The 144,179-nt window shown below is 43.9% G+C and overlaps 3 protein-coding genes across 3 annotated transcripts; 1 reads left to right on the top strand and 2 right to left on the bottom strand.

The window, feature by feature from the left end:
- Positions 1–43,102: 43,102 nt before the first annotated feature.
- LOC147448925 (ABC transporter C family member 4-like) lies at positions 43,103–111,970 on the bottom strand. Its single transcript, XM_086521342.1, has 5 exons — positions 111,643–111,970; positions 98,516–98,810; positions 98,288–98,431; positions 43,909–44,148; positions 43,103–43,371 (listed from the first exon to the last, which is right to left on the bottom strand). Exons 1-5 carry the CDS (start codon positions 111,964–111,966, stop codon positions 43,265–43,267), a joined length of 1,110 nt encoding a protein of 369 aa, XP_086377468.1. The 5' UTR covers positions 111,967–111,970; the 3' UTR covers positions 43,103–43,264.
- Positions 104,143–104,694, top strand: LOC147448926 (uncharacterized). Its single transcript, XM_086522482.1, has one exon. It carries the CDS (start codon positions 104,143–104,145, stop codon positions 104,692–104,694), a length of 552 nt encoding a protein of 183 aa, XP_086378608.1.
- A 236-nt stretch (positions 111,971–112,206) lies between the features above and the next one.
- Positions 112,207–126,383, bottom strand: LOC147448924 (ABC transporter C family member 4-like). The gene is made up of 9 exons (XM_086521343.1): positions 125,063–126,383; positions 124,944–124,968; positions 123,796–124,431; positions 114,055–114,081; positions 113,472–113,585; positions 113,266–113,301; positions 112,996–113,082; positions 112,547–112,861; positions 112,207–112,467 (listed from the first exon to the last, which is right to left on the bottom strand). Exons 1-9 carry the CDS (start codon positions 126,313–126,315, stop codon positions 112,354–112,356), a joined length of 2,607 nt encoding a protein of 868 aa, XP_086377469.1. The 5' UTR covers positions 126,316–126,383; the 3' UTR covers positions 112,207–112,353.
- Positions 126,384–144,179: the final 17,796 nt, after the last annotated feature.

Below are 144,179 nucleotides of genomic sequence, written 5' to 3'. Positions count from 1 at the left end.
CTCTATCTACACCTTCAGGATCTAGATTCTGGTGTTGGTGGAGCAAGGGCCACAGGAGGAAATCAGCCCAATATAGACCAGCCAGACCAGTATGAGGGTCAGCAGTTGGGTGATCAACAGGCTAGAGATCAACAACCCAGCAACACTGGGAATTTGCCAGTGCACCAGTCACAACACAGTTTGGATGAGGTGTGCCAACTACCTGAGCATCCTAGCAGAATTCGTTTGCTAGAAAGAGTACCTAAATGGGTACTAAACTTTGATGACAAACTAGCTAGTCCATACTGGTAGTGGCAGTCTATTGTAAACTGTCATTCCCTAACCATCGAATTAGAGCTCCTGCTGGGGAACATGCCAACCTATAAATGTATAAAGGACGTCAGAGGTCAATTAAAAGAAGTTTTACTGCAAATGCAAATTGCTAGGAGAGTTCTGGATCGAAGGGTACAAGCTATTCTTGAAGATCAGGCTAACACTAGTAAAGGGCCTTCAACTCAAATGATAGTGGGAGAACAAGCAAATGCTCTCCGAAGACTGTTTCAGCTGGTTAGAGTAACTAGAAAGATGATGCAGCAGGAGAACTAAGCTGTCCTCAATTTTCTAGATTTGTACCCGATTCTCCAGTCCTCCTGTATGCTTTACTAGCTAGAGAAGCTGAGCTGCCTAGGTTTTTCCCAGCACTGTATCCTCAACACCCAGAACCAGTAGATCGGCTCACATACTACAATATTATTGATGATCTTTGGTATTGGTATGAGCGATCCACTGTCAAATGGAAAACCTGGCAAACACTGCTCAATGATGCTCTTCAATTAAATGATCCTGGGGAACTAAAGGAGGAGATACAAAGGATTAAGCTGTGTATGGGAATGGAAAATTCATCTTAGAGGTCTCACCAAGATCACAAACCAGTTACTGCAACTTAATGTGGAGTCCTCTAAAATCCTTGAAAAGGGTGTTACGGATAAACCAGGCCTGGGACCACAGTATAGAGAGATGGCTGAAATTCTCTTTGAAGCTAGGAATAAAACAAATCAGCCTCTTCCAGAAGGATGGATCCATACAGCTTCACATTGTCACAAATTGACTAGAACTCGTCTAACAAAAGGCAAACGCACGCTCTATGATCCCGACACCAAAACTTATCATCCTCTCATGTATTGAAATGACTACAGAAAGGCGGGATCAACTTGAGCAGGAGGCCATTTACAGACTTATCCATAAGGACAATGCTGTCACTGGGACTTCTGAAAAACCAACATGACCAAAGGGCAAGAGGAAGCGGGTTCAGTGGAAGGATACTGGGTAGTTCCATCTCAGAATCCCATGGTGGAATTTTCCAGCCGTTCTCAAAATCAAACGGTGGATTTTTCTAGCCAATTTTAGAATCAGACGGTGGATTTTCCCAGTAACGTGTTGGAATTTCTTTAGTTGGACACCCTTGGAATTACAACTATAGGTGTGTGAAGCACTCAACAAGCATGAAGTATGGTATAAAGCTAGCAATACCAGGAGAGTTAGCAACTTCAGAAGAGTACTACCATGAGGAACATAGGCCAACTCATGAGGAACATCGGCCAACCGAGCAAGCAGTCAAAGAGGTTCCTCACCACCTCAGAAGAATCGATGGTGGATTTTTTTCAAAAATTTTGGAGTCTTGCCAAAATTCAAGAAAGGAGGGAAGTATGTAGACGACAGAGATAGTCTCAACAGGCGGAAACTGTCTCCTGGATGGAAGCCGAACAGTGGATTACCACGGCGGTTACCACAGTAACCTCAAGAGGCTATAAATAGGACCCATTACATTGTAATCGGGCTGATTTTACTTTTGGGCTGCTTGTACTCTTGACTTCTTACTCCTAGTCTCTTGGTTCTAGTGTTCGAAGCTATCTTGAGTTACAATCTCTTCATTTGTAATTCTACTCTATAATCATTACTATAGTAATCAATTGGGCTTCAGTCAGTTATACCTTGTACTCGTTCTCCATAAACTCTGAATCTGAACCTGAAACACTTTTCCAATCATTCAGTCTGTTTCTAGTCCCAGTAAAGTATTTCAGTTCAGTTAACTATTCCAATTCAGGTTCCATATTCCATTCCAATTTCAATGACTGAACTGGCGACTTCCAGTAGCTGTAAATTTTAACACTGGAATCAGCTATCTAAAGAGAGCAGCTCCAATTCCAATCATGGAATTTTTGCAATCAATGACATTTTCAAGGTAAAGAGATTCTTGACCAAGTCTTTAAATAGTTTATGCACTAAAGCATGATCTTGGGAAGAGTTATTGTGTTGTAATACCATTCTCACTTCCATGCATGGTTTGAGTTCCAAGATCCCTATGAACGTGCTTAATTCATGGATTCAAGCATGGTCATGCGACCGCATCATAATTTGGGTATGGTCATGTGATCAAGGATGCTAACTAGTCCTATGATCAAGCATGCTATTGAAAAACTATTTCTACAAGGATGGCCTTGATATTAAACAACTATCAGTACATGGATAGTCTCGGGACCATGTTCATTTTGTGAATTTAGGCATGGCCATGTAGCCATGCACAATTTTGGACAACTGCTTCCACAAGTATGGTCTTGGGACCATGCTCACTTAGTGAATTTGGGCATGATCATGTGACCAAATTTGGACATGGTCATTTGGCCACCACCCATGACCAAGCATCCTTTTCAATAATTTGGGCATGTTCATGTGACCAAGATTGCTAACATAGTCCCATAACCAAGCATGCTATTAAACAATTGTTACTACAAGGATGGTCTTAGGATCGTGCTCACTTTATGAATTTTGCCATGGTCATGTGACCAAGATTGCCAACATAGTCCCATAACCAAGCATGCTATTAAACAACTGTTACTACAAGTATGGTCTTAGGATCGTGCTTACTTTGTGAATTTTGCCATGGTCATGCAGCCAAGCATGCTTTTGAACAACTACTACTACAAGGATGGTCTTGGGACCATGCTAACTTTGTGAATTTGAGCATGGTCCTATGATGAACCATGATAATATAGTCCCATTACCAAGCATGCCTTTCAACAACTAATACTACAAGGATGGTATTATGACCATACTCACTTTGTGAATTTGGGCATTGTCATGAGACCAACAACCATGATAGCATAGTTCCATGACCAATCTCACTTCCATGTATTTAGATATAGTATGGAAAATCAAATCCAATTAATAGCCATTACTTTATGAAGTATGTCAATCTTGCTTGTTACAAATCTTTAGAACTTTTCTCTTAATTGCTTGTTTTTTGTGAGATACTATCTAATGAACACACTATATTGAAACTTATATTGCATCTTTTTTTTCCCTCTCACAGATTGAAGGATGCCACTCAAAAGAAATCTTAATACTCCAACTAGTATTGATTTGGTTAGCAGTGTCCCTACGTGTTGGTACATAGATGCCTTTGATGTGGAGGGGAACCCATTACCACAATTTCCTCTTTTTGTAAGAAATAACAAGGGAGACAAAGAATTTGAAGACCTTGGACAATTCAAGAGTGTTGGCATTTCATGGCTGGACTCTAATCTAAAAGGTAAATTCTTAGATATCACAGTGGTTGGAGGAAAGTCCTTTCATATTGGATCAAGCTCTTATGCAATGTATCATATGGTAGTAGACAAGAATGATACATCGTTTACTAGAGGATGGAATCTTGAAGTGGATAACAACTTTGAAGTTTGTTGTGAGTCTCTTCAAATGGCGACATTTGAGATGCAGAGCTGGAAATTGGATAAGCCTAGTGGAAAATCAACCAGCTCTTCTAGGAAGTCAAAGAAAGAAGCTTTGATGGATGTCACATTAGAAACTTGTACTTTAGATGCAAGTACATCATAATCCACAAAGACTAAATCTTTGCTATCAAATCCAAAGCTTTTGAGCAATCATGTGGAGAAGGAAAAAGATTCTCTCATTGGTGAGCTAGAGAAGTACAAATATTTCTTTCCATTAGGATTGTATAAGGAGTTTGAAATTCTTGTTGTGAGATGTTGTCAAGCACTCGAGCATGTTATCTGTCGTGCTCTAAATGCCACAAAGATTCAACTAGCTTTGGAAGTGGTTTGCAAAGAAGGCAAACAATCCTTGCTCTTGTGCATACTTGATTCCTATTATGTTTGTCAAGGATAACAAGGGTAAAGCTAAACCAGTTCCATTGGAACAAATTGAATCTAAAGAGGTTAAGATTCAAGAGTATGACTACTAGATTATTGATGGCCACCACTCTATAACCAATGCAAAGAATCTTGTAACAAAAGAGCCGAGTCGATATATTTGCTCCACTTGAAATCTATGTATAGACATCTAAAGTCTCGAATACTTGTTGATGCTCCTATAGAGGCTACAGTGGCCATCTCTAGAATGGCCAATCTTGAAGCTTAGGTGTTATTTACAAAGCAACCCTACAGTGAATTGCTTAAGCATTTAAGGGCCCAGTGCAAGCATTACAATAAACCATGAAGACCACCTTCTGGACATCTAAAGGGACATTCAACTTGAGCAAACTAGGATGTGAGTTATCATTTGAATTTTTTGCTAAATTTATTTTATTTTTTGGTGATGATTGTTGAATCTTAGTTGATGATAGTTTGTCTTCCCTTTCTTTGTACATGAATTTATTACAACTATAAAGATATCCATGGGGAGTAATTTTGCACAAAAGAAATCACACATGATTGCTTGTTGAAAGGATGCCTTTGATACATGGTTGGTTATTATTAAATTTATTGAGAGAGGACAATTGCAAGGAAAGGAATCTAATCCTTCACATTTTAGGCATTTTGATGATGTTCAAATTCTTTAAGAAAAGCTCAACAAAGGATCCTTAGTGCTTTATAAGGACTCAAGTGATGTGGCTAACATAGATGTGGAGGATTAGGTGACACAAAGAAAGAAAGAAATAGTGCTACAAGAAAAATTAGTTGGTGAGTTTAATGAAGCTAACATTTCCAAAACGATTGCAGATTGAAAGAAATTGATTGCTACCATCTATAACATCACCTACGATATTTGTCAAAAGATATTGAACAAATGTATTCCATGGGTAAAGATGCAGCTTCAAATTGGAGTTTGCAAGATTGAGTTTCCCTTGGATATACAATAGTACATAAGATGGATTGTTAAAAGTAGACAAGAGGAAAATGTTTTAGATGATGTTCCTTGAAAAATTCCAATTGTTAGTCTAGAGATGGAAGGTGAATCCTTTTTATCTCGTTTATTCAATAATGGGCTTCCTGTGGGATTATGTGTCTTGGATAGCACATATGGTTATGTATGAGACTTGCAATGGACCGTTGATAAATTTTCTAGCCCATAGGATGTGTTTTGGCAATCACTAGTAAGCCAACATTACATCAATATGTATTTCTTGCCTTCTTAAAGATTGCATAAGTTTTTCAGCTACAAGTCTACAAGATGCTTTGAAGGCTACATCCATTGGGTGATATAAAATGTTCATAGGTGCCATTCATTTTGTCAATAATGAATCATGCATTGGAGAAATAGTGTGCTTGTATATGTAAGCAAAGCAAGCACATTCAAAGGGTTTGATACTTTTACTACCACAGGTGGTCCGACATTAGATGTAGGTCAAACAAGAATTGAATATGACAAAGTGAAGACAATGGAAGCCTTAGCTTATCTCCAAGAGAAGAAGGGCACAATCATAAGAAGATGCATCAATCTCTATTGTTTGTAAGGAGGAATGGTGATTGCTACGTATAGTGCTAGCTTTATAGCAAAGCATGGATTGTGTAAAAAAACAAAGGTTATTTGTCTTGTCCACCATAGTGTCAAGGAGACAAAAAGATTACATGCTGAGCTATTTTCATTTACCAAATTAGATGAAATAAAAAATGGGCAAATTTTCCAGAAGAGAAACCTAAAGCTGTAGACCCAGAACAAGTAAGAGCTATAGATGAAGTTATTGAGGCTTCAACACTCGAGCATGCAAAAACTACTTTAGCTGATATACAAGGAGCCTTAAAGCCATTTGATCCAAAATTATGGATGGAAAGATTCTTTGCTAAGGAGAGGCAAATTTACAATTGATGTTTGTGGATGTTGCTTAAAAGACATGGAAGGACCTTATTTTCCATACTAAATGTAATTATATTTTCTTTATAATAGCATAGGCTTCTTTTGTTTGCTTTTGAAATATTTAGGATTTGTTTCGGGTACTGCAATGCTTTCAATGCATACAAGAGATTTGTTACAAGTGTTTTTTAGTCTTAAGCACATTAAAACTGATTCAATTTTATGTAAATTTCAAGTGATTTTGATCTTTATGTATACGTAGAACTATACTCCAAGGACATTAGTAGGATGGTTGTGCTCTACATACATGGAAATTGGAAGATTAAAGAACTCTAAGCATGGTCCTATGACCATCCTTCGTGTACAAAGTACTATATTCAACATGAGTATTTACCATGCAGATAGTTGTTCTCCAAATTTATGAAAGAAATCAATAAAGATGTCGCTTACGCATCAATACAATCTATAATGTGTTGTTGTCCATATATTAGTGATTTGGCTACTATGAAAGTTCTTTCTTCATCAACATTGATGAGAATATTTATATGCGTCTAACAGTGATGTTCCTTTTCTTTTCTTTGCAGTCTCCAAAAGATATAAGCATTTATTGAACTCTTGCATTGCATGCTACATAAAAAAGAGTGACCTTCTTAGTGCTCCCATATTTCCTGCTCCAATCAATGACAAATTTGAGATAAAGAGCATAGCATTGTGAGTGTGTGCATCCACTGTACAAAATGCAAGTCTTGGCTTATTTATGCATAAATTTATCAAACAAGGTACAACCATCTTGCACTATGGGGGAGCCAATTATAGTAATGAAATTTGGAAGAATTTATGCAAGATCCATCCAAGTATTTTCAATTATTCTCTATTAGAGGATCCCAAAGAAGAAAGCTCAAAGGACATGGCGTACATTGTTGGTGATGTTAAAGATGGAATCCTAATTGGATACACAAATAGCTCTCACAACACAAATAGTTCTCATAATGTTTGCTTCACTATGATAAATTGCCTCTGTGGTGTTCTCCAAAAAACATTTGTAGTCTTGAAGAATTTGGTTCATTTGTGTAAAGTACTTGCGAGACATTTACGCAAATGAGGAGTTATTTACTCAGTATGAGTTTTAATGTATTTTGTATGATAGTTTGAAATCAATAGCCCATATTTTCTTTAAAACAATATGTTAATCCTTTTAGTTTTCTATTTTTGATTATGTTCTTGAGGAGAACTCATTGCTCATGCACATGTTCTCCTAGAAATATTTTAGTCAATGTAAGTCTTTCAATGAGTCAATGGAGCCTTACCTACATAAGAGGAAAAGATTTACATTTGTGCCTTTCACTTGTAAAAGCAAGAGAATATAATGAATGATTGAATATATGATGCTTAATTATATTTAATGTGTTATATTTTTTAAGACATAAGAATTTCAAGAAATCATGTACAAAAGCATGGTCCTGGGACCATGATTTTATGAAGAGTATGTTAGAGGACCATGCTTTCTTGAAGAGTATGTCAAACTATCTCAAAGTGTTAGACATGATTTTTTGGTGGAGGAATATGGAGTTCTCAACCACACACATCAATACATGACATATGTTTCGTGTGACTTGAGTCTTTTAGATAGTGGACTTGACCATTTTTCCAAAGATTTAGAAGATATAAAGGATGTACAATCAAATTTTTTTGTGGTGTTATCGAATTAATTTGGTTAAAAGACTTCAAACTAAAAAAATTTAGACCAGAACCATTATCATAAGGTAGATAATTGTGCCACAACATATTTTTTCATTTTCAAGTGTCAACGTTTGATGCTTTGAGAAAAATTTAGTGGTTACTTTTCATTTTGGTGTTGTCAATTTTGTCTCTTCTACGCATCATGAAATGCTTCTTGTCTTTAAGTGCAAGGTCTTGATAGTCAGACAATTCACTGATTGATGTGGATTACACAAGAGAAGATTCAACTGCATGTATTGAAAGTATGACCACATCAACAATAGGTGGTGAATTGCTTGCAGCTTCTACATGTGATTTGAGTTAGTGAAAATAAACTAAAAGCTAATAGTTTATCTCCTTTATTTGTTCTAATGCACAATATATGTTTATTGATTATAAGAAGGATTGCCATCAAATCATCCTTCTTATAAACAATTATAAGAAGGATGGTCATCGAACCATCCTTTCATGATGGACCTCTTGTGTATTACTCAAGTACATTTTGAACAACTACTACTACAGAGATAGTCTTAAGACCATGATTACACTTTGAAATTGGGAATGATCATGTGACTAAGAATTTTTTTGAACAACAACTACTGCAATGATCGTCTTGGGACCATGCTCACTTTGTGAATTTTGGCATGTTCATGTGACCAAGCATGTTTATGAACAACTACTACAACAAGGATTATCTTCAGACCATGCTCATTATGTGAATTCATGGTCATGTGACCAATCATGCTAATAGAGACCTTTGATGTAACAAGACTTGATTTCGAGGTGTTTTAGTAATAAATTTTGTTTTCTAGGAAGTTTTTGTCATTTTAAAGTTAGTCCACTGTGTAGAAGGATGTGTGGATTGTTTTCGTTCAATAAATTTTTTTGATCCGGAAGGCACTTTCTGGGGCATTTTTGAAGGCGTTAACGTGGGATTTTGAAAAAGTGATGTATGAAGCGATTGAAGCCTGCGTTATAAGGAACAACTTTGGTTCTTTGAGTCTTTAGAGATTTTGATGTTTTGATGCTCGTTAAAGGCCAAAGATTAAGAAAAAAGTTGGATTTGCTGTTTTTGCATCGTTTTTGTAGAAAATGCTGTTTTGCAGGTTGATTTTCAGCAAATCGGAGCAGGCTATGGAAATTTTCCATCACATAGCCGTCGAAGAGCGCAGCGAGGGCAACAAGATTGTATGAGACGGACTTGGGCTGTTTTGGCTCCGTTTGGGAGTTATGTTCAATTGAAGACAGCTGAAAAATTGTGGACTTAAAAAAAAAAAAAAAACCTAACCTCTACGGATCGCTTCGCGATCACGTTTTTTTACCTTGTTCTCGCAGGTATATTGGCGCGCAAGTCGAGTCGACCGAGCGCCAAAAATAGAAAAGCGGCTATTTTAAGAGGTCGCAGGCTTTTTGGAGGAGAATAGAAGGACGGGTGGTGCGTTTTGGGGGGGATTCACCATTCTCTCTTCTGCGAGTGCGAGTGCGAGTGCGAGTGCGACGCTGCATGCAAGCGAATTGAAGCTCGGGGGTGGTCGGGAGGTTCGAGCTCCGTACAACGGAGTGCGCCCATATATATATTCAATTGCTCCTCTGTTGTATCAAACACTATCAATACAAAGATTTCTTCCTCTGTTTTGCTGTCTATCTCTATTATTCGGTTCCCGTGACATTTGACCAAGCATGATTTTAAACAACTACTACTATAAGCTCACTTTGTGAATTTGGGTATGGGCTAGAGATTAAGCATCCTTAAATAATCCGATGACCAAGCGTCCTAGTATTGTTTAAAGTAGTTCCACGATTAGACATTCTAATATGGTTTGAGAGTCTTTAAAATTCTTTTTATTAGCAAAGTGAACTTGGAAACAAGAATCAAATCATAGTATTGAGGGCTATCATGCTAGTGTTATCTTGAGACCAAGTATTGGAGTGTATTCTTGCTCAAGAGACCAAGAATACAAGAAGATTGTTGACATCTACCATTTTGGCATGATATTTGGACCATGCTTACTATTTAGGCCTTTCATCCGTAAATATAAAGAATTCAATTGCCATCTTGGGATTATCATCACATCATGTTCTGGATATGAAAAATGCAAGAATTATCATAGCTTGATTCTTGTTGAAATAATAAAAACATGTCATTGTCCAATTTTATTGTGCCTTTTAAATACAACCAAAAGTTTCATTGAATAATCATTGTTTGTGAGTCAAAGCATAGTTGTTGCATTGCACTATAGGATATAAGAAAACATGACCACACTTGATATCTTCTTTATGAGGGGTCTTAAGTATATTTATGTTTGCAAGGGTTTCAAGGATGGTTCTAGGACCATGGTCTAAGAACATCCTAGACCACTTTTTTTAATCTACTAGCTATGGTTGTTTTGGTTGGATGGATGAGTTATGCATCAAATTTACTAAGCTTGTTGGTGAAACATTGTGAATATTTTCCTTAGCCAAAAGTTTGAAGTATGGAGATGGTAGAGGATGTAGAAGAGGACGATTCTAGAGTTGACTCTCCTTATAAATGCAATGCTACGTCTTCTAAGAATTGCATCTTTCCATAGACATTTGATGTAGATAAAAAGGATGCTTTTGTACCCTTGGAACAATTATTACCGTATTTGATGCACCTTGATGATGTTGATGATGTACGCATGATCATTGATTGTGATTGTTTTGGTCAACCCCCAGTGATTGAAGGTCATCCTTTATTTTTTCTTGTTGGTGATGCTGTGGAATATTGGAAAGAAGAAAATGAAAAATTGGTCACAATAGATTTTCAATGTAGGAAGACTTTAAGTGGCAAAAAAGGTAGAGAATAGCATAGCAATGATCCTTGAGAGAAGGGAATCAGCAACTAGAAGAAGCCCAAAGAATGTAGGTTCTGGTCCTTTAAAGGGAAAAACTTGAATACAAGAAATTCCGAGGATCGAAGGCCCACATGTACCGAGGAATATTTGTTGGCGAGCATTTTCCGGTGAGCACTTTTTTGGAACCCGAGGAGTAGACTCCAAAAAGATTCTTTTCCTCTCTTCTCAACTTTATTCCCTCTCTTGATCCTTTGTCAGTCTCTCTCTCTCTCTCTCTCTCTCTCTCTCTCTCTCTCTCTCTCTCTCTCTCTCTCTCTCTCTCTCTCTCTCTCTCTCTCTCTCTGCTCGGAGAACCCTAAACCCTCTGCTCGGTGAACCCTAGATCCTGCAGTCGCTGGGTGCGAGGGTGGCACCTAGCCCTCCATGGCTATCTCACAAGCCTCGCCCTCCCCGCTGAGGAAACCCCCCAGTCTGTAGCAGTTGACCTACTCACGCATGACACAGGGGCTCATACCCGAGCCCGTCTCTGTTGGATGCAGCACGTTTTAGGCTTCGGGCAGTGCCCTGCTTGACAGCAGTTCCCACTCACTCATGAGCCCATCTCTGTCGAATTATACACCTGCCCACAAATCGTGAGTGTCTAGGTCTTAGGCTTCGGACAGTGCATTGCTTGATAGCAGTTCCAACTCACTCCTGAGTCCATCTCTGTCGACTTATACACCTGCAAGTCTTACTCGGCAGCAGCAAGCCAATCAACTCCCGAGTCCGAACGATGGCCAAAACCAACGATGTCAAGAACATTGGTGGTGCACCCTCAACACCAAGAAAGACCAGATTGTTCGTGGGGGCGACCCCCAAGATAGACCCGCTTGACCGCCTCCAAGCCCAAGTCAAGGAGCTGAAGAACGAAATGAGGAACTCAAAACGCGTCTGGTTGCCCTTGAAGCACGCCTCCAATTGTTGGAATCTCAGAAGGTATCAGACAATGACCTCATCCTAGCAAAGGCCAAAGAAGCAAAGCACACATTCACTCAGAATGTGGCTTCATTAGCCACCCAAATTCAAGCAAATGCTGCTACCATCCCCTTCAAAGTGGAGGAGTGCCTATAGGAATGTTGTTGTAGGGAAGAGCTTGCCTTGACTCTACGCATCGGTGGCTTACCCTCCTCTTGGTGGGAGGAGACTGATGATTTTCCTACTACCTTAACCAATCTCAATAATGCTATCCAACCAGTCAAGTTTGACATTCCCACCATCGATTTCGTCGATCGGGATCCCCGCACCAACCAAGGGAGCCTTGTTTTCAAGACCAAAGAGGATCGCATGGCACTCTTGAAGAAAATGCATCTTCTCAAGGGCACAACCATATAGATTAGCAAGGCTGTAACCCCCACCCAACTCAAGATAAAGAAGCAAGAGCTGCATAAGGTACGAGATGCATGGGCTGCATGTAAGTATGCTGTCTATCATGGTGGTAGAGCCATAATCGAGGAGTTTGGCACACAAAAATCCACCCAACATCCACCTCCTCCCCCTTAACCATCCCTATCCCCCTAAGCAACATTTGTTGAAATTTTGTTGTATCACCTCCCCCCCCCGCCCCCAACCCACCCACACACACACACACACACATCTACATGGGTTATTGCAGCCATTGTACCCTCTTAGATAGAGGAGCCTCTATTGTACATGTTTTATTGGTCCCATAGGTCATATTTGATCTCCGAGGACGATAATGGAATCTATCTATATATATATATATCTCTCTTTCCACCTCTCTCTCGCTCTCTCTCTCTCTCTCTCTCTCTCTCTCTCTCTTCCCTACCCCATGCACCCTCAGCTTTCTCTCTCTCCTGATCCTCCGTCGACCTTGGTATCTTTCTCTCTCTCATAGATTTTTTTTGAGCAATAAACAAGCTAAAAATTAACAAATAAATAGCAAAGAAGCTCAAATGGAAAAACGGAGACACGATGGTGATCATAAAAATAAGGCGGATAAGTACAAAAATTTTCAATGAAATCAGAAGATGGAAGCGGGAAGCCTAAATTAGGCGGCCAGACCTACTTTTGTAAAATTCTTGCAGAATGAGCTACAGGAATCCAATCAAGGAAATTTTTGAGGCTAACATAGATTTCACGGCCTAATAGGACTAACGAGGGAATTGGAGGAAAAATGGTTCGGGAAGTCTGGGTATAGATATCCAAGGTAGGCTAAAACCACCTCATTTCCATTTTTGGTCTTTGCAGAGAGAGCTTTTTGACCTCGTTCGCGCGTCTTTTTCGAAGTCTACAGTTGCCCGTTTTCAGCGCCGTCTCACATGAGACATGAGGGGTAAGTTCTTTACTCATCAATGATCCATTTTGTACGGCCGGTAGCTAGTTTAAACCCCTAGAAAAAACCCTAGAAATCGAGCAGTGCACAAAGACCTACGACCAAAAACTGACCATAGCGGCCTGTCAGCTCGATCAAATCTGACTCCACAGACAGCTTGCCTACGAGGTTCGTATACAATGTATATGATTGGTTTAGTGAAATCAATCAAGCAAAGCCCTCGAAAAGCAGAAAACGACTCGAAGGCCACAAAACGTCAAATTCAACATACGGGGTCAAACTGACTCTAAATGAGCCAGAATCCGATGAGTTGCTTCACGACTATGTTGCGGACAAGTCCAAAGCCTTAAAATTGACTGACCAACTCAACAAGCAGTATAGTCACAAAAATTAGAGATTTCAGAGTCGACAAAGCACAAAGTTATGCCGGCAAGACCAAACTTGACCAAATTCAATTTAGGACTTGTTTTAGGTGTATAGAATGTGTTCAGGTCAAAATTTTTAAGTTTTGCAAAAAAAGGTGATTGCTGTAAATAATTGCGATTATTTACTTTTGCACTATTTTTTCTTGGAAATTGTATCATCACCTCACCTATCATGTGTACACACCTATTATATGCCAAAAGTCAAATATGAGCCAAAATGAGCACCTATAACTTGGAAAATTACCAGAAAATGCAAAGAAGTCTTTGCAAACCAATTTTTGGATTATGGACCACATTTCTTGATTCAAATCACCTCATGTCTCATACACAGAGTCTATACAATGCTTAGAACCAATTTGTACCAAAAAATATTGATTTTGGTAGAAATGTTAATAATCGTGATTATTTACTTTCTAGCCAAAATGAAGGAATTTGGATATTTTGCCATCATGCATTCAAAGTACATGATATGTTAAGCCCACTGGCCAAGTTTGAACCAATTTGGAGCTCAAAATCTCAAATTTTCATTATATCTACTGTATCAAAGACCTAAAGCCAATCTGGTACCATTTTTACCCTATGCATCCAAATGAGCCCATATTTCACTCAGAGTATGTATTTGGTATATACTTCAAGCCTGTGATGCCAAGTTTGCAAAATGTTGAAAAAAATACTCAGCTGTAAATAATCGCGATTATTTACTTTGGTTGCAAAATTTTGTTTGGACTTTACAATTTTTTTCCTTGCATGTTTTTATGCATCTATGCTTGTTCAAAAACTGATTTGAAGCAAATTGGACCAAAATTGTTAGCATTTCAGACTAAAGGATATTAAAGAGAAAAATCCATCAAATCTGCTAACTTTGACACTCCATTTACTGCACCGGAGCCATACAAGCAGCACAAGAGCCAAGAAGAAGCTCAACCAGAAAGAAAAGTTGCAGGAGCTACCTGCATACCAACTGGATCTAGATTTAGTCAAACCCGCCAAGGCAGCCTATCTTTCAAAAGAACAGCTCGAAGAGCATCACACCACAGTGTTCACCGGCAGATGCAAGAGTGAGGAGGGACATCAGGTAGAGTTGCAACTCCTACCAAAAGAAGTGTATGATGTCAATGCGAAGCCTGAGACCAAAGAAGCCAACCGCAAGCTAGGACTCAAAGATTTCTATGAACAGGAGCCGTGTGATGTGGATTTCCAAAAAGATTACCAGCTTTTATCCATGATCAACGAAGATAGAACTGCACATATTTTTGACCCTCAGGGAAATAAAGTTGAAGTGGCGATAACCAAGGAAATAGTGGCAGAAGCACTCAAAGTGCCCATAGAAGGAATGACAATGAGGGCAAGGGACAAGAAAACAACAGTTACTTTCACCAAGCAAACTGTCGCAAACACCTTTGCTAACCTAATTCACAAACAGGTTGAAGAGTCAGCAAGGTTATACCACCAACACTTTCATTTCTTGGTTAAGAGACCACCACGGTGTACCACGCCAAATCATGCGGTTGCCACCACCTTCATGCAAGTCCTCAAGTCAACAACCAGGCAACCGGTGGACCAAGCACAAATGTCTTGACTACTTTGAAAGGCACAAAGAAAGAAGGAAAGATTACTTACCTGGGTGCACGAGAGGTATTGACAAGAATTGCATACCATGCCATCGGCATGGTCGACAACCTACCACCTATCCTAGACCAAAACACTTCGATAGTGTTAGCTCAAGCATCTCCTTGAGCTACAAGATCGGCCCAGAGATCCTACAAATCTGATGAAGAATCGGCTGAAAGCTCGCTGGAAAGACACAGCAGTGAAATCTCGGATAATGAAGAAAAGAGAGCACAAAGAGAGGAAATGAAGAGAAAAGCCATGGCAGCACACCAAGAAGAGTCCGTGCAAAAGCAAGCCCGGTTTGAAAGAGAGAAACATGCATACCAACGCAGTCGACAAGCACAAGGAAAGGACCCGGAAAAATGGGTGCCTAGTGGACTTAATGAACCAAAGACCAAGCATCACACCAGGAAAGAGGGTGAAGAACACGCTGAACTACTGGAACGTATGTACCAAGAAGCAGAAGCTTTAAAGCTAAAGAAAGCTGAAGAAGCAGCAAGGAAGGAAAAAGAGGCGGAAGAACATCAAGAGCATGCAGAGGAGACCATTGCACAAGGAGAATCACTATATGCCCAAGGTGATGTGTCTCCCCGCATCTCTTCTCCTGTCTCTGAACACCAAGATCAACCAATGCCAAGCCCACCAGTTGAAGCTACACAAGAGCCTGAACAACAGAAAGCATTTGAACCTACACAAGAAACTGAACAGCAAAAGGCAGATGAATCTACACAACAAGCAGCTGGATCTACTCAAGAGCAACCAATAGAGAAAGATCCAGAGACAGAAAAGGTAGCAAGTCTTGCAACAGACGAGGACACCACAAGGATTGAGCAGTTTAAAGAACAAGAGGTAGAGGAGCCACCCTCTACCTCATCACAACAAGAGAAGGTAGAGGCACCACCCTCTACCTCCACGGAAAAGAACAGCCACAGCTACAAGAACAACAACAACTAGCCGTCTTGACACAACCAAAAGACACACAAGAGGCTGCAGAAACATCAACTCAGTTGGCACGACATGAAGGCTGGCAATCCAATGACGAAGTCATCCTGCAGGTTAACAAATATGCAAAGCAAATGCAGCAGATGACACAAAGGCTTCACTCAGCAGCACTTGGCCGTAGCACACGGGCCAAAGAGTTAGAGATGATGATCGACGCACTCCAAGGGGAGTTAAGACGACAGACTTATTGTCATCACCGATCTGCAAAGGCAAGTGCAGGAGCTAAGAGCAGAAGCTGAACAACATCAGGTTGCTAGAGATAAGCAACAAAAAAATGGAGGAGCTGGGTTAGCTGCTTACCAAACTGTCAAATGCATGCAAAGCCATGGATGATCAGCTCACGGAAGTGAAAAATGCTTCTAACTACCACTCTATCAGCTTAAAAAATCCAGGTACAGTTAGATGTAGCCAGTGCTTCTCTACAATACTCAGAACAAAGAATCAATGATCAGGCAATAATCTTGCGGCAAATACGAGAAAATCTAGCCATCGCTTCGATCAAAGATACAGACGAGATCTACAAAGAACTAGAAAAGACAAATAAAGACCTCGAGCTGGAGCTGAAGTTAGAGCAATCTCAGCACAAAGACCTGACCTTGATGCGGGTCCAAACTGTTAGGAAATAAGACGTAGCTAAATAGATAATTGAGTAGATTACTTAATGGAGAGAGACAAATTTATATACACGAGATTATAGAGTAGAGAGAGAGAGAGAGAGAGAGAGAGAGAGAGAGAAAGAGAGAGAGAGTACACACGATATACGTGGTTCACCCAATGAGGGCTACGTCCACGGGAAAGCAGCCACTCAATGGCTTTAGTACTTCAAAACAAGAAGTAGTTTACAAAGGGATTATACCCTTAATGGAGCTCCCGCCTTGCTTCACTCTCACCACCTCACACTCACCTTGTTGCATCAACTTTACACTATGAAATGTGTGTAGAAATGGCCTCCTTTTATAGGCCAAAATGGTTGCCCTCTCTTATGAGAGACAGCCATGTGTAGCCGCCCTTGTGCGAATAAGTCCAAATCGGACCCTCCAATCCGCCCATGTGTGGCCGCCCTTGAGAAGACAAGTCCGCTTTTGAATTCAGCCACCGGCCACCGGCCATTGACTTCTGACCACCGGCCACCGGCCATTGACTTCCGACCACTGGCCATCGGCCATTGAGTATCGGCCATCGGCCAACCGACCGGTTGTTTTCCGACCACTTTCCGTCCGTCGTCCGGCCATAATATTCCGGCGAAAAAGAATATTCCGATGAAAAAAAAGTCTCGGGGGCCTTTAAAGTTGCCCCTGATTCTTGTCCGTGAAAATTTTGGTTTCTGGTGAGTGATTTTCCTTCACGCACAATGGCTTCTCCTCATAATGGGGGCCTTACAAATGTGCGCTTTTACCACAGAAAATTACAAGGGTAAATCAAGCTCCATACTTAACAATCTCCCACTTGGAGACTGATCTCCAAACCAAACCTGTGACTGCTTTCCATTCTGGCTTCTTATCCTTGAATGCCGATTGAAGATGAGCAAAAGCTCAACTTCTCCTTGTTGACCACCTTTGTAAACATGTCTGCAGGATTTTCACTTGTATGCACCTTTCCTAGCTTTAGTTGTCCCTCTTCCAAAAGAGTGCGTATGAAGTGATATCTCACCTCAATGTGCTTTGTCCTTGAATGAAAGGCTGAGTTCTTCGCAAGATGGATAGCGCTTTGGCTATCACTGTACAAGACAAAATTGTCTTGTTTGAATCCAAGCTTTTCTAAGAATCTGTGAAGCCACAGAATTTCTTTGCTTGCCTCCGTCATTGCTACATACTCTGCTTCCGTGGTAGAAACTGAAACCACTTTCTGCAGCTTTGAAGCCCAGCTTACTGCTGTGCCTCCAACCGTGAACACATAGCCAGTAGTGCTCCTTCGAGTATCTTTGTCACTTGCCATATCTGCATCAGCATACCCTTCTAGAAAAATATCAGTTCCTCCAAAATACAAAGCATTTGTTGTTGTCCCTTTTAGATACCTAAGTATCCACTTCACAGCTTGCCAATGCTCTTTACCTGGGTTGTCCATGAACCTACTCACAACTCCCACTGCATGTGCAATGTCTGGCCTTGTCCAGACCATAGCATACATTAGAGAACCTACCGCTGCAGCATATGGAACTTTAGACATATAGGCTATCTCCTCTTGTGTCTTTGGACACATATCCTTCGTTAGTTTAAAATGACCAGCCAAAGGTGTAGAAACTGGTTTTGCATTTTGCATTGCAAACCTTTCTAGTACCTTCTTGATGTAATCTTCTTGAGATAGCTTTATTGTCTTCTTCATCCTGTCCCTTGATATTTTCATACCAAGTATCCTCTTTGCAGCACCTAAATCTTTCATTGAAAAAGATTTGGATAGCTCCTCTTTTAGGTCTTTGATGTCCTGCATGTTAGCACTTGCAATCAACATGTCATCAACATACAACATTAGGATGATGAATTTTCCATCTCCCAAATTCTCCGTGTAGACGCGGTGATCCGAGTTGCATCTTGTGAATCCATGATCCAACATCCATCGATCAAACTTCAAGTACCATTGTCTTGATGCTTGCTTTAAACCATACAAGCTCTTCTTTAATCTGCAAACCATTTTCTCCTTACCTTTTACTTCATACCCCTTTGGTTGAAGCATGTAGATTTCCTCCTCTAAGTCACCGTGAGGGAATGCCGTATTTACATCCATTTGCTCGAGATTTAGATCATGAGCAGCCACAAGGCTTAAGACAAGCCTAATTGAGTTCATTTTTACAACAGGAGAAAATATTTCATTGAAGTCAATACCTTTCTTTTGAGAAAAACCTTTTACCACAAGCCTAGACTTGTACCTTTTCTTCCCACCTTCTTCTTCCTTTAGCTTGTACACCCATTTGTTTTGAAGTGCCCGTTTACCTTTAGGCAACTCAACCAACTCCCATGTTTGGTTGCGATGTAGTGAGTCCATCTCCACTTGCATGCTCTTTGTCCATTCTTCTTTGGATTCATGGTGCATAGCTTCTTCATATGATTCCGGCTCTCCAGAATCTGAGATCAAGAGATGGTTGAAGGAAGGAACAAACCTTTCTGGAGGTCTACTTGCTCTTGTAGATCTTAAGGGAATAGGTTGAGGCTCCTCATTTGGTTGACGTTGTTGCACATTGTCACCGTTTGCAGTCCTTGAGTCTTCACCGTCCTCAAGCTCCATGCACTCATCACCTATTTCTTTTGTTTGTTTTCTTTCCAAGTAATCTTTGTACATATTTTGTTCGTTAAAAATTACATCCCTACTCCTTAAGATTTTACCATCTTCAGGATTCCATAGGCGATACCCAAAGTCTCCTTCTCCATAGCCAATGAAGAAACACTTTTTGGACTTTGCATCTAACTTTGATCTTAGGCTTCTATCTATGTGCATGAAAGCCTCACACCCAAACACTTTAAGAAATGCATAATTCACCGGTTTACCTGTCCATGCCTCTTTTGGAACTCCCCCATCCAATGTCGTTGAGGGTGACCGATTGATTAAGTACACAGACGTACTTACAACTTCCGCCCAAAGCTCAAGCGGTAGGCCTGCATGTAGCCGCATGCTTCGTGCTCGTTCCATGATTGTCCTGTTCATCCTTTCCAAAATCCCATTTTGTTGAGGTGTCCTTGGGGTTGTCCTTTGCCTCCGAATGCCATTGCTAGCACAAAAGCTTTCAAAAGCTTGGCTGCAATATTCGCCTCCATTGTCGGATCTGAGGCATTTAACCTTGGTACCTGTTTCATTCTCCACAAAGGCTTTCCACCTTTGAAATATGGAAAATACATCGGATTTATTCTTCATGACATAAACCCATGTTTTTCTAGTCGCATCGTCTATGAATGTTACATAGTACAATGAGCCACCAAGTGATGGTGTACTTGCAGGACCCCAAACATCAGAATGAACCAACTCAAGTTTTTTATTTTTTCTTTCATTTCCTGATTTTTGAAATTTTACCCTCTTTTGTTTACCATAAACACAATCTTCACAGAACTCTAAGTCCACTTCTTTCAAACCTGGTAGAAGCTTCTTTGTTTGAAGGATTTGCATTCCTTTGGCACTCATATGCCCAAGTCGGTAGTGCCACACCGCACTGTCAACTTCTGTAGTTGCTGCACAAGCTGAAGGTTGCGTGCTAACAGTACACAAGTAAAGTGTATCGACTTTTTCACCCTTGGCAACCACCAAAGATCCCTTTAAGATCTTCCACCGTTTATTTCCGAATGCAATGTTGTGACCTTCATCGTCCAATTGTCCTGTAGAGATCAAATTTTTGCGAAGAGAAGGAACATGCCTAACATCTTTAAGCTTCCATTCATTTCCGTTAGCAGTTTTGATAGAAACTGTACCTTTGCCGACAATCTCACAAGCTTCATCATCTCCCAAGTATACATACCCAAAATTACCTTTGGTGTAGTCTTGGAAATGTTGCTTGTGTGGTGTCGCATGGAATGAAGCCCCGGAATCTACTATCCAGGAATTAGACACATTGTGTAATGAGAGAATTAGAGCATTTTGCTCTACTTTACCTGCCACATTGGCCTCCGATGTTGGCTTGTTGTCTTGAGACTCTGTCTCCTTCTTCTTCTTGGACCAGCAATCCTTCTTGACGTGGCCCTTCTTGCCGCAGTTCCAACATTCAAGAACTGACTTTGTGCGTGACTTGCTCCGCCTTGAGCGATCACGACCCTTTTGGTTTTTGAACCTTTCCTTAAGCCTTCCTCTTGTTTCCACTGATAGTGCAGCACTTGATGATTCTCCTGTGCTTCTCCTTTGCATTTCCTCGCTTAGGAGAACACCCACAACATCATTAAACTTAAGAGTATTTGTGCCAGAGATAGAATTACTTACAGCCATCACAAGGCTGTATCAACTATCCGGTAGAGATGATAGTATAAGGAGAGCTCGCACTTCGTCATCGAAATTGATTTTCACTGATCGAAGTTGACTTATGTTTGTGTTAAAGTCATTTAGGTGTTGTGCAACTGAACCATTCTCTGCCATCTTTAGATTGAACAAGCGCTTCATAAGAAATACCTTATTGGATGCCGATGGTTTCTCGTAGAAGTCATCAAGTGACTTCATCAAGTCCTCCGTGGTCTTCATCTCTGAAACATTGAAGGCCACCGTTGATGCCAAGCTTAACCGGATTGTTCCCAGTGCCTTTCGATCAAGGACAATCCATGCTTCATCTGCCATTATTGCGGGCTTCTTCGCAAGACCGCCTAGTGGCAAATAGAGGTCCTTCTGGTAGAGATAGTCTTCAATTTGCATCTTCCAATGTTGGTAGTTTTTGTCGTTGAACTTCTTAATATTGAGCTTCCCTTCCTCCGCCATAACTCCCACTCAATTCAAGGAATCATTTCCTTGAGATAATTTAGCTACGAGCAAACCTTGCTCTGATACCAGTTGTTAGGAAATAAGACGTAGCTAAATAGATAATTGAGTAGATTACTTAATGGAGAGAGACAGATTTATATACACAAGATTATAGAGTAGAGAGAGAGAGAGAGAGACTACACACGATATACGTGGTTCACCCAATGTGGGCTACGTCCACGAGAAAGCAACCACTCAATGGCTTTAGTACTTCAAAACAAGAAGTAGTTTACAAAGGGATTATACCCTTAATCGAGCTCCCGCCTTGCTTCACTCTCACCACCTCACACTCACCTTGTTGCATCAACTTTACACTATGAAATGTGTGTAGAAATGGCCTCCTTTTATAGGCCAAAAGGGCTGCCCTCTCTTATGAGAGACAGCCATGTGTAGCCGCCCTTGTGCGAATAAGTCCAAATCGGACCCTCCAATCCGCCCATGTGTGTCCGCCCTTGAGAAGACAAGTCCGCTTTTGAATTCGGCCACCGGCCACCGGCCATTGACTTCCGACCACCGGCCACCGGCCATTGACTTCCGATCACCGGCCATCGGCCATTGACTACCGGCCACCGGCCAACCGACCGGTTGTTTTCCGACCACTTTCCGGCCGCCGTCCGGCCATAATATTCCGGCGAAAAAAAAGTCTCAGGGGCCTCCGCCCCCGAGGCCTTTAAAGGTGACCCTGATTCTTGTCCGTGAAAATTTTGGTTTCCGGTGAGTGATTTTCCTTCACGCACGATGGCTTCTCCTCATAATGGGGGCCTTACAAATGTGCGCTTTTACCACAGAAAATTACAAGGGTAAATCAAGCTCCATACTTAACACAAACAGAAGATGAACTGCTGAAGGAGATAGATGAACTCAAAAGAGTCAATCGGCTACTGAGAGAGGGAAGGCCGGAAACGCAAGAAGAGGCAGGCACTTCGAAGCAGCCTCAGATAGAAATACCCTCAGTATCATTTGTTGAAAGGGAGACACATTCCATAGTAGAGCTGAGTGGCGAGGAAGATTTTCAGGTGCCTATCACACAAGAAGACAGTGCCCATGGTCCAGCTCTCAAAGGCTGAAGAAGATGCACTAAAAGAAAAAGTTACACAAGAGGTAGATGAGCAGTGGAAGACAGCAATGAATTGGGAGATGAGACTACTTCATTCTGTCAATGTCACACAACTCACTCCCAATCAAATCAATGCGCAATGGCACCAACAGTTCCTGCCCTACCCTCTGATTAAAGTTGAGTTGCTATAGGTAAAAGAAAGGCTTTACACAGACATGCAAGTCGAGGACACAGATAAAGACCACCCGAAGTGGAGGGTAAGCTGACTGAACAAAAACCCAAGATACTTGATTGTGTTCACGAGAGCATGTGCGGCCCTGCAAAAAGATCCAACTTTCTGTCTTGTACCAAGAGTAAGGACTTGGATAGCACATGAGGCACTACTCAAGAAGCGGCCAACTTGGCTAAACTACCTCAGATTGCCTGCTCCAGAAAAGGGACCAAGGACTGAAGAATACATGGTGAAAACCCTAAAGGGCACCATGTCATTCTTTAAAAGTCTACCAACTTTGTCATGTGCTATGCTATATAAGATCTTCTGAATGCTGCTCACATGCATCGAAGTGTTCAATGAACTAGAGCAAGTAGGCGTCCCTTGGATGTCATTCCTTGAGGGTAACAAAGGTTTGTGCTACGATCTCAGTGGCCAACCTTCCGAAGAAGTCCTTTATGGCTTCTACACCAGATGCATGTTTCTACCTTCTCACAATATGCTGGCGTTCGAGAAAGCGTTCTACACGGGATTCTTCACTTGGCGAATGAAGATATTTGCGCCAGTGATTAGCAACCTCACATCAAGGTTTGTAGGCTACTAAGCGATGGAGCTGAAAAACAGAGTAACTATACAGTTTTTGCAAGTGCTAGATAAAGAAAGGAAGATCAGATACCAAAAGGTACTAAGTGCACTTAAAGACCGCCTCGCTAGTCGCCAGCCTGATGACTATTTCATTGTAAAACACTTATTATTTTGATAAATCGGAAATATTGTAACTCCTATTTTCTCAGATAAACTCTGTAATTAATGAGCCGGGGCTACAAGCTTCCAGATTGTATCAGCCTGTCATTACCCATTTTTGGTAGAACTCCCAGATTATTAGTTTTGACCACCAAAACCTTGGCTAAGGTATAAAAGTCAGTTTTGGTAAGTTATTATTAAGTTTTTGGATAATAAAATACGCAGCGTGAGCAAATGGTGCTCACTCATCTCCTTCTCGTGCTTCCTACTCCCTCCTCGGTTGTCACATTGCACTCGTGTTTGTTGCATTGCAACAACCGCAGGTAAGAGCTCTACGCATTGACGTAAACACATCACAGTAATTCCTAGTTTTTGGCGTCGCCAACCCGCGGCCCAATTTCATCATAACTAGGAATTAACACTTTCAAATCAAAAACTAAGCATAGGCCGGATATTGGGGCATCATTGCTAAACATTTAGATGCATTCTAGGTAAAAAACGACTAGGTCAAAAATCCATTGCTGTTAATGATCGCGATTTTGATACTTGACCTAAAGAAGGGTTTGAGACTATAAGCATATGAGCTTAGGTCTTATAAACATATCCTAGAAGTTTCGTTATGTTTGGATGTCATTTGATGTTGTAACGGATGTGATTTGTTTGCCGACGATGAGCAATTGTCTTTTGGTGATTTTAGTCACTTGAGTGTAGCTTGAGTTAGATGCGAGTTGTTAGTTGTTTTTTGAGAGATTGACAACCTCTTGTAGCCTCTATACACTAGTCGAGTTAGCTTTGTCCCATGGATTGACAATTTAATCGTGGTTCTCGCTAATACTACAATAAGATAGGATAGTGAGGTTAGACATGCGTCCCACATGGCCGTACGACGATCGAAAAGTGGTCAAAAATGGCCGGTCGTTAGGCCGCTTGGCCGGTGGCCAATAGTGAATGGACGGTAGATAGTGGTCGGAGTTAATGTCCGGTGCTGGTGGCCGATTTCAAAGGTAGACTTGTCTTCTCAAGGGCGGCCACACATGGGCGGATTTAGTGGTCCAATTTGGACTTGTCTACACAAGGACGGCTACACATGGCTGCCTCCTATGAGAGAGAACTGCCCTTTTGGCCTATAAAAGGAGGCCATTTCTACACACATTTCATAGTGTGAAGTTGATGCAACAAGGTGGGTGAGGTGATGAGAGTGAAGCAAGGCAGGAGCTCTATTAAGGGTATAATCCCTTTGTAACCTACTTCTTGTTTGAAGTACTAAAGCCACTAAGTGGCTGCTTTCCCATGGATGTAGTCCACATTGGGTGAACCACGTATATCGTACTCTCTCTCTCTCTCTCTCTCTCTCTACTCTATAATCTCTTGTGTGTGATAATTTTTCTATTTCCATTAAGTAAGATACTCAAATATCTATTTAGCTACGTCCTATATCTTACAACTAGTATCAGAGCAAAGTGTACTCGTAGCTAAATTGTCTTAAGGAAAGGATCCTTGAATTGCGTAGGAATAATGGTGAAGAGGAGCTCAAGATCGAGAAGTTCAATGGCAAAAACTACCAACATTGGAATATGTAGATTGAAGACTATTTGTTACCATATACATGTGGTAGTGATGTGTGTGAACACATTAGCACTGCCGGGGCATTTTTTTCCCTCTTTCGGAGGGTTTTTCCCCCGAGCATTGTATATACGTCCATCACTCTAGGGCTATCTATCTTTCCATTGCTCACTAAGAAACACACTCTCTATTGGGTGCCTTGAGCTTCCTTCATCTTCTCCAAGCTATGTGCATTTCTTTGCAACCCTAATTCCAACAATTGGTATCAGAGTAGGTTGCATCCTCCCGGACTTAGTGGCCAGCAGCTCCAGCACACGTCTGCTTACTTTCTTCGATTTTTGTGAGCTTTGGCGAGCGTTCCCAGGTCGACAAAAATTTCGGGTAAGCTCGTTGAGCTTAGTCTGCTCAAATTTTTTATTCGCGCTCAATTCGGTCTCCGTTTCCACTACAGGTAGTATTGCACATGCTATTTCGTCATTTTGTGCAAAAATTCTGTCAGTGCCGTTTTTTGCATAACAGGTACCTAACAGTCTTCTACTGTTTATTCTATATAACATGTATTGTTCCCACTTTGTTTCTCCTCTTTTCGGACAGCTTTCACATCAGGTGCAGCATTTACCATGGCTGACAACAACACATATGTGTTCAGCACGTTTGCTGTTGAGGACAATTTAAATGGGGACAATTACTCTATGTGGACTTACATGATGCAACATGTTCTCGTGTCAAAGGGCGTCTGGAATATTGTGCAAGGCATTGATGTACGTCGTGGTTCTGAGGATGGAGGCGATATTGAGGATGTTGCAGGTCTTGCTGCAAGAATTGCTGCTATTAGAGTTATTTTGCCTACGACAGAACAATTTCGTTGGGATGTAAAGGATGCGCAGGCTCATGCATTGATTGCGTTGTCTGTGAAGCGCACCATTGTTCCTCACATTCGTTCAGCAAAATCTGCAAAACAGGCTTGGGATATTCTAACAGGTCTTTATGCAAGCCGCAATGAGGCTAAAATTGCTTTGCTGCGTAAAGAGCTAGATCGATCAATGAGCAACTTATTTCTGCAATTGAAGTCATTTCAAACAGTTCCCTTGTGCAAACTGTTCTTGATGCCTTACCAGATTCATACTAGACTTTTGCTAGTACTTGGAGACTAATGACCCAAGGGAATCTTGAAGTTGTCAAGTTTGATGTACTATGCACATTGGTGTTGCAAGAGTTACTTTCCAGAAAAAACAGGACTAGGCAGCGTGCAGTTGAACAGGCTTTTATTGCTTCTCAAAGAAAGGGTGGTAGCAGCAATGCAGTCACTTCTTATGGTTCTGGTGTAAGTGGCAAATTTTTAGTTCCTAATGCTTCTGCTGGCAGCAATTTGTCTGGAAATTCTGGTGATGAGGGCAAAAAGAAGATGCATTGCCATTATTGTAGAGCTAATTATCATTTCATCAAGCAATGTCCTAAGTTGAAGGCCAAAAAGCTAAGAAGAAAGAGGGTGGTTCCACTGCAAATGTTGGTTCCACTATAAATGTAGCCATTGTTGAGTCTTCTGTAAAAGGATACTGTGATGCTGATGTTGATGCAGAATGGGCTTTTAGTGCAGAGTGCACTTACAATCCTGTTGTCCATGATGCATGCTTGTCAGTTACTGCAGATTCACATGTGTGGTATTTCGACAGCGGTGCTACAAAGCACATTACCTCACATCATGAATTCCTCACCTCTCTTGAGTCTCTCCCTCATGGGAATTCAGTCACTTGTGCCAACAATGCCTCTTATCCGATTCAAGGGGTTGGAAAGATTGAGCTTATTGCTGTAAATGGAAGTTCTTTCACACTTGTTGATACACTTTATGTACCTGGGATCAAGAAGAATCTTTTGTCTATATCCAACTCGCTAGACTTGGACTTGTAGTCAAATTTGTGAATGATAGATGTACACTTCATGATCTCAGTTTTGGTGATGAAATTGTTGCATCTGGCCTTTTGTCCGTGGGCTGTATAATCTCAATTTGTATGACAAGTGTAGAAATTTTTTTGCAAAATAATGTTGTAGATTCAAGGGCTATTTCAGATGTAAAACTTTGGCATGCACGTTTTGGGCATCTGAATTTTGCCAGTTTGCTCTGTTTGCAGTAATCTGATATGGTTGCTTCTTTGCCGCCTCTTGAAGCACCTATTAGACATGTTTGTGAAGGCTGCATTTTGGGTAAAATGAAGCGTTCTAAGTTTCGAAAGGATGGTTCATCAGTTAGGGCCACATGCAGGTTGCAGCTTGTGCATAGTGATGTTTGTGGGCCCATGCAAACTCCGTCCTTCGGCAATTACCCGTACTTCGTGACTTTCATTGATGATAACTCTAGGCATGCGTGGGTATTTCCGCTTAAAGCAAAGTCCAAAGTTTTTATGTGCTTCAAACAATTTCTAGCTATGGCTGAAAATGTATCAAAATGTACTATGGGCACCCTCCGTTCCGATCGAGGGGGGAAGTATATGTCTCATGAATTTAATGCATTTTTGGCTAGTCGTGGGATAAAACACCAATGTACAGTGCCTTATACGCCTCAGCAAAATGGTGTTGCTGAGAGGAAAAACAGGTCTCTTACGGAAATGGCAAGATGTATGGTCAAGAGTCAAGCTTTACCACATTCGTTTTGGCTCGAGGCTATCATGTGTGCCACTTATGTACTCAACAGGTGTCCTACGAAAGCGTTGCAGTCTATGACTCCATATAAAGCATGGCACGATAGAAAGCCATCTATTGAGCACACACATGTTATTGGTTGTTTAGCTTATGGTTTAGTGCCACAAGTGGAGCGCAAAAATTTGGATGATAAGGCTGTAAAATGTATTTTTGTTGGTTATAGTGCTGAAAGAAAAGGTTACAGGTTGTATCATCCGCAAACAAAGCGTATTTGGTTTCATGGGATGTAGTGTTTGTGGAAGATTCTGTTCAGCCCTTGTTGTCATATACTAGAGACAGTAATGTAAGCTCATAGGACATTTATGAAACTTTGTTGCCTCTTTTCAATGATGGAAGTTCGAATGTAAACTCCAATGAGGCAAATGTACAGCCTATGGGGGTTTTCAAAAATGTTACAGATCAGCCTATTATTGATGCATATGTACATGATGTACTTGATGAGGAAAGGGCTGAAACTGAGCAGGCTAGAGGTATGCCAAAATGGCTAGTGCACACTTTGTGTGATAGTAAATTGGATGCACCTTTGTCTAGTCGTATTCGTTCAGGCTCTCGCCATGCATCTTATGCATCAGATTGTTATGCTTTGGCTGTGTCTAGCTTACATGATGTTGAGGAGCCTCTGTCTTTTGATGAAGCACAAACTTCAAAAAATTGGATGGCTGCCATGCAATCAAAATATGATGCACTTGTAGAAAATGACACACGGACTTTATGTGACTTATCTCCTGGCAAAAAGGCAATTGGTACGAAGTGGGTTTACAAGTTGAAACGCAAGCCGGATGGTGAGATCGATCACCATATGGCTTGACTTGTTGCAAAGGGTTATGCACAGCAAAAAGGCATAGATTATGAGGAGAATTTTTCTTCCACTTGTCATATGACTACTGTGCATTTTCTATGTACATTGGCAGCTCATTTTGGTTCGGATGTACATCAATCAAACATTGCTACTACTTTCTTGAATGGTGACATATTTGAGGAAGTTTATGTAGTGCAGCCTCGCGGTTTTGTCAAGAAAGGACAAGAAAACAAAGTGTGTAAATGTAACAAGGCTTTGTATGGGTTAAAGCAATCTCCTCGTGCTTGGTATGAGAACGTTGACACTCATGTGGTCAATCAATACTTTCATAACAGTCCAACAGAAAGCACATTGTATGTAAAGCGTGAGGGTGATGTACTTCTCATTGTGGTTCTTTATGTAGATGATTTGCTGATCACTGGACCAAATGAGAGACATAGTGGTGAATTTAAGGCTGATTTGAATGCTACTTTCAAGATAAAAGATTTGGGGATTTTGCGTCATTACTTTGGCATACAGTTTAAGCAGTGTGATTGTGGTATTGCCTTTTGTCAGAAAAGTTACATAGAGACATTGCTATGTAAGTTTGGACTTGAGGATTGCAAACCTATTGCCACTCCCATGGAAACAGGTTTGAAATTGAGTCTACATGATATTGGTGATCCTGCCAATGTCACTCTTTACCAAAATACTGTTGGATGCCTCATTTATGTATGCAACACGAGGCCAGATATTCAGTTTGCAGTCTCACAGGTTAGCTGATTTATGCATAGCCTAGGGTCTAAGCATTGGCAGGTTGTCAAGAGGATTTTTCGCTACCTTAGTGGCACTTTAGATCTTGGATTGTTCTATCCCAAGGGGAATCATTGCCGCCAGACTTACATGCTTTTTTTGTTGGATTTAGGGTTGCAGAGAAACACACACAGCTTGGAGAAGACGAAGGAAGCTCAAGGCACACAATAGAGAGTATGTTACTTAGTGTGCAATGGAAAGATAGTTAGCCCTAGAGTGATGGGCGTATATACAATGCACAGGGGAAAAAACCTCCTAAAGAGGGAAAAAATGCCCCGGCGGTCCTAGTGTGTTCACACACATCACTACCACATGTATATGGTAACAAATCCCCCCTGGAGTGATGCGGTGAACGAGAGCTGACACATGAGTAAAGGGAAGTGCCATGCCCTGAGGACAGGATCAGTCCACAAAGGGGAGTAAGCCCAAAGCTTTGCGGAAAGCATCAAGCTTCTCACGAGACAATGCCTTTGTGAAAAGATCTGCAAGGTTGTCCTGTGTTGGCACATAAGCCAAGCTGATCTCTCCTGCTGAGAGCCTCTCCCTGACATAGTGGTAATGCACCTCAATGTGCTTTGTGCGAGCATGAAAAACTGGGTTCCTCGCAACTGCCAATGCGCTCTGACTGTCAGTGTAGATAGTGTTGGCAGTGTCCTGTCCAACACCCAAGTCAGCCATAAGGCGTCTGAGCCATACACACTAAACCGTAGCTATGAAGACTGCCCTGTACTCAGCCTCACAACTCGAAGTGGCCACAGTAGGTTTCTTCTTGCTCAACCATGATATACATGAACTGCCAAGCATGAAACAAAAACCACTTGTGGACACTCGCGTGTCAAAACAACCAGCCCAATCTGAGTCCGAAAAAGCATGTAAGTCTGGCCGCAATGATCCCCCCTAGGGATAAAACAAGCCAAGATGTAAGTGCCACTAAGGTAGCGGAAAATCCTCTTGACAGCCTGCCAATGCTTAGACCCTGGGCTATGCATAAATCTGCTGACCTGCGAGACTACAAACTGAATATCTGGCCTCGTGTTGCATACATAAATGAGGCAGCCAACAGCAGTTTGGTAAAGAGTGACATCAGCAGGATCGCCAGCATCATGTAGACTCAACTTCAAACCTGTTTCCATGGGAGTGGCAATAGGTTTGCAATCCTCAAGTCCAAACTTACATAGCAATGTCTCTATGTAACTTTTCTGACACAAGGCAATACCGCCATCACACTGCTTAAACTGTATACCCAAGTAATGATGCAACATCCCCAAATCTTTCATCTTGAAAGTAGCATTCAAATCAGCCTTAAATTCAGCAATATGTCTCTCATTTGGTCCAGTGATCAGCAAATCATCAACATAAAGAACCACAATGAGAAATACATCATCCTCACGCTTTACATACAATGTGCTTTCTGTTGGACTGTTACGAAAGCCTCGTTTAACCAAATGAGTGTCAGCTTTCTCATACCAAGCAGGAGGAGATTGCTTCAACCCATACAAAGCCTTCTTACATTTGTACACTTTGTCCTCTTGTCCTTTTATGACAAAACCGCGAGGTTGCGTTACATAAACTTCCTCAAATATGTCACCATTCAAGAAAGCAGTAACAATGTCTGATTGATGTACATCCCAACCAAAATGAGCTGCCAATGCACATAGAAAACGCACAGTAGTCATACGACAAGTGGGAGCAAAAGTCTCTTCATAATCTATGCCTTTTTGTTGTGCATAACCCTTTGCAACAAGTCGAGCCTTATGGCGATCGATCTCACCATCCGGCCTGCGTTTCAACTTGTAAACCCACTTCGTACCAATGGCCTTTTTGCCAGGAGGCAAATCACATAAAGTCCATGTGTCATTCTCTATAAGTGCATCATATTCTGATTTCATGGCAGCAATCCAATTTTTTGAATTCTATGCTTCATCAAAAGACAGAGGCTCCTCAACATCATGTAAACTAGACACAGCCAAAGCATAACAATTTGATGCATAAGATGCATGGCAAGAGCCTGAACGAGTACGACTAGATAAAGGTGCATCCAATTTACTGTCACGCAAAGTGTGCACCAGCCATTTTGGCATACCTCTAGATTGCTCATTTTCAGCCCTTTCCTCATCAAGTACATCATGTACATCTGCATCAGTAATAGGCTGTTCTAAAACATTTTCAGAAACCCCCATAGGCTGTACATTTGCCTCATTGGAACTTACATTCGTATTTCCACCACTGAAAAGAGACAACAAAGTGTCATAAATGTCGTGTGAGCTTACATTACTGTCTCTAGTACATGACAGCAAGGGCTGAACAGAGTCTTCCACAAACACTACATCCCGTGAAACCAGAATACGTTTTGTTTGTGGATGATACAACCTGTAACCTTTGCTTTCAGCACTATAACCAACAAAAATACATTTGAGAGCCTTATCATCCAATTTTCTGCGCTGCACTTGTGGCACCAAAGCATATGCCAAACAGCCAAAAACACGCATGTGCTCAATAGAAGGTTTTCTATCATGCCATTCTTCATATGGAGTAATAGACTGCAAAGCTTTCGTAGGACACCTGTTAAGTACATAAGTGGCACACATGATGGCCTCAAGCCAAAAAGAATGCGGCAAAGCTTGACTTTTGACCATACATCGTGCCATTTCCGTTAGTGACCTGTTTTTCCTCTCAGCAACACCATTTTGCTGAGGTGTATAAGGCACTGTACATTGGTGTTTTATCCCACGACTAGCCAGAAATGCATTAAATTCATGAGACATATACTCCCCCCCTCGATCGGAACGGAGGGTGCCCATAGTACATTTTGAGACATTTTCAGCCATAGCCAAAAATTGTTTGAAGCACATAAAAACTTCGGACTTCGCTTTAAGCGGAAATACCCATGCATGCCTGGAGTAATCATCAATGAAAGTCACGAAGTACACAAACATCACTATGCACAAGCTGCAACCTGCATGTGGCCCTAACTGAACCATCCTTTGGAAACTTAGAACGCTGCATTTTACCCAGAATACAGCCTTCACAAACATGTTTGACAGGTGCTTCAAGAGGCGGCAAAGAAGCAACCATATCAGATTTCTGCAAACGCAGCAAACTGGCAAAATTCAGATGACCAAAACGTGCATGCCAAAGTTTTGCATCTGAAATAGCCCTTGAATCTGCAACAACATTTGCAAAAAAATTTCCACACTTGTCATACAAAGTGAGCTTATACAGCCCACGGCACAAAAGCCCAGATGCAACAATTTCATCGCCAAAACTGAGATCATGAACTATACATCTATCATCCACAAATTTGACTACAAGTCCAAGTCTAGCAAGTGCGGATACAGACAAGAGATTCTTCTTGATCCCAGGTACATAAAGTGCATCAACAAGTGTGAAAGAACTGCCATTAGCAGCAGTAAGCACAATCTTTCCAACTCCCTGAACTGGATAAGAGTCATTGTTGGCACAAGTGATTGAATTCCCATGAGGGACTGACTCGAGAGAGGTAAACAATTCACGATGTGAGGTAATGTGCTTTGTAGCACCACTATCGAAATACCACACATGTGAATCTGTAGCAATTGGCAAGCATGCATCATGGACAGCAGGATTGTAAGTGCACTCTGCGCTAAAAGCCCATTCTGCATCAACATCAGCAACACAGTCTCCTTTCACAGAAGACTCAACAATGGCTGCATTTGTAGTGGAACCAACATTTGCAGTGGAACCACCCTCTTTCTTCTTAGCCTCTTTGGCCTTCAACTTCGGACACGACTTGATCGAGTGATCATTGGCTTTACAATAATGGCAACGCATCTTCTTTTTGCCCTTATCACCAGAATTGCCAGACGAAGTGCTGCCACCAGAAGCATTATGAACAGAATTTTTGCCACTCACAGCAGAACCATAAGAAGTGGCTGCATTACTGTTACCACCCTTTCTTTGAGAAGCAATAAAAGCCTGTTCAACTGCACGCTGCCTAGTCCTGTTTTTTCTAGAAAGTGACTCTTGCAACAGCAATGTGCATAATGCATCAAACTTGACAACTTCAGGATTTCCTTGGGTCATCAGTCTCCAAGTACTAGCAAAAGTCTGGTAGGAATCTGGTAAGGCATCAAGAACAGTCTGCACAAGGGAACTGTCCGAAATGACTTCACCTGCAGAAATGAGTTGCTCATTGATATCCTTGACACTAGCAAGGAAAGTGTCCATATCATCTTCCTCATGCATAATCTTCGACTCTAGCTCTTTACGCAGCAAAGCAATTTTAGCCTCATTGCGGCTTGCATAAAGACCTGCTAGAATATCCCAAGCTTGTTTTGCAGATTTTGCTGAACGGATGTGAGGAATAATGGTGCGCTTCACAGACAACGCAATCAATGCATGAGCCTGCGCATCCTTAATATCCCAATGAGCTTGTTCTGCCGTAGGCAAAACAACTCTAACAGCTGCAATCCTTGCAGCAAGACCTGCAACATCCTCAACATCGCCTACATCTTCAGAACCAGGACGTACATCAATGCCCTGCACAATGTTCCAGACACCTTTTGACACAAGAACATGTTGCATCATATAAGCCCACATAGGGTAGTTGTCCCCATCCAACCTGTCCTCAGCAGCAAACATCTTGAACACATCTGTGTTGTTGTTGTCAGCCATGGTAAATGCTGCACCTGATGTGAAAACTGCCCGAAAATAGGAGAAATGGAGCGGGAACAACTTGTGCTATATAGCACAAACCGTAGAAGACTATAAGGCACCTGTTATGCAGAAAACGACACTGACAGAAAATCTGCACAAAATGACGAAATAGCCTGTGCAGTACTGCCTGTAGTGGAAACGGAGGCCGAAATGAGCCCAAATCAAAATTCTGAGCAGACCGAGCTCTTTGAGCCCACCCAAAATATTTGTCGACCTGCGAACGCTCGCCAAAGCTCATTGAAATCGGAGAAAGTGAGCAGGCGTGTGCTGGAGCATCTGGCGACTAAGCCCGGGAGGACGTGACCTGCTCTGATACCAATTGTTGGAATTAGGGTTGCAGAGAAACACACACAGCTTGGAGAAGACGAAGGAAGCTCAAGGCACACAATAGAGAGTATGTTACTTAGTGTGCAATGGAAAGATAGTTAGCCCTAGAGTGATGGGCGTATATACAATGCACGGGGGAAAAAACCTCCTAAAGAGGGAAAAAATGCCCCGACGGTCCTAGTGTGTTCACACACATCACTACCACATGTATATGGTAACATTTTTGGGCTCAGATTGGGCTGGTTGTTTTGACACGCGAGTATCCACCAGTGGTTTTTGTTTCATGCTTGGCAGTTCATGTATATCATGGTTGAGCAAGAAGCAACCTACTGTGGCCACTTCGAGTTGTGAGGCTGAGTACAGGGCATCTTCACAACTACGGTTGAGTGTGTATTGCTCAGACGCCTTATGGCTGATTTGGGTGTTGGACAGGACACTGGCAACACTATCTACACTAACAGTCAGAGCGCATTGGCAGTTGCGAGGAACCCAATTTTTCATGCTCGCACAAAGCACATTGAGGTGCGTTACCACTATGTCAGGGAGAGGCTCTTAGTAGGAAAGATCAGCTTGACTTATGTGCCAACACAGGACAACCTTGTAGATCTTTTCACAAAGGCATTGTCTCGTGAGAAGCTTGAAGCTTTCCGCAAAGCTTTGGGCTTACTCCCCTCTGTGGACTGATCATGTCCTTAGGGCATGGAGCTTCCCTTTACTCATGTGCCAGCTCTCGTTCACCGCATCACTCCAAGGGGGATTTGTTACCATATACATGTGATAGTGATGTGTGTGAACACATTAGGACCGCCGGGGCATTTTTTCCCTCTTTAGAAGGTTTTCCCCCGAGTATTGTATATACGCCCATCACTCTAGGGCTATCTATCTTTCCATTGCACACTAAGAAACACACTCTCTATTGTGTGCCTTGAGTTTCCTTTGTCTTCTCCAAGCTGTGTGCATTTCTTTGAAACACTAATTCCAACACTATGTCTACTAGAAGGACCTTTATTTGTCACTAGGCGGTGTTGCAAAGAAGCCCGCAACAATGGCAAACGAAGCATGGATTGTCCTTGACCGAAAGACATTAGGAACAATCCGGTTAAGCTCAACGTCAATGGTGGCCTTCAAAGTTTCGGAGATGAAGACCACGGAGGACTTGATGAAGTCACTTGACGACCTCTACGAGAAACCATCGGCATCCAATAAGGTATTTCTCATGAAGCGCTTGTTCAATCTAAAGATGGCAAAGAATGGTTTAGTTGCATAACACCTAAATGACTTTAACACCAACATAAGTCAACTTCGATCGATGAAAATCAATTTTGATGACGAAGTGCGAGCTCTCCTTATATCTACCGAATAGTTGGGACAGCCTTGTGATGGCTGTAAGTAATTCTATCTCTGGCACAAATACTCTTAAGTGTGATGATGTTGTGGGTGTTCTCATAAGCGAGGAAATGCAAAGGAGAAGCACAGGTGAATCATCAAGTGTTGCATTGTCAGTGGAAACAAGAGGAAGGCCTAAGAAGAGATTCAAAACCAAAAGGGTCGTGATCGCTCAAAGCAAAGCAAGTCACGCACAAAGTCGGTTCTTGAATGTTGGAACTCCGGTAAGAAGGACCACGTCAAGAAGGATTGTTGGCCCAAAAAGAAAAAGGAGTCAGAGTCTCAATACAACAAGCCAACATCGGAGGCCAATGTGGCAGGTAAAGTAGAGAAAGATGCTCTAATTCTCTCATTAGGACAATGTGTCTAATTCCTAGATAGTAGATTCCGGGGCTTCATTCCATGTGACACCACACAAGCAACATTTCCAAGATTACACCAAAGGTAATTTTGGATATGTATACTTGGGAGATGATGAAACTTGTGAAATTATCGGCAAAGATACAGTTTGTGTCAAAATTGCTAATGGAAATGAGTGAAAGTTTAAAGATGTTAGGCATGTTCCTTCTCTTTGCAAAAATTTGATCTCTACAGAACAATTGGAGGATGAAGGTCACAACATTTCATTCGGAAAGAAACGGTGGAAGATACCAAAGAGATCTTTGGTGGTTGCCAAGGGAGAAAAGTCCGTACACTTTACTTGTATACTGCTAGCACGCAATCTTCAACTTGTGCAATAGCTACGGAAGTCGACAGTGTAGTGTGGCACTATCGGCTTGGGCATATGAGTGCCAAAGGAATGCAAATCCTTCAATCAAAGAAGCTTCTACCATGTTTGAAAGAAGTGGACTTAGAGTTCTGTGAAGATTGTGTTTATGGTAAACAAAAGAGGGTAAAATTTCTAAAAGTAGGAAATGAAAGAAAAAATAAAAACTTCGATTGGTTCATTCTGATATTTGGGATCCTGCAAGTGCACCATTCCTTGGTGCCTCATTGTACTATATAACATTCACAGACGATGTGACTAGAAAAACATGGGTTTATGTCATGAAGAATAAATACGACGTGTTTTCCATATTTCAAAGGTGGAAAGCCTTTGTGGAGAATGAAGCAGGTACCAAGGTTAAATGCCTCATATCCGACAATGGAGGCAAATATTGCAGCCAAGCTTTTGAAAGCTTTTGTGCTAGCAATGGCATTCGGAGGCAAAGGGCAACCCCAAGGACACCTCAACAAAATGGAATTTTCGAAAGGATGATCAGAACAATCATGGATCGAGCACGAAGCATGCGGCTACATGCAGGCTTACCGCACTTGAGCTTTGGACAGGAGCAGTAAGTACGTCTGCGTATTTGATTAATCGGTCACCCTCAACAGCATTGGATGAAGGAGGAGGCATGGACAGGTAAACTGGTGAATTATTCATTTGTCAAAGCGTTAGGGTGTGAGACTTTCATACACATAAATAGAAGCCTAAAATCAAAGCTAGATGCAAAGTCCAAAAAATGTTTCTTCATTGGCTATGGAGAAGGTGACTTTGGGTATCGTCTATGGAATCCTGAAGATGGTAAAATCTTTAGAAGTAGGGATGTAATTTTCATGAACAAAATATGTACAAAGATTACTTGAAAAGAAAACAAACAAAAGAAACAGGTGATAAGTACATGGAGCTTGAGGACAGTGAAGACTCAAGGAGTGCAAATGGTGACAACGTGCAACAACGTCAACCAAATGACAAGCTTCAACCTATTCTCCAAAGATCCACAAGAGCAAGTAGACCTCCAGAAAGGTTTGTTCCTTCCTTCAACCATCTCTTGATCTCAAATTCTAGAGATCTAGAATCATAGGAAGAAGCTATGCATCACGAATCCAAAGAAGAATGGATGGAGAACATACAAGTGAAGATGGATTCATTACATCGCAACGAAACATGGGAGTTGGTTGAGTTGCCTAAAGGTAAGCGGGTATTGCAGAACAAATGGGTGCATAAGCTGAAGGAAAAAAAAGGTGGGAAGAAAAGGTACAAGTCTAGGCTTGTGGTAAAAGGGTTTTCTCAAAAGAAAGGTATTGACTTCAATGAAATATTTTCTCGTATTGTAAAAATGAACTTAATTAATCTTGCCTTAAGCCTTGTGGATGCTCATGATTTAAATCTCGAGCAAATGGATGTAAATACGGCATTTCCTCATGGTGACTTAGAGGAGGAAATTTACATGATTCAACCAAAGGGGTATGAAGTAAAAGGTAAGGAGAAAATGGTTTGCAGATTAAAGAAGAGCTTGTATGGTTTAAACCAAGCATCAAGACAATGGTACTTGAAGTTCGATCGATGGATGTTGGATCATGGATTCAGAAGGTGCAACTTAGATCATTGCGTCTATATGAAGAATTTGGAAGATAGGAAGTTCATCATCCTAATGTTGTACGTTGATGACATGCTAATTGTAAGTGCTAACATGCAGAACATCAAAGACCTAAAAGAGGATCTATCTAAATCTTTTTCAATGAAAGATTTAGGTGCTGCAAAGAGAATACTTGGTATGAAGATATCAAGGGAAAGGACAAAGAAGACAATAAAGCTATCTTAAGAGGATTACATCAAGAAGGTACTAGAAAGGTCTGTAATGCAATATGCAAAAACGGTTTCTACACCTTTAGCTAGTCACTTTAAACTAACCAAGGATAGGTATAGATGTCCAAAGATACAAGAGGAGATAGCCTATAAGTCTAAAGTTCTATATGCTGTAGAGGTAGGTTCTCTAATGTATGCTATGGTCTGCACAAGGCTAGATATTACACATGCAGTGGGAGTTGTGAGTAAGTTCATGGACAACCCAGGTAAAGATCATTGACAAGCTATGAAGTGGATACTTAGGTATCTAAAAGGGACAACAACAAATGCTCATTAGGAAGAGAATGGATCTAAGAGGGCCTCTTTATTTGGCAGTTTAAGGAAGTCAAAACTTTTGTATTAAGAAAGTACTCAAAAGACATGTTTTGAATTCAAACAGGCAAAACGGCTAGTTTATTTGAATTCAAAATGTTCTCCCAAAATGAAATTTAAAATCTAGCGGTAAAACCATATCATGTAGCATATCTATGGAAAGAGCTCGATGAATAGATTGTATATTTATGATCTCCACTCAAAAAGGAGATCATATGTGGAAGTTATGGAAGGCCGAAAATGATAAAACTTTCCACTTCCTTTTTGGGAAAAAAAGTGCATCCTTTGACAACTCTTTCACATCTCTTACATACCCACCATTCTTGCACACATGGCATATACTTATTTCTCAAAATGTTAATCACTTTTATAAGCTCATGGAAAATAAAAAGGCACTCCTATACCCCATCCTCTTCCAAATGTTTGTATTTTGGAGGCATTGATATTTTCTTGCAAGGGTATGCTGATGCAAATATGGCAGGTGACAAAGATACTCGAAGGAGCACTACTGGCTATGTCTTCACAGTTAGAAGGATAGCAGTAAGCTGATCTTCAAAGCTGCAGAAAGTGGTTGCACTTTCTACCACAGAAGCAAAGTATAGCAATGACAGAGACAAGAATTTTTTTTTGGTAGCTTCACAGATTCTTAGAAGAGCTTGGATTCAAACAAGACAATTGTGTCTTGTACAGTGATAGCCAAAGCACTATCCATCTTGCGAAGAACTCAGTCTTTCATTCAAGGACAAAGCACATTGAGGTGAGTTATCACTTCATACGCACTCTTTTGGAAGAGGGACAGCTAAAGCTAAGAAAGATGCATACAATTGAAAATTTTGTAGACATGTTTACAAAGGTGGTCAATAAGGAGAAGTTCAGTTTTTGCTCATCTTCCATCGGCATTCAAGGATAAGAAGCCAGGATGGAAATCAGTCACAGGTATGGTGTGGAGATCAGTTTCCAAGTGGAAGATTGTTAAGTATGGAGTCTGATTTACCCCTTGTAATTTTCTGTATTAAAAATGCACATTTGTAAGGTCCCCGTTATGAGGAGAAGCCATCGTGCATGAAGAAAAATCACTCATCGAAAACCAAAATTTTCACGGCCAGCCTCAAGCAAACCTCGAGACTAGTTTTGCTGGAATATTATGGCCGTACGAAGACCAAAAAGTGGTCAGAAAACGGTCGATTGTTTAGCTGGTTGGCCGGCTGATAGTCAATGGACGGTGGCCAGTGGTCGAAAGTCAATGGCCGATGTCCGATGGCCAAATTCAATGGCCGGAGGCCGATTGCAAAGGCGGAGTTTTCTTCTCAAGGACGGCCACACATGGACGGATTTAGGGGTCCGATTTGGACTTGTCTACACAAGGGCGGCTACACACGACTGTCTCTCATGAGAGAGGGCAACCCTTTTGGCCTTTAAAAGGAGGCCATTTGTACATACATTTCATAGTGTGAAATTGATGCAACAAGGTGTGTATAATGTGGTGAGAGTGAATCGAGGCTCTATTAAGGGTATAATCCCTTTGTAACCTACTTTTTGTTTGAAGTACTAAAGCCATCAAGTGGTCGCTTTCCTGTGGAGGTTGCCCACATTAGGTGAACCACGTATATCGTGTGTGCTCTCTCTCTCTCTCTCTCTATAATCTCTTGTGTGTGATAATTTGTCTCTCTCCATCAAATCTCTATTTAGCTACGTCCTATTTCCTACAGATGCGAGCAAGGCAACATGATTTTGTTGATAAAGGATGTGCTTCCAAACAATTTTGAGGCTTTGGTTACGCACTATATAAAGATATTTGAAGCTCCACCCCATCTTACTCATGAAGCTAGACAGACACGAAACCTTTTTCTATCACATCTTTGTACAACAAGCACAAGAGTTGGAGGTTGCTTTCACTAAGGCAGAGTTGCATGCAAGTCCGCAAGACTTAGGAAGATGGAAATCTCCTGGATGGGACGAGCTTACTATTAGTTCTTTCTCTCCTATTGGGAATACCTTATGGAACCTTTATTGGTGATGATGAATATGGCTTGGGAGACGCAGGATGTACCCCTCTCTTGGAAGGAAAGGCTGCTCAAGCTATTGCCAAAGCATGTCTTTTGTGATCCATTTTGCCATTGGCGGCCTATCACCCTTATGCTGGTGGACTACAAATTGATGGCCAAAATGATAGTCAACCGTGTTAAGGATTACTTGCAATAAGGACTTCATCAATCCTAGTATGGTTTCATACCTCGTCGGCACATCACTGATAATTTGGCGAACTTCATCATAGGCATGGAATATGCAAAATACACTCAAAAAGATGTGTTGGTTATGCAAGTGTATATTGAAAAGACTTTTGATATTGTTTTATGGAATTATATCGCAGAAACAATACAAAGGCTGGGATTTGGGCCGAAAATTTTGCAGGTGATCTTCCTCATGTATGCTCAAAGCACTCTGCAGGTCTGTTGGGTGATTCTATCACGGGTACTTGGAATCTAGGGCGTTCGGTCAGACAATGATGTCCTCTTAGTGCTTTGCTTTATGCAATTGCTTCCCACCCCTTGTTACATCTTGAGGCCCTCACTTCCTCGATGATTTGCATGGTCTTGCTCTACTGTGTGGAAAGCAATTTATCAGCCAATCATATGCTAATGACTCTCTTTTTATGCCCAAAAACGTTAAGGATGATGTGCAATAGATTATGTATGCTTTGCATTTATTTTGCTTGGTAGTTGGATTGCATATTAATTTTAGTAAATCCAAGTTGATGTCGTTGAAGGAACTGGATTGGCATAGGCTTCTATGGCCAAAGGAGAATGTTTCCCCTCTTACCATAATAAGACATCTATGATATCCAATTGGAATGTGTCTAAAAAGCAAAAACTTGAATGGGTGCTACAAAGAATGCACTTAAAGCTTAGCTATCAACCTGGCCACTGCATGTGCAACTCGGGATTGCCCAAAGCATAATGATGGCCTATATGTTGAGTTCTATTTGCCACTTTTATGCTAGCCACAACGGTGCCTTGGGTCTCTCATGTCATGTATGTTGGAACATTTCTGACGTACTTCCTCCCACAAGAAAGGATTGCGGTTTCTATATATGGATAAGCAATGCACGCCTAAGTGATTGGAAGGGATCAATATTCTAGATTTACGTCGGCCCAAAAAGCTATGCTTTTGCCTACACCGATGGATTAGCGATAGCAATGGACGGTCATGGTTTCACATTTATGTGATGGCATTGTCACACAATCTTTTGGTCATTGGCATCCTTTGTATTGAGATGTCATTTTTGGGCAGTTGGATGGCCATATTCCGGGTTGTCCCTTCACTTCATCTCTTGTTGTGGATTGGAAGGCTGTTACCTTGTACTTATCCTGGCACGGTCGCCAATCTCCTCCAGGAAATTCACTTCGATTAGAGAGAATTCATTGGAGCAAAGATTTCTCTCTTACTTTGGCTCGGCGTTCTCCTGGACAAGCTTACTTTCTTTCACAAAAAGGGATTTGCCAGGGGATCAAGTGGTGGATAATGCAGGACAAGTTCTTTCTTTTCCGGTCGCTGCTTTCCATTATGATTTGGGAGCTCATTATCAACACTTATGGCAGCAAATTCAACAGCTACTCGTAGATGCCTCTCTAGTGCCTCCACTGTTAGGGGACTCTCAACTTTCTGATTGGCATCTCAGCCATATTAGGATGGACTGCATATTCGGTCGGTCTGTTTATGCCTTGCTGCAATCTGATGCATGAATTGTGGCTCAGGGAAATCAATTGTGGTCACTCTCCAAATCTCAATTACGGTGGCAAAAAACACTCGCATTTGGAAGAATCACTTACCACTCAAAAAACGCATTTTCTTGTGGAGATTCATGGTGGATGCTCTATCGGTTGGTACTTTGTTGCATGCACAACGCATTGCTTCCGCTCATTGTGTACGGTGTCATGGGGATGGTGAGTCAATAACGCATTTGCTTTGAGATTTCCACTACTCTTGAACTTTCATCAGGAAGGTGTCCACCGCTTTGCGCCTTTGTTTCCCATCTAGAATCTTTCATAGACGATTTTAGATCTTTGGAGTTCTTCAGCCGCCACAATCTCCGTTTGAGATCTTCTTTAGTTGGGTCAGATTTTGGGTTATGTGGACCATATGGCACCAACACAACTCCCGGATGTTTAATTCATTAGAAATTGACCCTTTTCCTTTCTTGAAGTTTCCCTTGGGCAAGCCCTACATTATGCTTATGATGTGGGAGATATCTCTCTTGAAGCTTACAAGATTTTCTTTGACTGTTTTTAGCCTTCGGAGCATCATAACACTCTGCTTATTGTACTTTTTTACTGTGGGTTTTCTTCGTTTAGAGATTTCCCACTTGTAAATTAAATCATGATTTACAACAAAAAAAAAAGTGTGTGTGCGTGTGTGTGTGTGTGTGTGTGTGTGTGTGTGTGTGTGAGAGAGAGAGAGAGAGAGAGAGAGAGAGAGAGAGAGAGCGCTTTGCACGGAAGAAAGTAGAGTGATGATACGTCTTGTTCTTCGCATATGGCCAAGCTCGCAAAGAAAGTCTCACCTTACAATGACAGCATACATTGTTGATTGTGGCTTCCTAATCAAATGTGCATCCAGGTGGTAATGATATTTCATACCAATATGGTATGTGGTGTAGCTATTTTGCATGCTGGGAACGAGTCTTGTATTCACTCACTAGGCTTGAAAACAGTGAGTTTTGGTTAGCCAACATTGCTGAGGGTGAGTCGAATTCTTTTACTCTACCTGTTCCACAAAAGCCGCCCACACAAGTCAATTGTCTTAACATTTACTGGCTCCTCATGGTTAATAGTGAGACAAACTGTCTTGACATTCATTCTGTTCATATTCATGCATTTAGTTTTGTTTGCATCCAATTATCTTCATTGATTTGGCATTCGTTCTGATTTTATCGATGCATTTCAAGCAAGTGGACAATGAGTTTGCTCTGTAGAAGCAAGAATTTGCTCTCTGCTGAAACACATGTAGAAAACTGTTCCAAAATCTCAATGCCTTTGCTATGATACATATAGCATATAAATGGTATTGAAGGATGAGAAGCAAGTTCACAGTCAATGCAGTCTTGGAGTAACCACACAAGTACTTGATTATAGGCAAGGAATATGAAAACACCTAGTGATACGCATGCTAATGGTCGAATTTCAAAACCCCATGTTGCAACACACAGAATGACTTATAATTTGCATGAACAGGTAGAAAACTCACACAGATGACTCACAAACACATAAAGAAAATGAAATATTCAAAGCTTATGAAACAAACCTGCATCCATGACAAGCACTCTATCTGAATCCATTACGGTTGGGATTCTATGGGTGATGCTGACAACCGTGCAGTTTTGGAACTCTCTTTTGATAAGGTGTTGGATAATCCCATCAGTTTGCGCATCAACTGACACTGTAGCTTCATCCAGAAAAAGTATTCTGCTGTGCTTTAAAAGAGCACGCCCAAAACACAGTAGTTGTCTCTGACCCACACTCCAGTTCCCTCCATTATCTGTGACTGTGGCATGTAACAAAGGGCACTCAAATCTTTCTATAGCCAGTTATAAGATAACACAAAAAAATCCACAAATAACAGCCACATAAGTAACAAATGTACACCCGCACTCTCCCTCCCTCTCTCTCTCTCTCACACACACACACACACTTTTTTTTGTAAATCTGCTTTGATTAATTTACAAGTGGGAAACCTCAAAGCGAGGAAAACCCACGAAAAGAAAGGGATACAAAATACGGAGCAATATAAGGCTCCAAAGGCTAGAAACAGTCAAAGTAAATTCTATAGGCATCAAGAGTGATGTCTCCAGCTTCATAGGCAAAATGCAGCACTTGACCAAGAGATAATTTGAAATAGGGAAAGGGGTCACCAAAAGTGCCCTGGAACATTAAGGAGTTCCTATGATGCCAGATGGCCCACATAGTCCAATATCTGACCCAGGTGAAGAAGACCGCAAACTGAGATTGTGGTGACCGAAGCACCCCAAAAAGCCAAACTCGTCTGTGAAAAGAACCGGAAGGAAAACGTAGTCGAAGAGCAGCCGACACTTGCCGAATGAAGGCTCTGGAGTGACGACAACACCACAGCAAGTGTGGCACGGTCTCCTCAGCCTCAAGGCATCTGGGGCAACGGGAAGGCGCAATATGCCGAGCATGCAACACACTGCCAATAGGTAGAGCTCCCACCACGCACCGCCACAAGAAAACACGTTCCTTCAAAGGCAGATGACTCTGCCAAATGCGAGACAATGCGTGTTGCCACCACAAGGCTGACTCGGAAAGCGACCACAGCTGATTACCCCGATGCACAATCCATACTTCAGACTGAAGAATGGCATAGACACTGGCAACTGAGATGCAGTCCAATCTAGTAGTAGCCATATTCCAATCAGAGAATGCAAGCGCAACCGAGGCCAGGACAACAAAGGCAAGTAAAACTGCACATAAGCCACAAGGATGCATTGGACAATCCTGAGACGCACATGAAGTGGCCACGTGGACAATTTCCAATTATTCAACTTGGAATGTAGACGTTGGAGCACCCAATCCATTTTATTCATAGCAAATACATTCCAACCTAGTGGATAACCCAAATGGCGAACCAGAACATGGGGGGGAACAATCTCCCCACGCCACAATATCTTATGCCAGTCACACTCTTTCAAAGGCAATAGCTTGGATTTGCAAAAGTTAACTTTGAGACCAGTTGCCAATCCAAACAAATGAAGAGTATGCATAATCTGTTGTACATCATCATAATTATTACAGCATGACACGGGATAGCCTAGGCCCAAAGCCCAAATATCGCATGGTATCCGCAATGTAATCCCAAAGAACAATATCAAATGCCTTTTCAACGTCAACCTGCATGACTAACACATCCTGTCGAGTATATTTTGCATATTCCATACCAATAATGACATTTGCGAGGCTATCAGTAATCTAACGTCACGGAATGAAGCTGTATTGAGCTTGATGCAAGCCTTCATGCAGAAAGCATTTGAGTCGGTTAGCAAGCATTTTTGCCATTAATTTATATACCACAGGCATAAGTGTAATAGGCCGCCAATGTGAAAATTCTTCACACAATGCATGCTTAGGGATCAGCTTGAGCAAACCTTCTTTCCAAGAGGAGGGTAATTCCTGTTGTTCCCAAGCTGTATTCATCATGAATAATAGAAGCAACTTCAAATAATCCCAGAAAGACAAGAAGAATTCCACAGAGAGACCATCCCAACCAGGGGCTCTCCATCGACCTAAATCAAGCAAGCTGGCATACGATTCGGACTCAGTGAAAACAGCTTCCAAGTCTTGAGCCTGCCGCAACGAGAGAATGGAAGTAACATGCGATAGAAACACGTGACGCGCTTGGCAAGCTTCTCTTGTGGGAGAAGAAGGGGCCTCAAAAATCTTGCCATAATGAGAGCGTAGAGCTAGTGCTAGCTCTTGAAGAGTGGAGGTCCACTCCCCTGACGGTAATTTAACTCTCCGTATAGCTTGAGACTGCCTCGAGTGATGCAAATGCTTAAGGAATTGTTTAGAAGCACATCCTTTATCTGCAAAAGCCTGTTGACGAGCCCGAGTCTGCCATTTGGCCAATTTCCTCTCATCATTGTGCCTTAAAATTGCACGAGCAGAAAACAACTCAGTCATTTGAGCATCAGCAAGAGAAGAATGATTAGCCAAGTGCATCAATCGGGTACAAGCATCCTTTGCCTGGTTAACCTGTTCCCTTAATTGTGACAAATAATCCCTGCCATAATCCTGTATAACTGATTGAACACGCATAACAAAACGAAACCATGCTATATTCAAGTCAACATGCATCTGGGATAGCAAAGGCGGGATGATATTCACAATCATAGTGCGAAAAGGCTCATGCTTGAGATAAGCATTATTGACATGCCGAAGTCTTTTCTTGTGTAGGCGATCATTGACATCAAAAGAGCCAAAACGAAGTTTCAAGCATATGGGAAAATGATTTGAGAGACACATAGCATAATCAATCGTCATCTCGCATACAAAGTCATCATATTGTTGCATGTGAAAAAGATACCAGCGATCCAGCCGAGCGCGATACATGGATTGAGCATTGTGCTGAAAAGTAAAGCCTGGATCAGTCGCATGCTCTCTCTCTCTCTCACACACACACACACACACACACTTTTTTTTTGTAAATCTGCTTTGATTAATTTACAAGTGGGAAACCTCAAAGCGAGGAAAACCCACTAAAAGGAAAGGATACAAAAGACGGAGCACTATGAGGCTCCGAAGGCTAGAAACACTCAAAGTAAATCTTGTAGGCATCAAGAGTGATGTCTCGAGCGTCATAGGCAAAATGCAGCGCTTGACCAAGAGATAATTTGAAATAGGGAAAGGGTAAACAAAAGTGCCCTGGAACATTAAGGAGTTTCTATGATGCCAGATGGCCCACATAGTCCAAAATCTGACTTAGGTGAAGAAGACCACAAACTGAGATTGTGGTGATCGAAGCACCCCAAAAAGCCAAAATCGTCTGTGAAAAGAGCCGGAAGGAAAACGTAATCGAAGAGCAATCGTCGACACTTGCCGAATGAAGGCTATGGAGTGACGACAACACCACAATAAGTGTGGCACAGTCTCCTCAGCTTGAAGGCATCTGACGCAACGGGAAGGCGCAATTGCCGAGCATGCAACACACTGCCAACAGGTAGAGCTCCCACAGGAAAACACGTTCCTTCAAAGGCAGATGACTCTGCCAAATGCGAGACAATGTGTGTTGCCACCACAACGATGACTTGGAAAGCGACCACAGCTGATTACCCCGATGCACAATCCATACATCAGACTGAAGGATGACATAGACACTGGCAACTGAGATGCAGTCCAATCTGGTAGTAGCCCGATTCCAATCAGAGAAGCGAGAGTCCACCTCCAGAAGAGGAATAGGTGAATGAGCAGCAAGCATCCTTTGAATCTCCCTGCAGAGAGGAGAATAGTGAAAGCCCAACCGAAAGCGGGAGACGGCATCAACGAAAGAAAGAATATAACCCGAGTCATCAACCACCTGATGCACTTGACAGATTCCTTTTTGGGAAAGAAAATACGCTTGGCGAGGAGACCGTTGATCCAAAGTCGAAGCAAAAACCGTGCTCCAATGCAGACTCTCCAGGCGTAGAGAGTTACCCCCAGAGGATTGTCGACCATCCCAAGCCAAATGCGAAGTGACAACCTTCTAATCAACAATTAGAGAAGAAGTAAATGGACATCCAGGAATGTGTCCTTCAAGCTTCCCAAAAACAACATCCCAATAAGTCAGTTTCCAATGACCAAAAGAAGGGGTGACAATGTACGCACACAAATGTGTCACCATGAGAGCCCAGGGTTGCTGCTGCTCCATCAAAACTGGCAACAACATAGCTTTCCGAGACAGAAGATGACGTCTCAAGTCCAAAATATTCAGCCCTCCTAGCCGCTTCGGAGAACACACCTTACCCATAGATAGAAGCCGAAGGCCCCTCTTGCTAGACGAGGTCCGCCAAAAATGCTCTAAAATATTGGACATGAGGGATTGCAAGCGCAACCGAGGCTAGGATAACAAAGGCAAGTAAAACTGCACATAAGCCACAAGGATGCATTGGACAATCCTGAGACGCACATGAGTAGGCCATGTGGACAATTTCCAATAATTCAACTTGGAATGCAGACGTTGGATCACCCAATCCAGTTTCTGCATAGCCCATACATTCCAACCCAGTGGATAACCCAAATGGCGAACCAGAACATGTGGAGGAACAATCTCCCCATACCGCAAACTGAGATTGCTATGACCGAAGCACCCCAAAAAGCCAAAATCGTCTGTGAAAAGAGCCAGAAGGCAAACGCAGCCGAAGAGCAGTCGACACTTGCCGAATGAAGGCTCTGGAGTGATGACAACAGCACAGTAAGTGTGGCAGGTCTCGTCAGCTTCAAGGCATCTGGGGCAGCGGGAAGGTGCAATATGCCGAGCATGCAACACACTGCCAACAGGTAGAGCTCCCACCAAGCAGCGCCACAAAAAAACACGTTCCTTCAAAGGCAGATGACTCTGCCAAATGCGAGACAATGCGTGTTGCCACCACAGCTGATTACCCCGATGCACAATCCATACTTCAGACTGAAGAATGGCATAGACACTGGCAGCTCAGATGCAGTCCAATCTAGTAGTAGCTAGATTCCAATCAGAGAAACGAGAGTCTTCATCCACCGGAGGAATGGGCGAATGAGCAACAAGCATGTTTTGAATCTCCCGCCAGAGAGGAGAATAGTGGAGACCCAACCGAAAGCGGGAGACGGCATCAGCGAAAGAAAGAACATAACCCGAGTCATCAACCATTCCTTTTTGGGAAAGAAAATATGCTTGGCGAGGAAACCGTTGAACCAAAGTCAAAGCAAAAACCCTGCTCCAATGCAGACTCTCCAAGCGAAGAGAATTACCCCCAGAGGATTGTCCACCATCCCAAGCCAAATGCGAAGTGACAACCTTCCAATCAACAATTAGAGAAGAAGTAAAGGGACATCCAGGACTGTCTCCCTCAAGCTTCCCAAAAACAACATCCCAATAAGTCAGTTTCCAATGGCCAAAAGAAGGGGTGACAATGTGCACGCATAAATGTGTGACCATGAGAGCCCAAGGTTGCTGCTACTCCACCAAAACTGACAACAACATAGCTTTCCGAGCCAGAAGATGAGGTCTCAAGTCCAAAATATTCAACCCTCCAAGCTGCTTGGGAGAACACAGCTTGTCCATAGATAGAAGCCGAATGCCCCTCTTGGTAGAGGAGGTCCGCCAAAAATGTTCTAAAATATTGGACATGAGAGATTGAAAGCGCAACCGAGGCCAGGATAACAAAGGCAAGTAAAACTGCACATAAGCCACAAGGATGCATTGGACAATCCTAAGACGCACATGAAGTGGCCACGTGGACAATTTCCAATTATTCAACTTGGAATGTAGACGTTGGAGCACCCAATCCATTTTATTCATAGCAGATACATTCCAACCTAGTGGATAACCCAAAGGGCGAACCAGAACATGGGGGGGAACAATCTCCCTAGGCCACAATATCTTATGCCAGTCACACTCTTTAAGAGGCAATAGCTTGGATTTGCAAAAGTTAACTTTGAGACCTGCTGCCAATCCAAACAGGTGAAGAGTATGCATAATCTATTGTACATCATCATAGTTATTACGAGGCATGAACAAAGAGTCATCCGCATAAGCCTGACCAGCAAACTGTCGACCAGAAGGTAAAGTAAGGCCATGTAGCCTACCAGTGGAGGTCAAGGAATCCAAATACATAAACAAGGGATGAGTATCGATCGCATAAAAGCAAAGCACTCAGAGGGCAGCCCTGCTATACCGACCGTCCCAAAGGCCAAGATTCTGTGAGAGAACCATCCAGCAAGCCTACAAAAGTAATGTATGCATACAAGAAAAGCACGACACGGGATAGCCTAGGCCCAAAGCCCAAATGTCGCATGGTATCCGCAATGTAATCCCAAAGAGCAGTATCAAATGCCTTTTCAATGTCAACCTGCATGACTAATACATCCTGTCGAGTATATTTTGCATATTCAATACCAATAATGACATTTGCGAGGTTATCAGTAATTTGACGTCGCGGAATGAAGCTGTATTGCGATTGATGCAAGCCTTCATACAGAAAGCATTTGAGTCGGTTAGCAAGCATTTTTGCCATTCATTTATATACCACAGGCATAAGTGTAAAAGGCCGCCAATGTGAAAATTCTTCACACAATGCATGCTTAGGGATCAACTTGAGCAAACCTTTTTTCCAAGAGGAGGGTAATTCTTGTTGTTCCCAAGCTGTATTCATCATGAACAACAGAGGCAACTTCAAATAATCCCAGAAAGACAAGAAGAATTCCACAGAGAGACCATCCCAACCAGGAGCTCTCCATCGACCCAAATCAAGCAAGCTGGCATACAATTCCGACTCAGTGAAAACAGCTTCCAAGTCTTGAGCCTGCCGCATCGAGAGAATGGAAGTAACATGCGATAGAAACATGTGACGCGCTTGGCGAGCTTCTCTCGTGGGAGAAGAAGGGGCCTCAAAAATCTTGCCATAATGAGAGTGTAGGGCTAGTGCTAGCTCTTGAAAAGTGGAGGTCCACTCCCCTGACGGTAATTTAACTCTCCGTATAGCTTGAGACTGCCTCGAGTGATGCAAATGCTGAAAGAATTGTTTAGAAGCGCACACACATGCAAGAGCCAGCCCCCCCCTTCCCGCCCCATCACCGACAAAACCATCGAGAGTTTCTTCCTTTTGGCACTTGTGGACTGTAAATAGCACTTGATAAAAATGACAGTTTTTGAGATTATGGTTGATAATCTTCATTGTCCCTATGGAAAGATTCCGATTAAGCTGTTACAAATGTCTTTCCTGTTAATTTGAAACATAGTTTTAGGCGATATTTATTGAAGCTGTACAGACCTTTTGTGTATCATACAATTTTGACAATCAATATATCACTATCATACAAGACTTGTCTCGAGTCTGTTGCCTTTATGAACCTGTTCCATGGTGTTTAGTTATATCTCTGTAGGAAAAAATATTCACACGCACGAGCACACATTTATTGCATAGATGGCGTCATAAATGCCTTCCACCAGGCATTCTAGGATAGCTGAGAAGGCAAATATGCTTTAACTATGCATCTACTTAAAATACATATCTGCATCAATACTAGCCCGGGGCATTCAGCTTCTGTGGCTTCTCCATCACAACTTTGCTCAATTGACATTCATCTAGGATCTGTGATACATTAAAAGAAACAAAATACCTTGGCTTTCAGAACATATCATATGGTAACAAAGCTGATAAGGAACAACAAAAGGACTTCAAATACCGAAATAATTATGCCATTTCTTCTAAGAAAGCCTCTTTCATGCTACATGATGCCCTTTTTCCTTTCTGCAGGATTTAGCAGTTCAAGCGTAATAACCCTTGCTTTGCAATCCAACCCATATAACGTGTAGTAACCTAGTGTGTGCACAAAGAGGGCTCATACCAACAACTTGGGCTATGAATAACAGATTATTGAAATCAACCCAATTATCCAAGAGTCGAAAAAGGAGCAAACATCAGAATTCTCACCCCCAAATTGAGTATTAGTGGATGCGTAAACAGGCAGACAACTAATGAAGGCATCACGTATCTACTTGAAAAGTAGCATATCATGACCGTGCATAAAGTCTACAAGGACAAGGATCCGCAGAAATGCATACACCAGGCCAGATTGAGAAGAAGAACGAGACGCGCTCGCTGCTGCTGTTAACCCCCCCCGCCCCCTTGCTCGCCATCGCGCACCCCCCCTGCTCGCTATCACCCTCCCCCCCTGCCTGTTTGCTGCCCACCTCCCCACCCGCTGCCCTGCCTGCCTGCCTGCCCACTGCCCCAAGTCCACCTCCTTGCCCTCTCCCAATCCTGCTCGACTGGTATCGACAACACTTTCGACGTGCTTGGTCCAGCAGGAGGTCTTCGTTCGCCGACGCCTTTTCGCCCTTTTTTCACAGCAGCACACACAGATAGAGGCTCAAGCTCCGCCACAAAGGGACTCCGATGAAGTCCCCTCGCCCGACCCTGCTGAGCCCACCATTCGACTTGCTCTCACACCGATAGAGCAAGCGAGCCTAGCCGCAGAGGTGGAACACCTTTAGGCGACTTCCATCATCTGCAAGATTCTCAGCACCAGACCGAGTAGAGGAGAGCTGCATGATCTTCTCCAAGCCCGCCTTCTCGCAGAGGTGGGCAAGATCTTGGATGTTTAGTTCCTTGGACGCGGCTACTATCAGATAGAGTTCGAGACTTCCAAGATGGCATCCAAGGTCATCGCGATGAGCCCTTGGCCATCCGAGCAGCTAGAGCCCACTTCCGACAGTGGAGGCATGGCTTTGATACAGCTAGAGATGTTCTGGTAGAAGAGGCAGACCTTCCCATCTCCGTCTGCTTTCCTGGTTTGAGGAGGGAATACCTGCTACTCTTGTCCAGGATAGGCTCAGAGATTGGGACTGTCCTGGAGACACCTCGCACGACAGCCTATAGCTGCCAAGGAGGCCGTCATCTCCTCAGTACGTGTTCTGGTTCAGGACACCCACACTCCCGAAGGTTATCCTACTTCCATAGGTGAGTGGGGGTTGGATCCGATAAAGCGTGGAGTATTCGGGCCTTCCGAATCAGTGTTTCATTTGTCGACAGATGGGCCATCTTGTGAAGGCCTATCCACGGAGGAGACCCCGACCTACACCACAGGCCCAGCCCCAGGCTTCAAAGGCTGGCCAGCAACAGCAGACAGAGTCACAGAGTACGCAGGCAGAGCCACCCTCCGAGCCTAGGGCTCAAGCGGAGGAGGGTTGGCAGCAGGTTCGTGGTCGACGTCAACAGGGACCACCGTGCCAACCTGGCACTCAGAGTGGTCCCCATGCTCCTGCCCAGCAGCAGTGGGTTCCCACAGAAAACCGATTCGACCCTCTTCAACAGGACGAGGTCCCTGCTCTAGCCTCACCCTCGACAGCCCCTCCACCTCCACCTTCTCCCTCTGCCTCTGCCTGTGCCTCTGCCTCTCCATCTCACCCTCCTCCCTCTGCCGCTCCCCCTTCTCCCTCGAGCCTCCCTGCTCCCACATCTCCTCCCGCTCCGTCCCCACAACCGGTTCAAGGGGCAAGACTTTCCTCGATTGCTAGGAGATCTCTTGGCAACGCTTTTGCCATAAGTCGCTTGGCGAGAGAGGGACAACCTTTCTTGCGACCCCCTCTTCTGGTGCAGACGTCCCCCTTTGAAGCAGTTCCTCGTGGTCTGACGAGCTTCAACATTCGTCGTCCTTGGGATTTCTTTGCCTACGCCTTCATACGGTTTCTCAGCGACCCCTCACCAGACCTTGATGCAGCTTGCTTCAGAGTACATGTACTGTTCCTTACAGCTAGGGGAATAGAGGCCTTGGACTCAGCGGTTGGCTTCTGTTTTCCCCTATGCAGCAGGGACTAGTCTAAGTGGACGCTAGACGCAGTGTTGGAGTGTCTTCAGAAACACGCCCTGGAGTTCTCTCATCACATGGGAGACCTAGGGGTTACAGACTTGGTTCAGACTCTGTGGCCGTTGGCCAAGTTTTCTGTGACACTTCCAGACTCAGCAGGATGTAGATACACTGTGGTTCACTTCTTTGCTGACACGAAGAGCCCACCATGTTATGTACACATACATGAGAACGACAGAGGAGGTTGCTTTGCGCACGGCTTGTTCTACTTGGGCTTGGGCTAGATACTTTTTGCAGTCACGCCTATCTCGGGGACACTCGGATACAGATTACTCCCCAACCAAGCCTGCCTCGAAGATAGCACGGTTAGCTGCTGCTGCAGGATCAGTTCTCTCTCGCTCCCCATGATGATCGTCTCATGGAACGTGCAGGGATTAGGTGGGCCCCAATTTCAGCGTCAGAGGGGCCGACTGCGTCAGGAGCTTCAACGATGCCTTGTGGGAGGAGAGATTGACCTTGTTATGCTACATGAGCATTATCTGTGTGAGAGCCGCATTAGATGTTGTGGTTAGCTTTTGCATGGACAATATGAGACTTTTTGGTCAGCTACATTTGGACCTGGAGGCATCCAGGGAGGGGTATGTGTGACTATTGTAGATTCTTTGCAGCAGGCCATTGTGGGCAGAGGTATTATAGTGCCAGGAAGGGCCCAATGGATCATATGCAGGTTCAAGGTTGCCTCGTGGACTTCCTGAACATCTATGCGCCCAATGTGGCGAGTGCACGTGCAGAGTTTTGGTCTCAGATTGTTCGGTCTCTATCGCAGGCAGAGCAATGGCGCATTGGGGGTGACTTCAACATGTTGGAGGACCCCTCTGACAGGATTGGAGGTAGCCATACTAATGTGCATGGAGTTGAGTTGGCAGTTTGGGAGAGGTTTTGTATGACTGCAGATTTCAGATGTGTGGCAACATTCTAGCTTTGTGAGGCCCCCAAAAAGCCTGGCCTTTCTCTCGTTCGGACCGCAAAGCGGAAAGCGGGAGGAGTGAATCTATCACGGATAGATCGCTTCTACAGTAGTGACCACTTCTGTGACTTCGGTGGGACAGTTTGCATTCTGGCTGGGAATTCCTTTTCGGACCATGCACCACTGATCCTCACAGTTATCGATAGACAGAGGAGGGGGAGCACAATGCTACGCATCCCTATGAGGGTCTTGCTGGACTCTGCGCTCAGAGAGGGAGTGGTGGCTCTTTGGACAGAGAGCTTAGACATGCAGGACTCTCCTACTGACAGAGTGGCCTCAGGACTTGCTCAACTTAGTCGACTCTTTCTTCAGGAGTCTTCGGCCCGCCTGGCTGTAGCGAGAGAGAAAGAGCAACATTTCCCACGGGGCGTTGCTTCCTTGCAGAGGATACAGGAGCATCGTCCAGACAGTCCTTGGTTGGAGGAGCAGTTGCAATAGGCTCGCCAGAAGCTCGCCAGCAAAGGAGAGGCGCCATGAGTTTGCTTTCCATTGGCAGGCATCTCAGTGGACCAAGGTGGGTGACAGAGTGACAAGGGCTTTCTTTGAGGCAGTGGGACCCCGACATACGCATGCCAAGGTCAGCCAGTTGAGGAGGCCCGAAGGGTCAGTTGCTTTAGAGCTAGAGGACATGCATGCAGTTGCTACTGACTTTTACTGGGACCTACTATCTGCAGAGCCGCAGTCAGAGCGTCAAGATGCAAGTAGAGAGCAGGTGTGGGCACAGATGCCTTGTCTTGTGACTGAGGAGATGCGTCAGAGGCTTGAGCTGCCTCTTCAGCTTGAGGCGCTACACGCGACCCTTAGAGCACTTCCCCGTGGTAGCTGTCCAGGTGAGGATGGTTTGACTCCCAGCTTTTTCTTGAAGTACTGGGACTTCCTTGGCTCAAATCTCTGCAGCGCTTTTCAGTACATCCTGCACACAGGAGAGATGCCTGACAGCATGAGTGAGGGCCTGATTTACCTCATTCCCAAGGAGGGTGGCTCCTTGGATGAGATTCGACAGTGGTGGCCCATCACCATCCTCAACTCATCCTACAAAATTCTTGCAAAGGCTCTGAGTTTGAGGATTCAGCCATTGCTAGAGAGCATTACAAACGGGACATAGACAGGTTTTGTGAAGGACCGTAGTATCCTTGACAACATCTTTACTTTTTGGGAGGCTTCTACCCTCGCGCAGCTCCGTGGTGAGGATTTGGTGATACTTCTTCTTGATTTTGAGAAGGACTATGATAGAGTTGACTGGGACTTTTTGGAGGGCACTCTACGCAGGATGGGCTTCTCAGATGCTTGGATCAGAGGTGTGTCGGCTCTGTGAGGACGGGCACACAGTCAGAAGGTAGAGGTGATCGTTTCATGCCCTCACGATCGGTCAAACAAGATTGCTCTCTTGCCCCCTTCCTCTTCCTGTTCTATGCTGAGGTGATGAGCAGGTTTCTGGTTTCACAGCAGGTTGGTTTACGTGGCTTAGCGCTCCCTATTCACGAAGATGAGCTACTGGATGCTGAGTTTACAGACGACTCAGCCTTGTACTTGGATGGCCAGCAGCCAACCTTCACAGGTGTGAGCACGCTCTTGAGACCTTTTGTTGTGCATCAGGCGCACTGATCTACTGGAGAAAGACAGTGGCTTTCTTGGTTGGTAGTGCTCCTACGCCGGATTGGCTGCCAAGGGAGGGTTTCAGGTGGATTTCCCCAGGGACTGCAGTTCGATACTTGGACTGTCAGGTTGGCTTGGACTTGTCTCCCGAGCAATAGATTGCTCCCCTCCTCCTATCCATCAGGAGGAAGTTGTTGCATTGGAGCTCCACACGACTTTCTCTGGCAGGCAGAGTTGTAGTGGCCGACCAGGTGTTGTTGGCTACTATCTGGTACATCACTTCTTGTTGGATCTTTTCGAGTTCTTGCATCAGTCAGCTAGAGAGGCTGATCAGGAACTTCCTTTGGTTAGGGCGTGACACTCAGATAGCCCGGGCAACAATAGCATGACAGGTCATCATTCTTCCTTGTTCTCAAGGAGGGTTGGGGATCATAGACCCAACACAGCAGAGCAGAGCCCTTCTAGGGAAGTTTGTCGTTAGAGGACTCCTTCCAATAGAGGAGCCCTGGAAGGAGTTCTTGCTTCAGCGGCTTAGTGCTGGAGTGCCTCAGGCTGGAGGCCCCTGGCGACCTTCAACCAGATGGATCTTCACAGAGATGCGCATAGTTAGCCTGAGAAGGAGACTGGAGGACCGCTTCGCTGTGGGTCTGCTTCGATCCTAGGAGCAGCTGCGGAGAGGCCTAGAGCAGCGACATCCTACTTGCACGGAGGAGCGCCTAAGACAGCCCCTGGTTTGGAACCCCATGGTTAGTACTCAGAGAGGCCACTTGGTTGGTAGTAGGCCTCATGTTTCCTGGGGTCTCATGGCAGAGGGTCCAGCACGCACTTTAGGTGACTGGCTATAGTTCTCAGGCTTGTCAAAGGAGCTTCAGGGCATCCAGCTACAGGGCATGAGAGGGGTGCACAGCAAGTGTCAAGATATCTCAGAGGCAGTACCAGCTAAGTGGCTCGCACCTCTCGAGACAATAGCGCCCAGATGGATAGGGTCCTTCACGCGACTGGAGGTTCTCATCGCAGTTCGGGCTTGCTCAGAGACTCTACCCTCCCTGTTTTTCGAGCTACAGGGTGAGGGTCATTTACACCGAGTTTCAGTAGAGGCCCCACAGGTGGCAAAGTGTTGTAGATCCGAGTTGTGGGCATCTGTGGGAGGACCTATGTCATAGATCCCAACCCAACAGCTCCAGAGATTGGCCACTGGAGACTATGGGTTTGGGAGAGCTGTACACCGGCACGAGTGCAGTGGGATCCTGGAGAGTGGTTTTGGAGGGACCCTTTCTCCTCAGCAGATCATCCAGGTGTCCCTTTCTTTCAATACACTATTCGATTGGGACGTCACATACTGGCAACATGGAGAGAGGCTCGTCTTGCTGCAACACCTCATTGGCAGGAGGAGGGTCTCACATCTAAGTTCTTGTCAGCTTTTTGGGAGAGGTTGTGGGACTCCAGACAGCTGAGGCGAGTCACTTTGTTCTAGTGGCTGGTTGCACATCGAGCTACAGCAGTTGGGAGCTGGCTTGTACATAGTGGTGCATGTGCTGCTTGTGACCATCTTGTGGAGAGTCGGCGTCATTGTCTTTGGGACTGTCCTTTGGCACAGTAGGTTTGGCTTCGTGTTCTTTGGCTGATGCCAGCTCTTTCCACAGCTTGGCAGTACACTTGGGGGGCAGCTACTTGGTCCACTCTCACCAGCCCGGCACTTTAGTTTGAGCTATCCTCCACCAGCAGGATGATAGTGATGAGGGGGGGTCGACCTACACTCGAGTCTGCTACAGAGCTTTACCCCATAGGAGTGGTGCAGTGAGAGAGAGGAGTGTTGGGAGCTCATCTGGCGGGCCCGCTACTTCCGCATCTTCAAGTCTCACCCTGTACCACCAGTAGAGACTGTTCGGGATCTTTGGCCAGAGCTAATCCATACTCTCAGAGGATAGTTCAAGAGACTCCAGGGCAGCTCCGACGGCATGCGGGAGCGCAGAGAGGCTTTCCTTCGACTCTAGCGCCCTTGGCCTTTTTTCACCATGGTCCAGGGTGTGCTCAGTTGGCACTACCGTCCACCTAAGAGGCTCTTCCCTCCTCCCATCTCTTGATTTAGCCTCATTGTACATATGTTGTTTTTTCATTGGGAGAGTCTCCCCCTCATGATTGTTGTAGCCCTCTCTTGTAGAGGTGGTTGTAGCCCTATGGGCAGTTTCATTAACTAATAGAAGGATCTTTTTCTCGAAAAAACCAAATATATATACCCTCAATCATGCAAGCATCATGGACAGAAGGGTCATATTAACACTGCGCACTAACAACCCATTCTGCATCAAGATTAGAATTTGCAGGTTCTGCAATGGTTGCATTTAAGGGAGACTTTTTTTACGTGACTCTTTAGCCTTTCGATTATTGCTTTATTAGATGATCAACAACTCTGCATTATACATGGGACACAGACATGTTTTGTCAAGGAGCTTAGTATCCTTGACAACATCTTTACTTTTGGGGAGGCTTCTGCCCTTGCGCGTCTCCATGGTGAAGATCTGGTGATACTTCTTCTCGATTTTGAGAACGCCTACGATAGAGTTGGCTGGGACTTCTTGGACGGCACTCTACGCAGGATGGGCTTCTTAGATGCTTGGATCAGAGGTGTGTCATCTTTGTACAGATGGACACACAGTCAGGTACTTTTGTCAGGAGGTAGAGGTGATCGTTTCATGCTCACACGTTCGGTCAGACAGGGCTGCCCTCTTGCCCCCTTCCTCTTTCTGTTCTATGTTGAGGCAATAAGCAGGTTTTTGGTTTCACAGCAAGTTGGTTTACGTGGTTTAGCGCTCCCTATTCGGGGAGATGAGCTACTGGATGTTGAGTTTGCAGACGACTTAGCTTTGTACTTGGATGGCCAGGAGGCAAACCTTCACAGGTGTGAGAAGGCTCTTGAGACCTTTTGTTGTGCATCAGGCGCACTGATCAACTAGAGAAATACAGTGGCTTTCTCGGTTGGTAGTGCTCCTACACTTGATTGGCTGCCAAGGGAGGGTTTCAGGTGGATTCTCCCAAGGACTACAGTTCGATAATTGGGCTATTAGGTTGGCTTGGACTTGTCTCCTAAGTAGCAGATTTCTCTCCTCCTCCTGTCCATCAGGAGGAGGTTGTTTATGCCACTCAGCACACTTTCAAGAGCCTCGCACCAAGGGGTGTCTCTTCGACACTTTGGTGACACCGGCTCTGATGTACGTTCCTACAATGTGGACTCCACACCTATCAGCAAACATCTGGACCCAGATAAAGAGATCCCAAATTTGTATGCTATCTCAGATGACCCACACCAAGCATGCAATACCACATGATATTCTTTCAGCAAAGATGGCAACCCCACCTATACTAGTAGAGGCTTTGTTCAACACTATATGCTTCGTTCACTGGACACAAGAGGTACCTATAGACAGGCTCACACGCAAGGCTTTTGAGGCTTCCAGATAGCTCTCAAAGATTGGGGCGACAAGCACATGGGGTGACACAATAGTTTGAGCTACAAGGGATAGACATGGAGAGACTACCTCCCTTTCTGTATGATCCAGATTCCCCATTGATCTAGCTCACATATAGTCATTAGAACGGAGTACTCAAACACGACTTAAGGCAGCTCTACATCAGTGTCACACCTAGACTGTCTGTCACAAACTGCTGACGTTGTTAGCGTGCAAATGAGAAGGAAAATGAATGCCTCTATAGCCTTGCACGAGCTACACCGTCGGAAGAAAGAACTATTGCACAGCTGAAAACACCTGTGGTAAACACTTGTAGAGATTTATGAAAAACCTTTCAAGCATGGAACACACTCCAAATCACGAGAAACAGAGGACATCATGACGAAGCTCGTCTCGTGGAGATGTCCATAGAGTATCCATGGGCAAAAAACACAGGAGAAATAAAGAAGTTATGGCCACTCGAACATGGAGGTGTCCTTTCTCTTGCTCAAAAATGAGCTCTCTGGAAGTTGTGCAGGTGTTGCAGCTATTAAAATGGGGGCCCTCTTATCTTTTATTCCCCATAAATCTTCTCTCTCTTCTCAGCCGACAAGGCTCCATTTATAGACACCTTTTAATTGGTTCAATTTTGGCATTTTTTGCGTGAAAAATGAGGTGTCGGTGACCCTTTGACCAAGGAATGGGGTGGGGGCAAGTGGCCGGTGGACCAAAAGGGATGTCTAGGCGCCTGTCTAGCTGAGTGTGCATTCAAAAAATGCGCCATTTCTCTCCCGTGAAGCTCACGAGCCCATGAAGCCCACCAAGCCAAGCTTCTCTTCAATTGATACAAGTAATAGGGGGTCCTCCTTTGGGCTATATACCCCCCATTCTCCCCTTTTTCCTTCTCATGTGGGATTATCTCCATGACACATGGCAACCTCCTCCCCAAGGCTCCTAAACTCCCCATTTCCCCACTAATTTGGTCATCATGTCTTTCATATTTCGTTGTAACTGTTCAATATTAGCAACCCTTTGAGCAGGCTGGGCTCCAGCCTCTGCTTGATTTTCCTCCTTTTGGCCAACATTATTTTGCACAGGGACCGCTTTCCCATACTCATTAACTCTTTGAGCCTTCTATTATTTCTCCCTGGCAATAGCGATTTTCTTTAACATGGATGGAGGGATTTCATTCCCCAAAGCTCGGGCCCATTTATTTCATAAGCGGGTGAACTGCATGACAAAATCATCAACACTTTGATTAGCCTTCTGAGTGTACCCCAGAATTTCATGTCAAACTTCATCAAGCACTTCAATGGATCTGTATTGTGCCAGAAAAGCTTGCTTTACACGATTGTAGTCCAAAACTACCCCTTGACTTTGTGCCTGCACCAACTCTTCATGATTGTGTAACCAAACTTTTGCCTCATCTTGTAATATTATTGCAACAACCGCAACAATATAGCTTGGTCTAGTATAGTTCGCAATAAGCAATTGACTTTCAATTTTTCAATAAAAGTCTGTGCATTCTCATTAGTCAATCGATGAAACTGTGGTAACTCATCTACCATGTTTGATTGCCACAAAAACACTTATATGTAGCGCCGAAAGCTCAAGGGATGTCGATGGATCGCTCCAGTACCTAATCCACCTCACACTAGGTAACCCGGCCTCCAGTGCTTGGCTTCACAAAACCTCACGACCCTCCAAAGGCTGCAATCCAATTATACGACCGCCTCAAGTGCTGTCCACAATTTGCACATACATAGGCGGTGGTCCATAAGGATTCATATCCCTTTACATTCTCTACCTGCAGAATAGACATATTTCACAAGAATTGGAGCATGGGAGCACTTGCTTCTCAATGGGGGCACCAAAACGATGTTAGCATGCAAACGAGAAGGAAAATGAATGCCTCTATAGCCTTGTACGAGCCACACCGTCAGAAGAAAGAACTATTGCACGACCGAAAACACCTATGGTAAACACCTATAGAGATTTATGAAAAACCCTTCAAGCATGGAAGACACTCGAAATCAGGAGAAACAGAGGACATCATGACGAAGCTCGTCTCGTGGAGATATCCGTAGAGTATCCATAGGCAAAAAACAGAGAAGAAATAAAGAAGTTATAGCCACTAAAACATGGAGGTGTCCTTTCTCTTACTCAAAAATGAGCTCTTTAGAAGTTGTGCAGGTGTTGCAGCTATCAAAATGGGGGCCCTCTTATCTTTTATTCCCCAAAAATCTTTCCTCTCTTCTCAGCTTACAAGGCTCCATTTGTAGGCACCTTTTGATTGGTTCAATTTTGGCATTTTTTGGGTGAAAAATAGGTGTTGGTGACCCTTTGACCAAGGAATAGAGTGGGGACAAGTGGCCGGTGCACCAAAAGGGATGTCCAAGCGCCTGTCCAACTTAGTGTGCATTCAAAAAATGCGCCATTTCTCTCCCATGAAGCCCACCAAGCCAAGCTTCTCTCCAATTGATACAAGTAATAGGGGGTCTCCCCTTTTTCCTTCTCATGTGGGATTATCCCCATGATACATGGCAACCTCCTCCCCAAGGCTCCCAAACTCCCCATTTCCCCACTAATTTCCAATTTCTCCCCCAACCAAGAGTACTTCTCGGACAACTTTCTCCGAGGCATAACTTGCTGCTCCCATCACCGAATGACGCATTGTAACACACCGCTCGAAGCCCATCATCTCGGATATCTCCAGAAATTTAAAATTTCAGCATTTCTAATCTTAGACCTTGAAGTTGGCCCAGTTGCTTTTGTCGCATGCACCTGCCATCACTTTCTAAGTTGAGACCACCCACTTCACGTGCATGATGTAGAAGTCCGATTCACGAGCTATAAAGCACGATTGAAATTATTTATTAAAGACTATGTTTTCAGAACTCGAACAACCCAAAACATCAGCAGCCAAGCTTGGCAAAATCACACCTTTGTACATGAATTTTTATAGGACCATTTCCAAAACTTGCAGGGCTATGTACACATATATACATGAGGCTAGTGGGTAAGCTTTTAGGCATGACCTAGTGATTTTATGCTCATCCAAAAAATGCCTGACAACGTGTCAAGCCACTGAAGAACGGAGCGAACCTACACATCTAGGCCAAGGAGCCTAAACCCTAGGAGCAACAAAAGAAGTTTCACCAACTTGCAAAGTCTTACCGAGTGGCCTATTTAAAGAAGAGTTCCCACTAACTTATGGGACCCCGTCCGATGGGGCCCAAGTGACCTATAGAGATTAAATAAAGCGTAGCAACTGATGACATGGCAGAGCTATACAGACAGCCCGCAAACGCGTTGACATGTTGACGTGGTAAATTGTACAGACATTCCCGCAAAACGCGTTGGCTGCTTTTGGGTCACATTCTTTTGAGTTTGAAGCTTTTCATGTAACTGCTTTTGAGAGGCCAAGGGCCTTTAAATAGGTGCAGTGGACTCAGTCTCTGGCACTCTTTCGGGTGCAGGTGCAAAGCACAAGTACCGGCATTGTACTGAGTTCAAGCAATATAAAGAAACACCGAAAGAGGAGCTGAGGTTTGGGGCAAGTGCTCTCGGGATGGAACTCCGTCACTCCCAGTCTTTCCTGCATCTCTTTCAATTTAGTTGTTATTGAAGTACTTAAAGTTGTTTAGTCTGTTCTTTTCTATTGGCACGTGGTGCCCGTCCCCGTGATAGTGGTATCAAAGCTTCAGGCGTGTAATTTTCTAAAAGCATACCGGTCCTATTAAATAGGAAATAGAGAAAACCGGCGCTTCTAAATTGTTATAAAGAATCTTCCCGCCCGATTCGGGGGAGTAATGCTCGCATAAAGCAAAGCACTCAGAGGAACCCAAATACATAAACAAGGGATGAGTAGCGCTCGCATAAACCAAAGCACTCAGAGGGAAGCCCTGCCTTACCGATCGTACCAAAGGCCAAGATTCTGTGAGGAAACCATCCAACAAGCCTGCAGAAGTACTGTATGCATACAAGAAAAGCACGACACGGGATAGCCTAGGCCGAAATCCCAAACATCTCATGGTATCCGCAATGTAATCCCAAAGAACAGTATCAAATGCCTTTTCAGTGTCGACCTGCATGATTAAGCCATCCTGTCGAGTATATTTTGCATATTCCATACCAATGATGACATCGCGAGGTTATTAGTAATTTGACGTCGCGGAATGAATCCATATTGAGATTGATGCAAGCCTTCATGCAGAAAGCACTTGAGTCGGTTAGCAAGCATTTTTGCCATTAACTTATATACCATAGGCATAAGCGTAATAGGCCTCCAATGTGAGAAATCTTCACACAATGCATGCTTAGGTATCAGCTTGAGCAAACCTTCTTTCCAAGAGGAGGGGAGTTCCTGTTTTTCCCAGGCTGCATTCATCATGAACAATAGAGGCACCTTCAAATACTCCCAGAAAGACATGAAAAATTCCACAGAGAGACCATCACAACCAGGAGCTCTCCATCGACCCAAATAAAGCAAGCTGGCATACAATTCCGACTCAGTGAAAACAGCTTCCAAGTCTTGAACCTGCCGCATCAAAAGAATGGAAGTAACATGCGATAGAAACATGTGACGTGCTTGACAAGCTTCTCTCGTAGGAGAAGAAGGAGCCTCAACAATCTTGCCATAATGAGAGTGTAGGGCTAGTGCTAGCTCTCGGAAAGTGGAGGTCCACTCTCCGACGGTAATTTAACTCTCCGTATAGCTTGAGACTGCCTTGAGTGATGCAAATGCTGAAAGAATTAATTAGAAGCATAACCTTTATCTGCAAAATCCTGTTGACAAGCTCGAGTCTGCCGTTTGGCCAATTTCCTCTCATCATTGTGCCTTAATATAGCGCGAGCAGAAAACAACTGAGTCGTTTGAGCTTCAATAAGAGAAGTATGATTAGCCAAGTACATTAATCGGCTACAAGCATCCTTTGTCTCGTTAACCTGATCCCTTAATTGTGACAAATAAACCCTGCCATAATCTTGTATAACTGATTGAACACGCATAACAAAACGGAACCAGGCTATGTCCATGTCAACATACATTTGGGAGAGCAAAGGCGGGATGATATTCACAATCATAGTGCGAAAGGCTCATGCTTGAGATAAGCATTATTGATATGCAAAAGTCTCTTCTTGGGTAGGCGATCATTGACATCAAAAGAGCCAAAACAAAGTTTCAAGCATACGGGAAAATGATCCGAGAGACACATAGCATAATCAATCCTCATCTCGCATACAAAGTCATCATACTGTTGCATGTGAAAAAGATACCAGCGATCCAGCCGAGCGCGATACCTAGATTGAGCATTGTGCTAAAAAGTGAATCCTGGATCAGTTGGATGCAAAAAGGGCCATAAATCAAGCCCATTACAGGTCGACATAAATTGGTCCCATGATTGTCGTTCCATATGAAGCATGTGAGAATGGCCAGTAGTATTGTCCGCAAGGTTTGGTGCATTATTAAAATCTTCGCAGAGAAATGCATTGGAACGCCAACAATAAGAATAGATAGCACTTCACAACCGTGCGCTATTTGCAGAAGCTGTGTATGCCTATAATCCTCCAAATTCGAAAACTTCCCCATTAACAATACATTGGATGACCATCCATCTCCCAACCGGGTCATTAAAAACCAAGGTCGGGAAGAGTTCATGTCGAACAAGCATAAGCACTCCAGAATGGCTAGCTGATCCTGCATAAGCTATTCAGTAGCCCGCAAAGTAAGAAGTCTGTCCTGCAAATTGGTGCCGGTTATACTCTTGAAGAACCACAATATCTGCTTTACATGTATGTACTTAGTGCCAGGTAAGCCGCCATTTGTCTTGATTACATAACCCACGCACATTATAGGAGATGCAATTCAAAGAACTATGCATTCTATATGGTATATAGAGTGGACGAGGAAACACGAAAAGAAAGGGGGGAGAAAACTCAAGTACCAGTGCCCATCGACACATCCTCCCCAGTTGTAGGTGCCTGAGAAGGTGGGTCAAGACCTGGACCTGGATAATTGAAAGTAAATGCACCTTGCGATGAAGAAGCTTCTCCGCTAACAACTTCCTTGTAAGAGCGAACCACCTTGTCCCAGGCTTCAACCAAAGAAGCGTTGTGATTACAAGGGAGTTTTTTCTGAGCAACATTCTTCAAAGGAGGCACATAATTACGAGAAGATGCCGGAACGCGAGCTATAGCAGCTTTGGCGGGTTTCTTGGGTACTAGCCAAGTTTGAGAGGTCGAAACCTATTCTTTTCCTTTGTCTTTAATATTTGGAGAAGCAGAAAGTGCAGACAATTGTAATTGTTTCGCCTTGCCTTTATACACCCCAGCTGTGGGGGAGGAGGGTGAAACTCCTTTAGATTGAACCTCAATAGAATATTTTGGAGGCGAGCGAGGTTGAGGAGCAGGGACGGCTGAAGGAGGTGGTTGCAGATTTGGTTCCAGACATTCGGACTGCATATGACCAAATTTGCCACATCGGAAGCAAGAATTTACAAACTTGCCCCATTTAAGCTTATATAGGCGCTTTCCAACCACTGCATCCCCGGAATCGATCGAAATACTTGCTGGAGTGGGGATATCCGTGTCCCACAGAATACAAAAACGGTTTGTGTTTGCTTCCAGCTTAGGAGGGCAAATGACTTTGCCCAGTTGAGCAGCCAACAAAGGAAGAAAATGACGCCAAGTGCTAGGAAAGTCGACCACCTCAACCCAGACGGGACACTTGTGACGAATGAGACTTTGATAGTCCTTGGTAAGGGCCCAAGGCAGCACATGAGTCATTTGCGTATTGAAGAAAAGAGGAGACATTTCCAGCAGAGCATCCCGAGCATCCATGTCAGCCAGCAAGACTTCGTAGAACCCTCATGCGCCAAAGTAAACCCCTCGGATTGCTTGCCGTTTGAGTAGGAAATCAACCCATTGGCCTACATCCTGAGGCGTAGGCATTCTACTCAGGAAAAAAAGAATCACCGCATTAAGTGCATATTGAGAAACAGGATCCATATGCTCCTTTATGGGATGCGCACTTCCATGACAGGAGCGGATCCTTCCCAGGCTTAACATGCATCCTCGAAGTCCTCATGCAAACATTCTTTGTTAAGACTCAAAGCATCCATCTCCGAAGTTTCCATGGCTTTCCGACGCTTATATATACACTGATCAATCGAATCCATATGAAGCTCTCACACACACACACACACACACACACACACTCACTCTCTTTTTTTTGGAGGTTTTGATATATGACTGCTATAACACAGACAGACACACACACCGGCTAGTTGTACAGAAACACACACCTCTCTCTCTCACACAAGACGACGGAAGGACCGCGTGCAAGCGAAATCAAACTTCAACCCCCGGCGCGCTGTAAAGAGCCTGCACAGGGTAGATGTTGTGCAGAACAGAGTCGCGCGACAGACGAGTGGCCGAAGGATTCACCACACATCCAAATCCCCCACGAACATACACACACACGCACCCGACATAGACACACACACACACGTGCAGGCTGGCTGTACAGAAACGCTGCCGTTGGAGAACCTTCGGCCCCTCACATACACCACACACACAGTAAATTTAACCCACACTATAGGTATCACACACTGCACGTAGAACACCTGTAGTTCTACAACCACGCAGGGGTACCCAACTGTCTTCTGCAGTAAGAGGTGCCGAGTCGGAACAGAAGGGTGCAAACGCTGCGACACATGCTAGGCACTTGCAGGCAGCAAGTACGCGCAGGCAGGACTGAGCACTCTGAGGACAAACTGCTGCGCAGATGGCGATAACCCACAGGACTGAGCACTCTGAGGACAAACTGCTGCGTAGATGGCGATAACCCCAGGCTGAGCAGGGCGTAGGGTGCAGATGGCTGCTGTTGCGCGCAGAAGATCCACGCTCCACTGTCGCTGACGAATTGGCTGACAGTTGCTTGCTGCTTCAGCTCTGAAGGGTCGCGTCACACACACACACACACACACACACACACACACTCTTTTTGGGGTTTTTGATTTTGACTGCTATTCACACAGACACGCACACAGAAGGTGGCTGAACACGAACCCACTCTCACCCATACACACACACTGGCTATGCAGCGCTGGAGAAAAGATGGCCAACGATATGCTTCAATTATATGAGCGCTACCTGTTGAGGCCTTTGGGTACTCCAGCATTGATAAATTTCAAACGCTTCTGTTGCACTATACTGCCAACGTTATGACGATTGCTGCTATAGCGCTATTTACAGAGAGCTCTTAGCGTTCAACACATCAACACAGTACCCCAACACACACCTCCTCGGCAGATAAGCAAAGGACACATGATGAAGGGCGAATATGGCGCATCCTAAGAAAGGTACCCACAGGGAGCACACCAAGTAAACACCGCCAAAGAAACAAACGCTCCTTCAACGGCAAACGGCTTTCCCATAATGCAGATATAAGCCTTCGCCACCAAATATCTGATTTATGCATGTGCCAAATAGTGTTGCAATGATCAACAACCCATGGATGAGGCAGAAGAAGAGCATATGCCCGGCCGGCGAAAATATCTTGAAAAGGCATTTCCCCAAGCTTCCAGTCAGACATGCGATTACCATCAGCCAAAGGTGAAACATGAAAAAAACCTATCAACATTTTCTGTAATTCTCTCCAAAACTGGCGATAGTCCATGCCCAATCCAAAGCGGCGAGCGGTAAATGGAAACTCGAAAGTGAAACCAGTTGCATTCATCACATCCTCAACCACTCAATGCCACGGCAGGAGAGGAAATACACCTGGCGAGCGAGCGGTCAACCAAAGTAAGAGAAAAAGCCAGGCTCCAATGAAGGCTCTCCGCGCGAAGTGAATTTCCTTCCCTCCGAGCATTCCGCGATAGATGAATCGTAACCTGTTTCCATACAGAGAGAAAGATGGAAGAAAGTGGGCATCCAAGAATATGACCATCCATCTTACCAAATACTACCTCCCAAATGGATGATTGCCAGTGACCAAATGATGATGTAACCACATGCTGACTCAAGTGTGCAAACATAAGAGTCCAAGGCTGAGATTGTTGCGTACGTGTAGGCAAAAGCAAAGCCTTCCTAGCAAGGACATGCCTACGCAGGTCAAAAATATTCAAACCACCAAAGCGCTTTGGTGTACAAATTTTTGCCATTGACATCAGACGTAGACCTTTATTGTGAGCATGCGTTCACCACAAATGAGACAAAATGGCCGACATGAGAGAATCAAGACAATGGCGAGGCCAATGCAACAATGGCAAAAAGAATTGAATATAAGCCATGAGGATACTCTGAACAATTCGCAAGCGAACATGCAGTGGCCAAGTAGAAAGCTTCCAGTAATGCAATTTAACATTCAAGCGATTCATAACCCAATCCACTTTCTGCATGTGAGTAACATTCCATCCAATCGGATAACCCAAATGCCTGGTGATTACATTCAGAAGAACAATCTCTCCTGGCCACAACAGAGCATGCCAATCACAAGAACGAAGTGGCAAAAGCTTTGATTTACGAAAATTGACTTTAAGACCAGCCGCAATCGCAAACAATTCTAAATCTTCCATAATCACTTGAACATCGCTTTGCTGATTGCGGGGCATAAACAACCAAACATCCGCATAAGCCTACCCAATAAAGGAATGACCCGATGGTAGCTGCAAACCTGCAAACCATGAAGACGATGCGCAGAGGTCAAGTAATCAAGATACATCAACAAAGGATGAGAGACAATTGCATACAGCAAAGCACTAATGGGCCAACCTTGCCTAACCGAACAACCAAGCGGCCACGATTCTGTCAATTCCCCTTCCAGGATCCCCGAAGACGTACTACAATCATACAAGAAATAAACCACATTGGCTAACTTAGGACCAAATCCTAGACATCTCATTGTGACAGCAATGAAGTCCCATTGCACAGTGTCAAAGGCCTTTTCAATATCAACTTTCATGACCAGCACATCTTGTTGCGTATACTTAGCATACTCCATGCCAATCATAACATTGGCCAAATTGTCCATGATTTGACGACGAGGAATGAAACCATACTGAGCCTGATGAAGCCCCGTAAACAAATAGTCCTTGATGCGATGGACCAACATTTTAGCCAAAATCTTGTAAACCACCGGCATCAAAGTTATGGGCCATCAATGAGAGCACTGCTCGCAAAGCGCTTGCTTGGGCAACAATTTAAGTAAGCCCTCTTTCCATGAAATTGGTAGATCCTGTTTCTCCCATGCCACATTTAACATGAAAAGCAGGGGCTGTTTAAGAGCATCCCAAAAGGAGAGGAAAAATTCCACAGTCCGTCCCAACCGGGAGATCTCCACCGGCCCAATGCAAGCAAGGCACAATGCAATTTGGAAACAGAGAAAGGATCCTCAAGGCATTGTGCCTCCTACGAAGACAGGATCGGACGAACATAAGAAAGCAACAATTCACGCGCTCGACAAGCTGCCGAAGAAGGCTGAGATGGAGCAGCAAACACCTAACGATAATGTGAAACCATAACCTCAACAAGTTCCCGCTTCGAAGAAGTCCAAGCACCCAAGGGAAGCATAACCCGCTTAATTGACTGTGAGACCCTTGAATGATGCAAATGCTTTAAAAATTTCTTCGAAGCACAACCTTTATCCATAAAAGCCTGTTGACGTGCACGCATCTGCCATTTAGCAATTTTCCTCTTATCATTTTGTTGAATACACACTTTAGCTTCACATAACTCCATCATTTCAGAGTCAGACAGGAGACGGAAATCAGCCAATTGCTGTAATCGTTGACTAACCCATTTCGCATCAACGACATTCCCCCGAATAAACTGCATACCATAGTCAAAAATCACACTTTGTACTCTCATGAGAAAACGATACAAGGCAACGTCCAAATCAATATGCATTTGAGCCAACAGCAGGGGAACAATATCGGCAATCATGTGACGAAAAACTTCATGAGTAAGATAGGCATTATTAACATGCAACAAACATTTCTTGTAAAGAGGCCGATCACAAAGAGACTGTCCAAAATACAAAGACAGCAAAAGAGGATAATGATCCGATAGCTACAAAGCATAATCTATCCTCATGTCACATACAAATTCTTCATACTGTTGCCCATTAAGCAAATACCAACGATCCAATCATGCTCTATAAGAAGAATGAGCAGCATGTTGAAAGGTAGAACCAGAAGCATCAGGATGCAAACAACGCCATATATCAATCATTTGAGCAGAGGCAACAAGAAGATCCCATTTGTGTTTCTCCGCAAGCAATATATGCAAATTTCTTGTGGTGCTATCAAGCAAATCAGGGGTATTATTGAAATCTCCACAAAGAAATGCATTCAAGGTCCAGGGGTTAGACGAGATTTCGCGCCATAAAGCAGGTCTTTGCCCAGAGGCCGTGTATGCATAGGTACCTCCAAATTCATGAACTCGACCATTCAACAAACACTGTACAACCATCCACTGGCCATGCGGATCATTGTATAGCAGAACAGGCTGAAGCTCATGGCGAACCAACATCAATAAACCCGAGAAATCTTGCAAGCCAGTATACGCAATCCAATATCCGGCAAAATAGGAACATTGACCAGCAAACTCGTGCTGATTATGCTCTTGCAATACAACTATGTCTGCCCTACATGTATGTACATGGTGCCAGTTCATATGCCATTTGTCAAGGTTGCATAACCCACGCACATTGTATGAGATGCATTTAATATGACTTTGCATTGGAAACATATGTACAAAAAGCAACAAACATAATAATCAAGTGGAGGTGCCCATAGACACGTCTCCATCCACTACATCCGTACGAGGACCCAACCTCTGAGTCAACGCAGGAAACGTGTGCGAATCTTCAATGCTTTTTTGGCACCACCCATGTATTGACATCAGCAGGTCCAACTTTTTTGCTTTAACAGCAGTCCCATTCCCAGGATCAGTGAGTTGTTGTACCTTGCCTTTCCCTTTTTCCACATTCGAAGCCACCTTAGCAGTAGAGGCTCCACTCTGCTTGACTTCACTTGTGGGTTTTCCAGTAGGGATAGAGGTGGACAAAGGAACAGCACAGGGAGGGGGTTGCAAGACCGGTTCTGGACATTCGGATTGCATATGACCAAATTTGCCACATCGAAAGCATGAATTCGCAAATTTTTCCCATTTAAGTTTAAAGGGGCGCTTGCCCACCCATGGATCTCCTCATTCAACCATAATACCATCAGGGGTAATCTTGTCAGTGTCCCAGAGAATGCAAAACCTGTTGGTATTCGCATCCAATTTTGGGGGACAAATAACCTTTCCAAGCTGCGCAGCCAACAACGGCAGGAAATGTCCCCACGTGCGGGGGGAATCAACAATTTCCACCCACACCGGGCATTTGTGACATAGTTACCCGGAACGCAGAACGGGAACGGCGACGGGATCCCCGCGGAACGGGGGAACGGCTAGGGGTTCGGAACGGGGAACGGCGCGGAACGGGAGGTATAAAAAAACACCCAAATAGTGCATTTTTTAGCTTCTTGTGTTTAAATACAAGGAGTATTAGAGTGCTTTGACTCTAATACTCACAAAAAACTCGTTTTGAAGACCATTCAATCTTGCTATGACTAGATGATGTGTGTGTGTGAGAGAGAGAGAGAGAGAGAGAGAGAGAGAGAGAGAGAGAGAGAGAGAGACTCGAGAGAGTGAGAGGGAGAGGGAGAGATTTGAGAGAGTGGAAGGGACAGGAAGAGAGCTTGAAGGCTTAAAGCCTTGAGCCTTGAGAGAGTGAGTCTTGAGAGGGAGAGATCTTGAGAGTGTGAGAGGGAGAGAGCTTGAGCCTTGAGGATTAGCTTGTGGAGAGAAAGGGGGAGGGGGGTGCATTTTATGAGTCCTTGAGGCCTTGCACACTTCAAAAAGAAGCCCAAACATTTACTTCAATTTTTTCAATTTTTGCCAAATTTGTTTGTAGCCGTTGGCCGTTCCAGGGGCATTCCGGAACGTTTTGGGGGCGTTCGGAACGTTCCGGAACGGCCGTTCCGGTTTGCACTGGCCACCCAGAACGTCAAACGTTTCAGGACGTTTCGGAACGTTCGGGAAGGGAACTGCCCCCCCCGGAACACCGGAACGGGGGCTAGGGGGCGTTCCCCGGTAACTATGATTTGTGACGAATAAGACTCTGGTAGTCTTTAGTGAGTGCCCACGGGCGAACATGTGTCATCTGTGTATTAAAAAAGAGGGGAGACATCTCGAGCAAAAGATTTCTAGCTTCCATATCTGCGAGCAAAACTTCATAAAATCCACGCGCCCCAAAGTAGACACCACGGACAACTTATCACTTAAGAAGAAAATCTACCCATTGCCCGACATCTTGCGCAGTAGGCATTTTCCCTGGGAAAAACAGGACAACTGCATCCATAGCGTACTGCGCAACTCGGTCCTGTACTGGAATGCGCACCTCAAGAGCAGGCGCCTGACCATTCCATGCCTGTCAAGCCTCCTCAAAGTCCTCATACAAGCATGCTTTGATCTCAGAAGCTGCCTCCGACGTGGGTTCCATTGCTTTCCGACGCTTAAAGACGCACAGGGAGTCAAACATAAAGTAAAAAACCCCTCTCCAAACAAAACCAACTGTCGAAAAAACTCTGCAAACAACTGAGGAACCAAAGCTCTGTACAGACTTCACAGAATGAAGCATCCAAAACCACAGTACGAATACATCAACTGAACAGTGCCCAAACAATTTCGAGCTTTACGTAGTACCAAATCTTTGATCACCTGCCAACTGAAAACAATACAACCTGCCTTGACAATCCTGCACAGCGAGTCGAAACTGACTAAAGAGACCAGCGGCAGACTTCGCACAGATAGGTAGAGTTGCGCAGGCAATTGATTTCTCGAAATATGTGCAGGTATCACTCTACACACACAGTCACACACACACAGCGTTGATACTGTATACACAGAACAGTGCTGGCCACAGCCTCGCCTGCAAAACCTTCCGCACTCCAACAGACACGTGTGCTACGCAAAGTGGCGCTCCTCAACAGCGCCGGGCAGGTGGTCGCGTTGGGCAGCAGGTCGCGCAGGGGCAGAGCAGATCGCGTTGGGCAAATGGTCGCTCACACTCCACGCCACACACACACCTACCACACACACTTTTTCTTTTTTTGTAACTCTGCTTTGATTAATTTACAAGTGCGAAACCTCAAAGAGAGGAAAAACCATGAAAAGAAAGGGATACAAAACACGGAGCACTATGAGGCTCCGAAGGCTAGAAACAGTCAAAATAAATCCTCTAGGTATCAAGAGTGATGTCTCCAGTGTCATAAGCAAAATTCAGTGCTTGACCAAGAGATAATTTGAAATAAGGAAAGGGGTCAACAAGAGTGCCCTGGAACATTAAGGAGTTCCTATGATGCCAGATGGCCCACATAGTCCAAAATCTGACCCAGGTGAAGAACATACTGCAAACTGAGATTGCGGTGACCGAAGCACCCCAAAAAGCCAAATTCATATGTGAAAAGAGCTGGAAGGAAAACGCAGCCGAAAAGCAGTCGACACTTGCCAAATGAAGGCTCTGGAGTGACGACAACACCACAGTAAGTGTGGCACGGTCTCATCAGCTTCAAGGCATCCGGGGCAGCGGGAAGGCGCAATATGCCGAGCATGCCACACAATGCCAACAGCTAGAGCTCCCACCAAGCACCGCCACAAAAAAACACGTTCCTTCAAAGGCAGATGACTCTGCCAAATACGAGACAATGTGTGTTGCCACCACAAGGATGGCTCGAAAAGCGACCACGGCTGATTACCCCAATGCACAATCCATATATCAAACTGAAGGATGGCATAGACATTGGCAGCTGAGATGCAGTCCAATCTAGTAGTAGCCAGATTCCAATTAGAGAAGCGAGAGTCCACATCCAGAGGAGGAATGGGCGAATGAGCAAAAAGCATGTTTTGAATCTCCCGCCAAAGAGGAGAATAGTGAAGACCCAACCGAAAGCGGGAGACGGCATCAGCAAAGAAAGAACATAACCAGAGTCATCAACCACCTGATGCACCTGAAAGATTCCTTTTTGGGAAAGAAAATACGCTTGGCGAGGACACCGTTGAACCAAAGTCGAAGCAAAAACCCTGCTCCAATGCAGACTCTCCAAGCGAAGAGAGTTACCCCCAGAGGATTGTCGACCATCCCAAGCCAAATGCGAAGTGACAACCTTCTAATCAACAATTAGAGAAGAAGTAAATGGACATCCAAGAATGTGTCCTTCAAGCTTCCCAAAAACAACATCCCAATAAGTCGGTTTCCAACGACCAAAAGAAGAGGTGACAATGTGCGCACACAAATGTGTCACCATGAGAGCCCAGGGTTGCTGCTGCTCCACCAAAACTGGCAACAACATAGCTTTCCGAGCCAGAAGATGACGCCTCAAGTCCAAAATATTCAGCCCTCCTAGCCTCTTCGGAGAACACACCTTGCCCATAGATAGAAGCCGAAGGCCCCTCTTGCTAGACGAGGTCCGCCAAAAATGCTCTAAAATATTGGACATGAGGGATTGCAAGCGCAACCGAGGCCAGGATAACAAAGGCAAGTAAAACTGCACATAAGCCACAAGGATGCATTGGACAATCCTGAGACGCACATGAAGTGGCCATGTGGACAATTTCCAATAATTCAACTTGGAATGTACATGTTGGAGCACCCAATCCATTTTCTTCATAGCTGATACATTCCAACCCAGCGGATAACCCAAATGGCGAACCAGAACATGTGGAGGAACATGCTCCCCAGGCCACAATATCTTATGCCAGTCACACTCTTTCAGAGACAATAGCTTGGATTTGCAAAAGTTAACTTTGAGACCAGCTGCCAATCCAAACAAGTGAAGAGTATGCATAATCTGTTGTACATCATCATAGCTATTACGAGGCATGAACAAAGAGTCATCCGCATAAGCCTGACCAGCAAACTATCGACCAGAATGTAAAGTCAGGCATGTAGCCTACCAGTGGAGGTCATGGAATCCAAATACATAAACAAGGGAAAAGCAGCAATCGCATAAAGCAAAGCACTCAGAGGGCAACCCTGCCTTACCGACCGTCCCAAAGGCCAAGATTCTGTGAGAGAACCATCCAACAAGCCTGCAAAAGTATTGTATGCACGACACGGGATAGCCTAGGCCCAAAGCCGAGATGTCGCATAGTATCCACAATGTAATCCCAAAGAACAATGTCAAATGCCTTTTCAATGTCGACCTGTATGTCTAAGACATCCTGCCGAGTATATTTTGCATATTCCATACCAATGATGACATTCGCGAGGTTATCAATGATTTGACGTCGCGGAATGAGGGTGTATTGAAATTGATGCAAGCCTTCATGCAGAAAGCATTTGAGTCGGTTAGCAAGCATTTTTGCCATTAATTTATATACCACAGGCATAAGTGTAATAGGCCGCCAATGTGAAAATTCTTCACACAATGCATGCTTAGGGATCAGCTTGAGCAAACCTTCTTTCCAAGAGGAGGGTAATTCTTGTTGTTCCCAAGCTGTATTCATCATGAACAATACAGACAACTTCAAATAATCCCAGAAAGACAAGAAGAATTCCAGAGAGAGACCATCCCAACTAGGAGCTCTCCATCGATCCAAATCAAGCAAGCTGGCATCAATTCCGACTCACTGAAAACAGCTTCCAAGTCTTGAGCCTGCCGCATCGAAAGAATGGAAGTAACATGCGATAGAAACATGTGACGCGCTTGGCAAGCTTCTCTCGTGGGAGAAGAAGGGGTGTCAAAAAACTTGCCATAATGAGAGTGTAGGGCTAGTGCTAGCTCTCGGAAAGTGGAGGTCCACTCCACTGACGGTAATTTAACTCTCCGTATAGCTTGAGACTGCCTCGAGTGATGCAAATGCTGAAAGAATTGTTTAGAAGCACATCCTTTATCTGCAAAAGCCTGTTGACGAGCTCAAGTCTGTCATTTGGCCAATTTCCTGTCATCATTGTGCCTTAATATTGCGCGAGCAGAAAGCAACTCAATCATTTGAGCGTCAGTAAGAGAAGAATGATTACCCAAGTGCATCAATCGGGTACAAGCATCCTTTGCTTGGTTAACCTGTTCCCTTAATTGTGACAAATATCCCCTACCATAATCCTGTATAACTGATTGAACACGCATAACAAAACGAAACCAGGCTATGTCCATGTCAACATACATCTGGGAGAGCAAAGGCAGGATGATATTCACAATCATAGTGCGAAAAGGCTTATGCTTGAGATAAGCATTATTAACATGCAAAAGTCTCTTCTTGGGTAGGCGAACATTGACATCAAAAGAGCCAAAACAAAGTTTCAAGCATACGGGAAAATGATCCGAGAGACACATAGCAAAATCAATCCTCATCTCGCATACAAAGTCATAATATTGTTGCATATGAAAAGATACCAGCGATCTAGCCAAGCGCGATACATAGATTGAGCATTGTGCTGAAAAGTGAAGCCTGGATTAGTCGCATGCAAAAAGGGCCACAAATCAAGCCCACTACAGGTCAACATAAATTGGTCCCATGATTACCGTTCCATATGAAGCATGTGAGAATGGCCAGTAGTATTATCTACAAGGTTTGGTGCATTATTAAAATCCCCGCAAAGAAAGGCATTGGAACACTAACAATAAGAAGAGATAGCACTCCACAACCGTGCCCTATCTGCAGAAGCTGTGTATGCATATAATCCTCCAAATTCAAAAACTTCTCCGTTAACAATACATTGGATGGCCATCCATCTCCAAGCCCGGTCATTAAAGACCAAGGTCGGGAAGAGTTCATGTCGAACAAGCATAAGCATTGCAGAATGGCCAGCTGATCCTGCATAAGCTATCCAGTAGGCTGCAAAGTAAGAAGTCTAACCTACAAATTGGTGTTGGTTATGCTCTTGAAGAACCACAATGTCTGCTTTACATGTATGTACATAGTGCCAAATAAGCCGCCACTTGTCGTGATTGCATAACCCACGCACATTATAGGAGATGCAATTCAAAGAAGTATACGTTCTAAATGGTATATACAGTCGACGAGGAAACAGGAAAAGAAAGGGGGGAAGAAAACTCAAGTATCAATGCCCATCGACACATCCTCCCCAGCTGAAGGTCCCTGAGAAGGTGGATCAAGACTTGGACCTGGATAATTGAAAGTAAATACACCTTGCGATGAAGAAGCTTCTCCAGTAACAACCTCCTTGTAAGAACGAACAACCTTGTCCCAAGCTTCAGTCAAAGAAGTGTTATCATTACAAGGGAGTTTTTTCTGAGCAACATTCTTCAAAGGAGGCACATGATTACGAGAAGATATCGGAACACGAGCTGTAGCAGCTTTGGCGGGTTTCTTGGGTACTATCCAAGTTTGAGAGGTCGAAACCTATTTTTTTCCCTTGTCTTTAATATTTGGAGAAGCAGAAAGTGCAGACAATTGTAATTGTTTCCCCTTTCCTTTAATCGCCCCAGCTGTGGGGGAGGAGGTTGAAACTCCTTTAGTTTGAACCTCAGTAGAAGATTTCGGAGGCGAGTGAGGTTGAGGAGCAGGGACGGCTGAAGGAGGTGGTTGCAGATTTTTGGTTCCGGACATTCGGACTGCATATGACCAAATTTGCCACAACGGAAGCAAGAATTTGCAAACTTGCCCCATTTAAGCTTAAATGGGCGCTTTCCAACCACTGCATCCCCAGAATCGATCGAAATACTTGCTTGTGTGGAGATATACGTGTCCCACAAAATACAAAAACGGTTTGTGTTTGCTTCCAGCTTAGGAGGGCAAATGACTTTGCCTAGCTAAGCAGCCAACAAAGGAAGAAAATGACGCCAAGTGCGAGGAAAGTCGACCACGTCAACCCCAATAGGACACTTGTGACGAATGAGACTCTGATAGTCCTTGGTAAGAGCCCAGGGCAACACATGAGTCATCTGCGTATGGAAGAAAAGAGGAGACATTTCAAGCAAAGCATCCCGAGCATCCATGTCAGCCAGCAACACGCGCGCCAAAGTACACCCCTCGGACTGCTTGCCGTTTTGAGTAGGAAATCTACCCATTGGCCTACATCTTGAGCCGTAGGCATTCTATCCGGGAAAAAAAGAATCACCGCATTAAGTGCATATTGAGCAACAGGATCCATAAGCTCCTGTATAGGGATGCGCACTTCCATAACAGGAGCAGATCCTTCCCAGGCTTGACGTGCATCCTCGAAATCCTCATGCAAACATTCTTTGGTAAGACTCAAAGCATCCATCTCCGAAGTTTCCATGGCTTTCCGACGCTTATATATACACTGATCAGTCGAATCCATGTGAAGCTCTCACACGCGCACACACACACACACTCTTTTTTTTGTGAGTTTTTGATATGACTGCTATAGACACAGGCAGACACACACACCGGCTAGCTGTACAAAAACACACACCCCTCTCTCGCACACAAGACTACGGAAGGACCGCGTACCTTAATTCTTGTGGAGCTTATTTGGCCTACTGATGGCCAGTTTGGTGTTGGCAAGCAATCTCTTACAATAAGATCTCCCTCACTTCCTATTTTTGTAAATTGTGCAATCCGCTCAACAGAAACCATTTTGTTCTCAACCGAACATGATACCCAAACTATCCAAAATAGTACTGTATTGAGTCCTAAAGCATAGGACAATGCAAGTCCAACAAATTCTGTAGACATCAACATGGAAACTGTTGGAAGTGTGCCTATAAAAAGTTCTTATCCCACACCATGAGTTGAAATATACCCTTCACATTAGATGAAACATTGCCAATTATGCATGGTCTTAAAATTAATCCATAATGAAAATGCACACAAACGGTTATGTGCTCAAATCCATCAGTTTTTATGTGCTATGGGCCAACAGAGGGGAAAGGTTCCCATATGCTGTCGTACTCTTTGGCCCCTTTTTGCTGAGTTCCCCTTTTATTGTCTTACTAAGTACTTTAATTCGCAAACCCTGGAAACGTGATACACCATTGGTATATCATACAGCATACATTGTATAAAGAGGTGTGTTCATTCGCATAGGAGGACTACCTTTAACTTAAACTGTTTTCTATGCAATCATTCAACCTTGTATCCCTTTGTCAATATAGCATTCATTTTGAAAGCAAGGATGCCTGATTTTTTTGAAACATGAAGAGCCCAAGAGTGCAAGCACCACCTGAAGAGAGAGGAATCGTAAATCAAGGGGCTATAGACCATGTATACCAAGTCTCAATAAATGTGCAAAGTGCATCCTCCTCTCTCTTGTCCCCCCTCTCCCCCTTCCCCCTTTTTCCCTCCGGAGAGTGTGACTAAATGGTCAAATTGCTTCTTGAAAATGTCAGTGGCCATGCATCAGATAGTGTTTGAAATAGGGTTACAGGTTCGTATGCACAAAGCTTGGAGAAGGAGAAGCTCAAGGGCACACAACATGGGAAGTAGTATTACTCAGTGTGCTAATACAATGAAAAGGCTTGCTCTAGTGTTACAGTGTCACTTGCGTTGGACAGGCAGTTACAGTTGGTCTTGAGTTCACACTGGGTGGGACTCTCGCCTGGCAGTAACATGTGGCAGTTACAGCGAGTAGTGGTCTTAAGGACGTCATGGCCAGTTCACCATCACTACTGTAATGTGCAGCGGAAGTGATTGATGGTGAATGCTCAGGATGAGTGCTCCGTGCGTACTGAAGGTTGCTTTAACTTCATGAGAGAACTGTGCCATAGACTAGAGAGTGAAGAGAGAATGATACTATGAGTGAAGGTTGTGTGTGTGTGTGTGTGTGTGTGTGTGTGATGACGACCCGTTGTTTACGCCCCGTAACTGCCAGGCTGATATTCGAATGATTATGGAAGCTTTGGATCTGTATGGGCTTGCGGCTGGTCTCCGAATCAACTTTCGTAAATCAAAGCTTCTCCCTCTCAATTCTTGTGATTGGCATGAGTTTTTGTAGCCAAGAGACATTGTTCCTCCGAATGTGATTGTGAGGCATTTGGGGTATCCAATCGGTTGGAATGTCAATCATGCTCAGAAAGTGGATTGGGTTATGCAACGTTTGAATGCCAAATTTCATTACTGGAAGTTGTTTACATGGCCATTGCATGTTAGTTTGAGAATTATCCAAAGCATCATGATGGCATATGTATTTACCATTGTTATGTTGGCCTTGACATTGTCTCGCTTCACTCATGTCATCGATTTTTGTCTCATTTGTGGCGTACTCTTGCTCACAAAAAAGGCTTGCAATTGATGTCCATGGAGAAACTTTGCACTCCAAAGCACTTTGGTGGGCTCAATATTTTGGACTTGCACCGGCATGTTCTTGCCCGGAAGGCTATGTTGTTACCGACTCTCATGCAACAAACTCAGCCGTGGGCTCTTATGTTTGCCTCCTTGTGTCGGCATGTTATTACTTCCTCCTTTGGCCATTGGCAACCAGCCTTTTGAGAGGTGGTGTTTGGCAAGATGGAAGGGCGTATTCCTGGATGCCCTGTCACGATTGTGACTATGTTAACAGTAATACATCTACTCCTAGTTGCAGATACGCGAAGTGCCATGCCAAGGAGGACCCCTGCGCTTGGATGGTCACACCCCTTCGCCCAAAGGACGTGTCTCTTCGCCAAAAGTCACACTCCTTCGACGACTGGTCACACCCCTTCGCTCTACGGGTGCGACCCTTCGCCCAATGGTTGCAGCTCTTCGTCAAAAGGATGTGTCTTTACGTCTAAAGTCGTGCCTCTTCACCGAGAGACGTGTCTTTTCATTTATGTCTCTTCGTCTCCTATATAAGGAGCCCTTGTATCACACATTCAATCAATCAAACACAGAGTCTACTAAGTCTTGTCTCGAGTACAGTTCAAGTTTCTTAAGTCTTAATCATGAGTTTAAGTACTTAATTAAGGATTAGCAAGTAGAATCCTCACAGTGGTATCAGAGCAAATTTTTTTCCCGGGCCTTTGGACTTGGCGTCTACCTAGCCTCGCCGTTGCCGACCCTACCCGCGACACTCACCTCGTGTGTTGTATGGCCGCAGAGGAAAGATGGTGTACTTCTACTACGCGTATGAGGTAACTTAAATTTATTCTGTTCCAATTACATACATATAGAATAAAGGACAGAGATGCAGATGTGTGTGTGCGGGCGTACCGGTGATTGTGACCCTTCATGAGGAGGTTCAAGCGGATGTGCCTTATCGAATCACACTCACACCCCTTCACGCAAAAGGGCACAAGACGCATCTTTTCCCCAAGTGCTCGAGCCTCACACCCCATATACCCCGTGCTCGCACCCGTTCCCGGCGGCGTGCCTTTCAGTTTGCGCATCCCTTCTTGATGCCTCTTCGTGCGCTGGCTGCCTTTCAAGCTGAAAGGCTGCCATATTGAACGCTGGCTGAATTTCCACGCGCTGAACGTTTTGCTGGGCATTCTTTTGCGCTGATTTTAAATTCTCCAAGCGGCAAAGTTTTGTTTGCGCTGTCCAGCCAGCGCTGCTCTTTCTTTTTACGCTGGGCAGATTTTAACGATGGCAGCCTTATTTTGACGCTGGGCAAATTTGCCTGTTCTAAAGTTTAAGTGGCCGCCCAAATTAACTCATTAAGTGGCCGCCCAAAGTTCACTTGCCTTGAGTGGCCGCCCACTACCCAAATTTTTTAAAACCCCATGTGAAAACCCCCAATCTTTTTTAAAAACCAATGTGAACTCACTCACTTGATTAAAAAAAAAAACCCAAATAAACTAACTTAAAAAAACAAAGAGAAAACCCACCCGCGTTGGCCTTGTGCACACTCTACGCACAGTACCTTTCGCCGATGAGAGCAGTTGGATAACCTGTCAGACAAAATTCCCCGATGGAATCTTGCCCGAGAATTCCACTACACATGAAGTGTTCGTGATTCCGGATTCTTCTGCTCAGAGCCGGAAGTGATAATTATTCCCGATTCCCCGACTCCAGAGCGCGAACTTATTCCAGAGAGATTTTCCACTCACGGAGCACCCATCCCAGAACCTATTCCCAACCCAGAACTTGCACCTGTTCGAGTTCATTTGAGGCGTAACCATGCCGAATTCTCAGGACAGAGGTAGACAATCTGACGATGCCCTTACTCTTATTAAGGAGCAGATGGCCACATTTTCCATAAGCCTCGCATCACTTCACACTCAGTTGGATGAGATGCACACGGAAAACACTTCTCGAAGTCGACCTGCTGTTTCTCGAACTACTAATGCAGCATCTTCAACACCTTCTTCCGAAGCTTCAGTGGACGAACCAAACGAACCAGATCCAACTGAAGAGGTAGACAATCGGGAACTTCAATTACTTTACAAAATTTTTAATGCTGCACAGAAGAAGAAGCTTGATGTTAAATTGCCGGAACCAAACATTGGTCGCCGCGACAAGCGCGTGCTAGACCAATGGCTATTCAAAATGGAGATTTACTTATCGAACACAGACTTGGTCGAGAGTAAAAAAGTTGCACTTACTAGTTCTCTGCTCAAGGACGCAGCATTTCTTTGGTGGCAACGACGGGTTGCTCATGGTAAACACACACCTTCTTGGGATAAATTCCGGCGTGCTATTCGCAAGGCGTTCAAACCTGCCAATGCGGATTTTCATGCCCGGTCCTCTCTTCGCCGCCTGAACCAGACAGGTTCCTTGGCCGCGTACATCACAAAGTTCCAAAGACTAACTCTAGAGATAGAGACTTTTAGTCCCTCTGATAAACTTCCCAGCTTTATCGACAGACTCGAACCCAACCTGAAGGATGATGTGCACAAATACAACCCTACCACTTTGGATGCTACAATTGCCTATGTGGAGCGTCTTGGCGATAATTGGCGCCCTACACGGAATTTTCTCCCTGGTAACAGATCTTCAAATAGCGCTCGCTTTTCACAGCGCGATCGCAGAGACAACTATAGTCAAAGTCAGCAACATCAGTCTCAGTTCAAACAGCAGGCAACGCAACCTTATTCAACTTCAAAGTTCTATTCTCAAGATCGACAATCTGAAAGCAGGTCTTCTCGACATGTTCCTCCACTCGATCGTAGTAAAGAACATGATTTTTCTCAAGATCGGCATTCCAATACTCAGCAAGGCTCTTCGTCAAATGCATCTTCGACTTCAAAGAAGGAAGGATTATGCACAATTTGCAGTGGTGACCATAGATGGTATCAATGTCCAAAGAGACCAAATCCGTCTAATTCGAAAAGAAATTCCAACGCGGAAACATCATCGAATCTTGAACAACCAGATTTTGCTAAGGATAAAGGAAAATCTGTGGTCAATACGATTCGTGTCTCAGAGGATACGAGTATTCTTATGAAGCATGCTCAGTGTAATTCTTCAGTTTTGGAGCCTCTCTCAAATCAAGTTTTGAGCCTTCTTAGACTACTCAATGGTCGCTCCATCAATATTTTGGTGGACAGCGGATGCTCGAATCATTTCGTCAGCACTCAGATAGCTCAACAGCTTGGGTTACCAACTCAGAAGACATCTCACTTATATGATGTGGAATTAGCAGATGGATCAATTTTGACTTGTGATCAGACAGTTCGACAGTTGCAATTTGAGGTTCAAACGTATACAAATCAACTGGATTTTGAAGTCATGCCTTTATCTTATTACGACATGATTCTTGGTCAGCATTGGTTATTCCAATATGATCCAGCAATTAGCTTTCGAGGACATACTATCAATTTGTTCAAAAATGGACGTGAATTGACTTTACACGGGCTTTCTCATGCGGAAAGAGTGATTCAAGCCTCACGTGTACAAGTCAAACAGCATGATGCAGTGGATTATGAAGAGAATATGATTTCCGATGCAGATGCAGATATCATAATTGATGAATTTTTGAATTCATTAACTTCTCCTGAATCAATTGATGAAGACAAAGACAAGAAGATAGTTGCAAATTCCGAGTTTGAAGACGACTATGCTTTCTTTGATTCTTTACTGGATGATGATATACCAATTACAAGTCACGAAGTTACAGTTCCAGAAGATGATTCTGAAGAATTTTGGGATTCGTTATTGGAAGATGATTACAATCTCAAGCCAAAATCATCTCTAGTGATTCATAAAGCTGAAGTTACCCCATTTGAAGAGTACCTTGAGAAGATTTCCTCTTCCCCAAATATTTCACAGTTATTGGAAGATTTTGAACCAAAAATCTTACATCACACGAAGGATTTTGAAGATCAACCTCTTCTTGCAGTCAACCTGATTATGCCAGATTCCTCTAAAAAGTCTTTGAATAATGCAATGACATGGGATTTAGCAGTCAAAGCAAAAAGGTTTCGCCCAAGAAGCAAAGGTTCAAGACAAAGACTTCAGATAACTCAAAGACTGAAGATTTTCGAAGATACAATGCTTTTCCAGAGTTCTATCAACATCAGAAGTCATTTCTTTGACACGGGCTCTCATTTTAAATGGGAGGGAATGTCACGATTGTGACTATGTTAACAGCAGTACATCTACTCCTAGTTGCAGATACGCGAAGTGCCATGCCAAGGAGGACCCCTGCGCTTGGATGGTCACACCCCTTCGCCCAAAGGACGTGTCTCTTCGCCAAAAGTCACACTCCTTCGATAACTGGTCACACCCCTTCGCTCTACGGGTGCGACTCTTCGCCCAATGGTTGCAGCTCTTCGTCGAAAGGATGTCTCTTTACCATAGTAACAGGGGACGCCCTTTTTCGGGCTTCTCGTCCCCACTTTTCCAGCCCCACTTGCCATCCCGCCCTCTTTTTTATACTAAAAATCCATTTGAGTCCCGTCCCCCGTCCCTCGTTCCCCGTCCCGGAATGCGTCCCTTGTGACTATGCTCTTTACGTCTAAAGTCGTGTCTCTTCACCCCTATATAAGGAGCCCTTGTATCACACATTCAATCAATCAAACACAAAGTCTACTAAGTCTTGTCTCGAGTACAATTCAAGTTTCTTAAGTCTTAATCATGAGTTTAAGTACTTAATTAAGGATTAGCACGTAGAATCCTCACATGCCCTCACCTTCAGATTCATTGCTGATTGGAAGGAAGTTACAGTGCATTTATCATGGCAAGGCCGACAACAACAGGACGGGAACTCGATTCGATTAGAGAGCCTTCATTGGAGTCAGATGTTCTCTCTTACGTTGGTCGACCGCCCGCCTCGCCAGGCCTACTTTCTCTCATGTCGTGGCCTTCGAGTGGTTGGTGACGTAGTTGATGATACATTTTCCAGTTTTCAGTTGTTGCTCGTCGACCTGAATTGGGTGTGCATTACCGTCAGCTTTGAAAAGAGCTTCAGCACATGCTGGCTGACTTTTTGTCTGTTCCGCCTCTGCTAGTTGGGGATCGCATGTTTGATTGGTGTTTGCTGGACAAGCCCTTTGACACTATGTCGGCCAATAAGATTTATACTCTTCTTCTGCCTCAGCCCTGGATTGCTGATCATTGTAATGCCCTATGGCCACTGCACAAGCTTGACATTTGGTGGAAAAAAGCGCTTTCTGCCCTTTGGAAGAGTCATTTGCCTTTGAAGGAACGATTGTTTCTTTGGCGATGCTTGCTTGGAGTTCTTCCAGTGGGTTCTTTTCTCAGTGCGCGTCATTTATGCTTCTCCCGCTCTGCTCGTTGCTCGGCTCCAGAGGAGACTGTTAGTCACCTCCTTTGGGATTGTTGCATTACTAGAGAATTTTTTCGTAGTATAGCAGCTAGCATGCGGCTCTGATTCCCCTTCATGGTTTTCCATAAAAGGTTTGGGCTTTCGGCATTCTCCCACCATCTGCTTGATTGTTTGCAGCTTTCTTTATGTAGGTCAGATTTTGGGCCTATTGGACCTTGTGGCGTCAACGCAATAGGTGCATGTTCTCTCGTGCCAATGCAAATCCACTTCAATTTTTCAAGATTTACCTTAGGCAATCCTTACGTTTTGCTTGGGAAGTGAGTGATATCACTTCAAACATGTATCAACTTGCTTATGAATGCTTTTAGCCCTTTTTCGCGGATGAACACTTTAGTGTTCACGCCTTTGTGTTTGCTCTTTTCCGTGGGTTTTCCTTACCTTGAGGTTTCCCACTCGTAAATTAATCCCAAAGATTTACCAAAAAAAAAAGGGTATGTGTGTGCGTGTGAGAGAGAGAGAGAGAGAGAGAGAGAGAGAGAGAGAGAGGACCAAACATCGGATGGGGTCCAAACCCCCTTCCAAGGGCCCCCCTCTCTATCGCTAGAGAGATATTTGTTTAAGATTGCACAAATGTTAATACAATGGTCCTACATGTTGAGATGCTGATGGGATCTTGCTACTGATGCTTGGATCTACAAGGCAATAGGCTGAAAATGCAAAACACGCTCTCGCATGTGGCCGGAGCTGCCTTGAAGTCTCTCGAACTGCGACGGGCCCACAAAATGAACGAGAGTGTTAGGCCACAGACGAGCTCCCAACACACCTCTCTCTCATTGCACCACTCCTGGGCGGAAAGCTCTGTAGCAGGCTGAAGTGTAGGTCGACCCCCCTGATCACTATCATCCTGCTGGTGGAAGATAGCTCAAACTGGAGCGCAAGGCCCGTGGGGGTGGACCAGGCAGCAGCACCCCAAGTGTACTGATGCGCTGTGGAAAGAGCTAGCATCAGCCGAAGAACCCGAAGTCAAACCTAGCGTGCCATGGGGCAGTCTCACAGACAAAGACGCTGACACTCCAAAGGATGGTCGCAAGCTGCACAGGCTACCGAAAGGCCACTATGTACCGGCCAGCTCCCCACTGCTGTAGCTCTGTGTGCAACTAGCCACTGGATCAAAGTAACTCGTCTCTGTTGTCTAGAGTCCCACAACCGCTGCCAAAAGCCTCACAAGAACTCAATTGTGAGACCCTCCTCCTGCCAATGAAGTGTTGCAAGAGGTGCTTGTCTCAAGGTCTACTGGGTCAAGTTTTGTGACACAAGTCCTCCCACAAATGCCCACTACTCGTATCCTTTGAAAACAACACTTTGCAACTTGTGGAGCCTCTACTGAAACTCTGTGTAGTCGACCCTCACCATGGATCTTGAAGAACATGGGGGTACGGACTCCAAGCAATCACGAACTGCGATAAGGACCTACAGTCGCGCAAAGGCCCCCATCCATCTGGGAGCTGCTGTCTCTAGAGGGGTGAGCCACTCAGCTGGTAAAGCCTCTGTAATGTGCCAGCACATGCTCTGCACCCCTCTCATGCCCCATAGTTGGGTGCTCTGTACCTCCTCTGGCAAACCTGAGAACTGAAGCCAATCACCTAGAGTGCGGGTTGGGCCCTCTACCATGGGACCCCAAGAAACATGAGGCGTACTACCAACCAAGTGGACTCTCTGAGTGCTAACCATGGGGTTCTAAACAAGTGGCTGTCTCAAGCGCTCCTCCCTTCAAGTGGGCCGGTGCTGATCCAGGCCACTCCGTAGTTGCTCCCAAGAGCAAAGCAGGCTCGCAAAAAATCAATCCTCCAGTCTCTTGCTCAGACCAACTCTGTGTATCTCTGTAAAGATCCGCCTTATGAAAGGGCTCCAAGGGCCTCCTGCATCAGGCACTTAAGCTCCAAGCCATTGAAGCAACAACTCCTTCCAGGGCTCCTCCCCTGGAAGCAGTCCTCTGACAACAAACTTCCCAAGAAGGGCTCTGTTATGCTGTGTTGGGTCTATGATCCCCAGCCCCCCCTAAGAACATGGTAGAGTGATGACCTCCCAGGCTACTTTGGCCCGGGCTAGCTGAGTGTCGCGCCCTGACCAAAGAAAGTTCCTGGCTGAGTGTCGCGCCCTCTCTAACTGGCTGATACAGGAGCTCGAGAATATCTAGCAAGATGTGATGTACCACATAGTAGTCAACAACACTTGGTTAGCCACTACAACTCTCCCTGCCTGCCGAACTCCAATGTAGCAACTTCCTCTTGATGGGCAGGAGGAGGGGAGCAGTCTACTGCTCAGGGGACAAGTCCAGGCCGACCTGACAGCCCAAGTAGCGAATTGCAGTCCCTGGGGGAATCCATCTAAAACCCTCACAAGGCGACCTATCAGGCGTAGGAGCATTGCCAACCCAAAAAGCAATTGTCTTTCTCCAGTTGATCAGTGCGCCTAATGCACAACACAACACCTCAAGAGCCTACTCACACCTATGCGAATTGGCCTTTTGGCCCTCCAAGTACAAGGCTGAGTCATTACCAAACTCAGCGTCAAGAAGCTCATCTACCCTAATAGGGAGTTCAAGACCAGGCAGCCAACCTGCTGAGAATACAAAAATCTGCTCATCGCCTCAGCATAGAACAAAAAAAGGAAGGGGGCAAGAGGGCAACCCTGTCTGACAGAACGTGTGAGCAAGAAGTGCTCCCCTCTTCCCCCTGCCAAGAGCATCTGACTGTGCGTACGCTTGTAGAGATCTGACACACCTCTGATCCAAGCCTTTGTGAAACCCATTTTGCGTAGAGTGCCCTCCTAGAAGTACGAGTCAACTCTGTTGTAGGCCTTCTCAAAATCGAGGAGTATCATCCCGTCCTCTCCTCGAAGACGTGCGAGAGCAGACGCCTCCCAAAAAGCGAAGATGTTGTCAAGGATACTACGCTCCTTGACAGAACCTGTTTGGGTCCCATGTATAATGCTCTCTAGTAATGGCTGGATTCTCAAGCTGAAGACTTTGCTAGAATTTTGTAGGATGAGTTGAGGATGGTAATAGGTTGCCACTGTCGAATCTCATCCAAGGAGCCTCCCTCCTTGGGAATCAGGTAAATCAAGCCCTCACTCATGCTGTCAAGCATCTTGCCAGTGTGAAAAATGTATTGGAATGCGCTGCAAAGATCTGAACTAAGCAAGTCCTAGTACTCCAAGAAAAAGCTGGGAGTTAAACCATCCTCCCCTGGACAACTACCTCGGGGGAGTGCTCTGAGGGCCTCATGGAGTTCCTCTAGCTAGAGGAAAAGCGCAAGTCTCTGTCGCATCTCCTCAGTAACAAGGCAAGGCATTTGTGCCCAAACCTGCTCTTTGCATGCATCCTGGCACTCTGACTGAGGCACAGCCGACAACAAAACGCGGTAAAAGTCAGTAGTAGCAACTGCACGCATATCCTCAGGCTTTGAAGCAATTGATCTATCAGGTCTCCTCAACTGACTAACATTGTTGTGCGCATGGTGTGGCCCCACTGTCTCACAAAAATCCCCAATAACTCTGTCACCTACCTTGGTCCACTAAGATGACTGCCGATAGAAGGCAAACTCATGACGTCGCTCTTCAATGCTAGTCAACTCCTGTCTAGCCTGATGCATCTGCTCCTCCAACCATGGACTGTCTGGATGCTGCTCCTGCATCCTCTGTAAGGAAACAATGTCCCGTCAAAGACGCTTCTCCTCCTCCCTGGCTGCAGCCAAGCAAGTTGCAGACTCCAAAAGGAAGAAGCGACTAAGCTCTACCAGTCAAGAGGCCACTCTACCAACAGGGATGTCCTACGTGTCTAGACTCTCTGTCCAAAGTGGCCCCACTCACTCTCCAAGCTCTCGATCTAGCAAGATCCTGAAGGAAGAAGCCACTAAGCTCTACCAGTCCAAAGGACACTCTACCAGCAAGGGTGTCCTACGTGCCCTGACTCTCTGTCCAAAGTGCCTCCACTCGCTCTCTAAGCTCTGGATCCAACAAAATCCTCTCAGGGATACGTAGCATCGCACTCCACCTCCTTGTCTGTCTGTCACAATGAGAATCACTGGCGCGTGGTCAGAAAAAGTAGTCCCTACTAGGATGCAAACAGATCCCCCCATGTCACAAATGTGATCATTGGTGTAGAAGCAATCTATCCGAGATAGATTCACCCCTCCTACCCTGCGGTCAGAGCGAGAGAAATATAGGCTGTCTCGGAGTCTCACAAAACCTGAGTGTTCCCAAACATCAGAAACCCTCATAGCCATAGAAACGCTCATAGCCATACATAGCCGCTCCAAGGTTGTCAACTCAGCCCCGTGCACCGTAGCATGGCCACCTCCAATCCTGTCAAAGGGGTCCTCCAGCATGTTGAAGTCCCCTCCAACGCACCCCTGCTCTGCATGCGACAAGGACTCAAAACTCTGCTCATACACTTGCCACATTGGATGCATATATGTTCAGGAAACCCATGAGACAACCCTGAACCTGCATAGTAGTCCACTGAGCTCTGCCCCACACAATAATACCTCTGGCCACAATGGCCTGCTGCCAAGAATCCACCCCTCCCTGGATACCTTCAGGTCCAAATGTAGTTGACCAAAACATCTCATAACGACCACACAAAATCTGACCACATCGTCTAATGCAACTCTCACACAGATGATGCTCCTGTAGCTTAAGAATATCAATCTCACCACCCACAAGGCATCATTGAAGCTCCTGACACAACCGACCCCTCTGACGTTGAAACCGGGGCCCTCCTAGTCCCTACACATTCCATGAGAGGATCCTCATGGGGTCAATGAGAAAAAATAGATGCTGCAGCAGCAGTCAACCTCGCTATCTTTGAGGCACGTTTGGATGGGGAGTAATCCGCATCCGAGCAACCTCTAGACAAGCGCGTTTGAAGTGGCCGAGCGTGCAACCAATTGGGCTACATCCTCTGTCGAAGAAATTTTCATGCACAAATACATAGCAAGGGGGCCTCTGAGTGTCAGCAAAAAAATGCTCCACAATGTGCCTACCTGCTACATCTGACGGCATCACACTAAACTTGGCTAAAGGCCAAAGTGTCTCTGTCACCTCTAGGTCCCCTATGTGGTGTGAGAACTCAGTGGCTTGGACCTGGAGCCAGTCAAGAATTGTGTGCAAGGTCTACTCTGTAGGATCCCTACCGCACAACAGAAAGGAGAAACCTACCACTGTATCCAGAGCCCTGTTGAAACCCAATGTTGCAGAGCTGCAAGAGGTCAATCACCAGGGGGAGCAGTGTGGCGAGCCCGTCCCTGTTCGACGGCGGCCAGGCACCTCCTGCCAACCATCACTTGTCTGATTGCTGGCCTCTATCAACGTAACAGCCTGTGTGTCCTGGGTATCTGTCTGCTCAGCATGCTCAGCCTTGGGAGGTTGCACGTGCGCTGTGGGTCGAGATCTCCTGCAAGGACAAACCTTTGCTAAGTGGCCCATCTCCCTGCAAATGAAGCACTAATTCGGGAGACCCAAATACTCCACACTCTGTCTCATCCAACCCCCGCTCACACGAGGAAACAGTATCACCTTCGAGAGGGAGTGTGTCTCGAACAAGAACCCCCACAGAAGGTAAACCTGCGGCCTTGGCCACAACTGAAGTTGCAGTGCACGGTGACTCCAAAATTGTCCCGAACATGGAACCAATCCTGGGAAGAAGAGGGAGCCATCGTCTGAAGTAAGCTTGAGCTGCTCGGATACCGAGCGGGCTCATTGATATCACCTTGGTTGTCATCTCTGGAGACTCGAACTCTATCTGATAATACCCTCTCTCTCGAGGATCTGGACATCGGTGATCTTGCCCACATTGGAGAGGAGTCGGGCTTGTAGTAAATATCAAGCCTCGCCTCGGCTCGGTTGAGTGCCAATAATCTTGCACATAAGGAGGCTTGCAACCGTTCCACCTCGGCCATCAAGCTCGCTTGCTCTTTTGGTGAAAGAGAAAGTCGAACGGTTGGCTCGCGGGGTCGGGACAATGGACAGCGGGCGGAAGGGGTAGCAGTGCGATGAGTGGATGGGCGAGTGGCGGGCACAATGGGCGAGTGGCTTGCGACAGGGGTAGCAGCGCACTGGACGCGCAACAGTGGGGGGGGGGGGGGGGGGGGGGGGGGGAGCAATGGCAAGGATGCGCAGGCAGATGACGAGCAGCAACGAGCTCACGTTTTTCGCATTTCCCATTGGAGACAACCAAGTATTGTTAGTACGACATAATTGATGTTGCGAGCTTACTTCGGTCTTGGGAGTAGCTGTTGGTCAATACAAAGAGAGGTCACATGGCAGTAGACCTCATGTCTCGTGGGGTCCCATGATAGAGGGTTCAACCCACGTACTGGGTGACTAGTTGCAGTTTACAGCACTTCTTGAGGAGAGTCGGAGCATCCAGCTATGCGGCATGGGGGGGTACAGAGCATGTGTCATGGCATCGTCGAGGCTATAACAGCAGAGTGGCACGCACCTCTCGAACCGGGGTCTCCCAATTGGATGGGGGCCTTTACTCGCCTTGAGGTCCTCATCATAGTTCGGGTCTGCTCCGACTTGGGTCTTCGCATGTTCTTTGAGGTTCAATGGCAAGGTCGCATTCGCAGAGTTGCTACTCAGGTACCAGAGGGAGCAGAGTTCAAGTTGTGGGCATCAGAGAGAGAACATGTGTTGGATCCTGACCTGACATATCTTAGATTGGATAGTGGAGGCTCTCGGCTTGGGAGAGTCACTCTTTGTCACGAGTTGCAGTGGGACCCTAGGGAGTGGTTTTGGCGGGACCCTTTTGCTTCAGCTCATCACCCAAGGATCCCTTTTTTCTAATACACAACATGATTGGGGCACCACATTCTTGCTGCTCGAAGGGAGGCCCACCCTACTACAGGGTGGGCCTAAGAGGAGGGTCTCACGGAAAAGTTCTTGACAGACTTTTGGAAGTGTTGTGGGACAGCAGACAGCCAAGAAGTCACCATGTTTCATTGGCGTGTTGCCCGTCGAGCTACCGCAGTGGGGAGTTGGTTGGTCTATAGTGGTCATCCGGCGATGAAGCGTGCAATCCAATAGCGAGCAATGGAAGCGAGCAATGGAAGCGAGCCTCAGAAGCAGGGAACACACACACACACACACACACACACTCACGGCTCCACCTCTCCCTTCTTTTGACCCGTGAGGGCCACCGCCAGCCTGCATGGGTAAATCCCCTTTTCATTAGACGCTTGGCCTTCTTGGCCCTTATCCATGCTCTTGAAGGCGATTCCCACAATGCACGACCCCTAGCCATAGTGTGTGCATGCCCTAACTATATGATACTTCACATTCCTTCCCCCTTAAGAAGAATTTTCTCCCTTGACAATTTGATTGGAAAGAACAATTCTTAAGTTAGAAAACCTATTCTGAATAATGCTTACTCGCTCCCATGTCGAACTCTTCAGCACAATCTTTCCTCTTAACTAGACACAATTTATAGATTGTCTTTCTAGTACTTTTTTCTCTTAAGTCTAGTATTTTCTCTGGCTCATGTGGAAGAGATTGAGTATTTATGAGTTCCACTAGCTGATCATCTTGAATAAGATTGTCAGATTGACCCAGTTTCTTTTTGAGTCTGCTAGCGTGGAATACTAGATGTATGCCACTTGTCTCTGGTAACTGGAGTTTGTAAGCCATATCTCCAACCTTTTGCTTTGGCAATCCCACTTCATAAGGAGCTCTAGGCTGAAATCCATACATTAACATGAATGGACTATATCCCATGGAAGAGTGCTTGGTACTATTATATGCAAACTCTACTATAGATAAGTACTCTTCCCAATTAGTTTTCCATTTAGTTATATATCCTCGTAGCATATCTTCAACGATTTGATTAACCCTTTTAGTTTGACCATCTGTCTGAGGAAGCTCAGTTATACTCATGCTTAGTTTAGTGTCCAACCTCTCAAAAACAGCTCTCCAAAAATGGCTATTACACTTTTGGTCTCTATCAAAAACAAGATCTGATGGCAAATCATATAATCGATTTACTTTTCATTACCATTTATCGGAAGTGTTTGGACAACATGGATTTGCATGTCTTTATGACTCTTGTCAGGACCTTTATATTTTTCATCATCTTTTCTTCTTCTATTCTTTGGACAATTCCATTGAGAATGGTCGGGTGACAAACAAGTGAAGCACAAGTTTTCTTTTTCAGCCTTTGCAAAGTCCTCTTGGCTCAGTCTAGGTCCTGCTGCAACTCTCTTTTTAGACAGTAATTTACCATCCTTATTAAATGGAAAATTCCTTTTTTCCTTTTGAAAGGGCCGTGATACCCCCGTATCTGTGGACTTGGGCTCAGTTTGAGTGGGATTAGAAGCAGTCAAGCAGTATTATCTTCATAAATTTGTGCAAATTTAATTGCTTCCTCCAAAGTTTCTGGTTCACTTCTCTTTACCTCTCGCTTGAAGTGTCTATCTAACCCCTGGATAAACCCTCTTGTTTTGCGAAAGTTATCTAACCCCTAAAGTCCAAGGATTATTTCTCTTTACTCTGCGATGAAAGTAAGCAAAGGCCTACCCCGTTGCATAGCTTTATCCCAATCCTCCTAGTTTCTTTCTAGTTCATTTTCAAGGAGAAATTCTTTTACAAAAATGCTCTCAAATTGAGCCCAATCCCCTAGAATCTTTTCTGATGCCTTTAGGCTCATCCACCATTTGTAGGCTTTTGGCCCCAATGACAGACTAGCCTCGAGTGGTTGGTACTCAGGTGGAATGTTTTGGGAACACGTTTTTCTCTAGGTCTCGATTGGGTATCAAGAGAAGGTATAGTAGCCTCTCTAGATACGGCTCCATCGTCCCTAGAAGTGGAAGGCACAATTGGATCAGATGGCACAAAAGATCGTGTCTTTGACTACTTCCCTTTCTGAAAGTATTCATTTAATTTACTCATCTGATCTTTGAGACCATCTAGAGCATCCAAGAAAGTCTGCAATTGTAGTTCCATGTTTTCTACCCTATGCACTATCATCTCATGCTGTTCAGGGGATGGCACATCCCACTCTTCTCCCATGTCCTCAATCCCATACATATTTTGGTCTTGACTGGTGTTGGTTTTTTTATTTTGGTCCTTTTCCATTTTGTGAGTTTAAAAAGCAGAACTCACTTTAAAACTTTGAAAGAGACTGAAAAAGTAAGCTTAGAGACTATGCACAAATATACAAAACACTCCCTAAGAGATGCCAAAATGGCGTTGAGCTCTTACTGAGTGTATTGATGACAATCTAGCTCTACACATGAATACCGTTGATACCCGAGTGTTGCCGATCCTATTCGGGTATGTGTAAGGTCTGCAATAAATTTGCTCTAGTTCGACTACTATGAGACCTCGATCTCAACTAGTTGCCTTCGACCATGGAGTGTTGCTCGGTTGGTTGCTCTCGGGACTAAAAGCGCAAGTGTATTGTCAGGTGCTTTGATTTCCGACCTCTAGTCTTCCACTGAGTGGGAAGCCTTCCTTGCAGTAACATACAAGCATAAGCTTATGGATTATGCACGCTTGCAAATGTTGCAGCAGGTGGCCAAAAAATAGAGCTAACACACTAAAAAGCCTCAAAAGTGTCGGGCAGTTGGGTATCGATGCAGTCAGTAGTCCGAGAACGGAATCGGGCGCACTGCAAGAATTGCAAGTGTCGAGCAATAGTGTGTTGGAGCATAGCCTGCTAAGGCGAGCTAGAGAGAGAAAAGAACACATTGCTTGCCTATGGTTGTGTAGCTGTAGGCCCTACAGCCAGCAGTAGTGGGAGATGGCTGAGGTGAGAGCAAGAAAGGAAAATCAGCCTGCTTTGATACCAGTGAAGCGTGCCACCGAGTAGCGAGCAATGGAATCGAGCTTTAGAAGCGGGGAACACACACACACACACACACACACACACACACTCATGGCTCCACCTCTCCCTTCTCATGACCCGTGAGGGTCTCCGCCAACCTGCATGGGTAAATCCCCTTTTCATTAGACACTTGGTCATCTTGGCCCTTATCCATGCTCTTAGAGGCAGTTCCCACGGTGCACGACCCCTAGCCGTAGTATGCACATGCCCTAACTATAGGATACTTCACAGTCGAGATGTGTCGCATGTGGCCACCCCCTTGAGTCACAGAGGCATTGTCTATGGGACACAATAGGTTTGGCTTCGGATTCTGTGGTTGATGCCAGCCCTGTCGTCGGCTAGTCAATATACTTGGGGTGCTGTTGCTTGGTCCGCCCTCACGGGCCTAGCACTTCCATTTGAACTATCCTCATCTAGCAAGATGGTTGAGATACAGGAGGGCCGGCCTACACTCCAACTTGTCACAGTGATAGATTTGCTGGGAGCTTATCTGCAACCTGACTCTCTGGTTCATATGGAGAGCCCGTTGCTTCCGCATCTTCGAGGCCCTCCCCATCCAACCAGTGGAGACTATACGAGATATATGGTTGGAGCTGATCCACACACTTCGAGGTCAGTTTGAGAGGCTACAGGGTAGCTCCAACCGCATGCGGGAGTGCCACAAGGCATTTCTACGACTTTGGCGTCCACAGCCTTTCTACACCATGGTCCACGGGGCTCCTAGATGGCACTATCATCCACCTGTGTGGTTGTTCCCTCCTCCCATATCTTGATTAAACCGTCATTGTACATATCTCACTTTTTCATTGGGAGAGTGTTGTGGCAACGACACTTTCTTTTGGTTGACATGATCCGGAGAGTTTGCCGCAGCATGGTGCTGTAGCAGCTTCTTTCCCGTTATGGATTACAAACGTCGGCATCTTTTCGCAGTTTTCCAATGTTTTCTCTCACCAAGATGGTGAGTGGTTTTTGTGGCAGGCAACTTGTAGAAGGGCTACAATGTCACTTGCACTAGATGACAGTTCCAGTTGGTCTTGGGTTCACACTGGGTGGACTCTTGCCTGGGTAGTGACATGTGGCAGACACACGGAGTAGTGGTCTAAATGACACCACACCAGTTCACCATCACCATAGTTCGGAGATAGGCGTAGCTGGACTATCAGAGATATTTCTGTTAGTATGCAAGTTTACGAGCTTTTGCCATATGTTTACATTTTTACATGAGTGAAGCCTCAATAATTCATATCGCATTAAACCATCTAATTGATTTGGTTCGCATTCGAGAAGCTTGTCCACACATTCACAAACTAGTACACACATCTCGACTTTCAAATACCAATTAGAGCGCACACAAGCCACACACAATCTTGTCCAAGCGGGGGGATTTGGTTTGTGCTTGTTGTTCCAAAGAAGCCTCAATTGCAAGACCTTTTCAACAACCACTTCCTGGTTCACTACCCAAGTCAACCGACCTCCTTAATACAAGACCAAAACAAGAACACAAAAATAGTGTATATAACTAGAATCCGCATCCATAGGAATACCAGAACAAAGTGGCACGCGAGGTATAGATGCAAAGTCAGTCATCTTCATCAACCGGTGGACTTTGATGCTCTTTTATGAGAAAGTTGTCACCAAGATTTAATGAAGCCTCAATCTCACTGAAATATTTAGCGACCAGCAATTGCATCAGCATGTAGCCAACAAGACGGTGATCATTGAAAGATGAAGGTGAACGGCTAGAGTCTCACTGAGCCAACTGCTATGAGTCCTCTGTTTCTTTGTTACTATCTATAGGGCCCGACACCAATTGTGTGTTTATGAAAATCTACAGGAAAAGCCTTCATGTCTCATCCCCAGGAAACATACATCGAACATCATCTAGCTTGGCAAGCTTTTCTGTCAAACTCTGTTCTATAATGATGAAACCACCCTCGAAACTAGGCAAAATCCATGTGTCAGGCTACCTCTAGCACAAGTGACATGCACAACCTCTGTTCTATAATGATTAAACCACCCTCGAAACTAGGCAAAATCCGTGTGCCAGGCTACCTTTAGCACAGATGACATGCATAGCCCTCCATCCACGAAGAGAGCTACAAAGGGCAACAGCACCTTGAAACTTGTGAACTTCTAAAAATATAGTCTGTGTACTGGTCTTCATCATTACTGATGCTGCTGTTGTGTCATTTGAATCTGCACTTTTGCAAAAAACTTATTCACATAATTACTTATTTCCATAAGTTTGACATAAGAAGAAGTAGTTAAGAGAAACTTCACCTGGCTTGATAAGATTGCTGGGAAGAACAACAAAGAGTAGGCCAGTAATGAAAAGTATAGCTGCACCAATGCCCTCGAGTCTAAGACCAAGCCACTCAATTGCAGAGTTGTTATTGAAATCCATTTTCATATTCATGTTGAGATTTAGAAAATTTTTGTCAGAAAACCCTTCTTGTTTCAAAAAGCATCGAATGGTCTCAATGCCTGCAATTGTCTCTGAGAAGTGGTAAATGAGAGGTGCTTTCGTGATTGAATCAAGTCGGGTAATTTCTCGCGATGAAGTAAGATAGAAATTCTGGAGCATAATGAAAAAAGCTTTTCAGTGAGTCTCTCTTCACCCTCTGAACTTGTGTAAGAAAATGCATTCTCCTACTTTATAATGTGATTTGTTTTCAAAATTCGCATATTATGAAAGTTATAAGGGTTCAAACAATGCAATACTCATAAGCTTTTGCTGCTCTATTTAGCTATTCTATTCATCCAACGTTCCCCTATTCATATTGCCCATCTTTGCAGCTACTATAACCTATGGGATGCCCTAAACTAGAAATTATTATGGGAACTTCTGCGTCTGTTCCTCCCCCTCCTCACCCATTTTCACTCATTTATTTCTCCCCTCCCCTCTCCCCACTATAACACTTGCAATGTAAGATTTGCAGTTTCGTGATAGAGGTGACTCCACGAAGACTCCACAAGCTCCTAGTCCAGCTCTCTCTCTCTCCAAATAGGAGAATGCAAGATGGCAGCCCAAGATTGACTAGTTACAAGTTTCATATACATTCGAGGGTCTGAATTTGAACAATTTTCCATGAATTGGATAGCAGCAACTAGCTTAAACACCTGCTTCAAGAGCAAGAAAAATAGTGTATGACTTGCAAGAATTTTGACATGCGGTTTCTCTCAACCAAATTGGCAGCCTTCACTTGAGAACAAAGATCTTGAAATTGCTAATGGATTTTGATAAATCCAATCATTATTGGCAAAGCAGCAGTATGATCTACTGAAGCAGAAGCAACGAGCTCTGTCCCGCAGCATTCACAAGTGAGCAGCAGGTCATAGGTGGAAAGTGCACTTGTTATTGCGGCCTCTCCCTCTTCTCTATTACTTCCTCGCCAACATTCTTCCCACTCGGCACTAAGACGTGGCAACCTTCATTCAAGTTCATTGAGTTAGTTACACGAAATTAAAGGTGAGGAAGGGGAGCTGCATAGTTTGCTAAGCAGGGGCTTGCTTGATTGGGCATGCTTGTTTCTCAAGACAGACCCCAAATTGCAGAACAGATGGTTACGTTGAACAGTTTCACATGAGTTTGACAGCATCAAGTAGCTCAAAAACCTGCTTTAAGAGCAGCAAGAAACTTTTGGTTGACTTACAAGCACTTTAACATTCTGTTTACATTAGCCAAAATGGTAGCCTTCACTTGGGAACAAAGCCTCTTGCAAGTGCTAATGGGTTCTGATAAATCCGATCATTATTGAAGAAGACACACCATGATCTACTAAATAAAAAGTAGCAGAGCTCAGTCCAGCAGCATTCCCAAGTGAGAAGATGGGCATGGGAGATCGCTCCTCTTGTGAAAACAAGAGAAGCACATCGCTCTGATACCACTGTAGCCAGCTGGCACCATGTGCTAGGTGGTCGTCAACTGAAATAGACTTGAAACAGATCAATTGTAAAACACTGCACAAGATCAACAATAAAGAGACACACGAGAGATGGAGCTCCCCTCGGAGAAGATTGTTCTCCAGATTGTCTTTATAATATAGATCTCGTATTGACCACGTATGAGCCAAGGGTTCACTAGCAAGGAAGTGCATGGAGGAGCGTGTGCAATAATTAGAAATCATCTAAAATCGTTTCCAAAGGTTAAATATGCTCGTTCATCATTTACAAAGCATGAATAGAAATGCCACGTACACATCTAACCCTATGTGCATGTGGACAAGCTAACTCCTCCTCCTAGGGTTTAGGACAACCTAGGAAGTGTTATGGCACCCTTGTAACCCTATACGTAGGACGTGCATGTCTAGGCACTGTAGAGTAGTTGTATACCCTCTGATTGAATATTTGCACAGCCAGTGTTTGCTAGTAGGATACACCCCTTATTAAAAGCATTAACTTATCAATAATTGAGCATTTACTGAAGTTGTGGGGGAACATCTGGCATTTTGACTGCTCGACCCACCTCTTCTGGCGTTGTAAGGGGTTTCACCAGGGATAAGCCACTACCACCAGTACCCTATGGGCAGCCAGCCCATCAGCACCCCAGATCATCTAGCGTCTTCTCATCAGCAACGTGGCGTTTCAATTAGCACCATCAGCAATTTACATGAAGTCTTTAGCTATCGCCTAGCGCAAGCAGTTGAGCATCAGGTCAGCACTCAGCATAGCGTTTTGCCACAGATCAGCATTGCAGTTTTCAACCCTCGGATCCATCAACAGGACCAGCGTTTTTCAATTTTCATTCATTAGCATCCTCGACATCGGCAATAGCAGATCAGCCCTTACCCTCGTCAGTTTGCACATCCAGACTCAAATTTCCTAGCATTTTGGATTTTCAGCCCTTAGCCTCACAGATCCAAGCATCCCTAGTCAGATCCCAGCAGCATTTCGGCATCTAGGACCCAGTGTGACATGAAACGTTTCAGGGTTTCGTGCGTTTCAAGGTTTTTGAAACGTTGGTACAGCTGAAGATGGCCGACCTATGGAAATGCAAGAAATCCGGGCATGGCAGTTTGCAGGCAAATGACGGGAACATTGGGCAAGTGCTTGATGCAGTCAAAGGACAGGTATACCCAGATGGAGCACTCTCTAGTCGAAAGTGCAATTGTTTCTTCCTATCACAGGTGGCAGGAGAAAATGTTTATATCACAAGCTTGGCAACGAGACCAGGGATGCTGGATGCAAATGACATAGAGTTTATGATATGGGATCTGGAGCGAAATGTCTACAGGAGACTCTACTTGCCAGGTTGTGTATGCCAAATGCGGCATTGTACAGGTCATTCGTGGTGTTAATATAATGTGTCTGTCAGATGTGACACATAACAGGTCAAAGGTCTACATTGGGAGGGGTTTAGCATATAGAAACCCTAAGTGGTGGTGCCATGGTGTATGCAATGCAGGTGCTAAAGCTTGAAGGTCATTATTTGGCGACTCTCAAAGTGGGTGACATAGCAGTCATATCATTCTCGGTGTGGTGCTTTTGGTCAGATGTCTATTGTGCAAAGAGCTATATCCGATTGTTGGCTGACGACCGTGGACGGTACAAGAGGAGCTTTTTTTACGGGCATCATGTGATGTGAGATCGACTGGGGTAGGAGGATCAGTTTTCTTCACCATAGTGAATATTGTCAGCAAGCGGGCAAAGCAAAACTAAGTTGTGCAGAAGTTTTTTTTAATCGACTAAAGTCGAGTATAGTTGGCGTGTGAAGTGGAACTAAGGGAGTTTATTTTTAAAAGTAAAGCTTAAACTTAACAGGAAAAACGAGTATTTGCATGGGGAGGGCGCCACTGCAGATCACGGGTGGCCGAGAGTGGAAAGTGAAGCGCTGTGAGCAGGAAGAGCGCCATCTGTGGCATGCAGGGCGTGAGCACTGAGGAGGGGTGGCCTGCAATAGACAAGGGAGGACCGCCTTGAGGTGGCAGGCTGGCAGAAACCGAGAGCAAGCAAGGTGGGGTCGCCATCACGGGTGGCCGCCAGTAGGTGAAGGAAAGCCGCCAGGGCCAGTAGCAAAGAGACTGGGAGAGCCTCCACAGAATGGGGGCGCTGCCTTGCAGAAAGGAGAGCATGAAAGCAGACGACCAAGGACGAGGGAGAGCCGGAAGGCTGCGGTGGGCATTGAGTTGGGGGAGCGCCATGTGATGGCCGACGGGGGTTGCTTGTGAGCGGGCGCCAGGACAAGGACGACACTGCAGGAGGTGAGGAGAATCATGGGTCGCAAGCTCGATAGAGGGAGAGGAAGCGGGGCTGGCCAGTAGCGAGGCACACTCGAGGAGGTAGAGAAAGGGTTCTCTAAGCCAGGGGGGGCTCGCCATCAAGTTGAAGGGCTGCATCACCTGCTGAAGGAGAATCATGGGCCGCAAGCCGTGAGCAACAGGAGAAGGTCGTGAGCACTTGCAAGAGGAGTTGAGTTTGTCATGGCCATCAAGCAACGGGTCGCACCAAAGGAGGCATTTGGTTGATGCAGTAATTGTACCTGGAGTTTTTATGTTGATGCAGAGTTTGTCTATTGGGTTTTTTATGGCTCGATTGTGATCATCCACTTCATCTCGTCTTGTGCGTCTCGTCCGTGGAAGCAGTGGCTCCGGATTGATTGTGTGTGTGTGCGCAAAGAGAGAGGAGGAGAGAGATAGAGTGAGCCATGTGAATGAGGGATTGCAGATTGATTTGTATATGCGTCAGCCAATGTGAGTGTGTGTAGTCGGGACATTTGAAAGCAAGTCGGAACAGTGTAAATTTGCAGAAGGTGTGCGTGTGTGTGAGTTTCTGTGTGGTTAGGGGTGCCAGATATTCCCTAGGCTATAGAGAGGCAGTGTAGAGTGTGCCGGGTGTTATTCCCATTTCCCCCTTTCCAATGTTTCGTTACGGGGCTCAAAGAGAGTGAAACACAGGTTTCGTTTTACAGGTATGTACCTATAAGAATATACATACAAATTTACCTGTCAAGACATGTGAAATACCAAAATCTAGATGTGAGACTTGAGTCACGAGTGCATAATGTATGAATTTTTTGAGCAGCCTTTGTTCATTGCTTAAAAAATCCCCAAATGGGTGGTTTGAGGTAAACTGGTCAAAAAGGGGCCAAAAAAAAAATTTGACTCGTTTCGCCCGTTTCACTAAAACATTTCGGCTGTTTCAGGGTTTTGGAGGGCCAAAACGCGTTTTTATGTCATTATGCTAGGACCATTGTACCAACATTTGGGAAATCTAAAGCAAATACCTCTCTATCTAGCAATAGAGAGGGGGGCCCTTGGAGGGCGGTTTGGGACTCCAACCAGTGTTAGTCTTCTTTCTCTCTCTATCACTCACAGTATCTCTCTCTCTCTCTCTCTCTCTCACACACACACACACACACACACACTACTAGCATTCTCATAGACCGAGCATTGGAGTTAGGCACATCTAAACGACCCCGACGGAGAAGAGGAGCTACACAGTTTCGAAGGAGGCTACAGCAAAGGATTCAAGCCATACTTTCTTGTCATCCAGAGTGTAGATGAAGATGGATCTCTACTTCCCTCCCATATTGTCTATGAAGATGAAGATGGATCTCTATGAAGATGGATCTCTACTTCCCTCCCATATTGTCTACACATTGTACTACTTAGTTCACACATTTCACGCCTTTCATCTTTCACACCTGTCAGCTTAGTTTAGGATTCCGCAATATTTATATCTTGTTATCCTAGCTTAATTATTTTGTTAATCTGACTTTGTATCAGATACACCGCATTGTAACTTTCTGGTCTCATAGGTCACTTTGGCCTTTTGAAGACGTTAATATAACATTTCATTTCTCTATGTCTCTTACACGGGTGGAGATTACTAGACTCATTCGTCAAGACCTGATCCAGCGGGATACCAGGAGGACATGGATAGAGCCGCCACAAGAGTTGGGCACGAAGATGGTTTTCTATAGAGAGCATCTTCTCCACCTCACAGGAGATGGGTTTGTGATTCAACTCAGCTACATGGACACACATATGTCTCATGGTTTGCGGTGTGCCATTGGTCAGATACGCACATCCTCACATCAGCTAGAGATTGAGACGGCTAGATTTAGAGGGATACCAGCAGACAGCAGGATATGCCGCTTATGCCAATTAGAGCCAGAGACAGAGCTACATTACATATGTCATTGCACAGTGTACTATGAGATACGGGGCCGTTTCCATTGCTTATTCAGAGAGGGTTTCGGTCCTTTCTCTACGGTCATGAGTTATGAGGATCAGAGATGTCTTGGGCTATATCTACTCGAGTTACAAAGATATAGAGACACTTTACTAGGGAAAGATAGAGAGAGACAGTCCCAAAGACAGATTACAGATTTCTTTTCACTAGATATGGGACAGCCAGAGGAGCAGTCATCATTGCACAGCTCGGCCCACACTCATTCGGCCACTACCGGCACTTTCATCGACCGAGCACTCGAGCTACAGAGATCCAGACGGCCATGATTGAGGGGAGGGGCTACACAGCATCGACGAAGACTACAGCAAAGGATTCGAGCCATACTCTCTCGATATCCAGAGTGCAAATAAGGATGGATTCTAGTAGTAGTATCTAGTTTTTTTGTACCCAGACATGGTATTAGATTCACCATTTTGTAATAGATTGATCTCATAGGTCAGTTTGGCCTTTTAAAGACGTTAATATAACATTTCATTTCATTTCTGTTGCACTTCTCTCCATCTCCAGGAGGTGTATTTTTCTTGTTGCCTTTTTTAAATATGTTCTACATATTTTTGTTTATTTTATTTTTACTTGTTTTGCCCCAGAACCATTGAAAAGGTGCAAGTGGACATTGCATGGCCAGTGTGAAACGGCTGTAGCCAAACTGATTTCTCACGTTGGGAATCTAGGTCGGTCGGTCGGTGACTAAACCAGTTAGCACTCAATTCTAATGAGTATGGAAGCTTGTGTGCGCCTAAATAGAATTTGCCACTCGGCAAGTTACTAACAACTTTAAAAGTTGGGAGGGATTAGGAAACTTAACCATAAAGGGCATAATGGACACGTGGCAGAAGGAGAGCCAACTGCTGGTCAACACACTCCAGCAGCCCTCTCCCAGCTGAGGACGCCCAATATGAGTGTGGAGGCTGCATTTTCAGCTTTTGTGACTGCATTTTCAGATTTGAAGCTTTAATGGAAAGCTTGCCTTCTTCCCTTCTCTCATGCAGCGCGATGATTCAGCTCGCGTGCATCTCCTCCTCCTTAAACATATGCTAATGCCCCACTAGTTGGGCTACTCAAATGACTATGTACAGTCTTGTGGATTTTATGCGTGTTTGCCAATGCAAGAGCCTTTGAACACAAACCGGATTAACTAATTACCAATCCCCCTCAGGTATGCACAGTTCAATCATGGAAAATTGCAAAAATGAAGAGCTTTCTTGGTGAAAACTCGTCCAAATCAAAGGGGAATTGTCACATTGCATACGAGAGCTCCTAAGACACACATAGACATGTTTGATCCGCTAAAAACGATCCAAAATGAGCCTTCGCATGGTTATACAGGAGTTTGGGCACTTGTCAATGACCAAACAGAAAACTACAGCATGCTGAAATTTACTTTTACAGCTCACTGCGAAGCTTCTAAAATGCAATGGAATGTGTCCTACGCTTGTACTTTTGACCTACAAAGATTTTGGCATAGTTATGCTAAAATGGAATGTGTCCTACGCTTGTACTTTTGACCTACAAAGATTTTGGCATAGTTACGCTTGTACTTTTGACCTACAAAGATTTTAGCATAGTTATGCTACCAAAACTGAGTTGACATCCTCCTTGACAAGTTTGGACAGCTTAGTGAGAGTTGGGTGTTAAGTGTTCAGGTCGTTGGTTTGCAATTGAATAAAGTTGGTTTGCAATTGAATAAAGAAATACTGAAAGGGGTGCCAATCTTTGGGACCTATAGGGTGTCGATCAACATGTGCATAGTGACATTCTACTCGCTGGACGCATCTGTGTTCTTTCATCTTCTCAACCCTCTGTGTACACTATAAAGTTAACAAGTGATTGAATTAATACCGCCCTCTACTGTGTACTGACTGGCTTATGGCTCCATCGCCCGGATACTCACTTTTTCTCCAAAAAGTGCAGCGTGGATTATTGTGGGTGAAAACAACACAGAGCATATCATTATGGCACAAAAGAGAGACGAGATAATTGAAGAGGGATCTTCCTGGCATGACACAGAGAAAGTTCCTTCAATTCTTCAAGAAGAGGATAGGTTGTTTAAAGCTCAACCACTTAGCTGCATGGAAATTTTTTAGCAATTGGTCAAGAACCGAAGGATGCAGGAGTACTTACAGGCTCTACACAAGGTTTTCAAGTTCCAATGCAGAGCATGTCTGAGCTGTTGCAGGAAAAGGAGATTTCCCATGCATAGGGGTCGTGTGATGCTCGAGTGAAAGCCCGTGTGATTGAGCAACCAACGGTGTCATTGATTCAAAGCAATTTGCTTTACCTAGACATGAACTACTTGTGAATGGTCAAGGGAGTAATGAGCAGGCTATGTGTCAAACCCTTTCATTACCTATTTCATATCCTGGTTATTTTAGAGGTGGCTTAGTGTTTCAAGCTATGGCTGGACTTTCCACAAGTTTGTAAGGTTATTTGCTAGGAAATGTGTTTGGGACAATGCAACCAGGCATGGTTAGCCCTCTGTATGGGAACATGGGTGTCCAACCAACTTTTCAAAGTGCCTATGGTCATTTCAAATGCTTGGAACACAGTTTGGGATGGCTGATTTTTCACAACCATACAGGTGATGTGAGTGGTGGAATGGTCAATTCTAGAGCACCACTTTTACGGGCACCTGTTTATGACGATTTGACTCCTTTGAGTCAACCTAAAGATTACAAGGTAGGCGGGCAGGCAAGTAATAAAGTTTGAAACTTTCAGAGAAACTGAGGATCAATTGAAGGCTTTGATCTTCATACAACAATTTGATGCAGCTCATGCTGGAGGAAACTGCATAGAGTCTTCAAAGATACACAAGGCTACCACTTTCTGAAAAGAAATGTGCTTCAATGGTGGACCACATTGTTGAACCAGGGTCAAACACCTACAACATGGGTCTAGTTTGAAATGCTTTTTGCACCTGCGTAGCTTACAAACACTTTTGAAGTGGATGTGCTGATAGCATGGCACGAGTTAAATGCCGCAAACTGTGCGAATCATAAAGAGCACAATAAGCAATTCTGGGTTGCACTCTTGCTAGTAAGCTCCTACAAGTTTTTGCCATTGTCAGGAAAGATTGAGAAGTACTGTTGTGGATTGCCCAAGGGAATCAAGGACCACTGCACAAAGACCATTGTTATGGATATGGAGCAGTTGATTGAGAATGCGAGAGTGGCCAATAAGCTGTCGAAAGGAAATTCCAATGGATTTAAGGGCAACAAGAGGAAGTCCCAAGGTAAACAATTTCAACCAAGGGCCATGTTGTGGAAAAGTCTTTTGTGCCTCCCACAAAGAAACCCTTCACTGATGTTGCTGACACGTCCAAGAAGCTGTCTAAACCTTCTTCTAGGCAAGGACAAGGACAGAAAATGTATTTTTTTGGCAAACTTCTTGAATAAAGGAAAGCTCTGAAAGAGGCCAAGAAATGCTTCATTTGTAAACAGGAGCGGCATTTTGTGAAAGAATGCTCACAAAGAAAGTCACACGATAAGGATGACAAGTCAGAGCATAAAGGAAATAAGCGAAAGCCCAGCGCAAGACTTGTCCTAGATTTGGTTGGTGATCAGTCAAACACAAATGCCACGAAATTGTGCAAAGCTTGGGGCAAAGTTAGGGACCAAACAGTATTGGTTACCTTTGATCCAGGAGCGCGTACAAATTTCATATCACTAGAATTGGCATCAAAGTTGGGCATTCGTGCAGAGAAGATGGGTATGATGGGTGAAGCAGGTTTGGCATGCCAAGGTCATTCAGAGCCTATTACTCCCATTTTGGGGACGCCTCGTCTGCACATTCGGAGTTATGTGGATACGAAAGAGTTTCATATTATGCCTCTTGAGGGCTATGATGTGTTATTGGGTATTCCATGCTGTTACAGGTTGCATGCTATGGTGGATACTAGCAACATAAACTTTACCCTTGTACATAGAGGAAAGACTCATGTTCTTGATGTAAAGCTTAGAGGCGAGTCTTTTCCAGTTGTTTCCGCTTCTGCTACTTCATCTGTAATAAAGAACTATCTTTCTGCGTACTTGATCTTTGCAAACAAAGTAAATGGAGTATCTAATTTGTCTACCTTAGATAAGACAGGACAACTTTTTTGAGTGGTTTTATTGATGTTTTTTCGGACTCTTTGCCAGGGGAGTTACCTCCTGAGAGACCTGAGGATCATAGCATAGATCTTGTGTCAGGTTGTAGTCCAGCGAACAAGCCACCGTACAGGGTTAGTGCAGCCCAGCAAAAAGATGGTATGAGTCAGGTCAATGAGCTTTTAGAGAAAGGGATGATTCAGCCCAGCTCATCCCCTTTTTGTTCGCCTATACTCCTAGTGCAGAAGAAGGATGGTTCATGGCGCATGTGCATTGACTACTGCCCTTTGAATAAGAATACCATTAAGAATAGGTTCCCCATACCAAGGATAGATGACTTTCTTGATCAGCTTGAGGGAGCGTCACTATTTAGCAGGATAGATTTAAAGAGCGGGTACCATCATATGTCCATAAGACTGCGTTCAAGACAACATTTGGTCTCTATAAGTTTCTTGTTATGCCATTCAATCTCACAAATGCTCCTGGCGCGTTCAATAGAATGATGGACAGAATATTTAGACCACTCAAAAACTTTGTGGATACGTTCTTTGATGACATGATTGTCTATTCAAAATCTGAACAGGAGCATAGGGATCACTTAACTGCAGTTTTCAATGAGCTACGCAGGAACAGGCTACTCATTAATGCAAAGAAGAGGAGCATAGGGATCACTTAACCGCAGTTTTTCAATGAGCTACGCACGAACAGGCTACCCGTTAATGCAAAGAAGATTGAGTTTCTCGAAGACCTTCACTTTCTTGGGCACATTGTTTCAAAGGATGGGGTACATATGGATCCTGCTAAAGTGGAAGCAATTAAGTCATGGCGAGATTTGAAGTCCGTACATAATATTCGAAGCTTTCTAGGCTTATGTTCCTATTACAGGAGGTTCATCCAAAAATTTTCTGAGATTGCTTCTCCACTCCATGTACTACAAGGGAAGAGAGTTACTTTCAAGTGGACAACCAAGGAGATTTTAGAACTTTAAACACTTAAAAGCTGACTTCGGATTCGGTAATCATTTTGCTAGATTCTTCAAAACCTTTTGTGGTTCAATGTGATGCAAGTGGACACAGCCTTGGTGCAGTTCTAACGCAAAATGGTCAAGTAGTGGCATATGAGTGCAGAATTCTCTTGAAGGCCGAAAAGAACTTACAAGTTTATGAGAAAGAATTATTGGCAGTAATTCACGCTCTCACTAGTTGGCAACATTATTTGCTAGGGGCTGGTTTTGTTATCCAAACAAATCATCAAACCTTGCAATACTTTCTCACACAAACCGAGTTGTTTGAGAAACACATGCTATGGCCAAACATCTTGTCAATGTTCCGTTCTCAGATTGTGCATGTGGAAGGGAAAAAGAACGTGGTGGCTGATGCCTTGTCGCAAAAGCTCCAAATTTCTGCAGTGTCAATTCCGTACCATTGTGAACTAAAAGAAATGAAAGACACAATATGCTAAAGATTCAGATTTTGCAAGAATTTATGATCAACTTGTTGATGGGCAACATCATGGACACTATACCCTCAAGAATGACATTCTCAGGATGCATGGAAAGTTATGCATTACTAAACATTTACGACCAAAGGTTTTCATGGAAAGTCATGCTCCACCATATGTTGGGCATTGTGGAATTGATGCGACTGTGAAAGTGGTTGAGGTATTTTCTTATTGGCCAGATTTATGCCAAGATGTTGACACATTTGTAAGATCATACCTAGTACGCCAAAAAGTCAAATTTGACAGGCAAAAGCAACCAAGATTGTTGCAACCATTGCTGATTCCTGATAGGCCATGGAAAAGCACAGCCATGGACTTTTATCTTTTCTTTTTTTGCAAAAAAGAGATCCTTCTATTAGTTAAAAATCACCCATTGGGCTACAACACCCCTGAAGGGAAAGATACATGAGGGGAGACTCTCCCAACTGAAAAAATATGTACAAATAAGGCTAGTTCAGGAGATAGGAAGTGGGAAGAACCACAATGGTGGGCGGTAATGCCATCGAGGGGTCCCCTGCTCGATAGTGAAGAAGGGGCCCGAACTCCATAGCCGTAGGAAGGCCTGTGGACGCTCCCTCATGTGATCCGATCCACCCTGAAGCTGGTCAAACTAGCCTCGTAGGGTGTGTATGAGCTCCAGCCAAATGTTTCGTACTGTCTCGGTAGGTAGAACTGCTCTGGCCTCAAAAATGCAAAAGCAACGGGCCCGCTATATGAACCCATGGACTTTATCTTTGATCTTCCAAGAACGCAAACAAGTAATGATGAAATTTGACTATCATTTGCAGGTTTAGTAAACACGCTCATTTCAAAGCCATAACATATGGTTATAATATTTATGAGCAATATCTTTAGGTACCATGGGATGCCTCAGTCAATTGTCAGTGACAGGGATCCACGTATGAAGAGTCTTTTCTCAAAGACATTATTTAAGAACATGGGCAGTACGCTAACATTCTCATCATCGTTTCATCCATAGCATGCCTCGACCTTGGCCAATCTTTTGCACATTGTAGCTTCCACAGTCCCATTGATTGCTGCCAGGAGGTGGTTGAAGGCCTCTTTTGCCTTCGAGTTTGTATTTGTTGAAGACTTGTCTCGGTCTTACAAGATCCTTAGTACTTGTTTCTGTTCATGGTGTGGATGGTGGATTTAGCTTTCGCGTTGTCCCGGTGATTTGGACGCTAGATCTAAAGAGATTTTATGAGGGTTGCATCGCTTGGTGGCCGCAGATGTCCCAGGCAGATTTATGCGGTGTGCTCCTTCATCTCCTCTCCTTGTATATTATAATTTGTCTTTGCCCGTATTTTGTAAACTGGCATCTTGCCTTCTATGTATAATTCGAAGGGTACAAATCCAGTCTTTCTTTTTGAGAATCACTCAGCTGGAAAAACTATGCCAGTTATTCGAGCATTACCCAAACAGCAATTATTTGGCATGCAAAACAAACACTTTCAACGGGAATTCCCAAATTGTAAAAACTATGCCAATGATTTGAGCTCAAACAGCAATTAACAGGCACAACAAATTCAGAACGTGAAGCCTACTGTCAAGATCAAGTGAGCAGGAAGAGAAAACATGCCTATATTGCAACAAAAACAGTGTTTGGAAATTTTCAATTTTGTAACTTACCTGATACCAACCGTAAAGGACTGTCAGTGGGACGATGAAGATAATGACTGGCCATGCTGATATAGATATGACAATAATAGTGCCAATTCCACTCATTAAGATACCACTGAGGGCCCCCAGGAGAAAATGAAGTAGGTAGTCTAAGTTTGTCTGGTCTGAAGAGAACTGTACATCCATAGTCCAGTTGTTAATGAATTGCCCACAGATGTAAGGACTCGCATGGTCATTCATGTCATTGATGCAAATACCGTCAGGAGCACATGCCATGTATGACATCAAGATCCATGTTTCATACATGTCATTTATACAACCCTCCAAGTGCATGTCATTGAAGCATTGCAACTACGATAGGACCAATTTATCATGCCTTTCGCATTTGAGGTCCTATATAGTGAAATGCAGTGAATACAGTGAATCAATGACCACTTGAAACTAATTTGTGAGGAAAAGAAAGGAGAACATCTTTATGATGGAAAGAAAGCATATTTCATTCTAGAATGTCTGAAAATTGCCATTGTTTATTTTAAACCCTTGCAACCACCACAAGTCTTACCCTGCTAAGAATTCTTCCAGAAGGTGTGGTATCGAAAAATGACATAGGAGCCCGAATGATGCTTTGCAGCATTTGCGAGAAAAACAGCTGAGAAGTCTTCAATCCAATCACTGGTACTATGATCACTCTAATGATAACAGCAAGCCAGCTCCCCGCATTCAAGGCAATGTATACAAGAAGAAATTTAGTTGAGTTGTAGCTTTGCTTGGCATCTTCAGGTATCTCCTTAGATATCCAAAAATCAGCAGATAAAAGCAGTGCTTGCCAGATTGCTTGATTCAAAACAAGGACAATGAGAAGCGACCAACCAAAATCCTTTGTTAAGTACATTATGTAAACTTTCAAACTAACCCTTCCAAGTTCTCTCTGCTCAGCTTCAATCAACTTGGAAGTTCCTTCAGCTTTGATGTCTGCAGAGATGGTTGAAGGAAACGTTTCCATTAATCCATCGAAAGAGCCTGACGTTCGCTCTTCCATTGAGACAACTCTTTTAACACTCAAAGGCTCAGAAATGTCTCTGACAGAGAGGGCTGTTCCCATGCCATCATCATTCTGCACCGATTGCATAGCCTTATTATGAGCAGCCACTAAAGCTTCAAAGTCCGAGCCTTTGGTTATAATCTCTTCATACTGCCCTGCTTGTGAGATTCTTCCATCTTTCATGACCTAAACACAAAGAGGAGTGACATCCAATACCCTTATCAAAAAGAAACTTACAGCGAAGCTATTTGATGTGGGACTACTGCTACTGTAAGCACAATTGTGAAAAGGTTAGCTCAGTAGCAAAATTGCTTGTGTACCAGGACAAGATCAGCTCCAGCCAGAAATTCAACTTGATGGGTAACGAGTAATATTGTCTTTCCAGAGAGCATCCCAAGTACACAATCCTGCACCACAAACCACTGATAACATTAGTTTGGCTAAGCTTGCCTGAAAAACAACCTGGATAGGTCTCATTTGGATCAAAACTTTAAGCAGCACAAGTGAAATCTATGTGCAGTTTCTTGCTAGCCATCCTCCTTCCAGATAATACACTCCATTATTTTGACTCAGCAGGGTCAGAAGCTTACTTTGAAAGCTGTGAACCTGTATGGGCATCCACTGCACTGAAAATGTCATCAAGAAAATAAACATCTCTGTCTTGGTACACAGCACGTGCAAGCTGAATCCTTTGCTTCTGCCCGCCACTCAAATTGATGCCCTTTTCTCCAATCTCTGTCCTATCTCCATAATCCATTGACTCAAGGTCTTGAACTAATGCACATGCATGAAGAACCTGATTATAGCGGACAGTGTCCTTTGGAGATCCAAATAATATATTGTCCTCAATTGTGGCATTCTGAATCCATGCATTTTGTGCAACATACGCAATGCTCCCACTTGTTTTTGCCTGTGTATAGAAGTTCAAGAAGATCTCTCTCTCTCTCTCTCTCTCTCTCTCTCTCTCTCTCTCATAACAGGTCTTGAGTTCAACTCCTCATCGGCTAGATCTTTAAGGTCTCTTGGGATAGTTTCCTACGACGTTAAAACTCTCTTCTTTTTCTTCTTCTTCTTCTTCTTTTCTCTCTCTCTCTACGGGAAGTGCTACACGCTGGAAGTGCTACACGCTGAAGGCTGACGGGCTCGCGTAGGAGAGCGCGCAGGCGCAGCAGAGGGGGAGCCTGGAGCAGCAGCAGGTGCAACTGCAGGAGAACGCGCAGGCACAGCAGCAGGGACCAGCGTGCAGGTGGCTGATGTCGTCGTCCTCCTAGCAGCGCACACTGGTGTAGAGTCACAACAAGTAGCGCGCGCGGTTTGGACTCTCTCTCTCTCTCTCTCTCTCTCTCTCTCACAGTGAGGCAGTGAGGCAGCGGGCTCACGCAGGAGACGCGGTACTCCGTGATTCCCTACGCGTAAAATGTCCTCGGCACCTCTCCTTTACCTACGCGTAGAAGGTCCTCGGCAGCCCTCCTTTACCTACGCGTAGAGGGTCTTACATTTTCTACGTTAAAGTTTAAAGGTTTTCTAAGCCTTGAAATAAACTCTTAAAGTTTAAAGGCTTTTAAGCTTTAAAATAAACTTTTAAAGTTTGCCTTATTCTCGGTCCCTTACCTTAGTACCCTACCCCACATTTGCGGGGCGGGTTCGATGGATCCGCTTACCGAAGAGGAAGGGTCGGGTGTAGATAGCTACACCATCCCAAAAAAAACAACAGTCACATTTAAGCGGAGAAACAGAGATATTGTACTATCACTAGGATCATTACGAGTGGGGAAAACGTCCAAAGTACGTGATGAACTAATGATGGAGAAGGTCCAGATGATGCTCAAATCAGAGCTAAACTACATGAGACATGACATCAGGAAGGAAATGCACGCGAGCGCGGAGAGCTACAGGAACTCCATGTATGGAGACATGATGAGAGAACTACGGGGAGAGACCCGGGGGATACAAAATGAGGAGATTCAGATCTTGAAAACAGAATTACGAAACCTAATCAAGGCCGAAGTAAATGTAACAGAATGCGTTATGCAAAAGAAACTCGATGAGGCAGTAGCAAGTTTCGAAGCATGGAGAACAAATATGGAAAAGCACATGAGGGAAAAAGATGCAATAATCGAGGAGCTAAAAGGAGAACTTGCGGCCTGCAAATCTACAACTAAGGAGAAGGGAGACGACCAACCTTCGGTGCTCAAGGAGCTTGAGGACATGAAGGATCAAATGAAAGCTCTACGGGAAGGAGATGAACAGAAATCGAAGACGGCATCTTCATGGGCGGAACGTCTCTTTAAGACACAAGAAAAGGTTGATGAAGCAGAGAAATGGATTGAGGATGCGAAGAAAGGGAAGACCCAGATGCCCGAGACCACACCTACCTCCACCATTATTAATATGACAATTGAGGAAGAGCAGAAAAGGAAGACTCGGGCTCTGCATGTGCGGGTAACAGGAGTCAAAGACAAAGAGAATGTAGATGAAGAAGTGAAGGAACTGCTACAACGCATGGGCATCACAGAGCCCACTCACACGAGTGCATGGAGAGTGGGCAAGAAAGGAATCGATGAGAAGGGAAACGTAAAGGATAGGGCACTTATTCTCCGCTTCCCGAATATAGAAATAAGGAAAGAATTTCTAAAGAAGAGGCCAACTCTTAAGAAAACCGGTATTTTCCTGTGAGATGACCTTACATTGGCACAAGTGGCACACATGCAAGAGTTGATGCCAGAGATCAGGGCTGCACGAGAAAAGGGGAAAAACACCTTTTATAGAGGAGGGAAAGTAGTGGTTTTGGAAAAGCGCTCAGCATGACGGTGCGAGACCTATGGGACGACACTACAGATAGCGGCGTGGAATTGTAATGGATCATATAGGCTAGATGTAGGTGCCTTTGAAGACAGCTTTAGGGACAGAGACATAGTTTTCTACTCAGAGACACACCAGATACCGGGACAGCGTATGCCACATGTGAAGGGTTATTTATGGGAAACAGCTGGTCGACCAGACAAGAGATCTCTACAGGGTGGCCGGGGTTCAGGAGGAGTAGCAGTCTTATTTAAAGAGGAGCTGAAACCACTACTACAGATTATCAGGAAAGATGAGCAAGCAAGGTATATGTGGGTGAGAATGAGAGCCGAGACAGGTAGATTTCTATACATCGCTATATGCTACTTCCCTCCAAATACCTCAGTCTACTCCTCACCTAAAGGACAATCCCCTTTCTCCATATTGAATAATGACATATGGGAGTTCTCTAGAGATGGAGACATCGTTCTCTTAGGAGACTTTAATGCCAGAACGGCCTACTCTCAAGCAGTATTCTATGATACTTCTGAGGAAATGCTTGCAGAAGTGGATTTATCATAGAGGGGGCTTACTAGAAACTCACAGGATAAAGAACACACTGAATATGGGAGACATCTCATGGAGATGGCAACTATACATGGTTTGGCCATACTTAATGGTCTAGAGAATTTCCCGTTATCGGGGGGATTCACATGCTTCCCGCACAGGCATGGGGCCAGTACAGTAGATTATGTCATGACTTCACCAAGCTTTATTTCTAGTATCAAGGAATTTAAGGTGGGACCCAAACTGAGTTGGGATTGCAGTGGATCATGCTCTATTGACCTTATCAATCTCCTTCCAATACAATGCCTCTCAAGTACAAAGGAAGAAGACACACACAAGATATATTTTCACGCCAGAAACTCATTCAGTCTATGTGGAAAAGATCTATAATAGGATGTGGACAGCCGAGCCAGTATATACTGTAGAGGAGATTACTTCTCAATTAACAGAGATACTACATGGAGCAGCACAAGAGGCATACCCACATACTCAACCTGATCAGAAGAGAGGAGCTGGGAACATGCCTCAAAACAGCTGGTATGACGAGGAATGCAGAGAGACGAGAACCCAGGTCCAGAAAGAGCTTACACTTGGGATCATCACATATAAGCAGTCTCGGATTGCTCTTCGGCGTATAGTACGTCGCAAGAAAAGGGCATTTTTAGCCAAACTGGAGAAGGATTTATATCAGCTCTTCTTGAGTAAGGACTCACATGAGGCATGGCGCTTATTTCACGAGCACTCACCGCCTCCGACGATTACTTCTCCTGAGATATGGGGTCAATATGTAACATCATTATATATGGTATCTGGACAGCCTCCATTACCAGATCCACTAGAGCCATGCCCTGCTACTAGTACTTTCTTTACTACGGAAATGGTGGAAAAAGCCATTGATAAGATGAAGACAAGAAGAGCATATGATCATGATGGTTTAGTAGCAGAACATCTGATCCATTGCAGGGATCTACTTTCAGAAGTCCTTGCTCGTCTGTTTAATCGGGTCATGTGTGAAGGATTCCCTGAATCTTGGAAATTATCTACTATCGTACCTATTTTCAAGTCAGGGGATCCTATGATACCCGGGAACTACCGTATCATTATGGTAGGTCACACTTTGACCCGACTGTACGCATCCATTCTTGAACAAAAATTGAGTAGATGGGCAGAGAATCAGGGCATAAGGGCAACGGGACAAGCTGGATTCAGAAGGGGTTATTCCACTTTAGATCATATTCTTACGCTCAGAGCCATTATTGAAGAAGGAAGAGCAAATGGGAGAAGAATGTATTGTTGCTTTGTGGATTTTCGGAAAGCTTTTGATACAGTACCAAGGGCCAGATTGATGCGCAGGATGCAAGAGTTAGGGGTCCCCAAAGAGATTATTTGGGGGATCATGGCCTTATACGGATCAGTAACTGGTTATGTACGTACTCCAGAAGGGGATTCCGACATTGTTCACTCCACCGTTGGAGTAAAGCAAGGATGCCCACTGTCCCCAACTTTATTTGGTATGTACATAGATGAGGTATCAGATTACATTGATAGAGAAGGTGACAGAGGTGCTCAACTTGCAGGGTCATGGATCCCGTTGCTGTTGTATGCAGATGATATTGTATTGATAGCAAAATCACCAGATGGAATGCAGAGGCAGCTAGATGCTTTACCTAAATTCGCGGAGGACAGTGGACTGTCGGTAAACTTGGGTAAAACCAAAGTTATGGTGTTTAACACCACACCGCAGTGGGTTAGGAGATCGGCACCTACATTTGCATATGGCCAGGATACAGTAGAGTACACAGATGCATACACATACCTTGGGGTGGTATTTGCAGGACCGAAGTTTACTCTTAAGAAAGCAGCGGATGCTAGATTATCCAGAGCCTCTGCAGCCCTGGGAGGGTTGGAGAGGATGTGTTCACAAGTGCAGTTTCAGGAACCACGAACAAAACTTTGGCTCTTTGATACTGTGGTGGCTTTGGCTATGCTTTATGGGGTCCAAATTTGGGGACCATCTGTGGATCAGGATAATTGGAAGTCAATGGAGAGACCTTTGGTATCTATGATTTCCTGAATGATTAGAGCCAAGGCCTCCGTACCACATGCGATTACCCGAGCGGAACTAGCGGCCCGTCCGATAGAAATTGAAGCTCTTACCAGATCAGTGTCCTTTATACATGGTTTGTGGGATACAAATAATGGCCGATATACTAGACTGGCCCTCGAATCCTCTCGACAACTGGCAATGAAAGGGGATACATCATGCTGGTATGCGCAACTGTCCTCGTGGTTTCAGAAACACGGGTTCAGTATGGAAAGATTGCCCCCCTTCCAATACTCTCTTGAGGCTCCATCACTGGCAATTACACGAAAGGAGATTAATAAAATCATCTGACAGGATCTTATACAATTGGATACTAAGAGGACATGGGTAGACCCTACACAAGAATTGGGCACGAAGATGGCCGACTACAAAGAAAACTTCCTACAACTATCTGAAGATGGATTTGTGATTCGCCCGAGTTACATGGATACCCACCTGTCTCATGGGGTGAGATGTGCTATTGGTCAGATTCGTACATCCTCACACCAGTTGGAAATTGAATTTGGCAAATTTAGGGGAATCCCACCTGAGAGCAGAATTTGCAAGTTATGCGGAATGGAGCCGGAGACAGAATTACACTATATATGCCACTGCACAGTATACTACGAGATACGTGGGCGTTTTCACTGTCTCTTTAAAGAAGGCTTTGGACCTCTAGATAGAATCATGCAATACCAAGATCAAAGATGCTTAGGCTTGTACCTACTGGAACTACATCGGGGCACAGGGATAATCTAATGAGAAGACAAAGAGCACTACAGCCTCAGAGGCAGATCACAAACTTCTTCGGATCGAGAGAAGCAGGAGTGGAAGGGGAAGCAAGAGGCCAGCAGCCAACACAAAGGAGTACCCACATTCATACCAAAGGCACCCTAATTGACAGAGCAATTGAGCTTAGGAAATCGAGATGACCACGACCAAGATGCAGAAGCACACTTCACCGGAGGAGACTACAACAAAGGATTAGAAGCATTCTAGCTAGACACCCAGAATGATCCTAAGAAGTTTATTCAATACTTTGTATTTAGTTTGTTTCACATTTAAATTTCACACTTTTCACACTTAGTACTTCAGTACTAAGGTACCTAGACATTGTAACAGATTCACCACTTTTGTATCAGTTTGGTCTCATAGGTCATTCTGGCCTTTTGAAGACGTTAATATAACATTTCATTTCATTTCTCTCTCTCTCTCTCTCTCTCTCTCTCTCTCTCTCTCTCTCTCTCTCTCTCTCTCTCTCTCTCTCTCTCTCTCTCTCTCTCTCTCTCTCTCGCGTGCGCGGGGGATATCTGGTTTAGTGCACTCCACGATTGGAGTGAAACGAGGTTGTCCATTGTCCCCTACTCTATTTGGTATGTATGTACATTGTAGATGAGGTTTCTGATTGTATCGATAGAGAGGATGACAAAGGCGCCCAGTTGGCGAGGACATGGATTCCATTGTTGCTACATGCTGATGATATTGTGTTGATATCGGACATTTGATGCATTACATAGCTTTGTAGAGGATAGTGGATTGTTTGTAAACCTTGGTAAAATCAAGGTTATGGTGTTTAACACCACACCGCAATGGATCAGGAGATCAGCACCTACATTCACCTATGGTCAGGAGAATGTGGAGTACACAGATGCATACACTTATCTTGGGGTAGCCTTCACTGAGCCAAGGTTTTCTTTGAAGAGAGCAACAGAGACTAGACTAACCCGAGCATATGCGCCCTTGGGATGATTGGAGAGGATGTGTTCACAGGTTCAGTTCCAGGAATCCCAAAAAAAAATTGGCTCTTCAACACCTTAGTAGCTTCAGCTATGCTTTATGGATTCAGGTTTGGGGACCCTCTGTAGGTCAGGTTGGTGCACAGGTATGGAGAGGCTCTTGGTATCTATGATCTCTCGGATGATTAGAGCCAAGGCCTCCGTAGCACATGAGATCACTAGAGCGGAATTAGCAAACACCCCATGGAGATAGAGGCACTTATCGGATCAGTCTCCTTTATGCATAGCTTATGGGATACTATCAGAGATAGATATGCCTGATTGGCCCTTGAGTCCTCCAGACAGTTAGCTTCACAGTGGGAAACCTCATGCTGGTATGCCCAGATGTCATCATGGTTCCAGATACATGGCTTCAACATGGACAGCTTACCCCCCTTCCAGTTAGCAGCCCGGTGCTGACCCGGCTTACCTTCGAACCCTTAATCCCCCAACAACGCTAGGTCCACCAGATAATTTGGTCAAAGGTACTTTTTGGCCCTCGATGCAAAGTGGATGAAGGAGGAGAACATCGCAAATTCTCTTCAGAGAGAGCTATACCTTGAAACTTTTTGACTATTAGTAGTGTCCATGCCAAAAGTTCTTGATGAATCGGCAGGTTGAATCTGGTGCGGTGATGACTGCACAAGAGGGAGCCACTCCACTCCTTTGTCAAGGATTGCCTAGATTAAATGAAGTCATTAATTTATCTTTGAAATTTTAGGGATACTAACGGGTTGATAGTATTTTGCGGAATGACTTTATGAAAAGATGTGCAGTAATTTGGAAGTTTCCTTAATTGAACTCAAGACATGTGCTCTTTCATGTGTGTATTGTTAGAGACATGTAGAGAAAGATGAAATGTCTGCAACATTTGATCTGATGAATGATTTGAGCTTAGTGCATCTAGACATCTGTTAGAGATGAGCGAGATCTAGATGTGATGGGTAGATAAATGAGAACTGAATAAGATTCTAGTATGTCTATCTGGATGGGAAGACTCGATATTGGTGTGTGATGTATACTATGTGGATGTACTATCTTGTCGGGATGGTCGTGGGCATGGTTTGCTTGATTGAAATGTGAACACAAAGGATATGAATATGATAGTAACAAGATTTAGTAAATCAAAACATTTACGAAAAGATATACATGGTCTGGATGTGATTGCTAAATAGGTTACAATGATCATGATTGGTATCTGAGTCCCTCGACAGAAACGTAATTGATCAGCGACTAATGTCTTTGTAGAAGTGTTAAATTGGTGGAGTCTGCTGCATGGGTACAAAGAGTCAGTGTCTACTAAAAAAGTTCATGTCCTTTGGTTGTTTTGCATGCATAATCGAGGGCAATTACAATTCTTTCAAGAGGGGTGAATGTCACAAAGTGATGATGTTGCGTGCCCAATTGGAAGAGAAATTGTGGAGTGGACAAGAGAAACAGAACCCAAGAACAGAAGTTTTGAACCCTGAAGATTTAGGTGAGAGGCCTAAAAGGGGTTAGAATTAAAAGCCTAACCCCTACCAACTTAAAAGAACTTATGAGCACCCGTCGAGGGGCCTAAAATCTTAAAAAAATTGAAAGCTTGAACTCTGAGACTGATTTCCGTAAATCACACTGGCTGCCACGTGACACTGCTTAACAGATTTCCGTGATTTGTGTTGGCTGTTTTGGGCAGCTTTTCATGTCAACTTTTGAGAGCAGAAGCTTTTGGGCTTAAGTGCTTTTGGACCTGATGCTTTTGGACTCTACTTTTGGGCACCCCATGTAAGTTTATATATGCCCAGTAGACCACTTCTCAAAGAGCATCTAGACGTAGAGTCTCGGAGAGAGTTGGACACTCAGGGAGTTGTACTTTGCAGACATAATAATAAAGAAATACCGGAAAGGACGCCAATCTTTGGGGCCAGTGCATCTTGGCTTGGAACTCCGTCGTGCCGGTTCGACTCTTCTCTTCTCCCTCTCTTCAAGTTCGGTGATTTTGTAGTTTATGTTCGTGTGTTGCTATTGATTTCTCGCTTGAAGTGTCCAAGCTCGTAACATCGACGATAATGCGTCACGTGCAAATCTAACCCTATGTGCATGTAGACAAGCTAATCCCTACTTCTAGGGTTTACGACATTCTAGGAAGTGTTCTAGCACCCTTGAGAGCCTGTACGCAAGATGTGCATGTCTAGGCACTTAGATTAGTTGCATACCCTCTGATTGAAAATGAGCACAGATAGTGTCTGCTAGGTGTAGGCCCTGGGGAGTGTTCACATAGTCTAGTATCAGTATCCCAGCCTAGGTAGTTACCGTGTAAAGGACCTCTTATAAGTGAGTTTATTAACTTATAAAATTTGTAAGTGACTTTAGCCCATTATTAGGAATCATGCGTTTTTTATTGGCATTGCCCGACCCAGCTTTAATTCCATATATAAGTGACCCCTAATAAGTGACCCTAGGGTCACTTCTCAATAATAAGTCAGTACCCTCAGTACAAGCACCAAGTACCTACAATACCACACCATGCTTGCATTTTTCACCATCACCCCCAACAACCGTGGCGTTTTTGCCTACCATCACCCTACATTATCAAATTCAGCCCGCAGTACCAAATCAGCCCCAACGTTAGTATTTTTCAGCCCTTCAGCATACAGCCAAGTTGGGTATTTGCATCAAATCAGCCATTGCAGATTTGAGCCGTCAGTTCAGCCAGCGTTTTCAGATTTCAGCCATAGCCTCGTCATCGGGTTCGCAAATCCAAGTCAAGTACACTAGCCTTTTTGCATTTCAGCCCTTAGCCTCGTAGATCTAAGTATAACTAGCAAGATCCTATCAGCATCTTAACATCTAGGACCATTGTATCAACTTTTGTGCAATTTGAAGAAAATATCTCTCTAGCGATAGAGTGGGGGGCCCTTGGAGGGGGGTTTGGGACCCCATCTGGTGTTAGTCTCCTCTCTCTCTCTCTCTCTCTCTCTCTCTCTCTCTCTCTCTCTCAAACACAAAACCTCACAATATCATTCTCTCTTCTCTCTGTCTATTGCACATCTCTCACATGAAGTAAAAGGAACCCTCTCATGCAGTAAAAGGAACCTTGAGTGCAGACTGCGCACTCATCTTGAGCATTCATCATCAATCACTTCCGCTGCACGTAACACTTACCATCACCGTATCCATGCCATTATCGAAAAGCATAGAGCAACTTGGCAATATACATTCCACTTTTGATCAAGCATTGTCTTTTGGGATGATATACCCTCAATCAAGGGGGGTACACTCATCAATATGGCTACACGGCCCTACTTTTTTGGCCCAACGGCCACACATAATCGCACATTTGAAGGTAGCCTCTTTTTGGAAAGTAGCTTTTAGTCCAGATGTTTTTGGAGCCTACATAAACAGATGAGGTCTTAGGAGCTCACAAATGCAAAAGCAAGTCCTACTTTTGGCCCCGATGGTCACACACACTCACAGATACAGTTAGCTTTTGAGGGTGCCTTGTTTTTGGGGAGAGTGCTTTTGGGTCTACATAAACATGCTGGTGGAACTGGGTTGGTTCAATTTATGAGTCTGTGTTGACAGATTGCTGCATTCACCTGTCCGGGGTGAAACTCATTTACAAGCACATTTAAGGCAAGTTTAGAAGGGGGGCCAGTTTTAAGACCAGTCATTCTCTCCAAGTTTTGGTCTTACTAGTCCCATGGCTAGCTTAAAAGTCTAGACTTTTGTTGTGTTTTTCCTTCTTGAAATTGTGGATTTGCAGTCATTGTGAGTGACTGCCTCAAATAGAGTGATTGCCAGTTTCATTTTTTCTATAAATGCAAGAAAATCTTACCTACAATATGAAATACACAAATATCAGGTGGAAGGTCATTTGCACAATTGAGGCTACTATTCATATCATCAGAATTGCTTTATAAAGTGTGACACACCTTTCCAGATAGTTTCACCATCTCTCCAAGCAAGGCACAAAGCAGAGAAGACTTTCCGGATCCCACTGTCCCCACAATTGTAACAAGGCTACCCTTCCTAATTTGGAGATTTATATCCCTGAGTATGGCCCTCGCATCACTCTCATTCCAAGCAAAAGAACACTCTTCCACAACCACTGGAAAGTCATCAACAACAAGATGCTTGGAGATTGCTCCTTCCCGGAGCTCAGCACTGAGCATGAACTTGTCCAGTCGCTGAAATGAAATCATCACCTGTGTAAGCGCCACCAGTGATTGAGGAAAGTTTCTAATGGGAGCCTGAATCATGCGAAATATTGATGCTGCTCTGAATATAATGGACGTTGACAGGGGGGTGCCAATTAAGACAGCCACCGAATAGGTAACCACCGCAACTAGGGGTTGTGTGTTCCACAAAAGGCCAAAGTTGCATGCAACCGTATAGACAAACTTCGTTAACCATCTAAACTCTTCCTGCCTTAAATCTTCAATTCTCTTTCTGAACTTCTCTTCCCATGCCTGCAGCTTTATCACTTTGATGTAAGCAAGCGTTTCTATGATTGCCTTCATCCTGGTGTCCCTGCCCTTCATCAAGAGCTGCTGATAATACTTCTGCACCTTTGAAATGGACGTTAACACGAGAGCAATAAGGATGAGGACAATAAGACCAGCCATAGAAGGCAAACCCAGCACAAAATACAAGAGGACTACAGCAATCACTATGCCCATCCATGGCATGCGCTTGCGTCCAATATAGCCCTAGTCATTCTATTTTACTCTGCATGCATCTTTTTTGAAGCCACTCCATAAAAGCTCCACACATACTTATGTAAATAAACGCGACGGCGCCTAAATGCCTGCTGGCCCGTAAGCTATGTCCTTTATCATGACCTTAAATGAAAAAATCCATGGAATCTCTAATTCACCATTTTAAACTTTGCATTGTCTAGCAAACGATGCGCGGCCTCAGAGGTTGCATAGTAGCAAAGAAGAAATGCCAGCAACCTGGCCGAGCCGCGAAGGCAACTAGTCAGAACAAACCTTAATTCAACGTTGGCAGCCAGTACGTATGCGTTTTAAGCATCTTTAGGCGATCGATGCACAAAGTATGGCTTGGGATCAGTGCTTACCAGTTCCCCCGGCTTAGCAGAATTCCTTCCAAAGGTACAACATCGCAATTTGCATAGGCACAGCCCAAACAATGTGGAATTGCAAACAAGCATCGGATAATTGTTGAGCATCCACTAACATGTAGTTTGTGATCTGTCCCACGCCATGTGCCTGTCTAGATGAGTTTGAAAGGCGCAATGCCTTCTTATACAGCATTGTCAGTACCCCTGTCCTGATGTTATTGCCAAGCTTGTAGCTTAGAAAGTTAAACTGGTGAGATGAAACTACCTCCACTGTCTTGGACAAGAAAAGCAGTAGAACAAGGACATAGCCATCATAGGGAGTGACATACACACCTTGTGCATAGCTTGTGAAACTTGGTATCAGAAGGGGACCTCCAAACATGACCATGGATTTGAGGACCTGTAGAAGGCCTGTGTAAATCATTTGACGCCAGAATGATTTTAGAATAGTGAGGGTCATGAGATAAGTGCAGTCACGGTTTTGCGGCCAATTTTTTTCAAACAAATTGAACATGCTTTGTGCGTCATCTCCGGGTGCCAGCTCAGGAACATCTTTTATTTCAAGCAATCGATGGGATCCCGCAAGAAGTACGGGGTTTAGCCAGCTGATTGTCAGTTTGCTGAAAAAGCTAGCTACAGCGAAGCCACTAGTTGAGGCAGAGCTATACATTGCATGCTTGCTGAGAAGAGGTGTTTCAACACCGTTTTGGTCGGTACATACCAGTGCATACATGCCTGTGAGTTCATACACAGATTTGTGCATGAGGTAGACAGCAGCAGGAAACTTTACAATTGCATACATGTCCTCTGCTTCAAGAAGTACATCATAGTGAAGGCCTGAGGCCTCAACCAGCCGAAAGACACAGCTCAAGAGCTCAAAGCATGAGTTGATTCCCATTAAGGACCACCACACCTGTAGCGCATTGCCATGTTTGAGATTTAAGCGCTTCATGTCAATGACCACAAGTGCGATGCTTGACAGCCAAGCTATGGCCTCCAAAAAGAGGAAGACCAGTTCACGAGTTGCGTTCATGGTGCGCCCATACCGAATGCAATCCCATATGGCAAACGCCAACAAAGCTATGGAGATGATGCTGCCATATATGGAAAGGGAAAGAGTGGTGATAAAACCTGCACTCAAATTTCTGGAATTGGTGAGGGCATTGTGCCGTGGCACTCGCTCTGCATTCACTCTGGGAATGGATATGGTTGCGAGGAAGAGGATATGGATGGTGGAGGCAAGTAAGTGTTCTGGGCACTGCGCAAACAGTATGAAAGCAAGCCATTCCTGAACTTGCTCAAACGCAGAAACGCTAGAAATGGTAGTAAGCGAGGGACCGTTGCAACCTGTGGAAGTGACCCAAGGCATGGAAGCTTGCGAGCGGCCTGAGCATGAGGAACCTGGGGTGTGTGCCGGTGTGTCACTGTGTCACATTATGTAGGGTAAAGGAGCCAATTGTAACACATGTGCCTTTTAAAAGTTATGCATGCCTCAAATTTGAAATATGAGAAGAATCTTGTTTATGTGTCAACTTATGATTTGCTGAAAATTGTACCACTACTGGGTTTTGAGTGTTTCTAACCTTTAAAAAACCTCAAAATTTAAACTTTCTAAAATTGATTGTCCAAATTAAATCAAAAAAATATCAATTTTGGTATTACCTAGTCCGCTTTTGCATGAGGAATTTCATGCAAATTTTAAAATTCAAATCTAACCAAATTTACAAAATCTCATCCAAAATTACACTTTTTTTTTTTAGTGTCTCTAAACTGCCTCCTTTACCCTAGCCAACATGCGAGCGCTTGTTAAAAGGCGTTCACATTGTTGGATTAAATTTTTTGAGAAAAGAGAAGGTCTTCATGTGTCACTCATTGGTTCATTTAAAAGAGAACCTTGAAAAACATTCAATCTCAAAGCAAAATTGAAGGGTAAGATTTAAAATGTTAAAGTGAAGGGTAAGTTTGTATGAAATGAAAAGCTTATGGAGTATAAAGTGAAAAGACTTTCTACTATAAGGTAAGATTTAAAATGTGAAAGTAAAAGGTCTGTTTCAGTTCAGGAAATGAAAACTTTTGACAATGTAAAGTCAAAATACACATAACAAAACAAGTGAAAGGGTCAAGACTGCTTTCAAAAGAATGAGAAAGTGATAAAATTGTTTAAACTCATAATAGTATCTGGGAAAGGATTGCATCAGCTTAGTCTTGAACTGATTGAAAATTGAGACTAGCTAGCTGCAAACCATGGTAAACGAAAAACGGATGAAATATGTGAGAACGTCGTCCAAACATTTTACAAATCTCGAAATTTTTGCTAGTATTTTCCGTTTTTTCCTTTGTGAGGAGGAAACTCAGTAACCACTTAATAAAAGAGACTTTCTTGAATGTTAACACTAATTGGAATCAAGCTATAAAATGCAAAAAATATAAAGCCATGTGAAGTTGTGAAATGTAAGGTGAAATAAAAAGAACTAATTAATATATGTGTGTAGAATTTATTAGAATTATGCAAGGTGAAGCTTCACTTTAGCATTCCAAAACAAATAGTTAGTTCAAACGTATGAATTAGATGGAATCACAATACATGCCAAGCTGAAGTTTGACGGAAAAAAATGGAAAAGTAGAAAAGTCAAGGGGTCTCTCTCTCTCTCCCCAACACGTGGGTTCAGGCATGCAGCTCGAGGTATCGCGTGCAAGGCTGGAACAATGAGATCTCTTTTTTTTTTATCGAGTGTGTTGCACACTGAGCACGAAGCCAATGAGACGATCAACTGGCTCAGTGCAACGACTAATCGCTGACTGTGACGTCTTGAGTTCGAAGTCTGGGACTTGCATGGGAAATTCACTACAACTTTTACAACGGATGGAAGGCCTTCAAGGGTTCTGGTGAGATTCCATGTAACCAATAGAAGATGAGTGAATAAAGAGGATGTCAAAATAGGTGAGAATGCAAAAAAAACATATATGTTGTGTGTGTGTGCAAGTGTAAACTTTACTAAAATTATGTAAAGTGAAACTAATAGAATGCAAGAAAAGTAAAGAAGGATGTGAAATGAAAGGTAAGTCTCCATCATGCACTCAAAACTACGAAGTCCCCCTAACCCAGCCCAACACTAAGGGTTTCTTTTAGAGAGCCAAAAAGATAATTTTAGTGAAGATTTGTTATTTAATAGAAAAATTCTTTTAATAAAAATATTTGGCTTTATTTTTTCAAGAGACTTCTTTCAAGACTAATATTGATGTTTTTTATTTAAATATTTATCAAAGTTTGTATTTTTTTTAAGAGATTGAGAAAAAGAAAAACACTCGCCTATTCATGCGTCGACTCGGGAGAGGGATGTCTCCTGTTGAGGACATGCATGCAAATGAAGAAATTGTTATCCACGTTAGAGAGAGAGAGAGAGAGAGAGAGAGAGAGAGAGATTTTTAATCGTCAAGCTCATAGGGACTCCATCTCACCCCAAGGGATATTTTTAAAAGGTAGCTAACATTTTTCATCCGTTGACAATGAGATAAATGCTTTAAAGTAGGTAAAATCCCAACAAAAACCAACCCCGACATTAGCACCTTGAATAGGGAGAGACATTTCCCAGTTGACGGACCTTTTACCAATTGTGGATTATTTCACTTCTTTTAATTTTTAAGAGTGAAATTGTGGGCCACGTTTAAATGTTTATGAATGCAGGGATTGTTATACACGCTCTTGAGAGAGAGAGAGAGAGAGAGAGAGAGAGATTTTATCGTTAAGCTCATAGGGACTCCATCTCACGAGGGGATATTTTTAAAAGGTAGCTAATATTTTTCTTCCGTTGAAAATGAGATAAATGCCTTAGAGTAGGTAAAATCCCAACAAAACCAAACCTAACATTGGCACCTCGAATAGGGAGAGACATTTCCCAGTTAATGGACCTTTTACCAATTGTGGGATATTTCATTCTTTTAATTTTTAAGAGTGAACATGTGGGCCACGCTTAAATGTCTATTTATTCTATGAATTTTGGCAGGCAAAGGTGCCTATCAAAAATCAATGAGAGAGAGAGCAATCATAGCCATCTATGCTTTTCTTTAAAGAGATTGAGAAAAAGAAGATCGCTCCCCTGTCCACGTGTCGACTTGGGACCGTCTCTTTAGCTACAATGCCAATTAATCAACTACGATGCCACATTGGCCAGTCATGTGTATATGCACACTTAAAGGGGGGGGGGGAGAGACAAAAGCAAACTATATAAATTTTGAATGTCATTGTTAATAAATTGAAACAATAGCAAAAGGCCTTGAGATCTATGTGACCAATTTTTGATTCAAAAATATATATATGTGTGTGTGTGTGTGTGTGAGAGAGAGAGAGAGAGAGAGATAATTTGACACTATAAGAACAATGATAATTTCTCTCAAATATCTATCTATATGGTCTTGAACTCATGCGCACATTGTGTGTGTGTGTGTGTGTGTGTGTGTGTGTGAAAGAGAGAGAGAGAGTGAGAGAGAGAGAGAGAGTTCTCAACTTATACGTGTCACCTATGTATCATTCCAATTTTATTATATGCTTCAAATCTTTAATATAAGTTGGGATTTTGTCTATGATGTTAAAATATTATATAACCTTTTTTATTGACATTAAAAGTTTCATAAACTCTTGACATGTCCACACATAACCGTCCCCTTCTATCATCGTATAGTGCCCAACGAGAGAGGATGCTCACAATCGAGCATATCAACAAAGAGTGGCGAGCGTGTGTGTGTGTGTGTGTGTGTGTGTGTGTGTGTGTGTGTCTCCCTTGACTAGGTGATCTCTCTCTCTCTCTCTCTCTCTCTCTCTCTCTCTCAGATCTTTGAGGTTTCTTGGGATAGTTTCCTACGACGTTAAAAATTTCTCTCTTCTCTCTCTCTCTCTGCCCAAGCCCTCGAGACCCTTTTTGACATGCTCTTTGTAGCCAAAATGCCCTTCATTTTGTTGATGTATTCAGGATGCACATTTCGTCCCCATTAAGATGGAGACCAAAATTACTAAAAAAAATTGAAATTTTAGAGCATTTTTTTGACTATTTTTAGCCTCTTCACTTCATGTTAACCCGATTTGAGGTCAGCTAACCTAAACTCTCAATTACTAGGCTTAAGCAAACCTTCTCCAAACACTGTTGGCAAGGAGTCCTCCTATTGCATAGCTTGAGAGAGAGAGAGAGAGAGAGAGAGAGAGAGAGAGAGAGAGAGAGAGAAATAGATAAATAGATAGTTCTATTATCGTCCTCGGAGGTCAAATATGACCTATGGGACCAAATGAACATGTCACGTGGTGTGAGTGGAGGTCATAAGTGACTCTCGATGCTCAAAAATGGCTGAAATGAGCGTCGCAATAGAGAGTCCACATCGTGGTTGGGAGAGGAAGGTATGTAGGAAGAGCTCATGGCTGAATATATGGGGAAAAGAGGACCTAATGTGGTCAAAAGCTGAGCACTCAAGTAGTGTGTGGTACTCACTCTCTCGCACTTGATGAAGCATAAGGTGCAAAGTCAATGAGACTCCTCGCTAGTGCCCCAAGGTCATGTCTCGCAGCATAGAGAATGGGAGCTAAGACGAATGGAGGCAATGATGCGGATCGCACTCAACGGGATGGGCTCAAGGATGTAGAGATGGGTTTGGTTACCTCGTTCGGAGAAGAAGAGAGATTTGTAGTTTGGGGCAACGTGTGTGGTGTAATGGCTGAAGAGAGAATCTCCGGATTTCTCCCAAGCCGTGATACATTGGCGTTGTAAGAAGGCCTCATTAACTTGGGAGTCAATCGACGCATCCTTGACCAACAGACATGCATCCCATCTTCCAAACCATTTCTTGATGTCAAGCATTCACCCTGAACTTAGTATTTTGCTCTTGCATGTCTTTTGGACCTTTTGACTTGCTTCATATGCGATTCTAGGAAGTCGATGCAAAGGGCTACGTTGTGTCTTAAGCATGTACTCCATAACCCTTTGCATGCCCAAGACCTCAATGGGAACCGATCCGGACTCAAGAAGTAAGAGCATGTAGGGTGTTTGTGTCTTGACTTGGAGAAAGTTGGTGAGAAAACGCTTTTGAACATTCTCAAACTCTTTCCAAGTAGACTTCCCAATGCTTCCACCCCACACCTCCACTCCATAAAGAAGCAACGGTGTCACCAATGTATCAAAGAGGTACTTTTTGAGATCCCAACACTTAATCTCTCCAGCATTGCACATGTTCTCAAATGCATAATAAGCCCTCTTTTCGGCTTCCAAGCGACGCATTGCACAATCCTTCCATTTATGATTGGATGGAACCTCAAGGCCAAGGTACTTGAAGTGATCTACCACTTCAAGTTGCTCATTGTTGTATACAATGCATGGATTTTTGTCATTGAGGGTCTTTACAGCATAACCTTGGTTTTGGATCCATTCACAATTAGCCCGCTATGTAGGAAAAAGCGTTCCAAGACACTCATAAGCTTTTGTGCATCTTCTAAGGTATGTGCTAAGAGCACTACATGATCGGCATAAAGCAAAAGCATGATCACCGCATTTCCAATCTTAACCTCTTCTATGCCTTCTTGCTGCATAAATTCAAGAACCATGCATTCCAAGTCATCAATGAGTAGCCCAAATAGGGTTGGGGAAAGTGGGCATCCTTGTTTGACACCAATGGTGCTTGCAAAAAATTCTAAAACTCCATCTCCCATACGTAATCGACATATCACTTTTTGGTAGATGCGAAAGACTGCATGCATAAATTCTCTCAGCACTTGAAGGCTTTGCATACGTCTCCAAAGATTTCCTCGCGGTACCATGTCAAAAGATTTTTGAAATCCACAAAGCAACAATACAACTTTTTTCCTTTCAATCGAAACGCTTCCATAAGAACTCGAAGAGTGACAAGGTGATCAATAGGGCTATGATGCTTTCGAAAACCTGCTTGGCCAAGCACACGCTTGCCATTCTTTTCAGCACATTCACTTATCTTCATCTCCATGATACATCCAAATAACTTTGCTATCAAAGAACCAACCATTATAGTGCGATAGTTGTTCACATTGTTTACATCTCCTCCTTTGTGCAAAGGTTGGATCCAATTTGCACTCCAATCATGAGGCATGCCATGCTGAAGTGCAAGGTTAAACATATCGCATATCCAATATCGTGTTTTGTTGCTTGTCCATTTAATCATTTCAGCCTTGACACCTTGAAGGTCCCCTGCCTTGCGAATAGAAAGTTTCTCAAGCGTGCGGCATACATCTTCAATGGTAAAGAAGGGAGACATAAACGGAAGGGAGCTACAAAACTCCATCTTATCAACATTGGGTTGCTCATAGAGGTTCTTGCAATGCATATACATATCCTCAAGAGTCAATTCACCAAAACTCTCAATGCGCTTGCCTTTTAGATTTTGCCAAAACTTGCCACATGCATGTGCTTTCTCTTGAGCTAAAAGAAGTTGTTTTTTGACTTCCCAACTTCTCCTCTTCTTTTGAACAAGTGCTTTGTATATGTGTGAAAATTCCAAGTAAACTTCCTTGTCTTTGCTTGCATCCAATCTTAGCAAGTGTTTTCGGGCTTGACAACATTCCATGTCAAACCATTTCTTCTTGGTGCTACCCTTCTTAGATCTTTTGCAATACATGTGTTTCACTGAAAAGCATTCCTTCGCACAAGAGCAAATTACTTCTTTGACAACTTTCAACTTGCATTCTAATGTTGGGCTCTCTTGGTGCTCTATCATGCTTAACATTTGGTCCACCATATTAGCATATATAAGTGCTCGTTTTAAGTCTAGCTGTAGGTAGAAATGATTCACATCATGATTGGAGGCTACATGCTCGGGCCGTTTACCACACTTGAGGTCAATACATAACATTCTATGATCCAATTCCGGATTCCATTCACCAAGTATAAATCTTTGTATGCATTCTAGAGTGGCTTCCGAGAACAACATATAGTCAATCACGCTATCACCATTGTGCTTTCTACATGTAAAGTCATTGGTGCCTTGCCATAGAGATACACCATTTGCAATGAGCATTCCGGTACTATTGCACATATATAGAAGCGAATTTCCATAGTGATCCAGTTCTTTTGCATCATTAGAACTTCAATTATACATGTATGAGTCATCCATTCTTCTTGAGACATGTGGCATGTCGACTTGTTGTGTGTCATGTTGTAACGTATTTGTGTAAGCATCATGTCTCCAAAAACAATGACTTCACCTTGATCCTTGTAATGAGCAATGTCTTCCTCAAAGTTCACCAAAGGGCTAATCTCTATCCATATCCAAGCAAGCATAAAAGTTGGAGTCATAGTGAGGAATGTAGCAACCAGCCACAAACATAACTTGACCATTTGATGGGCTAATTTTCAACCATAAGTAGCGTTTATACTTATCTTCTTTGACAATGGAAACATCTTTCAAACCCTTTTTGGTCATACATGTTACGCCTCCTTAGCCTCTTCGTTGCTTTGGATTTTTGGCCCACATCAAAGAATGCACATCGTATTTGTTAAATCCAAGAATTCGTTGCGCATCATGTGGGTCCCATGTTTCGACAAGAAGTATCACATCGGAGTCATTGGTAAGCTCATCAATGCCAATTCCCGCATTCCATGGATACCCATTACAATTCCAAAAGCTTAATCGCAAGCGTGAGTTGGTCTCATAGATCATGTGTCCCTATTTGTTGGGTGGACTTGCATCCTCCTCAAGTGGATTTTCTTCTTAAGATGACACCTTAACCTTCTTGATTCTTCCTCATATGCTTTGCGACATACATTTTGTTGCATAAGAGTGCGATCCTCATATACATTACAACCCGTTCCTTTGAAGTAGATCCAACTATTGTCAAGGATGATCTTTCTCTTTACCTCATCAGCCATGGTACATACAATAGGTCTTTCTCCCAAGTGAGGGACTCCTTGTTTTCCAACTCGATGTGCACCATAAGCTATGATTCCTGACATGCCAAAGTGTGTAGCAAAAAACTATTCAATAGCAACCGCAAGAGATTGGGGTGTTTCCATGCTTTCTTCCTTGATCCACAAATGACGATGTTCTTTGAGCGTTTTTGTCGTTCTTACAATTCTTGAGTGTCCACATTCTCTACATTCTTTGCTTGGACAACGTCTTGCATGCTAGGAGATGTAGAAACCACATTATCCTTACATATATCAGCCCGTGATTTGGATGCATTTCTCATCTCACATACATCATGTCGTATTGTATCTATCGTTTCCTCTTTCAATACATGATCACTTTCAACTTTGCTCAAGTGCTCTTTCAATACATTCATGTCAACAAGAGAGATTTTACATTCTTGAACTTCATTCTCAAGATGTATCAAGCGTGTTGTTTGCATTTCAAGAACCTTCTTGAGGTGCTCATTCTCCACAACGAGAACTCTTAAAGTGCCATTCTCCATTGCAAGTGCGCGCAACTCTTCACCTTGCTTGTTGACAGTTTCTTGTAATGAGATCAAGTAAGCCATGATCATTGCTTCCGTTGTTTTAGACGATGTGGTTGGATTAGCATCCAAATTCCTTGGAGATTTTGCATCATTCTCCATGGCAAGTGTGGATTTTCCACCCTTGCGAGTTTTGTCTGACATTGCCTTCAAGTCGACAACAAAAACGAAAAGTTTTGACAGTTTTTCAGTTCTGAGATGCTGTTACAACAGATCCTTCCATTACATAGAAAAATTATGTCTTTACATCAATGCGTAGAGGGCTTCGTGCTCTTTGATTGAGGCTATAGATCACCTAAATCGGAGTTCAAATGAGAGAGAGAGAGAGAGAGAGAGAGAGAGAGAGAGAGAGAGAGAGAGAGAGAGCATTTAACATCACCAAAATAAACAATTGAGTGAAAAATAGTATCTAATGAGTTCTAAGAGGGGGGGAAAGATTGACAGAGAGAGAGAGAGAGAGAGAGAGAGAGAGAGAAGAAGAAGAAGAAGAAGAAGAAGAAGAAGAAGAAGAGAAAGAAGTACACAAGAGACCTAAAAGATATGACCGATGAGTTTTGATTTTTAAACGCAAGTGATTACATGTTCTCATACTTTCTCAAGGAGGGAGAGGAGGCTAGGAGCTTTATTATTGTAGTAACAATCACATTCACCATAAAGTTGTGAGAGAGAGAGAGAGAGAGAGAGAGAGAGAGAGAGAGAGAGATTGTCCTTAAAGATTAGATTTACCTATGGGACCAAATAGTAGGCCATGGATTGGCGTGCTAAAATGTAAGAAAAGCAAGTTTGATGTGATCAAAAGTTGAGCACTTCAGTAGGATATGATGCTCATGATCTTAAGTTTTGAAGGGGCATAATGTGCATACATGAAGAGATCTCTTACACTACCTCAATGTCCGATTTCACATTTAAGGGAATAGGAGCTAAGACAAATGGTTGGTGTTGTGTAGATTGGGCGTAATGAAATAGGCTCAACCATGTATATGGTTGAACACAGTCTGCTCTCTCAAAGAGGAACATGCTTTTGTGATTTTGGAAGAGAAGGAGAGAGAGATGAATGACAGGCATGATTTTAGGTTACAACCTCAATTTTGCACGACATCCTTCAGTTTAGCATAATGGCAAAAAATCTTGCCAAAATAAACAATTGAGCAACCTAATTTCACTTTCATTCCTATCACATTTTAAGTTGAATATGGCCTGAAAGTGTACGTGAAAAAATAGTGTACACCTTATTGTAGTAAGCTACCTATGCATTGTTATGATTAGGTGATGATGTACAGTATTACCATGCTTGTGCACAAAACATAGATAGAGATGCAAATGAGGCAATTAGAGATCACATAGATGGAATGGTCAATCATATTCTTGATATTAAAAGAAAGTCAACTCATCTCTTTAAAACTTGAAGCTCTCATGGTATATTGGAAACTATGAGCCGTAATATTTTCAGAAATCCACTCTTAGACATGAAAAGTTTTATGATAACATAGAAGCAGTTTTGGGTCTTCATCTTCAAAAACTTGATGACTTACCCAATTTGTACTTTTGGACTAGGTGGAAATAAGAGAGTGGAGCAGATACATTGAATCGAATTGTGTTTCCATTGTTGGCACCAATCCTAAAACCCACTCCATCTTTTCACACCATGCTAACTTATCTTATGTGTATAATCAAGCTTGGTTGAATTTCTAGTCAAAGATAGACCAAAAGGAGGACTCTCTCTCTCTCTCTCTCTCTCTCTCTCTCTCTCTCTCAATAAAAGAAGAGCACTCCTAAGTTTGTTGAGCAAGGGCTAGCACCTCATAAAAAATCTCGTGAAAAATAATGTCTATGAGAAGCTCCCAATCTTGGTACCAAAGAATAATTTGCGGCATTTTACATATATTCATGTTTGTTAGAATCTATCAAGAGATCACGTCATGCATCACTTTTGGAAATGCGAGAGACTATACATGTAGAAAGAGAGTATTGATAGTGTTCCACTTGGAATATAAGATAGCCCTATGAGAATAGAGGTGATATTTGTGGTATCTTTTATATATTCATGTTTTTTAGAATCTATCAAGAGATTGCGTCATGCATTACTTTTAGAAATGCGACAGACTATACATGTAGGAAGAGACTATTGATAGTGTTCCACTTGGAAGAGAAGATAGCCCTTTGAGAAAGGGGGGTGTCGGTAAGGCCTTCCACCGCACCATGGCGAGCTCCTCTAAGCCATCCTACACCGATGCAGTGGCAGGCAAAGAGCAGCTCGACGCTCCGAAAGCTGTCGACTTTGCAAAACCGAGCACCGATGATAGCGGTAAAAGCTCTCTCACTAATCTGAGTAAGGAGGAACTGAAACAAAGAAAGACGCAGGTGGAAAAAGACCTTGCGTCAATCCTCTATGCACTGTCATTGAGCAAAAGGTCTCACAAAGATTCGACGATGCAGGAGGATGCTGCTGAAGTGGCCAAAGGGGACAGAGCTTTCCAAGCACTCAGGAAGGTGCTCCCACAACGTGTCGAGGTGGAAGATGCTGTTACGGTGGTTGTTCCCCCTGCCATTGTGAAAAGACAACTTACGGAGGTTGCAAATTCCACTTTGGTCTTCGGGTTTATAGGGAGAGTTCCTAATAGAATTGAGCTCAGTTATTGGCTCTGCAGTCCAGTGGTTTTGAATCAGCACGGCTTGGTAATGTTCACCCAATATATAGCAAAAGGATTTGTGTCAATTTAGTTCAACGATAGTGCAATGGTTGAGAGGGTTTTGGCAAAAAGCCTGCTGTCCTTTAATCACACTCCGGTACGCGTGCTCCCTTGGGACCCTCTGTTTGAATCTAACGAGGCATTCAAGGATCTCTGCCCAGTATGGGTGGAGTTTGTCAACCTCCCCGTATGGCTTAGAAATAACTTGAAGGACCTCGCAGCTTCGCTTGGTGATCCACTTTTTATCCCATCTACTAGAGCTTCGGGTGTAGCAGCAAACAAGGTCTATATCTGGTGGGATCTACGGAAGCCACAACCAAAGAACTTGGTGGTGAATGTTGGGGTAGGTCTAAAGGTCATTCCTCTCGACTTTAACACCTTCTTCGGGGCATGTTTCAAATGCAACAAATTTGGGCATTATGCAAGGGCGTGTCCCGCTGAGGTACTAAAGCCTACAGACCAGGTGATGGAGAGAAGCGAATTACTGGCTACCCCACAGGGTGGCACAAATATAGTAGATCCAACAAAGAAGCCTACTAAAAATCTTGGCAAGCCAGAGGGGGATCAAAATAAGGTCAACTCGGATAAAGATGTGGAGAAACAAGATAATGGCAACCGGGGTAAGGGCAAGACCACTCAAAGCTACCGCTCTTCATCCACGGCTCAACAAAGAACAACCACCCCAGTAATCCATAAGATCGTGATGTCTCCAACTCTTAGGTCAAAAGATGAGGGCTGGCAACAAGTATCTCATATTTCATGTAAACGATTCAAAGCGCAGGCTAGGGCCTTGGGATAAATCAAAGGTCTCCCGCCGGATTTCCCAAAGCCTCCTTTCCTATATGACAACATATTCGAAGTTTTGGGGAAGACGAATCAAGAGGACCTTTTCACTTCCAAGCTGGATACCATGCAAGTTCCAACAGAAAAGGAGCCAATGGAAGAGGACAACCGGAATGGGAACTCTATTGAAGGGTTCCTGGAGGCAGAAGAATTTGTCCCCCTTTCCCAATGATGGATACTCTCTCTATTCAATCGTGGAACGTGAAGGGTTTAAAAACCCGGAAGAAGGGCACTTTCTTTTGGGAAGAAGTGAAGAAAGAGAAGGCAATCAATTGCTGGGCCATCCAAGAGCACCATTTGGATGCTCATAGCAAGAGAAAACAGGCTGTAGGAAAAAAACTTATCTTTTATGGGGAAGGAAGTGACGGTTTCAGTGGTGTCTTGTTCATTGTTGACAAAGATTTGGAGCCAAAGATAGTGCTAAACCACCCCTCCGGACGAGTCCTTGGGGTTAGAATCAGATGGGACAATCAATCTATCACCATAGTAAATGTTTACGGCCCTTGCAACACAAAGGATAGAGCTAAACTGTGGATGCAGCTCAGGGATACTCTGATCGAAGGGGAGTGATTGATGGTTGGAGATTTCAATATGGTCGAGAAAAGCAAGGACAAAATAGGCTCTGCCAGGTTGGCTCAAAAAAGTCCAAATGGCTGAGCTGATGTGAGAAGTGGGCTATGATTGACTTGTGGGAAGTGGGCCCATAGAACAGCATGCATGGATTCACCTACACAAGCCTTCAATATGCCCGCACTGCCTCTCGGTTGGACAGATGCTATTGCTCTCATCAAGCCGACTGAATCTCATCGACTCTAGAGATGAAGGTAATCTCAACAAAAAGCCTCTCCGATCACATGCCATTACACTTACAACTCAAGAAAGATAAAGGGGGAGGGCAATCCCCAAGAGGGGAGAAAAAGCTTCTGGTTACAGAGACACACCTGTTCAAAGACCCTCTGTTCAGAAGCATTACCAAGAAAGCATTGGGAAAGCTAAAGAAAGATGTGGGGATGAATAAACCTAGTGCTTGGAATATATTTGTTCGGAGTGTTCAAAAAGCTATCAAAACTTCGTTTCCTCAAGTTAAAAAAGCCAATGAAGCACACGTCAAACATCTCACAGAGAAGGTAGCACAATTAGCCTTTAGGAAGGCTGCCGGACTGGCTACCGAGGATGAGCACAAGCGATGGCTTGAAGCTAAATCTCACCTGGCCAATGAATAGCTAGAGGAAATCAAGAAGGTAGATTACTCTCTAGGGAAACTTTTCTTCAACCAGAGCCTTCTAACCAAGAACATTTTTTTAGGGCTCTGAAAGTGAGGAAGAGTCGAGGCCCCGTGCAAGTGCTTGATGATGAGAAAGGGCATACAATTCAAAACCAAGATGAGATGGCTAGACTTATGCTCAATTATCTCAGCTAGATTATCGACCAACCAGAGACCCAATCTCAGGAAGTGGAAGAAGCCCGAGCGTCTTTACTTGGGAGTGTTGAAAAGAAGGTTCCCCAGGAGGAAGCCAGCCGCATGGAAAAGGCCTTCTCTGAGGAGGAATGTTCAGTGGCACTAAAAGCTCTTGGCAATGAAAAGTCCCTCGGTAGGGATGGACTGACGACTTAATTCTTCAGGGAATTTTGGGACGATCTCAAGGGCCCAGTCACATGGATGGCCAATCAAGTTGTTTTCGAAGAGTCATTGGATGCAAGTGTTAAGAGAGGGCTTATCAAGCCCATCCCCAAACAGATCTGCTGCTCTCAACTTAAACATTAGCGTCCCATTATGATGATGTCAGTAGCATACAAAATTATTGCCAAGGCGATAGCTCTTAGACTTGCCCCCCTCCTGAGTAGGATCATCTCTCCCCATCAACACGGGTTCATAAAAGGGAGATCTATATATGACAATATCTTGGCAGCAATGGTAGGAATAGAGTATGCATCCTTCTCCAAGTAAGAGTGCATCTTGCTACAGCTGGACCTCGAAAAAGCCTATGATAGAATAGAATGGGCCTATATAGAAGAAGTCATGGGAGCTCTGGGCTTTGGGCCTCGCCTTTGTCGCCTCATACGCACACTAGGCATTAGTAGCCAATCAGAGCTCCTGTTTAATGATAGAATTGTGGGCTCTTTTGAGGTTAAAAGGTCTATAAAGCAAGGATGTCTCCTGTCCCCCTTGCTCTTCGCCATCGGGTCGCATCCTCTCATTACGATGCTCGAAGCCAGTGCTGCGCGGGGAGAGATTCAAGTTCTGGCATTACCGGGCAACGACCAACTACTGGCCAAAATGTTTGCAGATGATTTGCTCCTATTCTTGAAGGCATGCCCTCAAGCTGTCAGGAGAGCTCTAGAGATTGTGCAAACATTTGCCGTGGCCTCGGGATCCAAGTGCAATATAGAGAAGTCAAGGCTTATCTCCCTGTCGAAGAACGACTCTTTTGCCCCTGCAGTCTGGACAGGAGAGATTATCTCAAAAGGGAGTGTATTCAAACACCCGGGAGCCCCCCGTAGGGGTGGATGAAACCCACAAGCAAAGATTTCAATGGGTCCTTGAAAAAATAAGCTAAAAAATGAGAAGATGGGAGTTTGTTCTCCTCCCCTTCCAAAGCCGGATTAGAGTGATTAATGCTTTTATGATCCCGTGTATTGCTTTCCTCAGCCCTGTGCTCAAGATGGCTAAGTGTAACTGGAAAGAATCCTTAAATCCAGTGAAAAGGTTTCTTTGGAAGAACAACACGAAAACCTCCCGGCCATGGCATTGGGCTAGATAGGAGGTAGTTGCTCGGCCGATAGACCAAGGAGGGCTTGGCATTCTTAACCCTGTATCCCATGCTGAGGCCCTTTGTGCCAAATTTATGGTCTCATTGGCTAAACAGGACCAAGCTTGGGCTATCATGACCAAGGAAATGCTTGATGCAGTAAAATTGGGATCAAAAGGGGGAAAGTGGAAGGGGGTTGTGATGCACGACAAACTTCTCGCCCCAAAGTGGTCTTATCTTAGATATGGTGGACTCTCAAGGGAGCTAATGAGGAAGTGCAAAAGAGAAGCTGAGGTTTTGGAATGGGGGGAAGCAACCAGATACTTTAAGAACTCCATTTTGCACTGGTCCCCGTGGCTTTCTAGAATATTGGGGCCGCTGCAAAGCCCCTTTTGGATAGAAATGGCCAGAAATGTGAATAATAAGGGACTTGCTCGACTAGAGCAATTTTGGGATGGCAACAAGAAGTGTTGGAAAACTGTTGACTCTTTAGCCATCCAATTTCAACTAATGGCTTTGAGATCTTACTAGTCTGCAGGGTGATGAAAGAACTTGAGAAAGTGGCGATGCCAATTTGTGAATCCAACTTTGAATGGGACGCTTGGAGATGGCCCGGGAGTAGCCTCTTTTGGAAACCACATTCTAAAGGCATTTACCATGCATTAATGTACGAGGCTAATTGGTGTAGCCCTCAAAAAATTATGGAAGAGGCAGGATGGAAAAAACGGTGGGAGGGAGTCATGGAGCACATCCGGAAGCCAAGGTGGCCTCAGTATATGAAGATATTTCTGTGGAAAGTGATGTGGGGTGCTCTGCCAACGGGCGTAAAGATACAAGAAAGAGGAATCGGGTCCGATCGGTGCTCGGGGTGCAGAATAGCTAGTGAAGACCTAGCCCACCTTTTCATGGGATGCCAGGCAATCAGTGGCATGACTGGGAAAATATGCAAGTGGATTCAAAGGACATGGAAAATTAAGTTCTTCAAGACTGATTTGTTCTTTGGTAGTAACAGGTTGGGAAGTGCTGCTCTGCTTGTCTGCATAAATAATCAGGTACTACTTCTTTCACCATATTTGGCAAGCAAGGAACCGCCGGGTGTTTGAGGGGGATCTGGTTGTGGCAAGCTTTTGTGAAATCATACAAGAGAGCAGAGTGACGATCCACATGATCGGAGGTAAACAAGTCTCAGAGGACTGGTCTAGAACAATACATGTCATGATAACATCTTGTAATAAGTAAAGCCTAGGAGTAGTTGTGGTTTCTTTGTCAAGCAGAGAACTTGTAATCCTTTGACCCTCAAGGCTCGGTCTGAGCTCGAGGTTGGTGTATATTTCTGATGTTCTTAATACTATCCACTCACAATTGTGAGTTTTGCAAAACAAAAAAAAAAGATAGCCCTTTGAAAATACAGGTAATGTTTCTTTGACCGTAGAAAGCGTGGGTCACATACTAGTTCTAGCAATGTGTGCAACTTTTGTTCTCTTAAAGGCTTACACATTACTACATCTCCTTGTTGGCTTAATTAATTAAGTTCCCAACGTGCTTTATAGATGGGGCATCATTTGAAAATGCAAATGATTGAGCATCCCACCCTTCTCCAATGCAAATAATCCCATAATGCATTCTACACCTAAAAATTGCTCAGCTTTTTGCATTTCCTTTACATCAATATCATTATTACCTATACCAATAGTAACGGAAAGCTCTAGCTCCTTTAATTTTTTTGAGAGTGAACACTCTTTGGAATGAGATTCCTTGCCTTTGTTGCCATCGGTTTGCTCTACAATGTGACATTTCTTTATTTTTTATTGTGTGACAACGACCACATCATTATCTCTTATTAGATCATACACTACACACATAACAACACATAGCAACATGCCAAGTAAAGAAATCACATATATGAAAACCCAAGTAAGTATGTCCCTACAATCTTTTTCCCATTTCTTTTAAAGGAAATCAAACGAGATGCTATTTGAGTTGAGATCCGTTTTTCCACTGCTTGATTATGTTTAAAATTAATGAAGCAATGCATCTTCAAAGTCTACGTAAGCAACTCTAGTTAGTATCATCTGGGTATTTTGGGAATTGCAGAAAATTTGAAGGGGATTTGGGGAATTAAATGAGAAATATCAGAAGACCTCTAGGAATTTCAAATTTATACATTTGTCACAATTGCGAAGGAACTGAGAGAGAGAGAGAGACGGCGACGCTGCAAACAAATGATATATAGAGAGAGAGCCATCCTCTCAGCACGAAGGCGGATGGGGACGAGAGTTTTTGATGTCTCTAGTTGCAAAGGTCCAGTGGGAGCAACGGCTGATGTAGGTGCAAGAATTGCCATATCTCTCTCTCTCTCTCTCTCTCTCTCTCTCTCTCTCCAGGGTTCTGAACATGCGCGCCATTCATGGTCAATGGGAAGGAGCCGCAGACGATGGCAGAGGCCAACAACCATGGGTGAAATTTTCCTATCTCTATGTCCCGATGCATTCGACGGAGACGACGACGAGGACGAACATGCAAGGGGGGACTACAATCGTGTTGGGTGGTTGTTTCTCTGCACTCTGAGATTGGGGTCGAGTGTTTGGATAGGTCGAAAGACTGCACAACCGAGCACAGCGGGGCGGGACAAGAGGAGAGCGGGGGAGGGAGAGAGATGTAGAGTGTGTGAATCGGCTCCAGTTGAGCGTTACTTTTAAAACTTAAGATGTTGTGGAATCTTGCTGGGAAATTAATTAACGGATACGTAAATAAACCCAAATATAAACACAAAACATTATTTGTCCCTCTAATCTTTTTCCCATTTCTTTTTATAGGAATCTCTCTTGTAAAAGTTTGGATGAAAGCTAAACTAAGTGGAGAAAGGGGGGGGGGGGGGGGGGGGGGGGGGGGGGGGGGGCATTGCACATGGAGAAGATAGGGAGAGGGAAAGAGAGAGATTATGTTTGTGTTCGAACGCTAAGGGAAAGCACAAGAGGCAAATTTTTTCCGGGTCAGAGACCATTGCGAGGTTTTGATGCGTGTCTTAGTGTGAGATTTTTTTTGCGCGAGGACAAACGGAGACAAAGGTACTGTTAGAAAAAAACTAGCTCCAATGTATTTTAACCGTATGAAATCTTGATATGCTGGTTAGATCTTGAGCTTGCCTTGAAGAAAACCATAATATTTTCACAAAGTTCAGTGTAATTTCCGGCAAAAGCTTCAAAATTTCACCTAAAAACCTAGAGAACTTGAAGTTTGCCCTTATTTTTTCGAGAAAATTACCGAAATACCCCTCAGCTTAAAACCAAGAAACTTGAAGTTTGCCCTTATTTTTTTGGGAAAATTACCAAAATGCCCCTCTGATTTGTTCAAACTCCCAAAATACCCCTCACATTTCAAAAATTCCCAAATTAGCCCCGATATTTTGTCATAAATTCCCAAAATGCCCTTCGAATTTTCCAAAATTCCCAAAACACCCCTAGTTTCGAGATTAAATTTCTCCAAGGAT

The sequence above is a fragment of the Adiantum capillus-veneris genome, chromosome 10, assembly GCF_014529385.1.
Source record: "Adiantum capillus-veneris isolate H3 chromosome 10, ASM1452938v2, whole genome shotgun sequence".
Classification (NCBI taxonomy): domain Eukaryota; kingdom Viridiplantae; phylum Streptophyta; class Polypodiopsida; order Polypodiales; family Pteridaceae; genus Adiantum; species Adiantum capillus-veneris.
This window is presented reverse-complemented; position numbering and strand designations above follow the sequence as displayed.

Excerpts from the sequence above, each read along its gene's own strand:
- LOC147448926 (XM_086522482.1), top strand. The coding sequence starts at position 104,143 with ATGGTTTTCTATAGAGAGCATCTTCTCCACCTCACAGGAGATGGGTTT.
- LOC147448925 (XM_086521342.1), bottom strand. The coding sequence starts at position 111,966 with ATGCACTTGGAGGGTTGTATAAATGACATGTATGAAACATGGATCTTG. Across the intron at positions 98,811-111,642 it reads TCCTTTACGGTTGGTATCAG|AATTTCTATCTTACTTCATC; the intron begins GTAAGTTACAAA and ends ATTATGCTCCAG. Across the intron at positions 43,372-43,908 it reads AGTGCTTGTCATGGATGCAG|GTAGAGTAAAAGAATTCGAC; the intron begins GTTTGTTTCATA and ends TTTGTGGAACAG.
- LOC147448924 (XM_086521343.1), bottom strand. The coding sequence starts at position 126,315 with ATGCCTTGGGTCACTTCCACAGGTTGCAACGGTCCCTCGCTTACTACC. Across the intron at positions 124,432-124,943 it reads CTGCTAAGCCGGGGGAACTG|GTGCAGAAGTATTATCAGCA; the intron begins GTAAGCACTGAT and ends TCCATTTCAAAG. Across the intron at positions 114,082-123,795 it reads TGGTGAAACTATCTGGAAAG|GGAATCACGGAGTACCGCGT; the intron begins GTGTGTCACACT and ends TTTTACGCGTAG.